We start from the raw sequence: 139609 nt of genomic DNA, 5'->3' as shown, positions 1-139609 counted from the left end.
CATTTTTATAGCTACTTTTTTATTTTCTTTTTAAGAACATTAAGCTTAAAACCAATGTATTATATCTACAAATAAAATTAACCAGAATTCTTCTGATGATGTTGGTTGTTTGTTTTCCTGAATAGTGTGGACCCTCCAGAAGCTGTGAGATGGACTGTGAAGTAAACACAGATGTAAGAACTTCTCATTGTTTCATTTTTACACCAGTGTTGTTGGTCCAAACATTAGCAGCCATTTAATTAGGTGGAAAACAATCTACTTATGCCAGCGACACAAGAGTTGGCATAGTTTGATTTATTTAAAATGTATTTTAAATCCCAGTAACGGATTTGCATTGATTTTATACATTTAGACCTAAACTTATGCCATAGCTTAAAATCAAGAAAACCAAAAACATTTCCGTAGCATAGCGTTATTGCTGTTTCCATCACCAATTTGCTGATTCAGTTGTAAAAAGCCTAAGATTAGTTAATACTTTAATACACGTCTGACAATTCAAGAAACCCAAATAAAGCATGTTTGATATGTTTATTACATTTTTAGGTTGATCAAAGACTAGACTAGAACTTTTAATTAGTAAATCTAATCTTGTTTTTCAGTGTTACTGTGTCATGTAAAGCATTATTAAGTCTGCAACAAACATTAACATCATTAAAGAATAAAACATTAAGAACGAACCAGTGGTGGTACTCAGATTATAAATTAAATCCCAATTTGATTAACCACTATAAATTCATTTGTGATAGCAACAACACGGTGCTGTGGTCCTTAATTGTAAAAATAACCTCTCTGACAACATGAAGTATGTTAAAAGGTGTTAAAAAACAACAACTTGGGCCCAAAATAAAGAAATTCAAAACAGATCAGGAACAAATAAAAAGACATCTATTTGGAAATGGTTATAAAGCCATTTCTAAGGCTTTTGAGACCCAAAAGGGACCTACCATCAGAGACATTATCCACAAATAGAGAAAACAAAAAACAATAGTGAACCTTCCCAGGAGTGTACGATCTACTACGATTATCCCAAAAACTCATTAATGACTGATTCAGGAGGTCAAAAAAAACAACAACACTGCAGATGTCACTTAAGTCGATTAAAGTCAGTGTTGTGCCATTACGCATGGTTTAAAGTTATTTAATGTTTAATAAATAACCCTCTGTCGCTTAGGTATTGTGCAGTGAATATCAGCCCAAACAGCTGATATTAGGACAATAGTTGACTTTGGGCATCCAGAGAACACAAATACCTAAATCACATTTACTAAAAACATCTTGATGACCCTCAAAGCTTTTGTAAAAATATTCTGTGGACTGACAGGACAAGGGTGGAAATCTTTGGATGGTTTACATCACTTTTTTTAACATCACAAAACAAAAGATGTCGGTGGAAGTGTGATGGTCTGGGGCTGCTTTGCTGTCTCTGGACCTGGACGACTTGCCTCGATAGATAGAAATTCTGCTCTTGAAAAGGAAATCATGAAGGAGAATCTTTTGCCACATTTCCTACATGTCTATTTTAATTTGAAAATTTAATTTTGTGATGCTTGCTTCCCGGAGAGGCTACAAGGTTCCTGAGTCTACTTCCACAGCCAGCTGCTCAGAATGCTTCCTGGGTGCCCTACGCTTAAATGCAGAGGACACATTTCTTTGAAATGCATGTTGCAATTACAATAAAGATGATTAAATTAAATTAAAAATGAGGTGTGTCAAAAAATAATTCTGTAACAAGCAAATACTTTTTTTCACATTTAATAGGAGCACTTTTTAATTGTATTCAATGGAAGGACTGAGTCAGCAGTTTCTGACACTGTTCTCAGCAAATAATGAATGAAACGGTCACATCTTTGCGCCATTCAGCCACGTAGTAGTAGTAGTGTTCATGGAAGATACAAAGTTTCTTTTTCTTGCATCTATTGATTAAGGCAAATGTATGGAGTGTACAAGGTAGGTGCTGGGGTAGGAAAGCTCCTTTTCTGATGTTCATGTTAAACCTGAGACTTTGTGTGCTGGTCTAACCAATGGCGTGGTCTCTGCAGGACTTGCAGTGCTATCTCATCGATGACGGCGGCTTCCTTGTCATGTCCAATCAGAGGGATCACTGGAAACAGGTGGCTTTTTTTTATTTGTTTTACGATGATGGGGGAAAAAATCTGACAGAATGTTTCAATATTTTCTGAAACACTGAGTCACGTTTTCACCTTCGGTTTCAGATCGGTCTCTTCTTCGGTGACGTGGACCCTTTCCTGATGTATGCGCTCTACAACAACTCCATCTTTGCCCGTCAGCAGTCCTTCCAGTATCAGTCTGCGTGTGAAATGGTCAGCAGGAGTCACACGGGAGCGGCGCCGAGAGGCATCTATGTGGTGGGTCACGCAGGCAGGGTTTTGATAAACGCTGGGAAGCGGCATCGCTGTCTTACTGTTCTCTGTTCCTGCAGCCGTCCATAGCTGACGTCCTGAGGTTGGCATGGTGGACGTCCACGCTGGCATGGTGAGACCTCTGCAAATGAAGTGGAACTAGAAGCACCAAATATTCTCCAAAACAAGTCTCTAATTCAGTCCAGATATTTGCAACCTAGCTTGCTGTTATACATTTACTGTTATCATAGTGAAGTTTCCAAAGTAAACTTCAATTGTTTTACATGCGTCTATTTTAGGTCCGTGATCCAGCAGCTTCTGCATGGACTCGTCTACAGCAGCTGGCTCAACCAAGGTGAATCAATCTGCTAGTGGAAATCCACAAACTTTAGCTTCAGTAGTTAGTAGTAGAAACAGCAGAAAACCCACCGAGCCAGGCGGAGGCCAACAGGACCCGGTCATTGGACTGTCCATGTCCGTCAAGCTAATACCAGCTAGCATTAGCATATGTTTTCTGGGAGGTTACTTACTTTTTTTATGTTGCTCTCAAACATGCATGTCTTAACTTTAGCTTTGTTCATAGCACCGTTCATCATTTTGCTTTTTCTTGTTTGACTGCCTGGGAAAGTTTCTCCAAACAACGCTTTTGTGTTTATCTTGTCTATAAAGAGAGTTGCATATTTTGTGCTGGCTGTTCTCAACATGTTAGCAAACTTTAAAACTTCCAGCAGCTGCTCATTATTTGGGTTTAGGTGAGCAGCTGCATGGAGGAGACAGAAGTGTCTCTGCGCTGCTGCCGGAAGAAGTGCGATGACTTGGGCAGCTATATCGTTGAATAATTACGTTTTTTTTAGTATCAATTTTATTAAGAGGTGTCCAAAGGTTCAACACGTGACTAAATTATAATAAGGAATAGTAAGTAGGGTCACAAACATCCGGCAACTGGACTTCAGAACAGATTTGGGCCCACCTATGTGTTAAACTTGAATAAATAGGTCAAGGGTTTTAAAGAGGTTCTCGTTTTCGTTGCAGGGAATAAAGACCATCAAAAAAGAAAAGAAACTACCCCTTTGTTTTTGTTAAGGCAAATGTCTGATACATTTTTTCTGCCGTACAATAAATTGTTATTTTTTGCGTTAAATGAAAATACTTTATGTTTAATTTATTGCTGGGCAGGTAAAAAAAAAAAGATTCTCTTTAAAATTATTTCGTTTTTAATAGCCTCTTACTACTTTCAACATGGAGATGTTGGCCTGCGGCACAAAAAGTTTGGACACTACTGCACTAAAATGACATCCGCCCATCAACTCAAAGGAAGCTGCAATCAAATTCACTACATTCAGATTGCAAAACTCGTACCCTCCTCATTGAGTCACAGTTATATGGTCTTACAAAAAGACTTCACACCCAGTAGACTCTCCACATTTTTCTATTTCATTGTAAGAATTTGATATATGTGAATTTCGTCTTTTAGATGACGTCTTTGTTGATGGCTATGAGACCAAACAAAGCAGCTGTGTGACCATCCAGAGCCAGTTCTACTTCACAAACACCACCAACTCCTACAACGTCCTGCAGGACTGCGGAAACTGCTCGCGGTCGGTGCTTTCTCTGGTGTCAGCAAAAATATGTTTGAGTGCATTTTGTGTCTGTGCTCTCAGACCACCGTTGTCCATATGGGGTTGGCTAACTATCCATCACTATCTCCCACAGGCTATTCCACACAAAGCGGATAGAAAACACCAACCTGCTCTTTGTGGTGGCTGAGACGCTGCCATGCAGCTCCTGTGAGATTGAGAGGCTGTCCCAGATCAAAAGAGAATGTATCCTTTCTGGCCCTGCACACTTTCTGTGGTGTTTTCATCTCAGCTAAAAGTGGTAATTTCTTATGCGTGCCCAGTCGGCTTTCTTTAACTTAATGCCAACAGTTCAGGAGGAAAATCCATGTGAACTGCTGAGCAATGCGCGATATCGCAGAGGCCCAACTTCCTGCTTTGACTATAGTGCCTTAGTAAGTAGAACACGTTACATTTGTGCTTCAAGTTCTGAGCTTAAAATAATACATTATGCTAATTTTCTTAATTCATTTATTTTTATTTTTTTGAGTCAGAAGAAGATTTTGAAAAGAACTTTAGTTTGAACAAACTTGTACTTGCAAGACATTAACCTCTCACTTGATTTACAAAATTTGAATCACTTGGGATTTAAAGACACAAAGTCCAGCAACAGATTGTTGTTAGGTTGTTGTTTTTTTTATTCTGTTTGACATTACCTAATAACGTTTTATTTACACTAACTGATGTTTAGATAAGCAAAGTATTGCACGGGACGTCTTCTCTTCTTCTTCCTGTAGGAAAATGTGTGCATGTTAATTAATAGCAGTGGGACATGAGACCCAATTAGCTGCATCACAAAAGATGACGCAGTCTCTCTATGCAGATGTGCAAAACTGCAAATTCAGGGACTGTGCATATGGCGATAAAAATGCCCCACTCAGCAAAAGCGAATTAAGTTAAACCCAAAGCACAAATGCATGCTGCCTAACTTTAGAACACTTTATCGTGTTTCTGATTAATAGTACAGCACGTGTCAAAGACAGGATTTTGCAAGCTTGCAGAACGTCAACTCTGATACAAATCACTTATTGCATAGCCAGAATTAGGGCACAAGTTCTGTTTATGATAGGCAAACACATCCAGAAGAATTTTCTTGCCATGGGAAAGAAGGTTTTTCTCTTTTTTCCCGCAGGAAAACACGTCAGAGTGTGGACGGGGTTCATCCTTGCAGTCCTCCGTAGGAATCCTTCTCTTCATTCAGCTCATTCTGCCTCTCTTTCATCTCTCACACGTCCAAACACTCTGACATGTTCCATCTCCTCGGATTTAGGCTCAGATCTAAAGAAGGTCAGATCAAGCAGCAGCTGTGACGTTGTTTTTTTATTTCTTTTCACCGACTACTCACAGTGTGTTGTGCTTTGAGTGGAAAGCCCTGGATCAGCTCCTGATATTTAGTTTCTGCCTCTTTACTTATGCATTTCTTGGCTTTTTGAAGGTGTGAATGCAAAATCTTGGAGGGGAATGTGTCGAGTCTGCATGCCACTTAACCTTGTTCCAAATATTAGGATTTGTTTCTATTTTCCGCGTTTAACAATTAAAAAGAGGCCACAAAGGCATGTCAAGGTTTACCTTAAAGAGAGGTGATCAACAATTAATTAAAAACATGCTTATTTTTAGATGTTTCCAGTTAATTGAAATGATAAACGGAGCAAAAGCACAAGAAATATACTGTTTCAAGGGAAGGCTCTGCATTCCAACTTTGTACTGCTGTTTAAAAGTGTCACAGCATTTGTGTCTTATACTTGTTTGTACAGAAACCGATCTAAGGCATTTACCGTCCTGACGCCTGTTAAATGTAAATGAAAAAGACTCGGGTTGCCGGATGAGCTTCAGACATCCAGCTGTTGTCTTCTCAGATGCTGCTTGTGTCACCTTAAAATGACATCTGTGGCATTTAGTCAGTTTCAAAACTAAACCAGTTGTACAACTGACCACATGCATGGAAAACAGTTTGTAAAGTGCAAGCTTTGAAATGACTTTGAGCTAAAAACATCTGATTAGGAAACCCCATGTCTGCGGTGAACATGTGGAGAACTTTCTGGGGCGGAAAAGCATGAAAATTGAAGTCTGCAAGCAGATTTTCTGGACACAAACAAAAAACAGTTCAGAAGTTCACTTTTTCTTGAACAATTACCATAACGTCTGTATGAACTGGGCCAAAATGCTATTTAGTTCATCCATCCACAGGTCAGTTGCAGGGTAAAAGGGGTCGGTGCCTATTTCCAGTGTTCAATGTGCAATACAGACAACACTGAACTCGTATTAAAGAACAAGTTGGTTTGGCAAATTAACTCAACATGCATGATGTTGAACTGTGAAAATACGAGAATACGTGAGAAAACTGAAGAGAGCCCACGCATGCACAAGGAGAACATCCAAACTCTGGACAGATTCCAGGTTTTAAACCATGGGTCCTCCTGTTGCAAAGCAACAATGGCAGCAACTGCCCCACTGTGCAGCCTCTAATTGAATTGAGATAAATCATAAATGGTAAAATGCTTTTAATAGAGCCACTACCAACTGCAACTCGTGGAAATTACTGGACCTAACTAAGCGTTGGAAAAAAGGGATTATACATTTAAAGAGAGAGACAGTATCAGCTACTATAAACTTTTCTCTTAGGTTTTAGGAAGTCAACATGAAGCTGAAGCCAGTGAAGATGCACCTTGCATTTCTTCTTAAAAGTAGTGATCTAAGCTTGTTGGAACCATGGTTTTTACATGCATGGGTTTTGAAACTAACTGCGTCCCATGTATCTGTTTCTGTTTGCATGTTCAGTCTTTGTCCATGTCGTCTTACGTGAAGTACAGAAGGCTACTGCAGCTGCAGCTGTTTCTCGTGATGGTGGATCTGAGCCTTAACCTCAAAGTCACTCCAGTGTCTTTGACTCCACCTCTGAGCTTTGTTAAGACAGTTTGGGTATTGTTCTTTAGGACAAACATGAAAGGATCCTTAATTACTTCCCTCTAGCCTCTAAAGAATGCTTTTGTGTTGTCTTTAAATTCAAACAGATTTTTCCCAATAAAGTTTTTGTTCCTAAAGATTGAAAGGTGTAACATGGGAAAAGCCAAAATAGGAATAGTAAAAAAAAAACAAAAAAACAAGAAAATATATTTCATGATAAATAAGGCATCTTAGAATTTCATTGTGTTGTAAGATGAACAATTGGCTTTATTGAAATTCTTTACTGCTGCTCAGTGGGTCTTTAAAGTGCTTCCAGTCCAGTTAGATGTTGTCCAAGCAGGTAGAATCAGACAACAGGTGACTGATTTAATAAACTATTAATGCATCCATATAAACTATAACATTGATTGTAATAATGCTATTATCTCCACCCTTGACATTAGTACATTGATGTTAAATAATAGGTCTCACTGATGTAGTCCATGTCAGTGTGTGACCAACATGTTTCACGCATCAGCTGGTTGACTGATGAGACACTCTAAGACATATTTTCGTAACCTGCCTCGTCAAAATGTTGTCAACTTTGGATTTATGCACCTGTGTATGCTTCTGTATGGAGAATGTAGCTCATAGACAGCTTTTGGTGTTTTCAATATGTTGTCAATGTGGTGTGCTTTTTGAAGCCTCCTTGATTTTCATTGTTCGGCGTGATTCACTGTGGCAGAAGGTTTCTGTTTTATTGTGTGTACGCTACCAGAAACCCAAGTCAAGAGTTGGGCTTTTCTTTATCAGCGCAAAGAAGACTTTCATGAATCAAAGCCTTTTGGTTTGTGCTTTTAGGGGCAGCGGTCACAGCATTTATACTTTGACAAGCTCAACCCGCCTCGGCATAATGATGGTGCAGGCAGGGGGATGCTACAATACTTTGAGACAGGTTTAGATTTAAACGCTAAACCCTATAATGCAGCAACAACCAATTAACTCGTGATAATTGGACTGTATTTAGACACAGGCTGTATTTATTTGTAAAAGCTCTTGAAAAACTTTGATGTTCTTTGATTCCACAAGCACATTATTTTATTGTCTTTAAGAATATTGTCTTCTGACTTCTCTTAAGGTTACATCAGCTGGAAATTTATGTAAACCTGCAAACTAATTACTGCCCCGACAATTTGGAACATTTCAGCCCTGAAGTCTTTTTTTAGCCGATGAATGTAAAAATCTCCACCGTGGAGAAAAGAAATAGATCAGAGATCAGAGATGGAAAGATAGAGTACACACGGTGAAATCCAGAGAGTATCTCCTGCTGTGATTCGTGCCCTCTCGTCCTTTTAAGTCGTCGTTTGATCTGGCTGCTGACTTATCTGGGGTATATTTTTAAAAGAGTTTTAAAAAAAAAAGTATTTGTAAACCAATGTTTTATTCTGTCAGCCCGGTGTTCCACCCCAGCAGTGCCTTGTTGCACTCGTCATTTGGGATTTACAGGAGCATTTCACTCTCAGCTGCGGACATTCAAGTGTGAAAGACACCCTGAAGGATCGGGGCGGTCCGGCTCGAAAGGGACTCCTCGGTCCCAGGAATAATCAAATATGCTCATCTTGAACATTTTTTTAAAACGGAGCACAGTTGGGAAAGAGGACAGCCAGAGGAACCCCTCTGAAGTTTTCTGACGGACGGAACCTGACCGGAGCCGACCTCACTGCCGTCCTGCTTCGTCTCGTTGATTTCTACACTGTGGTTCAGGCTTGAAACGAAGAATAGACTCTAGATTTCTACATTGTCCCATCAGTGCACCGCCAGTTTGTATATTAGACATGTATCGGACATATTTGCATATCAGTTAGGAATGACTGAATTAACTGAACAAGTGTTTACTTAAACGAAACAAACCGTTCTGCATCTCCTCCGGACCCGAGCATGGCGGGGACTTGGAGAACAAAGACCTCGGCACAAGAACCCCTGTAGGTCTCCTGTAACTAAGGGAACGTGAGTTTGAGGAACTTTGCAGCCTAAGCACAATGTTGACACGGCTGAGGCATTGTTTTATTTATTTTAAAAGACTGGTATTTACTTGCATGATATTTTGAGCTCTTTCCAGATATGTATACATAGATACTGATGAATATTTTACATCCACGTCTGCATCCGGCTCTGCAGCTCTGTGGCCGTGCCCTTTTTTGATAGACGGCAGGTGAGGAGGAGGCTGCGGATGAAGCTGAAAGTTTGACTTCAGTGAAGCCTACAGGGACTGACGGCATGTGGGGCGTTTAGGTGTTTTGCAGCAAACGAGAGAACAGTGAAGTTTAAAGTTGTGAGCAATATACTGCCCGATGAAAAAAACCTAAATATTAATTATAGGTTGTATTAGAAAATAAGACAGAGGCACACTTTACGACAACCACTCATTCTGTTTACTGATGAATGAAATTTCAGTATTGCTTTTTTGATTTATGTGATATTTTCTCTGTTTTACCATTTATTTTGACCTTGTCAGTGAATAACAGATGGGAACTGAATGTATTTGAAGTTTCTGAGGGCACAGGGATTATACATGGATATATAGCTACAACACCCTGTATGTTTACGTCCTCTGATGTTATGAGAAACAAACAGTAAGATTGTTTTTTTTTTTTTCTTTTTGCTGTAACTTTGCTTTCTTTATGCTGACGTTGTTGTTTACTCTGGAACGTTTCCTCTCTTTGTGCCAGCCTCCAACGCCACCTCATTTTGTACAGACAATGTGAAGCAGCAGAACCTGAAGGATGAATTTGTAAAGATTTTGTCAGTCTCATTACGAAATAGATATTTAAATGTTTATATCTTTGGTGATTAAAATGCTGTTGATATTTTTCACCTCAGTCCCAAATGGTTATTTATTAGACCTTCCCCTTATTGTCATTTGTCGTACTGTCCCAAACTGATCAACAAATGTGTAAAATCCTTCATCTTTTACCCAGTTAGAGGCTGGTTGAATGGATAATCCTTTTGTCACTTTTTCAGTGCCAGTCCAAAGTTTCCATACACTCATCCTGGCATTTAATGTCAGTACTTTCAAGCTTTTAATGATGAGTTGTTAACTAAATACGTACATACATTTCCACAATTATTTGGTAAAAAGTTCCTTAGTGAGTTGCACCTAGGTCACACCCTTTTTGAACTTATCTATAAGATGTGGCATCTTGATCGTCGCTTAAACTGGTTGTTTCCTGCCAGAGACCTGAATTTTGAGGAAAATTCATGATTTTTCAATATAGTTGAAAGTTCAAGACTTTCCAACAACATGTTAGATTGTTTTAGGCATTCCAACAGTTTTAATGGAGACATATGCAATATCCACTTTTTTAGCCCTTAGATACATTTTCCTGTGTACATGCCATCTCTAGGAGTGCAGAAAAATAGAATGTCTATCCAGATGCTGCATAGATATCTTTATATTGTATTCAGTTTCTTCTGTTTTCTATTATGTTTTATAAACAATTACATCACAGTATTTGCTGCAGATCTGTTAAACAAGGTCATGGACTTCCAGTTTACCAATTTTTCTAACCCGCCATTTTAAAGTTTTTTTTTTTCCTCGATTTTGTAGTAAAAGTTGAAAGTTGCGGAAACAAGTGGATAAATGAAAATGTTCTGTTGTTGGGCGTGTTAACACACAAAATTCATCAAATCGTTACCCAGCATACTACAAAACGGGGTGGAGTGGAACGCTCTGCCACCTGGAGGGGAGGCAGGGAGTGACGTGTCTCCATTAGATTTAAAGAGACAGCACCAAAATGAGTTGCTCTCAGACCCACTTCAGAACAGGAATAAGAATGGAGCCTGTGGAGCAACAATAACAAGGAATTCAGACCAAAGCTTTGCAGTTCCACTTTATATAGACCACAACTGAATGATATAAATGTGAATAGGAAGGCATTAAATGCAAGACATGTCCACTTTAATGTCTGTTTGGGATCATTGTCATGCTGAGATATCCTTCCATTCTCTTTCTCCAGTGCACCAGTACCGCTGCCAGCAAAACAGTCCCACAGCATTGAGCTGCATAACCATAATGCCTATAAACATCCTTTTTGTCATTGGGTCTGCCATATCTGACAAGAAAACATTACTCCAGGAGGCTTGTTTGTCTTGTCCATGGGAGCTTCTGCAAATGTCTGTCCAGCTTTGAAGGCTTATTTTTGTGTAGGCACTTTCAGTCCATGGCAATTTAAAATTTGCATTACAGTCATAATCGAAACACATTTAGATGATCCACCAGCGCAATTAAATAAAAATGGGTTTTGCAATAGATGAAGCAGGCTGGATTAAGCTTCTGTTATGGCCTAGACCTCAACCCTATTGAACATTTGTGACCACAAGCTTGATGTGATGCAGGAGATTCACCAGTTCAAATGAGCTCCGGTAATTCTGCCAAGAGGAATGGTCAACGAAAGAGGGCCAAGTATCAGGTTGAGAAAATATAACAAGTATCAGTAGAAGTGTGTGTGTAGATTTAATACTGTACAGATTTGACTCAGTGTGGATTAGGAAAAAAAACAATAAAATCAAATTCATGCACCCGGTTGCTTGTCTGTTGTATAATCAGTCCACCCTGAAAATATAGGTAGTTCAAGTAAAATATACGGTTAAAAAAATAAAGGGAACACTAAAATAACACATCCTGGATCTGAATGAATGAAATATTGTTATTAAATACTTTGTTACATAGATGAATGTGCTGACAACAAAATTGCACAAAAACTATCAATGAAAATTAAATTCATTAACCCAAGGAGGTCTGGCTTTGGAGCCGCATGTCCTTAAAACATGTCAAAATGAGGCTCAGTAGCGTGTGTGACCTCCATGTTTCTGTATGACCTCCCTACAACGCCTGTACATGCTCCTGATGAGGTGGTGGATGACCTCCTGAAGGGATCTCCTCCCAGACCTGGACTACCACATCCACCACCTCCTGGACAGTCTGTGGTGCAGCATGGCGTTGGTGGATGGAGCGAGACATGATGTCCCAGATGTGCTCAATTGGATTCAGGTCTGGGGAACGGGCGGGCCGGTCCATAACATCAATGCCTTCGTCTTGCAGGAACTGCTGACACACTCCGGCCACATGAGGTCTAGCATTGTCTTGCATTAGGAGGAACCCAGGGCCAATCACACCAGCATATGGTCTCACAATGGGTCTGAAGATCTCATCTCTGTACCTAATGGCAGTCAGACTACCTCTGGCGAGCACATGGAGGGCTGTGTACCCCCCCAAAGAAATGCCACCCAACACCATTACTGACCCACTGCCAAACCGGTCATGCTGGAGGATGTTGCAGGCAGCAGAACGTTCTCCACGGCGTCTCCAGACTCTGTCACGTCTGTCGCATGTGCTCAGTGTGAACCAGCTTTCATCTGTGAAGAGCACAGGTGCTAGCGGTGAATTTGCCAATCTTGGTGTTCTCTGGTAAATGCCAAACATCCTGCACTGTGTTGGGCTGTAAGCATAATCCCCACCTGTGGACATCAGGCCCTCATACCACCCTCATGGAGTCTGTCTCTGATCGTTTGAGCAGACACATGCACATCTGTGGCCTGCTGGAGGTCATGTTATAGACCTCTGCCAGTGCTCCTCCTGTTCCTCCTTGCACAAAGGCAGAGGTAGCGGTCCTGCTGCAGGGTTGTTGTCCTCCTATGGCCTCCTCCATGTCTCTTGATGTACTGGTCTGTCCATGCTCTGGACACTACGCTGACAGACACAACAAACCTTCTGCCACAGCTGGCATAGATGTGCCATCCTGGATGAGCTGCACTACCTGAGCCACTTGTGTGGGTTGTAGTCTCCATCTCATGCTACCACTAGAGTGAAAGCACCACCAGCATTCAAAAGTGACCAAAACATCAGGCAGAAAGCAGAGGAACTGAGAAGTGGTCTGTCATGAAACGAATATGTGGATGAAATTATGTTGCAGAGAACTTCAACTGTCAAACAACAACAGTAAAGACACACATTGAAAGCATTCTGTTAAGAATTATTATAAATTTACTGCAGATACATTTAAACTTAAAGATTACCCTTTTAATTAATAATTAAATTGCAGAATTCTGAAAGCTAAATAATTGTTCACAGAAATATATTGAATGTGAAAGTGCTTGGAGAATATTTAATAAATGACACATGAAAGGGGTTTTGATAAGAACACCAATTACACCTTGTTTCTGTTCTCCATCTTCACAAAGTGTTTTATTAGAGAGAAATGCAAAATAAAAGGTTAATTGCCCAATTAAGAACTGAACATTCATTACCATCCAGCTCAATCATCCAGCCTGCGAGGAGGAACCAAGAAGAGGACTGGGGACGAAGAAGCCAGAGAACTCTGATTCCTTATTCTTCAATGGGAGAAGTTGCCTGAAGAGACCCTAAGCGCGATTAGATTATTTTCTGCCTTGTGCCTGAAAGGCCTGAAGGCTTTCTTAACTTTGCGTTCTTGACGTTTAGGACTCTTCTCATATTGTGTTGCTGTTTGTTTAACTGCTCTGTTCCACTGACTCACATGTTTGATTTTCTGTGTTATGAGATCTACACTTTAATGTTACATCATGTTGATCAATATGGTTTTATGGTAAAAAATGGAAACTGTTTGCTTCAGACACACAAGGATCTATGGTTTATGCACCTCTTTGATTTGATTTAGGAAGAACCAGGATCGGATTGGCTCTAAAGATCCTTTAATATTAGCTGGTAATGTTAACACTTAGATTCAATACAGGGTTTTCAGGCTCAGATTGGCTGAGAGCAGATCTCCCTGGGGAGGGGGGCCTTGCCAGTTTTTACTACCCCCTGGGGGGGTAGCTTTTTCTGGAGTTCCCTTGCCCGCACTGAACCTCTCCTGCCTTTGCTCCTGGTGTTGTAAGTTTGGAGTGGTGGATTATTGTCCATCGTGGAGGTGAGTGGAGAAAGGAGTAGGAGGGTATTCAGGGTGGGTGAGAGTAGACGGATTCGACCTTGGTTACTGAACAGGTTTAGCTTACCATAGTCTAATGTAATTTTAAAATAATGTGCGCATAGGTACCTAAAACAGGCCTTACCTAATTAGATGAATCCTAAATTGTAGATAAAAGCTAAACCTTTGATCTTGTGTGTTAAAGCTCTATGAAGCATTCATGTTGATCTGTACTAAAAGTTCCAGCACTGCCCGGTTCCAACACGGGAACCCTTTGGGTCCCACTTTACGAGTTTACAGAAATGGTTCCTCTGTGCTTTGTTCACATTTTTAAGTGATGGGTCATCTTGTTTTGTCTTGATGCAGACGACGCCATCATCAAAAAAAAAAAGAAAAAAAGAGAGGAATGTAATAAGAATTATTATTCTGAAGTCACTATGGCCTCACACCACTCGGACAGAGGAGGCCTGGAGACCTGATGTCTGTGTATAAGATCCACTGTTTGCTGATTGCAAGGCCAAATGCTGCAGCTGCTGAGGGATACTGATTGTTTACGATATACTGTCTTTGTTTTGTCTCATGGAAAGGCCACGGTGCAGTATTAGGGGAAGCCCGAAAAGCGAGGCAGGCAGAGACAGGGCAGACGCAGACTGCAGCGAGACCGTGGGGTGCGATTTACTTCCCAACTATGTGAATCTCTGCTCTGTTTCTCAATAAAAGTGCTGGAACGTCATTACCACCATCTCGTCATTTAGTAAAGATGGGAACTCAGTTACCATAGTTTAATATTCCACCCAAAACTCCAATAACAGGTCACCACCTGCAGAACCACTCCTTTATTGGGGGGTCTTGCTAATTGCCTCTAGTTTCCACCTGTCGTCTAATCCATTTGAACAACAGCAGGTGAAATTGATTATTAATCAATGTTGCTTTCAAAAATGAACAGTTTGATTTCACAGAAGTGTGATTGACTTGGAGTCACATTGCGTTGTTTGAGTGTTCCCTTTATTTATTAAGCAGTATAGTTCAATCATCATTAAATCTCAAAGTCAATAGGAGATTCATTGATACTCATGATGAGTGTATGTAAACCTTTTACTGGTGCTGCACTTTACTGTAGCAGCAATGATCAATAGAAGGGACACACACACTCACACTAGATAGATAGATAGATAGATAGATAGATAGATAGATAGATAGATAGATAGATAGATAGATAGATAGATAGATAGATAGATAGATAGATAGATAGATAGATAGATAGATAGATAGATAGATAGATAGATACATACATACATAGATACATAGATATATATAGATACATAGATACATAGATAGATAGATCCCATGGTATTTTTCTCTAATGTTCAGGTCAACCTCTTTGTTGACCAATCTGATAAAAATGTATTGATAAAAATGTCCAGAAGAACATCACATGATTCTAATAGGCTTTTTAATACTTGCAGTTCTTACTAATCCTGGGTTTTGGATGACACTTGATCCACACCACTCTTCCTTGTACACATTTGTCCCTTGGCTCTGGAGAAGTCTTCCAGATAAAAATAGGCACTCTACAATACAGCCATCCAGCAGTCATACCTCTGTGCCATCCTTTGGGATCTTATGATGTCTTCACTATGAAATAGGAGCTAATTTTGGTACTCTAGGAAGTCTGTCCAAGACAGTTCTTGAAGGTTCCCCCCTCAGTTGAGTCACACCAATACATTTCCACTGCACATGACTTTCTAAATATGTTTTCTGAAAGTTGTTTGTTGGAAATGTGTTTTGTGTATAATTTACAATTATCAAGCCATGATTATCGATGTAAATATCTAAGATGTGAGGTTGTGGTGCTAAAAATGGGGAAAATTAACAAATACTTTAATTCAAATCTGGTATGTATAAAGTATGTTTTCATAAACACAACCAAAAGGGCTGAAATAATTCTATATATCTCAATATAATGCAGAATAGGGCAATTATTTCATAACCAGTAGGATAATAGGACAAAATGAAAGACAGTTTCAGAGGATACAGCAAAACACCTGCCGTTGTGGTGTTAACAATAACAACAATTTGACCCTGAATCCAGAAAAATGGTTTGTATAGAATGATTCTACAAGAATTAAAACTTTACAGTCACTGTTTTTAGTTTTTTTATTATTATTTCTAAGTAGCCCCTCTGCTCAAATTTCAAATAGTTTTGAATGCATCTACTTTCTTGTTCTGCCTACTTCACCTGTGCACAGTAGTTGTTTTTTGGGGTGCTTTATAGTATCTGTAAAATCTGTCCTTAATTGTTGCCAACTCACAATTTGCTCTTAGTTTGACATCAATAGCTTCCAGTGTATTTCTTAATTTTTATCAGAACTGATGAATAGGTACTAAGTTATGGCTTCATTGAAATCACTAAAAACTCAGATTATGGCACACCCAAGGTTTACAATCTGGAAACTATTTTTTTGTAATAAATATGCCACACCTTTATAAACTTAATTTTTTTATAAGCTCCAGTGTTGAACCTTGAAGCCTAAAAAATACATTATTTGTTTAATTGATTCAGTAGGTAAATGTCTCTGTGACTCTTTGTATTAGTGCAGAAGAAAAAGCTAAAAGTTTTAAGCAGCTACTCTTCCCATGTGGCAGTGCTAGCACTTTTCTTCGTAACTTCCCTACCATGCTAATGCTAATAACATTCAAAAACATAGTGCTAATAATACCATTTGCATCTCTGCTCATAAAAAACAGGTAACCCTAAATAAGTAGCATAGAAATGGCTAAAATATATTTCAATAAAGACTTGCATACACTGAAACTAATTTGGAATGGTTTGTTTTTGCTGCTTGTCATTATGGTTATTGTTTTTATTTATTTATTGTTTACTTCAAAGTAATGTTTATGTTTACTGGAAGCTGATTTTTACTCTGGCCTGTAGCGGTGGCACCCCCTTACCCCAGATCATGTTAGCTGCTTGTTGGAAATATAATTACATAAGCGGGCAAATTATTGACAAGGACATTAAAAAGTTTTCAGGCCCATCAGTTCTGGTGCCCTAGTTAAAATAAAAGCATTATAAAACACACAAACTGTTCTGCTCATACATGGTAAAAATGACTTGCTCCCTGTTTAGTTGGGCTATTTGTGTGGTTCTTGGTATACTTTATTTTTCATAAACATTTTCATTTTGCACCATCTTTGTATAATGGTTAGATGATTTCTGTGTTGTTGCACACAGTTGAGGCAATCCTATCCTATATTAAAACTCCACAATTCACAAAAGATGTGCATAATTTCTTATAGTTACTCTGAACATTCCATCCAGAAAATGTGCATCAGTGTATTGACCTCATTCTCAAAGATAGTTTTTCATCTCAAGCCCTTAGGCTTATCCACACAGGCTCTTAGTGCACAGCATCTGGATTGTTCATTGGATATTTTGGTCCCTGCCTTTACTGAGGACTTTCATTGCAAGTAATGGTGTATTGTTTAGATATTTATTTCTTCTTTAGAATTATTTATTAATAAAATAATTATCAAATATAACATTAAAAAAATACTTCTTACTCTATATACCGATGGAGCACCAGGACAAAATGCAGTTAAAAACATTGTATTTAGACTGTAGATGAACATAAACTGTGTGCAGTATGTATGCATTATAGGTGAGCACTGCTGCACCCAGATCCTGCGTTTTCTGTGAAGTCATAGAAAGTAAAGGATTTCGTTCAGATCTGATCCTGTCAGCACATCCCAGCGAGCAGCACTTCCTTTCTTTCCTGCAAAAAGACTGTCTGCTATTGGTCATTAAAATTTGATAGTTCGCCGACCTTCAAAGCTTTGGAGTGAATGGGATGTTTGGCTTCAATGACTCCATGAACTAGCCATCTTGGCAGCAATCCGCTCTCCAGTCTTACTTAAATGAGTTATACCTTCTGTCCATCAGGCATTGTGCCTCCAAACACGGCTTAACAAGGCCAATGGCAACTTATTTAGCTATGATATCACAGCGTCAGTGTTTGGCAAAGCAAGTTGAATCTTATTGTCATTGAAATATATCACGCTGGGTTCATCCAGCCACACAAACACTTTTTCCCGCATGAGCTGAACACACGAGAAAGAGAAAAGACGAAGAATTCAGGGTAGAGGAAGGCTGGTGTTGATTCACTGCATTGCATCGCTTCTTTTGCGGTAAAACAGATTCAATTTCTTCGGGATGAGGATTAGTGTCAGATATAATTTACCTTAAACTATTGTTTTACAATTATTAATTAGAAAATATATTTTTAAGAATTGTCTTTAAAATTAAATACATTGTTTAGGTATACGTATGTAAAACAGATAGTGAGATAGTATCAATGTTTGTGTATTAAAACATCTTAAATTAGCTACTTGTGTTACAAACTCTGGATAAAATTAATAAACAGATATAGTCAGATAAACTAATAGATGCTTTTTACTTACAACAAATATGTAAATGTGATAGTAGAAAGAGGTACATAGAAGAAAGATTACTGTATTTTATGTTTGAGCAGTGCTATCTGGTAGTCTTTGTATTTAGAGTAAAATATTACAGCAATATACTGTGGTTAACTTTGTTTTTGGGTGAGAAGTGTAAAGATTCATGTTTAAATGGGTGAACTGCTGGCTTTCTCCTGAGCGTTTAGTAAAAAGAGACCTTTAATCCTAACAGAGGCACACTGAGTGTCACAAATGTTGACTTGTATTCAGAAGCAGGTGTTGGGAGGAGGCAGCTGTCAGGCTTAACAACGCTATTTAAACACATGTTGAATAGATGCTTCACCACAAAGGATTTGAGGAATTCTCTCTGTGTGTATAGCTGATATAAATAAAAGCTATTAACTATTTTGACAAAAGACTTTGAGTTCAACATTACTTTATACAATATAAATACACTGCTTGGCCTTTTAATCAGGTACATCAGTCCAATTGGTTGTTAACACAAAGTGTGAGCTGGTTAATCACATTGCAGCAATACAATGCATTTATGCATCTCGACATGGTGAAGACAACATGCTGAAGTTCAAACTGAGCACTGTGACAGAAATAAAGTGGATTTAAGTTACTTTGAACTTGCATTGATTTGAGTATTTCAGAAACTGCTAAAGTACTGCCGTTTTCAAGCACAACCATCTGATGGATTTACAGAGAGCGGTCAAAATTCCTCAGTGATGTGAAGCAACACGGCAAACAAGGTATGCAAAATGGCATCTCTGAAGGCACACACCAGCGGAGAACCACAACGTGTGCAGCGTGTCCTCTCAGTTTAGAAAAGGAAACAGGTGCTTTAGTTTATATGCCAAGAGGGCCAAAAACAATAATAGATTGGGAAATTGTTGCCTGCTCTGATAAGTACTACTACTACTACTACTACTACCACTAATAATAATAATAATAATAATAATAATAATAATAATAATAATAATAATAATACATTTTGTTTAAAAGCACCTTTCAGAGCCCTCAAGGAGACTGTGCAGAAAAAGCAGGATAATAGCAATAAATAAATGAATAAATAAAACAACAAACAATAACAGTTACAATGTACCGCAATCACAGAGAGTATGCACTTTGGAACAGATGGGATTTGAGTTTAGACTTGAACTGGTACAGGGTGTTTGTATCACGGATGTCTGGAGGGAGAGAGTTCCAGAGTTTGGGAGCAGAGTGGGAGAGAGCTCTGCTCCCCATGGTGCTGAGGCAGGAAGGAGGAACAGGGAAGTGAATGGAACAGGAGGAGCTAAGGGTGCTGGAAGGAGTAGAAATGTGAAGAAGATCATAAAGGTGGGGGGACGGATGTTGTGGATAGCCTTGATTGTGTACAAAAGGATTTTGAACTGAATTCTGGATCTAACCAGGAGCAAGTGGAGCTGTTGTATGACTGGGGTGATGTGATGAACTGAGGGGATTTTGGTAATAATGTGAGCAGCTGAACTCTGAACCATTTGTAGCTTACAAAGGAATTTTTGAGGAAGGCCAAAGAGAAGAAAGTTACAGTAATCAATGCGGGAGGTGATAATGTTGCATAAATGAAAGTCAGAAAGGGTGATGTTATTTTATGTGAGACGTAAAGGACAGAATGCTATCAAGGATTAAAACCCAGACTCTTCCCCTGAGGTGAGGGGGAGAGTACAACCATCAAGTGAAAGGGAGAAACGGTCAGCTTTGGATACATTTTGTCCCTACAAGGAGTTTTATTACTGCTCAATTTAAAGAAGTTGGCAGTGAACCAAGATTTTATTTTGGATAGGTAGGAGGTAAGGGAAGATGGTGGGAGTGTAGAACTTGGCTTATATAAAAGATAGAACTGGTGTCATTCACGTAACAGTGATAATGGATGTCAAATTTCTGTAAGGTATTGCAAATGGGAAGAATGTAAATAATAAAAAGTAGGGGTTCCAGGACAATGCCCTGGGGTACACTAGTTGTAACAAGGGATGCATGAGAACTAAATTACTTAAGCTGAACGACCTGAGTGCGGCCAGTAATGACAAACTCAGGGTGGGGGGAGGTTGAGTGATGCCAGTAATCTCTAGAAATGGATGGAGTGAGAAATTGCATGGAAGGCCACACTCAGACCCATGAAAATGAGAATAGACAGCAGAGCTAAGTCAACTGTCATAAAAAGATCACTGGTGATTTTTATGAGGGTCTCGATTACAGCTGGGACACAAAAAACAGGGATCCATCGAGCTGTTGATAAGTGGCTGCTGGTGATAGTGTAGGGGATATTTTTTGGCACACTTTGAGCCCATAAGTATCAGCTGCGCATCATTTGAATGCAACAGCGTATGTGTGGTGACCATAGCCATCCTTTTAATGACTACAGCATACCCATCTACCACTGGATACTTCCAGCGGGATAATTCATCGTGTCACAAAGCTCAAATCACCTCAGACTGTTTTTGTTGAACAATAGACCAATGTATGAACAGGTTTCATCCATCAGAGCATCTTTGTGATTTGGTGGAAAGGAAGATTCACATAACAGATGTGCAGTCGGCAAATCGGCAGCAACTGCATGATGCTGTCATGTCAGTATGAACCAAAATATCTGAGGGCTTAATCTAGTTGATGCTAGGTCATGAAGAATTAATGCAGTTCTGAAGTCAAACCTGTTGCTAACCACGTATACCTAACAAACTGGCTGATGGGTGAATGTAAATTAAATTTCAGCTTTTATTTAGCCTGCCTCAGAGCTTTGCAGTGATAAAAGTGAGAGACCAGCTGGGCCTAGTTTTGGGAGTCTTTTTGCTTGGTACTGTCAATCACAAGAGTGCTTGTAGGAGGTCATCATTCATTACTCACTGCTTAAGACCTAAATTCAATAGCATAAGCTGCTCAAAATAACCTTTTCTTGTTCAAAGAAGATTCACAGGTAACATATTTGTGGAATAATTTATTTAAACTGTTGAACATTCAATGAGAGCATGTCAATGAAAAACCATATTTTATGATTTTCATCAGGTCTCCCATCAGGGTTTTAGCTTATTCTTCAGACTCCTTCCCCTGAAAACGTAAAAACAAACAAAAAAGCAATAATTAGCATTTATACTCAAACTGAAAGCTTGCAGCAGCCTTTTAAGATGCACTCAGCAACAGCTTCTGTTAATATGTTTTGCATTATAATATCAGCTCAATGACAGAGTTCTGCTCACTTTTCCAATCTCTCGACTCTTGGCCCTCAGCTTGTTGACCTGGGACTCAGCGATGTCGGCGCGCTCCTGAGCTTCCTCCATCTCATGCTGCACCTTCCTCAGCCTGGACATGTGAGTGTTGGCTTGCTCCTCCTGTGAGCAAATTCAATACATTACGTGCCATAGTTAAAAATCTACTTTTGATCTCTTGATGTCACGATGCATGTGAACTGAGCTTGTAACTTACAGCCTCCTCAGCCTGTCTCTTATAGGCTTTCACTTTCAGCTGCAGCTTGTCCACCAGATCCTGCAGCCTCACAATATTCTTCTTGTCCTCCTCAGTCTGCAGTCAGTAAATGATAAATGTACTGCACCAGACCTTTGTAGAAAATCTGTGAAGTGATAAAAATGGAAAAACGCTTCCAACCTGATAAGTGAGCTCCTTCACTCTTCTCTCAAATTTGCGAACACCTTTGACGGCCTCGGCTCCCCGCCGCTGCTCACCTTCGACCTCACTCTCAAGCTCACGCACCTGATAATAAGCATTGGGTTTAAATGTGAATAGAACATAAAAAAATTGATGTAAATGTGGTTATATATTTGCATCTATCAATATATACAATCAGTATATACAGAGACATACCCTGGCTTCCAGTTTCTGGAGCTGCTTCTTGCCTCCCTTCATGGCCAGATTCTCAGCTTCATCCAGACGGTGCTGCAGGTCCTTCACCGTGACCTCCAGGTTCTTCTTCATCCTCTCCAAATGAGCGCTGGTGTCCTGCTCCTTCTTCAGCTCCTCTGCCATCATGGCAGCCTGATATATTAAGAAATGTGTTTCTTGTCAGGACCTTCTATTTATAGACGGAGAGCTTTTGCCCAGATAAGATTGAATGTCACTCACATCAGTGATGGCCTTCTTGGCCTTCTCTTCAGCGTTTCTCGCCTCCTGAACGGCATCCTCTACCTCACCTTGGATATGTACAAAGTCAGACTCCAGCTTCTTCTTGGTATTAATGAGGCTGGTGTTCTATGTGAAAACATATGATAAATTAATCCCATGGACTGAACTAAATAACTGAAATGGATGTTGTGATATTTGAGATAAAAACCTGGGAGTGCAGCAGCGCAACACGCTCGCTGGCGTCCACCAGCTCCTGCTCGGCCATTTTACGACTTCTCTCCGTCTGCTCCAGAGCAGCTCTGAGCTCCTCGATCTCAGCGGTCATCAGGTTGTTCCTGCGCTCCACCATCGCAACCTGCTCCTTCATGTCCTCCTGGCCTCTGAGGGCCTCATCTAGGTGAAGCTGGGCGTCCTGGAAATTAAAAATGTTAAATATTAACACATGCTTTGAACACTTTAAGAAAGGAGGGTTCAGTATCATATCTTCCTCGCCGGCTATACCTTGAGCTGTCCCTGCACGTTCCTCAGCTGTTTCTGGGCTTCAGCCGCCTGCCGGTTGGCGTGGCTCAGCTGGATCTCCATCTCATTGAGGTCTCCCTCCATCTTCTTCTTGATTCTCAGGGCATCGTTCCTGCTCCTGACCTCAGCATCCAGCGTACTCTGCATGGACTCGATCACCCTCTGGCTGTTCCTCTTGATCTGCTCGATCTCCTCATCCTTTTCCGCAAGCTTCCTGTCGATTTCACTCTTGACCTGGGTGAGCTCCAGCTGGACACGGAGGATCTTGGATTCCTCGTGCTCCAGGGTGGCCTGTGAAGGTGTGAAACAGTTCTTGAGCTTAGGACTGTTTTCTGCTTAAAGAGAAATTAGGTAATCTAAACATTGATAAAACTTTGGAGAAGGAAATTATGTTACCTCAGCCTCCTCCAAAGCAGTCTGTATCTCAGATTTCTCAGTTTCAACCGTCTTTTTTCCTTTTTCCAGCTCATGGATTGTCTTCCCTGTCTCACCCAGTTGTTCGGTCAAGTCTGAGATCTCCTCTGTAGAATCAGAGACAAAAATCAATGTTCGGCAAGCTCAACGTGTACAGAAATCTTGGGTTCTTTTGTGGAAAATTAGGCAGTTGTCTCACGCTGCAGGTTCTTGTTCTCCCTCTTGAGGGTCTCCAGGTGGTCCAGAGCTTCTTCATAGGAGTTTTTCATCTTGAACAGCTCAGTGCTCAGAGAGCGAGCCTCTTTCTGGGTGCCCTCCAACTCGGCTTGGCTTTCCTCGTACTTTTGCTTCCACTCTGCAAGGACCTAAGGGGAAGACAACCGTCCTGTTATGTTTTTCCTTTTTCTTTGTTACCTTTTGTCATTTGTTCTCGGGGAAGCAAAAGATTTTGTACCTTGTCAAAGTTCCTCTGCTTCTTGTCCAGGTTGGCAGCCAGAGCGTTGGCTCTCTCCACGTCGATCATCAGGTCCTCCACTTCAGCCTGCAGCCTCTGTTTGGTCTTTTCCAGAGAGGCGCATTTGGCATTCACGGCCTCGATGGACTCTTCAGCATCCTGAAGGCGCTGGGCGAGCTTTTTCCTGCAAAAGAATGTTTGATATTAAATCTCCAACTCCTTTGCAGTTCAAAATCCTAAAAATCAAAGAGGCATTGATCACATTGTTGAGGAAAGTATTGAATCTCCAATGTTTGTAGAGATTTGGCTTGCCAATATCAATTTGAGCTTATTCCGATTTATTATGTAAGATGAAATTAGAACAACATTCCCCGAAGGTTTCTGCATCAGTTACAGAATAGTGGGAAAGCAGGGGTTTACCCGTAAAATTTTAGACGTCAAATTTTAAACTGGCTTTAGTGAGTTAACAGACTGGAAGAAAGATGTGGTTTTTCAGGACCTGACTGTCCGGTCATTGGTCAGGACCAATCAAGCAAAGCAGCTGGTAAATTCTGGTCACCAGCTTATATCTCTGTGCATCTCTAATTATATTAAGAGAAAAGGAAACACTCACTTAACATAAGAACAAAAGTTAGACTCACTTGGCCTCTTCCAGCTCCTCAGTGCGCTGAATGGCGTCGGTCTCATACTTGGTTCTCCACTGAGCCACCTCGCTGTTAGCCTTGGACATGGCGCGCTGCAGCTCAGCCTTGGCCTCCTGCTCCTCTTCATACTGCTCTCTGAGCAGATCACAGTCGTGACGAGCCGACTGAACGGCGTGAGCCAGAGCGTTCTTGGCCTGTGGTCCAAACAGGGACGGGATAAACACCAAATACGGCTCCTCTCATGTCAATCGAAAGCATCTTCTTCTTCTTGAGGTTTCTTACCTTCACTTCCTCTTCAATGTGCCTTTTCAGCTCTTCAATCTGCTGAGTGTAAGCTTGTTTGCCTCTGGTCAGCTGGGATACAAGAGCTTCTTTCTCATCCAGCTGGCGAGCGATTTCCCCTGTTTGAGAAAGTTAATCAGCACAAGATATTAGAAGAAGATCAGTTAACACACCAGTGGTCTTTCCAAACTCTCCTCAGGCGTGAGTGTGTGTGTGTATGGTTGGTTGTGCTAAGCATCACTATGTTAGCCTGTGATGGATTGGCGACCTGTCTCCCCTAATCACTGCTGGAGATAGGCACTATCATCAGAAAATGATATTGTCAGTGATCAGTTGATGTAGGTTTGGTATGAAAAATGTTGAGTTTCATACCATTTTCAGTTTGGAGTCTGGCTTTTTGTGCACTGATGTCATTCAATTGACGGACATTCTCGTCATTCTTGGCTTTGATTTCACTCAGCTGATCTTCTAAGGTCCTGCACATCTTTTCCAGGTTGCCCTGATGAAAGAAAGTCATTTTGATCAAAACAAATTCAGGTTGACCCATTTTATTTATTTTTCTTTGCTAAGATCCAGAATTCTGACCTTTGCTTTTGCAATAGACTCCATGTTGCTGGAGAGGTCATCGATCTCCATCTTGCATTCACTTTTCTCTTTCTCCAGCTTCTGCTTGACCCTCTGGAGGTTATCGATCTGCTCTCCCAGCTCCGCCACGCTGTCGGCCTGCTTCTTACGGAGAGCTGCAGCCGTGGCCTCGTGCTGCAGGGTGGCCTCTTCCAGGTCGCGACGCAGCTTCTGAAACTCAGCCTCGCGCTTCTTGTTCATCTCGATCTGAGCTGCAGTGGCTCCTCCGGCCTCCTCGAGCCTCTCGCTGATCTCCTCAAGCTCCCTGGAGAGGTCGCTTCTCTGCTTCTCTACCTTGGCCCGAGCAGCTCTCTCAGCCTCAATCTCTTCTTCCAGCTCCTCAATACGAGCCTGAAACAAACAGAGTTATGAGAGAAAAATCTAGAGGACATTCAAACTTACTTTTGGTACAACACCAGCATCTTGTCACACCTGAAGCTCCTTTATCTTTTTCTGTAACTGGATTCCAAGGGACTGCTCGTCCTCAATCTTGCTGAGGAGTTGGCTTATCTCAAAGTCCTTTCTGCAGATGGGGAATAATATTTAGTTTTTTTTGCATCAGCAGCAATTTTGAAATATCATTTTATATAAGTTATTCAACATAATATCAATTTGTACTTCTTAATCTTCTCATCAGACTGCTGCTTGTCATTCTCCAGATCCATTATGGACTCCTGTGCCAATTTCAGGTCTCCTTCCAGCTTCCTTTTAGCTCGTTCGAGGTCCATGCGGAGTTTCTTTTCTTGCTCTAAAGAGCCTTCAAGCTGTTGATTGAACAGTTGTTTTTTTTATAAAACATGAAATATTTCTATAAAACTACACTAGTTTTCAAGGGTATATTTTAGTTCTTACATCGTCCACTTGCTGCTCCAGCTTTGTCTTGGCTTTGGTCAGAGTGTTGACTTTGTCTTCCTCTGCCTGCAGATCGTCCAGGGTCTGCTGATGGGCCTCTTGGAGGGCTTTTTTCTCCTTTGTCAGTTTAGCAATGGTCTCATCCTGAGAGGCCATTTCCTCTGTAAGGTTTTTGACCTGTAAAATGTGCCATAAAGTTTAGTGACCACGACATCTGAAATGCCCAGTGAAAGGATCAATGCCTTAATAAAGACTGTGGTTTAACCTTGTTTTCAGTGGCATGTTTCTCCTTTTCCACTTTGGCCAGAGTCAGCTCCAAGTCATCGATGTCCTTCTTCAACTCGGAGCACTCGTCCTCCAGTTTCCTCTTCTTTGCTGTCAGCTCAGCGTTGATCTCTTCTTCATCCTCCAGCCTCTCATTGGTCTCTTTCAGTTTGGCCTCAAGCTGGATTTTTGCTTTGATGAGCCCCTCGCACCTTTCCTCTGAATCAGCCAGGTTTTCACCTTCCTAAAAGCCAATAAAAGACCTTCAGCTACTCAAATTAGGAACATGGATATTCCATAACTAGTAAGCACGCCTGATAAAATAACGCCACTCACAGACTGCACTTGTAACAGCAAATCATTCTTCTCCTGCAACAGAGAAACCATCTTCTCCTCCAGCTCCTTCTTCTTAGCCAAAGCCTTTGTCAGCTCCTCTTTGGTCTTGGTAAAGTCCTCTTTCATTTGGGCCATCTCCTTCTCCGTCTCTGCGCTCTTCAGCAGAGGTTTGATCTTGAAGTACAACTTCATCCATGGCCACGTTTTGACATTCATGAATGCACGGATGTTGTACTGGATGGTGAAAATGGCGTCTCTGAGGATACAAAACCAATACTTTACTCAAGCTTTGAATCATGCCTTCTAAAATGATTGAAAAGTTCTGCAAAAAAAAGGCAATTACCTCCTTTCCATCATCTTGACAAACTCTCGCCTCATGAGGAATCCTCTGCAGACAGCCTGAGTCATTGTGACCAGCTCTGCCAGTTTGTCATCTCGCATCTCCTCCAGAACTCCCAGCAGTCCAGCCTTGAAGAACACCTGAACGACAATACATTTGTTGGAAAATGAAATAGAAATGTAAACTGACGGTCACTGGCACCAATCTGTTTTGTATGTAAATTAAAACTTTACCTTGGTGTGCCCAAACTTGTACTGAGTATGATCAACATCAATAGAGCCCAAGAGTTTCTCAGAGGCCTTCTTGTTGTCGATGAACTGTCCCTCAGGAATGACACTGGCATTCAATACTTTGTATCTAAAGACAAAGGTTTAACACGCTCAGCCTCATTCAAAAGCGTGTATCATCATACATTAGAGCAAGAAATGTAAACATTTTGAAAGTATGAAACATCCATAAATGAAACAAGCCCGTTTTGAAACTTTTCAGAAACAAAAAGCATCTTTTGAATCAAGATCAACAAAATAGCAATGAGGTGCCTTATATGGAAGAAAACAAAACGACTCAAGGTAGACACATAATGGGTTATTTTTCCTGACCAAAAAAGACCTTTCTGACAGAAACATACCTAATGGATGTGTGGCCTCATATTTGGGACACAGAGGAAGGATGAAGTGAGCGCTTACACAGCGAAGATCATTGACAGTGTGCAGGAAATGCAAGTGAGCTCCATGATAGAGAACAATCGAGTTGGACAGATCCCTCTAACCTCAGCTTGAGGTTTCCTCAGAAAGCTTGAACTGCAACATTACTGTGAAGTAGCTAAATTCACATGAGTAAAATCTGGACTGATTAAGTGGGGAGAAGGTGAGACCATCACTACACGGCTCACTACTAATGTAACATATTCTTACAATGTCTATCTGAATGCATCCACATTCGTTTTGAATTACAAGAAGTAATTTGCTACTGGAATTACATTTAGACTGGGCTTACAACAAACTAATGTTAATTCCTTCCATAGGTTGGTCTTTTTCATGGGTTGATAAATGCCCGTTAATTTAAACAACACTTCCCACAGTGTCTAAAGGCAACATTTGACGCACCTCTGCTTGAAGTCACCGTAGAGGATCCTGCTGGGGAAACCTTTCCTGCAGATCCTGATACCTTCCAGCACACCGTTACACCTCAGCTGGTGGATGACCAGGAAGTTCTCCATGAGACCTGTATCATAGAGGTTCAATAAACTCACTTTCCTGAAGATGACACAAGTGGATCATACAGGATGTGTTAAAAATGTATAATATACCTGGGGTCTTAGATTCATTGGGAATCAAGCAGCGCACAAAGTGTGGATGTGTGCTCCTCAGATTAGTCATCAGCTTGCCCAGATTCTCCTAGCAGGAGAATAAGGAATGACAAGTTTAGGTTAGATTAAGGCAAAAAATAATAATTTAACAACAATCCAATGAGGGACTATCCTAAAGCTCACCCTGAACAATGCAGACACCGTCTGGAAGGAGCCTCCCTTCTTTTTGCCTCCTTTCTTGGCACCGCCCTCCGCTGTAAATGAAATTACAATATCAGCAAGGCTGTAATTCACCACAAGTTGAGATATGTCACTAAAACGCATACAAAGAAAGCAGACCTTCTCCTCCGGCATGAGATGCATAGAGGTAAGCCAGAAGCTTGCAGGCAGACTTCTGGTAAAGCTGGACCACAGTGTCGTTCAGGGGGTCCTTGTTCTTTTCCAGCCAGCCAAGGACATTGTAGTCCACAGTGCCGGCGTAGTGCATCAGAGAGAAATGAGCCTCAGCTTTGCCTTTGGCAGGTTTGGGTTTCTGGAAGGGGGCGCTTTTCCCCAGATGTTGGTCGTACAGTTTGCTCTTGAAGGTCATGTCCGTTGCCTTTGGAACGATGCACTCCTCTTCAAGGATGGAGAAGATGCCCATTGGCTGTCAATGATAGCACAATAGTTGATCAAAGCCTCCCATCTGTTTTCTATTAAATAGTACACACTTCTCAGGTTTTTACCTTCTCAATGAGCTCAATGCACGCAGCCAAGTCCATGCCGAAGTCAATGAACTCCCACTCGATTCCCTCCTTCTTGTACTCTTCTTGCTCCAGGACGAACATGTGATGGTTGAAGAACTGTTGCAGTTTCTCATTGGTGAAGTTGATGCACAGCTGTTCCAAGCTGTTGAACTGTTGGAGGACAGACTCTGTTAGATGTTCCACGGTGTGCTGGTTCAGCAAATCTAAAGTTAATCCATACATTACTCACATCAAAGATCTCAAAACCAGCAATGTCCAAGACACCGATGAAGAAGCTCCTGGGCTGCTTGGTGTCCAACATCTCGTTGATTCTGACGACCATCCACAAGAACATCTTCTCATAGACAGACTTGCAGAGAGCACTCACTGCATTATTGACCTTGGGGTTAGAGATGCAAGTGATAAGTAAGTGTTTTGTCAGAACATGAACCAATAAAAAAGGAAACTAATTGTGTCTGAGTTAGAAGAGGACTGAAGACATCAAGATGAGAATATTTTACCTGTGGTACAGTCTGGCCTTTGGTGACAAACTCATTACCGACTTTCACTCTGGGATAACAGAGAGCCTTCAGCAGGTCAGCGGAGTTCAAGCCCATGAGGTACGAGATTTTATCGGCAACTTAGAAGCAAACAGAGGTAAAAACTGTCAGCTGGAGAGCAGGGGAAAAACTTCTGTTGGTATAGAGCAGAAAACACAGCGAGTCCTACACACCCTCAGTGCCATCAGGCTCGGCCTGCTCCTCTCGCTGCTTCTGCTTGAACTTCATGTTTCCGTGATGCATCACCGCTCCGGTCAGCTTGTACATGCTGATCTTTTCCTCTGCATTGAATCCCAGGATGTCGATGGCAGTCTGTGTTTAATCCGAGATAAGTCCTTTATCACTTAGTAAGGTACTCAAAAATATTTAAAAAAATAAATAAAAATATATGTATGTGATACTATTTTAGTTTGAACATTTCTTACATCAGTAGCAATGAATTCTTCAACGTCATCAATACTTTTGACAGTGATTTCCCCCTGACTGACCATGGGATAGTCGTAGGGATTAGTAGTAATCAGCAGAGCCTCTAAAGTAGACAGAACGTATCTCCATAAATATGATGATACTAAACATAAAACAGATAGAATAACAGGAATATGAATTTGTTTCTAACCTATCAGCTCAGGTTTGTGGCCTGTTGTGAGCTGGTAGAAGATGTGGTAGCTCCTCTCAGCAGACAGCTGGAACGTCACTCGAGACTTCTCCAGCAGATCTGCGTGAATTCAGGTTGTTATCAATAGAGAGAAATCCTTTTTTTTTTTTTTTAATATGACTAAAGTATTACGGAAGACGATTTAAACAGAAAGTCTTACATGTTTCAATATCAGCAGAAGCCAGCTTTCCAGTTGACCCAAAGTGAATTCTGATGAATTTTCCCTGTGTGGAAAGAGGAAAACATCTAATTTAAAGCTCTTCTGATATGGATGGTTTTCACTGAACAAACAGGAGACAGTTTCTAGTTAAACTTACAAAACGGGAAGAATTGTCATTCCTCACGGTCTTGGCATTCCCGTAAGCCTCCAACAGCGGGTTGGCTGCAATGATCTGATCTTCCAGCGATCCCTGGAGGCAGCATTCATCTCATTAGCTGAAATGTTCTCGGTTTACTTGTTCTCATCATTTTTGCTGCTGTGTAAAATCACTAACCTGCATTTTTCCAGGAGTGTGCTCAGCTTTCTTTCCAGAGGCCACTGCGATTGTCGCAAAGTACTGGATGACACGTTTGGTGTTCACAGTTTTTCCTGCACCGGATTCTCCGCTGGTTTGCAGAGGTACAGTTTAATTAGAAAAATACTGACGCAGCTGATGTCGGGAAAACCTAATTTGCTAAAATATTTGACACTTACGTAATCAGGATCGACTGGTTCTCTCTGTCTGTAAGATGGAAAATGATGCACAAAGGTTAGAAGTGGATGTTTGAGGTGAGACTACTGTATTTATGTATGGATTATAGAAGGCTTGACACCTTGGAGCATGAACTGATAGGCGTTATCAGAGATGGAGAAGATGTGGGGTGGAGCCTCAATCCTCTTCTTCCCCCTGTATGCTGCAACAACCGCTGCATCGTACACTGGCAGCCACTTGTAGGGGTTCACAGTGACGCAGAACAACCCGGAGTAGGTCTGCAGGATCACAGAAGATCATTTAAGAGCCACGTTTTCCTGCAGTCATTGTAGGTTTCAGCTACAGATTTTCAAATTAAGACAAACTTACGTAGATCATCCAGGCTGCATAGCGCTCTTTGAGGTTATACAGCACAGCGGGCTCATTGAGGTGGGTCATCATGGCCATGTCCTCAATTTTATCAAACTTTGGCGGGTTCATGGGGTAGATTTCATCTTCCTTCACGGTGATAGTCTGTTGTTGAGGGAAAATAGGGTGGCTGCAGCTTATTTGCATATTTTATGATGAATATAATTAAAATATGAGCGTTTCCATAAGAGCTTGTTAAGAGAAACTCAGAACAGTAAAATCAAAATCACTCAAGTTGCTTTTGATCATTGTCTACAGATGCACCGTGTAATAAATATTTGCATAACTGTAACTGTATTTAGACAAGTGGGACACCCACCTTTCCACAAAAAGTCTCCACAGTGGCTTTGCCGCCCTCTTTCTTGGTGAGTTTCCCCTTGAGGTACATCTCGCTGGGCTCGGCCACAAAGTATGCTGTTTTAGCATCAAAGGGAGCATTCTGGGCTTCAATTCGCTCTCTTTCTGGCTTACGGAGGAACACGGCCGCAGGGCCAAAACACTCCATTTCTGCGTCCCCACTCATGATGACGGTTTACTGAAAGACCAAGAAATAGTCCAGCTCTTTAATAAATATGCGACTCAAATTCAGGAAGAAGGCAATTGGAGCTTGACAGGATCCAAATAGACACAAGTGACTATCAGTTAAGCAAATCTCATCTTTGTCACACAAAACAAACCCTAAATTTTTCAAATAAAACCAAGATCAAATATACCTCTAATTAATTATAACCACAATTGCTATTCGATGTATTACTCACACACAAGGTAGAGCTGTTGCTAAAATTCCAAAGATCTTTTAGGAGTTACCAAAAATCAGACTTTCAGCCTCACTTAAATGAACTGGGAAAAATAAAAGGGATTGGATCAGATTAGCTAACAAAAAACGGAAGTGTAAAGAAATCTAAATGGTTAGGTCCCCGAAGGGCAATTCGTTTGCAGCAAGTAATAGTAGTAATAATAGCAGCCGTCGCATAATCACACAAACAATACAAACAATAGACAAGACAGAAGGATAAGAAGTGATCAATCTAAAACACATCTAAGACTTGAAGTAAAAATTAACAATAAAAGCTGAAGTTGAAGTTAAAATTAAAGTGCAGCATTTAGACCTGAATTAAGGTCCTGACCCTACAATTCGTTTAAAAAGCCAGTGACTGTAGGGATAAAATAGTTTTCAGTCTGTTGGTACGACACCTTGGTAGGGCGTATCTCCTACCTGAAGGAAGGGGCTTAAACTCTTTGTACAGGGGGTTTGTGGGGTCTACCAACACTTTTTTTTGTTTTGGTCAATTATCTGGACTTGAATAGGTCCATGTCATTAAATTGTAACAATGCGCTAAATAGTTGAAAGTTGTTGACATATTAATTAAAATGTAGGCAGCATTGACAGAATAAAACTGTTTTAGTAGATGTTTGACAGTCAAAGCTAAGTCTCACCATGGACTCTTCCTTATACAACACTGTCCCTATAATATGGAGTTTGATACTTTACATACACAAGGACATTTGATGCTTGAGGTCATGCAGACATGCAGATTTTATTCATTCACTGTTTGAAATGTGGAGTTAAATTCAGTGGTTGAGTTTGTGCTTCTAGGAAAACCAGCTTGGAGTTTCACATTTGGGGTTCTATGGAAAGGGGAATGGGACTCTGTGGTAAGTAGTGGAAATTTCTTAAGAGCTGTTATCCTAAAGTCACAATACGTAAAGGATTTGAAAATTTTTCTACATTTTGAATGATAAATTGTCGATTGGGATGTTAACGGTGGGGCAGCAGGAAGATTTCCCTCCCCAAAAAATATTTTTTGATTTGAAATCTCAGCTGAACAGCAGAGGTTAGGTGAGATGTCATCTGCTTCAGGTGGGGTAAAAAAGATATTTGAACTACAACTGGTGAAATTTGAGCTATGAAATTTGTAAAAGATATTAAAAAAACGGAATCATTCAGTAAAATCCCAGTACATTGTTACCTGACTTATTCTTTAAGAATTTTCTTTCTGTCTGCTGGTGTTCACAGTGTTTGAAATACCAAATATCAAGTTACCAAAAGCCATGCCACACATCTACTGAACGAGATGAATGTTGTGCAAGTTAAATTCTTGAAACAGCACAAAGGATGCAGGAAGAGTTAGTGACAAATGCGACGGGAACCCAAATAATCTTCTGGCAATGTAAAACTGCGATACCAGGAATAGTTTACCTTCTCCCCTCGGCCCAGAAGAACAGCTGTAGATGGTCTTATAAGACGTTCTGAAGAAATAAATATTTCACATGGCAGATAGTTTACAATCCTTCCTGTTGTAACGGCACCTATCTACTGTAAATTGCTGGCAAACACACAACATCTTTGTCCCTGACAGTAAGTGTCCCTGCCCTCCATTGTTTCTTTAAGTGCTTGGCTCTCCTCCTGCTAATAAAAGATTGTAACTCACTCACCTTGTCTGGTTGCCTGACAGTCCTTGGAGGGGTCCCTGCCTTCCTTCTTATATAGGCAGATCAGTGTTCACGCAGCACAAATGACCTCCTTTATTTGGTCACGTCATTTTTGTCCTCCGATTGAGTATTTTTATGCTTCAAGATGACTTTGGCTTTCTTTTTTTTTTTCTTCCTCGCAGATCAATGCAAGCTGTTTACCACGACATGGACTCCTGCAACCTTAATGTCAAAACATTGGTTGCTGCCACTGACGATGTTTGAAGATATTACCAAGACGGGTCATAAATTAAAATAATAGGGTTAATTAGGTTTTTTTTTCTTTTTCTGAATGGTCTTTAATGGTGTTTATACCAGATAAATTAAGCCGATTGTTTATTTTCTGTATTCAATTCCTAACATTCTGGTAAAATGTAATTACCTAGCCATACCACAGTAGCTTCAGTATGTGATTAATATGTGCATTTGCTGTGCTTTGAGCTATTTTACGACTACAAGTGGAGCATGACAACAATTGCTACAATAGAAGCAGTTTCTTAAAAAGCATTAAAAAATAACCTAAGACAGTTATTAAGAACCTAACCCTGTGTACACAGTATTCTTACAAATGATATCATTTCTAGCCAGTCTGTCATTGTTTTGGTCTTTAGTATAATCTCCTTAATGCACCCCGGCACTGCAAAAGATCTGCGCTCAGCTGTGGAGAAGCTCTCATGTGTCACTGGTATTCTGCGGCTGACGCCTCACAAGTCTTTCCTGTGACAAAGGAGCAGAGTTAGATCCAACAGTTGCTAATCTAGGAACTTGTGGAAACGATGATACCTCACGATAGCAAGAAACAAAGGCAGGGGGCCGAATTTCACAAGATCCCAAACTTAATTGAATTTGTGCAGGGATGAAGGACAATGGGAAGTGGGACGATATTTTTATTTATAGCCCTCCAATTTCCTTTCTCCTAAGAATACACGAAGTGGCTCGAATGTCAAACACACAAAAAGTGCTATTAGAATAGAATGTGCTTGAAATTGCAAAATTATTGCGAAGGTAAATAAAAAACAAATTGTGAAACCCAATGTTACAATAAATGTTTTTAACTATGAACTGTTGAATTTAACTTCTTGCGAATAGTTTTATAGTCTCAGAAAGTTTCACCATACCTCTGCCATTGCAGACAAAGCCTGCTAAGGCGTTTAATTATCGCATTAAAACCAAGACTTGGTGACATGGCGAAGGTCGTATGACAGTTAATGGGATGGGCTTATACTCAGGGTAGGTATATAAATATCTAAATGTTTTGTTAAAAACTTTGACACAATATAGCTTAAAATGTGTTTTTATTTCATTAGGACAGTCTTGCCAACAGTGATGGATTTATTGACCAACTTGTCCTGCAGTCGATGTGTGTCGTGGGTTTCAAGACTCTACACTTGGATGGAAAACATAGTTTTCTTGACAGTTATTAATATTACATTGTATTTTACAGGGACAACATAGAATTTATCCTGCACAATTTATCTGAAAAACAAATACTGATCAAAATTCTCACGGGAGAAAATTGACAGTTTTAGATTAATCTGAAATTAGCTCATTTTAATGACTTTAACCAGATAAATGTTTCCTGTTTTAATAAGACTAACTACATATCATCAGGTATTTCAGCATTGACTTAACTAATGAGGCAAACAATGTTCTGCTGGAGGTTTTTCCTTCCCGTTAATGGAGAATTTTTCTTTCCACTGTCGCTTCATGCTTGCTCAGTATGAGGGATTGCTGAAAGCCATGGACAATGCAGACTACTCTCCCTGTGGCTCTACGCTCCATCAGGAGTGAATGCTGCTTATCGGGACTTTGATGCAATCAACTGGTTCCCTTATATAGGAATATTTATATACATCTGCAAAAATATACAATATTTATTGTATATTGTAAATAAAGCTGAGAATGAACTACAAAAATGGAACGATGTCTGTGTTGCTTGGTGTGCCAGAGGTGAGGTAATGAGCTGTTCGGTGATGTCAAATAAGTTGAATAATGGGTCTCTAATTGAAATGATAAATGATAACACTGTGGTATAAATAGATTTCTATGGGAGAGGCATAAAATCATCACTGATCAAATACATTAAACATCACCATCAAAACAGGGAAGAGGAAGGCTGATCCCAGAGATGGAGTTCCGGCTGTTCTGGTTGGTCAGCTAAAGTCACCTGATCTCTAAGCCCCGCCCACCACTCTGCATCCTCTATATTAAAATTCAGAATTTAAAGGAGCAAAGAGCAAAATTTCAATATTTTATTCAGAAAGAACTAAAAAATAATGATGCGAAGCTTAGCATAAATGTTAGGATTTTTGCAGATGTCCGCCCCCCTCTGGCAACAAGTTCCAATGACAACGGTGTTGTTGGCATGGATGGGAGAAGAGGAAAAGCATCTGCTGCTGCATAGGTCTTTTATTTAGAGACGTAATGTCTACTGAGGTAAAAAGCTATAAGTATGGAAGTTATCCAGTGTTCTCTCGCTAATACTCAACGAAGTAGCCAGGTTACACCCACATGCATGCCCAGAGGATTTGGCCTGAATCACTCTCTCATGAACCAACTAATCCAGCCTATAGAGGCAACTGCAGTAAATAGAGGAAAACTCATTTTACACATTGGCAATTGTAGGCACATGCATGGGAAAGAAAATAAATAATATTTAACTTTAAAACTTGCAACAAGCACCTGTAAACTCCAAGGCTCTTGTCTCCATTTCGGTGCTGCTTCATCTCCACCAAACCTGACACCTGTAGCTGCAAAACCAGCCAGTATCATCATCCTTCCACTACCGTGCATCATGGTTGATATAAGATTCCAGTGCTTTGCTGTAACTGTGCACTTTTCTTCAAACATGCTATAACACATCAACTTCAGGCTGCCATATTCCTTGTAGTGAGAAGAAGCTCCAAAGCTTTTGAAACCAACCTGACCAGTTCAGTTTTTTTTCTTTTGTCAAACTCTACTGTCATGAACTTTAAAATGTACCCTTCTCTCTGAAATGTGTTAGTTGTGGGTCATCTGTAATTCCTCAAAACAGTGATGGTATTGAGCTTTGGTTGAAAATCCTGGGATGTTTGACAATTCTCTTAAATGCTAATACCAGTACCTAGGTGTAGAATATATATATATATATATATATATATATATATATATATATATATATATATATAGCGATTATATTTCCGATTACTTCTCCCTAAGCACCGATTACTTCTCTAAGGTTAATAGTGATGTCTTTCCTCCAGTGCAGCAAACTGGGAAAACACCTGCTTCTACAGCGATAGTCCCTCCTGTTGATGTTTGTTCAGTGGATATAATGGCAGCACCCGACTGCTACTTTCTCTCCTAAAGCCAATGTAAGCAGCAAGGGTGTACTTAGTTTTTCACTCGCCTTCTCTGTTTTCACTTTATTATTGTTCAATAAGTAACGCTAGAGTTAAATGTGTATGACCTGATGTTATATTCAAAACCTGGTAAAGAAAAGAGCGATTTCTGATCAGTTCCTGATATGTAAGACCTTCAAAATGCAAGAGGGTGTCCTTTCTTTGAACAATGATTGCAAAATAACTAAATCAGGACAAAACCATTCAAAAGTGGGGAATAGTAATTAGCCATTAAGTGAGACTTCATTTAAGAGGTTAATGAGTTAAACCGAGAAGGGAGAGACAACAACAGCATTTTCTTACATTTACACTATTTTTAAAACTTTTTTCCTTAATTCTGTACTTTTCCACACATACACACATAGAAATACATGGTTGCACATATCAATCAGTGAGGAAGATCTTCACCCAATGCTTCTGAAAGTCAAAGTCACAAACTACTTTAATCCTTAGAGCAGATCAAGGACAGTTCGGACATTTTTGCAGTTATTGACCACAGAGGAGCACCTATTCCTGTGCTGCTCCTGACACAGCTGCTGGCCCTTAAAGCCTTATACGCTGCTCCTCAGGAGTCCCCGGGTATATTTGAAGTGGGCAGTTGAATGTATTGTCCGGCTCGGAATCTGTCGGGGAACAGGTGATTTGGATTTGTTTCTCAAGACATGTTGTCTCGTGGGCCGTGTATATATTTTTAAATCCTTTCTTTAAATGGTCTCGTTGCGCCGCGTGTCCTGACAGATGAACTAAAGACAAGGCCAGGCATGCAGCTTGACCTTCCCTTAAGTCAAGTGTTTGTTCCCCGTGCCAGACAAGGAGGGGGATCAGGTTATACTATGGGTGGTACTTCACATTCTTTCCCTTCTGTAAGATGACACTGAAATGGCAAAGAAGGGTCGGGGGCATTAGAAGCTAAACGCCGAGGACTTCACACCTGACAAAATAGGCATATATATTAAATAAAAATGTGATACATGATCTCATCTGCCCCCCCTCCCCCCTCGGCTGCACTTATTTGGAAGAAACACAAATATAGCCATCGCATCAGCAATGCACACAGGGCGCAGCCACATGTGCGTCAAGGCTGCTTGTGGGACAACCTTCGATATAAAACACAAGCATCCTCAGTTGCCTGAGTCTCCTAAATGTAGGGAGAGTGGCCATTCACGACAGATCTGACTTCCATTTTGCTTTTATTGGATTAAAACATAGGAAAAACTATGAATTTAACATTTGTTTTTGGATTTAACATCTTTTCCAGACTTAAAATTACAAGATCTGTCTATTTGTGGGCTAGATTTCATTGTATGAAAAAGCCCAGAATTATTCATACACCCGGCTGATTTGGGTTTAAAGTAAGCTTTTTAGTTTGCCAACACCTTTCTTGTGCCTGGAAGAGACATGTTAACATTTTGGAGCGGCACCAGACAGAGGCCCAACATGCAGCTGATGGAGAGCCTGCGGAGGAGCTAAAGGGATGAAGGGCATGGCAAAGAGGCCTTCCACCCTCAAAGGAGCTCAGTATCAAAAATGAGTTGCCATAAGATACGCAAAAATCTGCCCAGCAGCTGTCGGCCAGTATTGTTGCAGTGCTGTACAGATTTTTCAAATTAATATTGCAAAAGGTTTGGATATTTTTTGACATGCAATGATGTAGTGAAATGTATCGACTTCACACGTGGTAGATGTTTCTGAAAATTTCTAATTTCTAATTGCATTCACTGTGAAGTAGCCCTGAAGGTGGGCTACTTATTGCTCCAAAGTTTTTAAAGAAGACAAAGACAAATCTTTATTTGTCATTGCATTTGTACATTCTGATGTAATTTGTCTAACCCATCCCTTAAGGAGCAGTGGGCAGCTATTAAAGCACACAGGGAGCAATCTGGGGCTGAGGGTCTTGCTCAGGGAGCCACAGTGGCAGTCCGCAGGGACCAAACCAGGTACTTGCAACCTTCTCAGAGCGCATGGCTCTAACCACGAGGCTGCCACTGCCCTTGTGAGTGCTATTACTATAGCACCCTAAAGAAGCTTAACATGCGTTTAAAGGGAAATCTTGTTTTATTAAGGATTAAAAACAAATTAATTGGTGATTATAGAGGGGGAACTCTTTTTAACTTAATAGGTATGTGTCTACTGATGGTGTCTGTGCTCAAATCTTATTTCATGAACAACGTAATAGCAACAAATGTGGTTTTTCTTAAAAAATAAAAAGTTCATCAATGATTAAACTTGACAAAATGTTCTGGCCTTGACAGGTTTGTACTTACTGCTGGGGTTTTTATCAGTAATTGGAAGTAAAGAGAATTTAGTCCATTCAGTTGTTGTCTTCCATGGATATCATGAAATTAGATGTCTTGAAAGTGTATCTTACAAGCTATCATGTTTGGGTGTGATGTAAAAAAAGGTGCTATTGTCAGGAATAGTGGATGGGGTCTTAAATGAGCCTTCCAAATCAAATTCTGCTGGGGAGCCCCATATAATCATGGACTTGTTGTAATCAAGCATGTCTGAGAGGTGAAAATCAACTGCTTTATCTAAAATATGGGTATTAGAATATTGCCTTTGCCTTAACACAAGCCCTCATCTTCAATGCAAATAGCGTTAGCTGGGACTGACTCTCATATTTGTGTGTTGCCAAAATAAAAAAAAAAAGAAACCATTAACTGCACTGATGCACACTGGTTTTTTAACCTTTGCTTTCAAGGACACCAGAGCTTTGGTCCTAAGCATGCACACAGGCATCAGGGAATCTTGGACGTCTAATGGGTCTATTTTTATGCCAGCAACCTCACAGGGTGCAACATATGCTTTGAAGCGCAAGAAAAAGCTGTAAGGTTACTTAGACCATCTGTGAAATTATCACCACAAGGTGGAGATTTGCAGTTATTGTAAGCTCAAGGTTGTTTTTTATGTGATAACAGGTGAGGCTTGACCGCCAGGTTCCTTTGTGAGATGAATGTGTTTATCCTATATTTACACATACATTTAGGATCTATTTAATATAACATCTGTGTTCCTCTGATCTATGGCTGTGAATAAATATTGCTAAGCAATGTTTAATGAGGTCAAACAATTGTATTTCTCAATCTGTTTCAAATTAGTATTTTGTTTTGTTTGTTTTTTTATATAAAAGCACATAGAAGCTCTCTTTATTTGTAATTTCAAGTTGAATACCCTGATAATTCAAATGAGACGGTTTTGATCACAGATAAAGGGACTTAAGACTTAGAAGATTTATATTAGTTTCAAATACAAAGAAAAAAAAACACCACAAAAATACATCATTGCTTGCTCGTTTATTTCTTGTTTCACAATTGACACGTCAGACAAAAACATCATATTTTATGATTTCTTGAGCTGTGTATCGACCCGTTGAATGTTCATTCTTCAGCATCTCTTCCCTTAAATCAACACAAGAAACAGTAAAGAATTAGAGCTCTATAATTAGGATCAAAACAAAGATGAGATGACGCTAAAGATGATCATACCCTGCTCATTTCGCGGCTCTTGGCCCGCAGCTTGTTGACTTGAGACTCGGCGATGTCGGCGCGCTCCTGGGCCTCCTCCAGCTCATGCTGAACCTTCCTGTACCTTGACAGGTGAGAGTTGGCCTGCTCCTCCTGGAAAGCAGAAAGTCAAACTCTAAAAATGTCTCTCCGGATAATTTTTAGTCATGCTGTCAGAAGTCTGGCGTTAACACATCCTAAATTAGGGTGTTGCTAGTGCAACACCTATTTATTTCGCATGCATCAAATACTTCACACTCACAGCGTCTTCAGATTGACGCTTGTAGGATTTCACTTTGAGCTGCAGCTTGTCCACCAGGTCCTGAAGACGGGCGATGTTCTTCTTGTCCTCCTCAGCCTGGGGGCAGTGCACAGCATAGTCTGTTTGCTTAATCACTGCTTCTTTTCTTTAAATAAAAATAGTCTAAAACTGCTTCAAAGCTCAATCAATCCTTGGTTCCTCTTATGACATTACATAAAATGTCAAAGACCATGGAGAAGAGCAACATGTGCAAAACGTGCAGAAGTAAAGAAATTGTAAAAGAGCTGACAAAATCAAATACATTTAATGCCAGAGGTCATCTAAAGCAGATCATTCTGTGCAGCAGGAACATAATTCCATGCTTTTCCACTGTATAATTTAATTTTTTTCATGCCTTTTTTGGTAATACTGGGATACATTCATACAGGTTTTATCATCATACGCAGGTTTTATCATCATCATATTGCACAAATTGAAAAGCAACCCCAGATTAGGGCCTCATCTTTCCACTCTTTGTTTGGCAGAACAAAGTTAGATCATGCTCACTTTAAGGACCATAGCTGGAATTTAAAACCCTGATTTATTTAAAGTGGTCTAGAGAATAAAAAAAAAAAGTAAAAATGGCCCTCTGTGGAGTATTGAAGGGATGTGGATTTAATAGCCTCAGAAAAATGCTGGTTATTCATGTCTGGTGATGTCCTAAATGCTGAAGTCAAGTTGTGATGGTAAATTGAATATAAAGGCTAGTATTTATACTGAGATCAATAAAAAAAAACACTTAAATTAATTTGTTTTGAGTGCAGAAAATACAATAAACAATAGTATCTGAAATTTACCATATTATTTTCTACTTATGCAGACTTCCAGATAGAACTTGAAGTTGTCTTATGCTACAGAGAAACCCTGAATCGTTTTGATTCAACTTTACTTAAAGTTAAAATCAATTCAGCACCCAACTGCATATCTGTATGGATGGCATCAGGGGGTTTACTTCTGGTTGTGACCTCTTTAAGCACTCTAGGAGCCAAAGACATATGATTGTGACTCTTGCCCCCTAGGGGTTTTAAGCGTGTTCTACATCTGTTTAGCAGGTGGGGGAAAAAATAAGAGCCGCATCTTCCTAATAAATAAAACAAAATGTATGACCCAGTTCTGTTTTTTGCCTGTTCAACAACATTTCTTGTCCTGTCAAAGAAGCAGAAATAGTTTTATGGTACCTGATAGGTGAGCTCCTTCACCCTGCGTTCATACTTGCGGACGCCTTTGATGGCTTCAGCTCCACGTCTCTGCTCGGCCTCAACCTCGCCCTCCAGCTCCCGAACCTTCCCAGAAAATATCAGTCAGATGTTACGTGGAGGTCTCGCAGAGAAAATCCTCTATGCAGACATAATTAAAACCTCAGTATTGCATATTAAACGTACTCTGGCCTCCAGCTTCTGGAGCTGCTTCTTGCCACCTTTCAGAGCCAGATTCTCGGCCTCCTCCAGACGGTGTTGCAGGTCCTTCACCGTGATCTCCAGGTTCTTCTTCATCCTCTCCAAATGAGAGCTGGTGTCCTGCTCCTTCTTCAGCTCCTCCGCCATCATGGCAGCCTGCAGATGTGCACATTGCAAATGATGAGGATCGAAGAAACGCACCCCAGATTTTTAGACAGAGGCGCAGATTCACTAGATCCATTGGGTTTAGCTATGAGGGCGAAACAGCATGCAGCCTTTTCAAGTCACGGAGGGAAAACAAGATCCATGAAGACACATTGCTATAAAGTTGCTGGTTTTTTTTTTTCAATTTAATGGAACTAATGGAGTAGCGTAACTGTTTGCATAAACTGACTTCTGTCTCTCACCTTCTTTTCAACTAAACCACATTGTAATTCATTTGATGTAGCCATGCCATAGATTTTACTGTGCATTGCTAATCCATGGCCCCCTGAGGGTTTTGTCATGTATCAGATTTGTTCTATAAAACCTTTAATCACAAGTTTAGAACTGAGATTGAGAGATTCAAAGAATAAATACAGTGTTTGCTATTTTCTTGGCAAAAACAAGGAGACCTTGCTTTCATAAAAAAAAAAAAAATCAGCAAAGAATGACACGCTCATCTGTATTTAGCATGAATCATTTCTAAATGTATTTAAAGTGAACCCTTGATGTTTTTAGTTGGGCTCCCACTTTTTCTGAGACCTTGGTTGCGGTAACCTTGCCATTAGGTATCAATAAACACAGCTCACTGGTATTCTTTAGGATAAAATCCATTACTGATCCCTTCAGAAATGTAAAACTAGAGAACTCACATCCGTGATGGCCTTCTTGGCCTTCTCTTCGGCATTCCTCGCCTCCTGAATGGCGTCCTCCACCTCACCTTGGATCTGAACAAAGTCGGCCTCGAGCTTCTTCTTGGTGTTGATGAGGCTGGTATTCTGAGGAAACACAAATGTAAGTATGCAAATCGTTTTTTTTTTAGCTCCCATTTCACAGATAGAAACATCACAAAGTGCTGCTCGGAAAAAACACAGTCAAATAACTACCAAAATTACACAATAACAATAAACATTCAGCAGAAATCCTGTTTAAACAAGAAGATGCAACTTTTTAAAATGTTCTACAGAGTCAACCAAACGTCGCTGTAAAGGCAGACTGAAAGGCTTGATCCCCCTTGATCTTAAATCTGGTGCTTGGAACAACTAGAAGATTCAAAGCGTCTGAACGAAGACAACTAGCTGCAGCAGCATGTGTCGTGAGAATAGTAGATAAGACATGTGCTCAGAGGAATCCAATATTGCACCAAGACTTTCAATCCTGCGCTTCAAGAAGCAAGAGTCTGACTGATATTTGTTTACAGTTCACAAAGTCCTGTAATGAAATGGCAATTAAATTTGCTGTTACAAAATTAATTATAGACGTTGATTCAGTGGTTATGTTTTTTACGTTTTTTTAGATGTATACCTGGGAGTGCAGCAGCGATACGCGCTCGCTGGCGTCCACCAGCTCCTGCTCGGCCACTTTACGGCTTCTCTCCGTCTGCTCCAGAGCAGCTCTGAGCTCCTCGATCTCAGCGGCCATCAGCGTGTTCCTGCGCTCCACCATCGCAACCTGCTCTTTCATGTCCTCCTGCGCTCGGAGAGCCTCGTCAAGGTGCAGTTGTGCATCCTTACAAAACACAAACATGTTATCAATACAGCTGTTTGTATTAAAATGACAAAGGAGCTTTAATTTTGAGCTAACTGCAGCACCTTGAGCTGTCCCTGCACATTCCTCAGCTGTTTCTGGGCTTCAGCCGCCTGCCGGTTGGCGTGGCTCAGCTGGATCTCCATCTCATTGAGGTCTCCCTCCATCTTCTTCTTGATTCTCAGGGCATCGTTCCTGCTCCTGATCTCAGCATCCAGCGTACTCTGCATGGACTCGATCACCCTCTGGCTGTTCCTCTTGATCTGCTCGATCTCCTCATCCTTTTCCGCAAGCTTCCTGTCGATTTCACTCTTGACCTGGGTGAGCTCCAGCTGGACACGGAGGATCTTGGACTCCTCGTGCTCCAGGGTGGCCTGCACAGAAAGGTAACTTATTCAATCGATAAGTTCCTCCTTTGAAGAGTATTTTTTTTTTTTTTTTTTTGCAGACGTGTTATCTTGATTACCTCAGCCTCCTCCAGGGCTGTTTGGATTTCTGCTCTCTCATTCTCTGCAACTTTCTTGCTCTTCTCAAGTTCATGAATTGTCTTGCCTGTTTCACTAAGATTTTCAGTCAAGTCACTTATTTCCTCTGTTGAGAGATTAGACACCCCAGAATTATAGATTTATCAAATCTATCAAATATTGACAAAGTCGGTGGTATAATTGTGGTTTTGTGGGTCTTTGGTGCCAGACGGGTGGAGGGTTTTTGTCTTACGCTGCAGGTTCTTGTTCTCCCTCTTCATGGTCTCCAGGTGGTCCAGAGCTTCCTCATAGGAGTTCTTCATTTTAAACATCTCGGTGCTCAAAGCACGAGCCTCCTTCTGAGCTCCTTCCAGCTCCGCCTGGCTCTCCTCATACTTCTGCTTCCACTCTGCAAGGACCTGGAATAAAACAAACTCGTAAGCATCATCTGCTCGCACAGGTTCATCAGCTAAATCTCTGAACTACCAGAATGTCAAACCTTGTCAAAGTTCCTCTGCTTCTTGTCCAGGGTAGCAGCCAGAGCGTTGGCTCTCTCCACGTCGATCATCAGGTCCTCCACCTCCCCCTGCAGCCTCTGTTTGGTCTTTTCCAGAGAGGCGCATTTGGCGTTCACGGCCTCGATGGACTCTTCAGCATCCTGAAGACGCTGGGCGAGCTTTTTCCTGCAAAAGACATTTGATGTGAAACCTGGAAATGTTCTCAATTACAAATCCTTAACAAGAGTTAGACTCACTTGGCCTCTTCCAGCTCTTCAGTGCGCTGAATGGCGTCGGTCTCATACTTGGTTCTCCACTGAGCCACCTCGCTGTTAGCCTTGGACATGGCGCGCTGCAGCTCACCCTTGGCCTCCTGCTCCTCCTCATACTGCTCTCTGAGCAGATCACAGTCGTGACGAGCCGACTGAACAGCGTGAGCCAGTGCGTTCTTGGCCTAAATGGGTCAAAATGCAAAACAAAGAAAAGCCAAATGCAATGTTTCTTATCGGTAACACATGAAAGATTTTTCTTTACCAAAAACAGGGTGCCTCAGTACCTTAACTTCTTCCTCCAGATGTCTTTTTAACTCATCAATTTGATGGATGAAGGCCTGCTTTCCTCTGGTAAGCTGAGAAACAAGAGACTCCTTTTCCTCTAGCTGACGACTGATTTCACCTGGACAGAAGTAAATCCTTAAACATCATTTGAATGTCCTTATAATGAGGTTAGTTAAGATTTTACTCTAAGTAGGCGTCACTCACCGTTTTCAGAGACCAGTCTAGCTTTGTGAGAATTAACATCATTCAGCTGACGAACGTGCTCATCGTTCTTGGTCTTCAGCTCACTCAGTTGATCCTCTAAAGAGCGGCACATTTTCTCCATGTTAACCTGGAGAACATGCCCAACAATCAAGGTCACGTACAACACAGTCGTTTGGACTTTATTGCTCTTCAGTTGTTATTTCTCCAGAAGAAGTATCGATAAATTTCACCTTCGCTTTGGCTGTGGACTCCATGTTGCTGGAGAGGTCATCGATCTCCATCTTGTATTCGCTTTTCTCTTTCTCCAGCTTCTGCTTGACCCTCTGGAGGTTATCGATCTGCTCTCCCAGCTCCGCCACGCTGTCGGCCTGCTTCTTACGGAGAGCTGCAGCCGTGGCCTCGTGCTGCAGGGTGGCCTCTTCCAGGTCGCGACGCAGCTTCTGAAACTCAGCCTCGCGCTTCTTGTTCATCTCGATCTGAACAGACGTCGCTCCGCCGGCTTCCTCGAGCCTCTCGCTGATCTCCTCAAGTTCTCTGGAGAGGTCGCTTCTCTGCTTCTCTACCTTGGCCCGAGCAGCTCTCTCAGCCTCAATCTCTTCTTCCAGCTCCTCAATACGTGCCTATGATGCAAAAATAGAGATGGAGCCTTCAGTTGTCAAAATGGAGGGTGAGGAACCTTTCTTACAAGCACGTCAATATATAAAATGTATGATGTTGTAGAATTTAGACCACATATTTTTCTCATTTTTAAATGTTGCTTGAATGGCAACAGTTTTGTTATATACATCTGTTAATTTTCAAAGAAAACACAATGCAAACACACTTCATACTAAAAGCAATAGCAACGGATTACCACATACAAAGGCCCTCAAACTGTTGACATCTTACCTGTAGTTCCTTGATTTTCTTATTAAGTTGAACTTCAATTGTTTGTTCATCTTCTATCCTGCTGAGTAGCTGGCTTATTTCAAAGTCTCTCCTTTCAAAGGAAAAACAAAATAAATGTTAGCTAAGTCATGCAGGAACTCTAGGTATCTTGTGCTTACTTTCAACTTTTTTTTTTTCAATTTCTTTGAGCAAAAATACAAATAAGATTTAGTAGTGCTCAAAAGGAGTAGGTAGAAGTTCAATAACTTATAAGAACCTACCCCCAATTACAATATTCATGTCATGTAACATATGCAGTCTTTTGATAAAAAAAAAACTTAGAGAATGTAAATTTGTTTTGGGAGTTTCTTGTCATTTTCTTGTACCCACTTCTTTATCTTCTCATCAGACTGCTGCTTGTCATTCTCCAGATCCATTATGGTTTCTTGGGCCAACTTCAGATCTCCTTCAAGCTTTCTTTTTGCACGCTCAAGATCCATCCGGAGCTTCTTTTCCTGCTCCAAGGAACCTTCAAGCTGGTGCAATGAGAAAATCCTAAGTACATTTGATGACATGTATTTTTAAAACAATGGCTGTTACTGACTGCAACAAACACTGCTATTTACATCGTCCACTTGCTGCTCCAGCTTTGCCTTGGATTTAGTCAGAGTGTTGACTTTGTCTTCCTCTGCCTGCAGATCGTCAAGGATCTGCTGATGGGACTCTTGGAGGGCTTTTTTCTCCTTTGTCAGTTTAGCAATGGTCTCATCCTGAGAGGCCATTTCCTCAACCAGGTTTTTAACCTGCATTGACAAATAAATTCTTACAGTGTTGCACCAATTCTATTTAAAACTAGAATGTGATTGTTACGCTCAAACCTTGTTTTCAGTGGCATGTTTCTCCTTTTCCACTTTGGCCAGAGTCAGCTCCAAGTCATCGATGTCCTTCTTCAACTCGGAGCACTCGTCTTCCAGTTTCCTCTTCTTCGCTGTCAGCTCAGCGTTGATCTCCTCCTCATCCTCAAGTCTCTCGGATGCCTCTTTGACTTTGGCCTCAAGCTGGATTTTTGCTTTGATGAGCCCCTCACACCTTTCCTCTGCATCAGCCAGGGTTTCACCCTCCTATATTTAAATTGACCGCAAATATGAAATAGATTAGAACACCATTGTTGCCGTTGTATAAAATGTACAATGAGATTCAAAAGGTGCTTTTTTTGTAAGTTTGAGTAAAATATTATTAGTTTTGGCAACGTTTTGGTCTTGTACATACCGACTGAACTTGTAGCTGCAGGTCGTTCTTCTCCTGAAGGAGAGAAACCATCTTCTCCTCCAGCTCCTTCTTTTTAGCCAGAGCCTTCGCCAGCTCCTCTTTGGTCTTGGCAAAGTCCTCTTTCATCTGGGCCATCTCCTTCTCCGTCTCTGCGCTCTTCAGCAGAGGCTTGATCTTGAAGTACAACTTCATCCACGGCCAGGTTTTGACATTCATGAATGAGCGGATGTTGTACTGGATGGTGAAAATGGATTCCCTTGGAGGACAAAGCAGAGACATAGTCTTGTGCTCAGTTTTGTCAAACGCACGCAAACCTCTTCACTGCTCTCTCTGTCGGAGGTCGGTGCTCCGATTAAAAGCTGCAACTTTAAATCTTTAAAAAATTTAAATCAAAAAACTATTCACGATCTGCAGAACTCACATTGTTGATCGTCACTTACAGTCTCTATGCGAAGTCAAAGCAAATGCATGCTGTTTATGAAGCACGTTCAATATCAGCAGCAATTGAGCAACAGGAAAAAAAACTAGAAAATTTCTGAAGAAATTTAGCAAGGCGACTGCCTCATGGTGCGTACCGTACCGTCAAAAATACTAACAGGAAGTAACACTGCAAATTTCAGGTTCCCAAAGTCTTCACAGCCCCCGCAGCGGCCGTCCAAAGGTGCCATGTTAAGTCAATGGAGCATGTCCCTGACCTCCTAGGAGCCTCTTGGTAGCAGCGTTGCCATGGAGACTCACGGACAGCTGCAGCCCTGTGTTACTCATCATTATCTTTATCATGTGGGGGGACTGAGTATAATGTGTGATTTTAGTGTCTTTGGAGCATTTCTGCAGCGTGTAGCAGAGGCAAAAAGGGGTGAAATATGAACGTTTGACACCTCATAAAATAGACAGTCTTTATCCGACATGGCCCAGATTTGTTGTGGAGCTTTCTCTCTAAAGGAAGTACTGACTCTGTCAAGCAGAGTTTGGTAGGACCTTCCTAGAGCTACTTACGGTAGCTCTAGGAAGAGCCGGTAGCTCAGAAACATGCTAACCGTTAGCTGCTAACATAGTTGTGTTCAGTATCACCGGGTGATGGTACTCTGTTAAATTGGTCCAAATCCTGTGCTGGGAAGTGCCTCAAAAAGGGAGATAATATGATTTTGCATGGTTCTTGTTTATTATGTCGCCATGGTAACTCAAAATGGCAGCTTATACAAAAAGAGCACCTGATTGGATGAAGAGGCACTTTTTGACATGTATACTATAGGGGTGTAAATATAATATATTTAACCTGCCACACCAAGTTTTGATCCTGCAACTTCTGGAGTACCAGTCCCACAACTTAACCAGTGGACCAAACCCCAACCATATATGGACTTGCATTTGGCGGCAAATAAGTGTATACATGGCCATTGAAGAGCATTGGGTGAGAGATGGCGGCAAGCAGCACTTCTTTTCTTCGGAACCGCAAATGCTAGAGACGTAATTTGTTCTGCGTTTATTTCGTAACGGATAGTGGAACAGGACAAGCTATGGGTTTTTGCTGGAAATATTGTATGGGACTTTTTGGCATGGTTTTTCACTATTTATGTTGCCATGGTAACTTGAAATGGTGTAAAGTACAAATAGCACACTTCACGGCATCAAAACGCACGTTTTGATATATACTTTGTGGGGGTAGACCCTACGGTTCGGGCTGTATTAACGGTGAAAATCCTTATTAGGTGCATAGTCATAGGCACTGCTCTTGCATTTGCATGGCAGTCGCCTAATGACCAGAGCCCTAACCTCAAAAAACTTCATGAACAAGAAATCTAGTTTAAATGCCCATAAATAAAACTGGGGCTTTCTGAAGTCATCTAAACATGGTAAAGCCTTCCATCAAAGAAAGTATTGAAATGAAAAAAAACTTAGTGTATCTCTTTCCAGCTCAGGCAAACGTACCTTCTTTCCATCATCTTTACAAATTCTCGCCTCATCACATAACCTCTGCAGAGAGCCTGGGTTATGGTGACCAGTTCAACCAGTTTCTCGTCCCTCATCTCTTCCAGAGTACCCAGCAGTCCAGCCTTAAAGAATACCTGAAGGGAAAAACACAACAGCACTGGATCAACGTTTTATTCGGTTTCATTATTTGAGCAACTTCATAACGTTTATCTTAAATCTGCCAATTTACCTTAGTGTGGCCAAACTTATACTGAGTGTGGTCAACATTGATGGATCCCAGGAGTTTCTCAGAGGCCTTCTTGTTGTCAATGAATTGGCCTTCAGGAATGACACTAGCGTTCAGTACTTTGTACCTGCAAGAGGTCACATAAATCCGATCACAGACGTACCTGAGGGAATTAAGATAAATCAGTGAGTACAGAAACGGCTACTGCACCTCTGCTTGAAGTCACCATACAGGATCCTGCTGGGGAAACCTTTCCTGCAGATCCTGATCCCCTCCAGCACACCGTTACACCTCAGCTGGTGGATGACCAGGAAGTTCTCCATCAGACCTGAAATGTCAATTAATTAACAAAACTGAATAATAATAATGCATGTCTTCTGTCATCATAAAAATGCTCATAGATTTTGTTGGTTTGACAAGAAGCTCAGAGATTAAACTGGCTCAAACAGAACCAGAGGCACAATCAGTGGAAAAAGAGATTATCTAAAGTTTCTTCGTTCGTTTTTGTTTCATCTGGCAGAACACATTTTTGTTACAAACATTGGACGTCTAGCCACTAATTAATTTGAAGGCAAAGCAATGTGTTGGGCTTTTCAATTAAAATCTTTAGAAAATCATATACTTTATGAATAAAATATATGTGGAAATTGTCCCTTTCTATCATTATTAAGACCCATAATTTAACAAAACAATATAACTACAACAAGAAATATACAATAAATGCTATTATTATGGATACAAAATGAGTTGTTTTCTGGCAGAAAACAACAAATGCACTCAAAATGGTGGTATAAATGAAATCATACATGCACTTTTCAAATTTTTTTATACAAGACTTGTGCAGTTGTTGTGGAGACTGACCTGGGGTTTTGGATTCATTAGGAATAAGACAGCGCACAAAATGTGGGTGAGTGCTCCTCAAGTTAGTCATCAGCTTGCCGAGGTTTTCCTATAGAAGGATAAAACATTTTAAAATTCTTCCAAACTGGGCATCAACGCCTCACAACACTGGTTACTGCTTTTAAGAACTTTCTCATAAATATAGCCCATACAGGAAAAATAAAGTTCATTACACAACGGGGAAGGGGAGACAGGCGCAAAACAACCTGCAAAACCCCTAATTTGATTTTAAATCTCTCTCTTTGCTACATCAGCATCAGGCAAACCTTTGCTCTTTCTGTTTGGCATCTGGCAATTTTTTACAACAACATAAACAAAAACAAAAAAATATATATAATTCAGAAATGATAAGATAAAAAGTGTTGTGCTTATTTAACTGCAGGAAGATAGGTCTACTTTTGTTTGTTCCACATCAAACAGGTATCCTTCTTTGAGGACCGATGAGATCATATATCAAAGTTATATATAAACTGCTGATGCACTTTCATGTAGCTTGGGGGAAGGCTTGCGTTAGGATTAAGTACAAACAACTCATCTGCTAGTTGCATGCACTGCGTCATGTAATCATCCAACGATTAAAGTCTAATTTACCCTGAAGAGAGCTGAAACAGTTTGGAATGAGCCACCCTTCTTCTTGCCTCCACCCTTCTTCCCACCTTTGGCGTCTGTAGAAATTATTCAGAAGTGCAATAATTTGTCATAGTAATTTAACAAGGGAGCAGAGAAACTCTTTGTGCATATATTTGTGCATATTTTTCCATGATTACTGATCCCTAAACATCTGACACATCACGTAATGCTGCAAATAAAAAAATGGTACCATCTGTTCCTGCGTGGGATGCATAGAGGTGAGCCAGCAGCTTCACGGCAGACTTCTGGTATAGCTGGACCACGGTGTCATTCAGGGGGTCCTTGTTCTTATCCAGCCAGCCAACGACATTGTAGTCCACAGTGCCGGCGTAGTGCACCAGAGAGAAATGAGCCTCAGCTTTGCCTTTGGCAGGTTTGGGTTTCTGGAAGGGGGCGCTTTTCCCCAGATGTTGGTCATAAAGTTTGCTCTTGAAGGTCATGTCTGTTGCCTTTGGAACGATGCACTCCTCTTCAAGGATGGAGAAGATGCCCATTGGCTGTCAATGATAGCACAATAGTTGATCAAAGCCTCCCATTTGTTTTCTATTAAATAGTACACACTTCTCAGGTTCTTACCTTCTCAATGAGCTCAATGCACGCAGCCAAGTCCATGCCGAAGTCAATGAACTCCCACTCGATTCCCTCCTTCTTGTACTCTTCTTGCTCCAGGACGAACATGTGATGGTTGAAGAACTGTTGCAGTTTCTCATTGGTGAAGTTGATGCACAGCTGTTCCAAGCTGTTGAACTGTTGGAGGACAGACTCTGTTAGATGTTCCACTGTGTGCTGGTTCATCAAATCTAAAGTTAATTCATACATTACTCACATCAAAGATCTCAAAACCAGCGATGTCCAAGACACCGATGAAGAAGTTCCTGGGCTGCTTGGTGTCCAACATCTCGTTGATTCTGACGACCATCCACAAGAACATCTTCTCATAGACAGACTTGCAGAGAGCACTCACTGCATTATGCACCTACAGATTGAAAAAAACATTTTTTGGTTATATATTTTTTAGAATCATTAAACAAATCTGTTTAATTTCACAAACTCAGTTACCTGAGGCACAGTTTGACCTTTGACCACCATTTCATTTCCAACCTTGACCCTGGGGTAGCACAATGCTTTGAGCATGTCAGCAGAGTTCAGGCCCATGAGATAGGCGATTTTATCAGCCACTGGTGAAAACAGAAATATAAGAACATATGTAACAGGGCAAATGACAGCGGTATTACAAAATACATCCATCTGGCAAATGCTTTTAATCTGGATCCTGGTTACCAGAGTAAGTAGGGGTGTTAGGCATCTCTTAACCCTGTTTTCTTTAGAAACCAAAGGTAAGCTTAAATGGAGCATTTACCGTTTTGCCTCACAGTCTATTTCACCTTTTCCCCCGAAAACATAGTTGTCAGCTTTTGTTTCTTAGTTAGGCAAAAGGTTTACAAAGGAAACAGCTTACCAATCCATCCATCCTTCCATCTACTGTATCCTGATTATCTGTGACTGGGTCCCGTGTAGAAACCCAGACATCCCCCTACCCTGTGACCTCCTCCAGCTCATTTTGGGTCATTTTGTTCCTATTGTTACAATCATTCTTAGTTGTAGAATGAAAACTCTTCTTTAAAATTCAGAATATTTTATAATTCAGGCTTGTTACCCTCAGTGCCATCAGGCTCGGCCTGCTCCTCTCGCTGCTTCTGCTTAAACTTCATATTTCCGTGATGCATCACCGCTCCGGTCAGCTTGTAAATGCTGACTTTCTCTTCTGCTGTGAAACCCAGGATGTCAATGGCAGTCTGAGGAATGAACAAACAAAAATACAGATTTAAGGATTTATTACTAGACCATAATCTATGAATTACCAAACTCATAGAGTTGGTCCTGGAAACAACCTGATGACGACATCTGAGTAGTAAACAAAGTCTTTGCACACATTTTAACACATTTTACTCACATCAGTGGCGATGAATTCTTCAACGTCATTGATGCTCTTGACAGTGATTTCTCCCTGACTGATCATGGGAAAGTCATAAGGGTTGGTGCTGATGAGGAGAGCCTCTGAAAAAGAGAAATATTTCCAGTATTTAGTACCCAAACTCAAGTAAAGCAACACCTTCACAGTCGCTTCATGCATGCTCTGTATGAGGGATTGCTGAAAAGTCAACAACAAAATGCGGCTATCCACTGTGGCTGTACGCTCTTTCAGAAGGAGTGAATGCTGCTTGTTAAAGACTTGAAGCAATCTGCTGGTTTCCCTTAGATAAAAAAAAACTTTTCAACTAGTTTGTCAGTATGATTTGATAGAATTGACTTCATAAAGTGCCTTGAGAAGACATGTAATGTGAATTGGCCCTATAGAAGTAAAACTGAATCAAACTGAAACTTAATTTGTTCATTAGGAGGCTACAATGTTTACCTATCAGCTCAGGTTTGTGGCCTGTTGCGAGCTGGTAGAAGATGTGATAACTTCTCTCAGCAGACAGCTGGAACGTCACACGAGACTTCTCCAGCAGATCTAACAACACACACACATAAGATTATTTTACATTTTGTCCCATCATAAAACTTTGTATATATTATATTTAAAAAACATACATGTTTCAATATCAGCTGAAGCCAGCTTTCCAGATGTTCCAAAATGGATTCTGATGAATTTACCCTGCAGAAGGAAAGAGTTGTTAGTCATGGTATGGTATGTCATTTTTCATGCTCTTCTTTTGCAAACATTCTTATATTAACAGGGCCTAGCCACGTACTATGACTTTATTCATTTCTAAGCTAGTAACTTAGTCTGGTTGCATACAAAGGCTTTCAGTTTAATTTCTTTTTTTTTTTTATTTCTGTTTTACACTTTAGTACACAAAGTGCATTTGTGCAAACGTACCATAACAAGACCGCGTGACCGGATGTACAATATTGTGCATGCTCTCAATGACTAAACAAGGAGAAGCTGTGGAGCCGAGCGTGTCAGTAACATCCAGTGGAGAAGTGAAAAGAAACACATTAAATAGTCCTAACTTTACTGCTAGGCATTGCAGGACGATCTACTGGCTCTTACAGTAGCTGTTTATGTTTGTGTCTACTGAGGTACAACCTTCTTTTTAGGCACAAAAGAGACAAGTAAACATTATCAGGGTGACTTGGGAATTATTGTTTTATTTGAAGATGAATATGTGTTTTTTGTTTTTATAGTCCTAGTATGTGACCATACCCCTTCAAACTAGATACATTTCTGATGTGGATCATGCTCTGTATTTATAGCAAAAGCCAAAAGCATTTAAATCCTCCCTCATTAAGCCGGTATAACTTTAAAAACTTACAAAGCGAGATGAGTTGTCATTCCTCACTGTCTTAGCATTGCCATAGGCTTCCAGCAGGGGGTTTGCTGCAATGATCTGGTCCTCCAGCGAACCCTTTAAATTAAATCACAAGATGCATGTTTGTATGTTGCTGTCCACATCATCATGGGTATCTCCCATATATAGACCTTCCCTGTTCACCTGCATTTTCCCAGGAACGTGTTCAGCTTTCTTTCCAGAGGCCACTGCGATTGTCGCAAAGTACTGGATGACACGTTTGGTGTTCACAGTTTTTCCTGCACCGGATTCTCCGCTGGTTTGCAGAGATACAGTTTAATTAGAAAAATACTGACGCAGCTGATGTCAGGAAATCCTAATTTGCTAAAATATTTGACACTTACGTAATCAGGATCGACTGGTTCTCTCTGTCTGTAAGATGGAAAATGATGCACAAAGATTAGAGGTGGATGTTTGAGGTGAGACTACTGTGTTTATGTACGGATCATAGAAAGTTTGACACCTTGGAGCATGAACTGATAGGCGTTATCAGAGATGGAGAAGATGTGGGGTGGAGCCTCAATCCTCTTCTTCCCTCTGTATCCTGCAACAACCACTGCATCGTACACTGGCAGCCACTTGTAGGGGTTCACAGTGACGCAGAACAACCCGGAGTAGGTCTGCAAAAGACGGTGATCCGTCATACACAATTTAACCATGGGACAAATTTAAATGGATCTCCACGTTAACATCTCTAAGCTGGTCTGGAAAGTTGTCCAAATTAGCTAAGTCACAAATCATAGTAGTTAAATGGCTGCTTAAAGTCTGTTTGAAATTATATGAGAGGAACAATTAATACATTTAGCTCAAAGAGGGCTTAAGTTATAAACTGTTATGGGTATAAGCAAGTCTGGTCTATCACCGGTCAATTACATTGGAACCTTCTTTTGCCTCTCGCTGCTAGAGACTACATATTCAAGCGAATGCCAGCAGGCCTGCAGAAGATCAGGTCAAATCTGATCCGAAAGGATCAGATTTGCTCTGTCACTCCACCATGCATGCTCTATCAGTCTTGAATTTCGGTTGTCTGCAGCTGCTATCAGAAAGTGTGGTCCCCATTGCTAGGTGAGCTTTAGGTTGGTGTAAAATATCCTATGAGTCATGTTTAATTCATAAAATGCTCTTACGTAGATCATCCATGCTGCATAGCGCTCTTTGAGGTTATACAGCACAGAGGGCTCACTGAGGTGGGTCATCATGGCCATGTCCTCAATTTTATCAAACTTCGGCGGGTTCATGGGAAAGATTTCATCCTCCTTCACGGTGAGGGTCTGCAACAAAACAGTGATACACGTGCACCACTTGTAAACTCCAAGTAGGGTGTCTAAGAAACGTCAGACAGATTCATGTTTGTCCCATCATGTGCCGTTAGATGTCCCCCTACCTTCCCACCCTGAACTTCAACCGTGGCTTTGCCGCCCTCCTTCTTCACCAGTTTACCCTTCAAATACATCTCAGTGGGCTCTGTTACAAAGTAAGCTGTTTTGGCATCAAAGGGAGTGTTCTGAGCCTCGATTCTCTCCCTTTCTGGTTTTCGGAGGTATATGGCCGCCGGGCCAAAACACTCCATGTCCGGTTCCGAACTCATGGCTCCACTGTAAAAAATATGTACACCAAAAACAGAAGTACATTTAAAAGAAATATATATGTCTTGAAAAACCAAGACAGTGCACAGCTTTAGCTTTTTTGTTTTGTTTTTGGTGTTCTGGCAAAAGATGTAGTTATAATTTACCTTGTTTGTTTTTCAGTGATGCACTTGGTGTGTGGATGCTAAGAAAGGTTTAAAGTTTGAAGGAAACCATTAAAGAATTTTTACATAAAAATATTGTCTCATTAATGAAGCACAACACGCTGCGTACGTATGATGGAAGACTCACCTTTCCGGGAAGCCCTTCAGTCCTGAACCTCCGAGTGGACTGGGAGTGCTTCTTTTATATTGTAATCTCTGGCAACTACGGAGGAGCAACCCTCCTTTTAGGGTCACTTATCCTTCTTCAGATTCATGGTCTCAGATGTCCCCATCTCTCCATCACCAGTGTGTTACCCTATACCTTGTAATGCCAAAACAATTATTTACTGCAACACCGCGTCAGAAATCTTCATAGAAAACCAAGCAGCAACTGAGACTGGATGCTAAAACAGATTGTGTGCGTCCTGAGAACTTTACACAGTGTTTTAGGAAGAAAGCATTCATATATCCTGCATGATAGAGACACCAGAGTATTTTTTTAAATATAAAGGAATAAAAAGGTATTAACTTTACTTTTGGTGTATACAGATGCTATATGGTTGATCTTCACTTGAAGAATTATTCGAGCAACCAAATATTTGGCAGTGACTCTATTTGAAGCAGCTCTCAAGCCCAGGCTGAAGAGTTTACTTAAGGCTAATTTAAGAACCCATTATGTTCCATTATACAAGGAGAAGGTCTGCCATGTTAGAAAGCAGTTCTCCTGAGGTATGATTAGGTTGCAACAAAAAATAACATTTGATATGTTTGGCCTTCTTTTACAGTCTTATTAGGATGTAAAACAAATATAGCTTCTTGCACACAAATGCCCGAGCTCTTACTGCTGCAAAGGCTGACAAATGCTTTGAACGCCGCTGTTAATTACATGCGAGATAGTTTTCAGCATCCTGTTACATCAGAAGAATGTCCTGTCTGCGAAGCTCCATGTTCTTGAGTATAATTATTGTGACTTAGTCATCAGCTCATTGGGTTCAGTTGAGCTCGGTTCTGAACCCTGGTAAGTACACTTCTACACTCGCTCGTTGCTGGTTTCTCTGTAGCAGAGCTCTGATGCTTATGGGGTACACAGCTATCATTATGTTTTGCATTGCAACACTGATGTTTGGTCCATTTTACTGTTTGAAATTGTTGAAATCAGACAAAATAATTCACTAGTAACGCCTTGTCTGTCCAAAGCTTGTACAGCATTTATGTTTTTTTCATGTTTCACCAAACAAGGAGAGAAAATTGTGTGCTCATAGTAAATTGGTTGATTGCGCAATCATACTACTACTACATCATACTACATACTAAGTGATCCATATTATTGCTGAAGTTACAAATGTTGAAAAGATTCAGTTTGCTGTTGTTCTGCTAACAGTATAAATGTGCTGTTGTGAAATCATAAGGAGGGGGATTTATTGTAAATATACAAAGATGTACACGAAAAATAAATAAATAAATGTAGCAAGCTTAATTCTACAACACACATTTCTCAGCTGAGTGGTATACTGTACACGATTGTGCTAAGAATCACCTATATTCGAGTTTGTCTGTGAATGGAGATAAGTAAATTACTTTACCTAAATAACCACCTGTTGACCTCTGGTCAAGGCTGTCAACAGTTCTGCGAGGCAAATAGTGTTTTTAAATTCCCGAGGAGTGAATATTCCCCAGTGTGTGCTAAATAATACATCTCTAAGAACATGTCATCGGCACATTCTGTTGTGCATGCACTTTTGCTTGAACCAAAGTTAAAATAGTAAGCAACGATGGGAAGGAAGGATAAAACTGGGTGGGCTTTATGACCTGCAACATTTACTGTAGGCAAATTAAAGTTCAGGTAAGTTAAGTATTTAAAGGGGACATGGCATGCTTTTTACATTTAAATCCTTTAGTTATGGTCTATATAAACTGGAACTGCAATGAATTCCTCATAATTGTTGCCCCGCAGGCCCTCTTTTACCCTTGTTCTGAGGTGCGTCTAAGAGCAAATTAGTTTTGATGCTGTCCACTCCACTCCATTCAGCCATTTTTGTAGTATGCTGGGGATGGTGTATTGAATTTTGTGGGTTAATACACTCAACAACCAAACAGTGTTACTTATCCACTTGTGCTTTTGCATCCTTCAGCTGGACTACAACATTGTGGCGAACAAAAATTAAAATGGCAGATTCACAACATTGGTTAGCCGGAGGTCCATGACCTTGTTAAGCAGATCCTCAGCAAATACTGTGAAGAAATTATTCAACAAGCGTAACAGAAAACAAGGAAAACTGAACGGCTTGAAAAAATTATCTAAACAGAATATAAACATATCTGCACAGCACGCAGAGAGACTAAATTTAACTTTTCTGCACTACTAGAGACTCCTAGTACACAACAAAATGTATTCAAGGGGTAAAAAGGTGGATTTTGCATATGTTTCCTTTAAACATAGCCTCCTCTTACAGCCGTGTTTGCAGTTGTTGCAGTGGATGATTTCTGATGCGGGTTGTTACCATAGTTGCCTTGCAGAGACAGAAGGTCCTGGGTTTGAATCCCAGCCAATGTCTTTGGATGTTCTCCCTGTGAGTACATGGGTTGTCTCTGGGTAGTCCAAATTACTCCTACAAAATGAAAACATGCATGTGAGGTAATGTGAACCATCAGTGTGTGCATGCATGGTTAGTCCTGTAAGTCCTGTATGTGTCTGTGTTGTTCCATGATGGACTTGCAACCTGTCATAAGGGGGTATTCCTCGCCCAATGACTGCTTAACATAGACGCCATACCCCCATCGCAACTCAGCAAGGATAAGTGAGTATAGACAAAGAATGGATGGATTCCTGATATCGTGACATTTCAAATAACCAGGACATTTATTGGCTTTTCAGTAAATAAAGTTTGACTGATTTTTGGCCTGAAAAATCTGGAATGTCAAATATAAAGTCTTCCAGGTCTCCCTAAACTAAAGGCTAAATGTTTGCAGCTAAGCAAACATAAACCTTGGCTTTGTTCTCAATTGACAAAGCTTCTTGTTTATAAGAAGTGGGTACTTAATTTCTAACCATTAATCATCCACCAACAGCCTTAATTCCTGCAAAAAGGATTTTCACAAGGTTTAAATGTGTGTTCATTAGATTGTTTTAAACAATTTTTCCAGAAGCACATTTGTGAGGTCAGACATCGATGTTGGATGGGAAGGCCTGACTCCCAGTCTCCACTCGAATTCGTCCCAAATGGGTCCTTTTGGGATGGAGTCGTGACTCTGATGCTTTGTTTTGAGTGATCTACAACGCCGACAGGGCGGGGAAGTCACGTTCGGCTCAGCTCTTCTACCACGTTGGGACAGCGGCAGGACTCGGTAAAAACCTCTTGTTGCGCTAAACATCCATCATGATACACTGAAATCGGGGACATTTCCAGGGACAGCTTTTGCCAGGGACAGGTAATACAAAATGGGGACTGTCCCTGGAAATGGGGGACGTCTGGTCACCCTACTGCAGAAGTCAGACCCAGGTCACTGAAGATCGGGCAGGCGTGGGAGGGCGACACAGAGAGCCGTGCATGGTGCAGGCGGAGATTTAAAAGTTAAGGAGCAGACCAGTGGCCTCTCTGGCATGATAAGTTAAGTGAGGCACTAAAACTCAAACACCTATTAACAGCAACTAATTTTTCTGTGAAGCATACAACCTGACTTTAATCAATTAAATTAAACAGATAGGTTAGTATAAACCAACCATTTGACATAAGCTAAATGTAATAAATGTTTTATACATAAAAATTACTAATAAAGGCTCACTCATAATGTTCATATATTGAACAGAAAAGATTTGCAATGATCCTTCATTGAACTGGCAAGGGAAAACAACACTAGATGGTTGCACACTATCCGCAAGACGTAAACATAACGTGTGCACTTCCAGCATTTTTATTGGACGATCCAAACTAGGGGCCATATGATTTGTGCCCCACGGCTGTCTATTGAACGAGTGTTTCATCTGCAATTTCAGATGTCCATTATTAAAACAAACATTGGTGAGCCAGCCTCAAAATCAAGACTCCTCAAGAGGATTTAGCCTACTGAGCTTGTCAGTTTTCTGGCAGACTTAACCATGGCAGACTATATATATATATATATATATATATATATATATATATATATATATATATATATATATATATATATATATATATATATATATATATTATCACAATAAACATTTGTGTCTATATATATATATATATATATATATATATATATATATATATATATATATATATATATATATATATAGACACAAATGTTTATTGTGATAATCCACAGCGACATCTGGTGGGGCCAGGCCCCACTGGCCCCACATGCAGAGATGACACAGGAGCAGACACAAAATAGCTCACGTTGTGCTCTCCCACTATTTGGAAAGACTGTGAACACCAGAGGCTTGCAGTGCAACAGGAGTGTGGTGAGGGGGTGTGAGCAGCGCATTCATAAAAGTGATTGGCATTGCTAAATGTGAGCCTGGGAACAATGTCTTTTTGCAAATGGCCGTAGGACCACTGGGAGGAGCCAGATGGGCTTTGTTTTTTTTCACAAATTATATACTGTGAGGACACAGTAAGAGTTTTAGTAAAAGATTATACAAAAGTTACCCACTGCAGCTTTAACTCATGGTGCACAACTGTCTCTAGCACCCCAGACACCAATAAACAGAGAGAAAAGGGAAAACAGGTAAAACTGAAGAATAGTGAATAAATAACAGTCCCATGAAAACCCGAGCCTAACAACACCAAGGTGTCTCTCAGGAGTGCCCTTTGGTTCGCTGCACTGTTGCTGTAACAATGTTTTAAAGAGAAATATTAGAGCTTACCATATTAGCTATACTGTTTTGTTGTATTAGCTGCAACTTTGCTGTCCACAAGCTTTTAATCTAAGGCTAGTAACTGAGATGGAAGTAGCAGCATTATACTTTTCTGTAATTGTCTGTGTGAACAGAAATAGGTAAAACTGCCACATACTTTTGCTGAAACGATACGAGGTCCATGCGCTTTTCTTTAATTTCTTTTTCCGTTTTACATAAAAGATGAAAGCAATTTGAACACTTGACATATTTCTTTGAATTACACATTAGAGTTCTGTTTATTACATGCATGATTTGATGGTACTTTTTTATTTATCACGTAATGACTTTAATTGCTGGATGTCAGGTCCCTTTAGGCCTTCAGTAAATGTGGCCCCCTAAACAATTTAATTGATTAGCCCTGCTCTAGAGCCACTGAAGCAGCAATCTTTAGACTACTGCATCTGGTATTTTGCATTGCACTTGGTAATGTGAGGCTTGGATTCAGCTGCTCGACCATGGAAACCAGCTCCATGTAGCTTTCTTTGCACCGTTCTGGAGCTATTCTGAAGGTGACATAAAGTTTGGAGGTTTGTGGCTATTCACTCTGCAGGGAACCAGTGACCTCTATCCACCCTGGGTCTCAGTATCTACTAATTGCACTTCTGTGAGTTGCTGTCATTCCCAATTGCCCATTCCCTTACAACTGTCAGCGCTGCTTCATTAAAAGACCACTACTCTGGAGTATTTAGCAGCAATGAACTTTAATTACGGAACATGTGGTGCAGATGCTAACCTGTCATGGTACAAGACTGTAATTGAAATGGTCGAAAAGTACCTTGTGCCCAGTAAGTAAGTTGGATGATGTGTGATGTTGTGGATCTGTTTTCATTTACTCGCTTCTGAATAGAGCAAGTTCCCAAAGCACATCTGGAGCGTCATACACCAACCACACACCTGGTGCGGGTTTCTTGATGGAAAATAAAGGGGTTTATTTTATATGCAGCGGATGTGTATGGCCTATTAGAGTGCATGGCATCATTAACACTTCTTTATGTTCATCAAAAACCTAAATCTCATAGCAATCCTGACTGAGCTGAACAGTCAAAAGCATGGGAGATCGCCCATGTGGGTGATTTAAAGAGAGGGTACAAATCATGATAGACAAAAGTCCTCAATCAATCAATCAATCAATCAATCAATCAATCAATCAATCAATCAATCAATCAATCAATGTTAACGTGGATGAATAAAACATTTGTAATTTTTTTTATTTATTAAGCAACACTTTTTGTACAATACAGTGTTATTTTTGTTATTAAATTAATTCAAATAAATGTTTTTCACCTCTAACTTCCCGGTAAACTCCTGACTGAAGATGTCATTTTTGCAGGCATTTCATGTTGTTCCTTTTTTCATCATGGTGCACTTCCTGTGGAATTGAAAAAGTAGAGACACTATCAATATACGATGAATTCATTTTTTAGTGATTGCAACAGTTGCTGATACTTTAGGCTGTTAATGATGAGTACGGTGGTGACGACAACGTGATGATAGAGATGCTGGTAACAAGCAGCACGTTTGCACGTCTGCAACCTGAGGCTCCCTCTGGTGTTTATAAGAAGCCAGTGACCCCCAGCCGTCAACATGTCTAAATACTCACGCATGTGACAGTTGTTAGCACCAGCAGGGACTGACAGCACACCAACCTAATGTGGTTGTGGAGAAAAATGCTCCTACAGATTAAACAATTAGCAATAACATAGGTAGCATGCAAAGTCTGTTGTGTGACAAAAGTCTATTTGCGAACTTCCCAAGAAACTAAATATAGTTTTAGCGATATGTTCATGATTAATGTCATCTAGTTCACAAAGCAATCAGCTTTTAAAATTAGAGTTCTCACCGCCTCATATCCTGTTCCCCGGGCTCTTAAACGAGACAAGCAAGTAACTAGAGACTACATTTTAAAACACAGATATAATCTTAACAGAATCTAGCCAAAAACAAACACCCTTGGACATTCATCAACATGACATAGGTCCCACTCGATAATCTTCAAAACCAGATTTCAGGCACAGAATTTCAAAAGCATGCATTAAAAGACATGATTTACAAGGTTTCAAAAAATGAAAAAGATAAAAAACACAAATATGTTCAAAAGGTACTGAGGACTGTGACTTTCAGAGCCTGTGAGTCTTTGCAGTTGTATAAAGGATAAAAACCACACACGTGGATACTAAAAAGATTTTGAAACCCATCATTTGACCTTCTTTAACTAAAATACAAATAGTTTCAACATGCAGCTTTAGGAGAATATCAAAATTCACACACATCTCCACCTCTTCTACTCTTAACTTCGCATCTCAAGCTTCCAGTACTACAAAAATTAAAATAACAAATACAGATTACAAACATTAATCCATAACAAACCTGTAAAAAAAATACACTAAAAAGTACTTACAAGGCTGGACAGTGAGGATGCCTTTTGAATAAAGGCTGTTGTAAAGTGCTGTTTGGAGCGACTCAATAGACTGGAATGTTACTCAGCACTCACCTTGGCTCATTATCCTGAACCCAGCTGTTGCTCTTTGACAAATACAGAAGCTGACACTCTTACATCAAAGACTAAAAAAACACAATATGTCTCCTGAGCGTGTGGCATTTTCCTCAGGCATCAACTATACCTAAGGGCTAAATTTGAAATCTGTCCTTATAAGACAGAAGACTTCGATGCAGGCATCGTGTCACCCATCTTCACTGAACACAGAGGTCTATTATATCTTCTAAGTAACCTCTTTAGAATTTATTTGCCTTTTAACAACGTAAGTTGATCCTCTTTCCAGGGGAAACAGTGGCTACAAGCTCCTCATCCCACACTTGTAAACAGTGCCAACTATGCCTGAATTTCCTGGAAAGAAAAAAAAAAGTTTGACACTTGCCCTCCATAAGATTCAAAAACAGCCAGAGAGATTGATGCTTTCAAAATCGAGCTTTAATACACACAAAAAGCTGTCATTTTGGTGTCATTATTAAGAATCCCAAGGAGGAAGAGCTGGAAGCCATCCCTCAGCTGCTCCACATTTAGCGATTGTCTCAGCCTCCCTTGTGCATCCCTTAAGAAGAAGAATAAGAGCAGCTGTTGGCACTGTTGTGTCAAGTAATCCCTTTGGCAATCCCTGCTTTTCTTCAAAGCCCAGTGGCACTCATTTTATTTTCTAATCATTTCTGACCTGTATGGACTCTGAAACTGGATATTGGTGACTCTTCAAAGCCCCACAGAAGCATAGCGGAGGGCCGCTTTTGTGCCAGAGGGCATTAAAATATATACTTAAGTCACACCTTTGGAATTGCTGCAACTTCTGATTCAACTTCACATGAATTCAACCAACATCGGAGTGTTGTTTTATTTTTGCAACGAAAGAGCTAACTTATACAAATGCATGACAGATAAACTAAATGAGTGCACTGGTTTGAAAATGTTGGTTTTATCATCAAATTTTTTGAAAACAGTCTACAAAGAACAAAGTAGCCTAAATCAGACATCTGAGGATTTCTAAAGGTATCCCATAACTACATGCAAAAGGCATTCCTTATTTATTTAGGAGTTTGGGAGTTTCTGTTTATAGTCTGGGATGAATGGCATACAGCAGTCATAAACCCTGCTGGCACAATGGAGAGAGGCACTTCTTCAAAAGCGAAATGACAAGCGACATGACCAAATACAGCCGCAAGCATGTGATGGGCTCCCATCCGACTGTATATAAAGGAACAGCAAACAGCACCCTTGAGAGGCACCCTGCGAAGGTAAGTCACTAAAGATACTATTACACTATTCAATACTAAATCCATCCATGGACAAATTTATCCAAGTGATTTGGTCAGTTAAAAGCTGTCCGATCATTTGTTTCCTCCTTTTATTTTAGAATTAAGTATTCAATACTCAGTTATTAGAACAGGTAACCTTGAGTTTGCCATCTTGTATCTAGATCTCTGCTCTGACATCTGCTGCAATACCATCTGCTCAACTGGTGTACTTACAAGGTAAATGAGGCTATTTAGCAGTTCTGCCAAAAAAAGAGAGAGAAAGATATTATGCATAAGGGATTATTTATTTTGAGCAGAAGTGTGAGATTTTGTTGTCCACATTTACTTTTTTGAGAGTGGATAGATTTTTATTCAATGTGTTTTCCCTGACCATGCTGTGGGGTTACCTATTTTTTACAGCGGAACCATGAGTGGGGACGCAGAAATGGAGTGTTTTGGCCCGGCGGCCATATACCTCCGCAAGCCAGAAAAAGAACGTCTGGAAGCCCAGAACATTCCCTTTGATGCCAAAACGGCATACTTTGTGAGTGAGCCCGCTGAGATGTACCTGAAGGGGAAACTGGTCAAGAGAGAAGGTGGCAAAGCCACAGTGGAGACTCTTACTGGGAAGGTGAGGAAGCAACACCGGAGGTAACACTCCAGTTCCCCAGTCTGTAATCACAGAAATATTTTTTTTACTTGAGTTTAAAAAAAAAAAATAACTTTACCTGATTGTGGTGAAAGTGTTTTAGTTTCATGGTTTAGATTTCAAGCAGATTTTTTATCTTTGCACAATAGAAGCCAGGTCATTTGCTTTCTGATTGTCCAACATTAGCATAATTCACTGTCAATAAAGCTCTTTGCTACATCCTGGCTAGACTCAAGACTTTAATGAAGTTGGCAGAGACAGGATTAGCTGTGTACTTAAACACAATCATTGGACTAAAAGTTACCATAAAGAATCAGAAATTATACTTGTCAAAATATTGATCCAAGGGAAAATCTGATAAAAATTCTTCATGAATGTGATAATTGGTTATTAGGTTACCTGTTTCCTCACCAAACGAGTTAATAAAAAGGTAGAATGAGATTTGTTGGGGGAGGGAAAGAACTGATCATTAAATAAAGATATAATATTTTTCTATTTTTACTGATAGAAAGTTGCAAAGAAAGTTGCAATCATGGGAAAGGGACACACACACACAGCAGCATTGTCACATTTTGCAACAGTTACACTTTTAGATTTTGATGTTATTGACCGATGCATACATAAGCTCTACATAAAGGATTTTGGAATATCTTCAACACTCTGGCTCATTTAGTAAAAATACAAGCCAGAAATGCGGTGTGACTCTGTACACCTAACCATTCTGTGTCTATTTGTGTCTTTTACTTCAGACTATCACCGTGAAGGAAGATGAAATCCACCCCATGAACCCTCCAAAGTTTGATAAAATTGAGGACATGGCCATGATGACCCACCTCAACGAGCCCGCTGTGCTGTATAACCTCAAAGAGCGCTATGCAGCCTGGATGATCTACGTAAGTTTGTCTTAATTTGAAAATCTGTAGCTGAAACCTACAATGACTGCAGGAAAACGTGGCTCTTAAATTATCTTCTGTGATCCTGCAGACCTACTCCGGGTTGTTCTGCGTCACTGTGAACCCCTACAAGTGGCTGCCAGTGTACGATGCAGCGGTTGTTGCAGCATACAGGGGGAAGAAGAGGATTGAGGCTCCACCCCACATCTTCTCCATCTCTGATAACGCCTATCAGTTCATGCTCCAAGGTGTCAAGCCTTCTATAATCCATACATAAACACAGTAGTCTCACCTCAAACATCCACCTCTAACCTTTGTGCATCATTTTCCATCTTACAGACAGAGAGAACCAGTCGATCCTGATTACGTAAGTGTCAAATATTTTAGCAAATTAGGTTTTCCCGACATCAGCTGCGTCAGTATTTTTCTAAATATTGTACCTCTGCAAACCAGCGGAGAATCCGGTGCAGGAAAAACTGTGAACACCAAACGTGTCATCCAGTACTTTGCGACAATCGCAGTGGCCTCTGGAAAGAAAGCTGAGCACACTCCTGGAAAAATGCAGGTTAGTGATTTTACACAGCAGCAAAAACGATGAGAACAAGTAAAACAAGAACATTTCAGCTGATGAGATGAATGCTGCCTCCAGGGATCGCTGGAAGATCAGATCATTGCAGCTAACCCGCTGTTGGAGGCTTACGGGAATGCCAAGACCGTGAGGAATGACAATTCTTCCCGTTTTGTAAGTTTAACTAGAAACTGTCTCCTGTTTGTTCAGTGAAAACCGTCCATATCAGCAGAGCTTTAAATTAGACGTTTTCCTCTTTCCACACAGGGAAAATTCATCAGAATTCACTTTGGGTCAACTGGAAAGCTGGCTTCTGCTGATATTGAAACATGTAAGACTTTCTGTTTGAATCGTCTTACGTAATACTTTAGTCATATTTTAGAAAAAAGGATTTCTCTTTATTGATAACAACCTGAATTCACGCAGATCTGCTGGAGAAGTCTCGAGTGACGTTCCAGCTGTCTGCTGAGAGGAGCTACCACATCTTCTACCAGCTCACAACAGGCCACAAACCTGAGCTGATAGGTTAGAAACAAATTCATATTCGTGTTATTCTACAGCTGATCAATATCACCACCTTGGCTCACACTGTTCATACATGAGAGGGATATTATTTTTAGATATATGAAGACATATTTTGTGTTTGCAACAGAGGCTCTCCTGATTACCACTAATCCCTACGACTATCCCATGGTCAGTCAGGGGGAAATCAGTGTGAAGAGTATCAACGACATTGAAGAATTCATTGCCACTGATGTAAGAAATGTTTGAATATATTTCACTATGACCAATTACCGGTAGGCGCTGTAGAGAAAGCATGTCACATTGTTTTCTAAACTATAAGTGGTCTGGAACTGTTTTGTCTAACTTGATCTCCAAAGGTAAGCAACAACAACACAAAATGAGATAAAGTATTATGACAGAAAGGCTGGTTTAGAAAACAATGGCTAAAATTTAGACACTTTCACCACCTCTCTTTCTGTATTGAAAGATTGACAACATGTTCTTAATATTTAATCAACCACTTTTTTAGCCAATATATTCTTTATTATTGCTGTCAGTATAACAAGGCTTCTCTATAATTATTCACAGACTGCCATCGACATCCTGGGTTTCACTCCGGAGGAAAAGATGAGCATGTACAAGCTGACCGGAGCGGTGATGCATCACGGAAACATGAAGTTCAAGCAGAAGCAGCGAGAGGAGCAGGCCGAGCCTGATGGCACTGAGGGTATAAAGTGAACCGTGTAGTTTGAATAAGTCCTGCAGTTTTTGGGTGTGAAGAGGGGCTAAGAAAAACTTTGATTTTCTTTTAGTGGCCGATAAAATCGCCTACCTCATGGGTCTGAACTCGTCTGATTTGCTCAAAGCCTTGTGTTACCCAAGAGTCAAGGTCGGGAATGAGTTTGTGACCAAAGGTCAAACTGTTCCTCAGGTAAGGAATTCAACAGAAATACAAACAAATGACTGTCATAGTTTCTTTTGTTCTTGGTATGTTGCTTTTAGGCCACAATCTGTGTTAATATAATGCACTTTATGTCTAAAATCAGGTCAACAATGCAGTGAGTGCTCTCTGCAAGTCTGTCTATGAGAAGATGTTCTTGTGGATGGTAGTCAGAATCAACGAGATGTTGGACACCAAGCAGCCCAGGAGCTTCTTCATCGGTGTCTTGGACATTGCTGGTTTTGAGATCTTTGATGTGAGTAATGTATGGATTAACTTTAGATTTGATGAACCAGCAAACAGTGGAACATCTAACAGAGTCTGTCCTCCAACAGTTCAACAGCTTGGAACAGCTGTGCATCAACTTCACCAATGAGAAACTGCAACAGTTCTTCAACCATCACATGTTCGTCCTGGAGCAAGAAGAGTACAAGAAGGAGGGAATCGAGTGGGAGTTCATTGACTTCGGCATGGACTTGGCTGCGTGCATTGAGCTCATTGAGAAGGTCAGCCACGTGCTCAGACAGATCCTGACTAACACAGAATTACATTTTCTTGTTTTTAATTTATTTATTCTATCCTGACAGCCACTGGGCATCTTCTCCATCCTTGAAGAGGAGTGTATCGTTCCAAAGGCAACGGACATGACCTTCAAGAGCAAACTGTACGACCAACATCTGGGGAAAAGCGCCCCCTTCCAGAAACCCAAACCTGTCAAAGGCAAACCTGAGGCTCATTTCTCTCTGATGCACTACGCCGGCACTGTGGACTACAATGTCCTTGGCTGGCTGGAAAAGAACAAGGACCCCCTGAACGACACTGTGGTCCAGCTTTACCAGAAGTCTGCATCCAAACTGTTGGCTTACCTCTATGCATCTCATGCCTCAGTAGAGGGTATGAAGTAGATTCCTAAAGATTTTTTGAGTTAGTTGTTTTGAAACAATAACATAATATTTTCATGAAGTGTGAGTAATTTTCAAATCAAACTATATGAAGTTTGTTCAAGATTTAAATAATTTGTATTTGACACAGGTGAGGGTGGTGGAAAGAAAGCTGGTAAGAAGAAGGGTGGGTCGTTCCAGACTGTGTCAGCTTTGTTCAGGGTGAGTAAGACTTGCTATTAAATGTTACTACCAGTTACTGCAAAAATGTAAAGCAAAAAAAAACAAAAAACTAAACGATTCTTTTATTGACATTTAATGTGCAATTTTGAATTCCCCAATACTATAGGAGAATTTGGGAAAGCTGATGACCAACTTGAGGAGCACTCATCCTCATTTTGTACGCTGCCTGATTCCAAACGAATCCAAAACTCCTGGTGAGTTGAATTCACGTGTTAAATTTCACATAAGTCAACCATGTGTAACAAGGCAGCAGACTAAATTTACATGGGATTTCAGGTCTGATGGAGAACTTCCTGGTCATCCACCAGCTGAGGTGTAACGGTGTACTGGAGGGTATCAGGATCTGCAGGAAAGGTTTCCCCAGCAGGATCCTCTATGGTGACTTCAAGCAGAGGTAAATACTGAATTTACCCCTCAGTTGCACAATTTAGAGATAAAAAAAACTCAACAATAGTTCACCTTTCATCAGATACAAAGTATTGAATGCCAGTGTCATTCCTGAGGGACAGTTCATCGACAACAAGAAGGCCTCTGAGAAACTCTTGGGCTCTATTGATGTTGATCATACTCAGTACAAGTTTGGGCACACAAAGGTAAAGTAACATTCAGTTTAATTTATGCTTTTACAGCCAATAAATGACATAAAAAAATGGTTTTCAACATGGATGCTCAACTGAATGCATTTAGCAACATTGCAGCAGCTGATAGGAACATCTGTCAAGACCAACTGGTCAAACATTTAATGTAAGGGGTTTCAATATTGAGAGCATTATAAGCATTGTATGCAAGATTTATTTATTTTACTTTAATTTAAGTAGTAGATTTTCATCATTTTGAGCTTCTTTCTGACAAAGAATAGTGCAGTCAGGAATTAACAAATGCATGGCAAAAGTTTCCTACATCATTTTGGGAAAGCATATTTCTAATTTTGACAAAATTGTGAAGGTAAAGCAAGAATGTCCAAGCAATCCGTTTAATATGGGAACCAAAGTACAAGTTACAGTTACACAAAGGTTACCTATATTAGTAATGAAGCCAGCATTAATGCCTTCCAGAGTAAGTGATTCACTAAAATGTGTTTTTCAAATGTTCTGGTCCAGAGGTAACCCAGGCCTCCTGAATAATATAAATGGTTATATTTACCGTAATAACAAAAATATGTATGATAGTATCTGATACTTTAATCAAGGGGGACCATATTTTTTCAGAAAAACAATGTTTCAAGTACCAAACCCTGTGGTACTCCATAACGGTAATTGGTGCAAAGAGGGAGATTTTCAACATTTCTGGGACTGATACATGTTCACGACGTCTTTTTAGGTGTTCTTTAAGGCTGGTCTGCTTGGTCTCCTGGAAGAGATGCGAGATGAAAAACTTGCTATCCTGGTCACAATGACTCAGGCTCTATGCAGAGGCTTCCTCATGAGACGGGAGTTTGTGAAAATGATGGAACGCAGGTGATTTATGCACTTTGGCTTAACACATAACAGGCAAGCATCCAATATTTGAAACACCTAAATAAATCAATATCTAACTTTTCCAGGGAAGCCATTTACTCCATCCAGTACAACATCCGTGCATTCATGAATGTCAAAACCTGGCCATGGATGAAGTTGTACTTCAAGATCAAGCCTCTGCTGAAGAGCGCAGAGACGGAGAAGGAGATGGCCCAAATGAAAGAGGACTTTGCCAAGACCAAAGAGGAGCTGGCGAAGGCTCTGGCTAAAAAGAAAGAACTGGAGGAGAAGATGGTTTCTCTCCTTCAGGAGAAGAACGACCTGCAGCTGCAGATTCAGTCGGTGTGTTTAGGAGTAGAGAGATTTAGTTTTATAGGATACTTGTGTTGCTGAAGCTGACCAAGCTCTTTTATTTCTCCTGCTAATCAAGGAGGGGGAAAGTCTGGCTGATTCAGAGGAAAGGTGCGAGCAGCTCATCAAAGCAAAAATCCAGCTTGAGGCCAAACTCAAAGAAACGGCTGAAAGACTGGAGGACGAGGAGGAGATCAACGCCGAGCTGACAGCGAAGAAGCGGAAACTGGAGGACGAGTGCTCCGAGTTGAAGAAGGACATCGATGACTTGGAGCTGACTCTGGCCAAAGTGGAAAAGGAGAAACATGCCACTGAAAACAAGGTTTGAGCGTAAAAAATCACATTCTAGTTTTAAATACAATAGGTGCAAAAATAGTAAAACAATTTACTTGTCAATGCAGGTTAAAAACCTGGTTGAGGAAATGGCCTCTCAGGATGAGACCATTGCTAAACTGACAAAGGAGAAAAAAGCCCTCCAAGAGGCCCATCAGCAGACCCTTGACGATCTGCAGGCAGAGGAAGACAAAGTCAACACTCTGACCAAAGCCAAGACAAAGCTGGAGCAGCAAGTGGACGATGTAAGAATACATAACAGAAGCTCACAGCAATATATGAGAAAATTAAAAACAAAACAAATACTTTACTTTGTTTTAAACAGCTTGAAGGTTCCTTGGAGCAGGAAAAGAAGCTCCGTATGGATCTTGAGCGTGCAAAAAGAAAGCTTGAAGGAGATCTGAAGTTGGCCCAAGAAACCATAATGGATCTGGAGAATGACAAGCAGCAGTCTGACGAGAAGATAAAGAAGTCAGTAAAACTGGAAATATCTGTTTTTGTCATCAAAAAAAAACATGTAATGCCAACAAGTCAAAGCATCAAAAACATCCTGAAGTTGCAAAAACTGATGCTACATGAGGTTTTGCAAAAGTTCAAAGCTCTTTTTTAGAGAAACACATTGCTTAACACAAAATAATGCCTATTCTTTAGACATTTTAAAAATCTGACAATTGTATGTAAATATATTATTTTTCGTTTTACAGGAAGGACTTTGAAACAAGCCAGCTTCTTAGCAAAATTGAGGATGAGCAAGTTCTTGGTGCCCAACTTCAGAAGAAGATAAAAGAACTTCAGGTTGCTTTAAAATGTTTTGCTTTCTTTTTTTTTACTAAACTGTGTTGACTGGATTACTTCCGAGATCACAATCAGACAGAAATATTGCTTTCTTGGTCATTTCACTAGGCTCGCATTGAGGAGCTGGAAGAAGAGATTGAGGCTGAGAGAGCTGCTCGGGCCAAGGTAGAGAAGCAGAGAAGCGACCTCTCCAGAGAACTTGAGGAGATCAGCGAGAGGCTCGAGGAAGCCGGAGGAGCCACTGCTGTTCAGATCGAGATGAACAAGAAGCGCGAGGCTGAGTTTCAGAAGCTGCGTCGCGACCTGGAAGAGGCCACCCTGCAGCACGAGGCCACGGCTGCAGCTCTCCGTAAGAAGCAGGCCGACAGCGTGGCGGAGCTGGGAGAGCAGATCGATAACCTCCAGAGGGTCAAGCAGAAGCTGGAGAAAGAGAAAAGCGAATACAAGATGGAGATCGATGATCTCTCCAGCAACATGGAGTCTATTGCAAAAGCAAAGGTGCAATAAAGTGAAACTAGTGAAACCCCTGCCACTCTGCTTGTACATTATGGAGGGTACGCTATGAATTAACACACCTTTTGTCTAATTAAGGGCAATCTTGAGAAAATGTGTCGCAGTCTTGAGGATCAACTGAGTGAGATGAAAACAAAGAACGATGAAAATGTGCGACAACTGAATGACATTGGAGTACAGAGGGCCAGACTGCAAACAGAGAATGGTACAACCTTTCATCAATATAATGCTTCGTACAATTTCCCCACAACATCTATTTTTTATTGATGTCATTCTATTTTCTTTAATTAGGTGAAATCAGTCGCCAGTTGGAGGAGAAAGAAGCTTTGATCTCTCAGCTGTCGAGGAGCAAACAGGCTTTCACGCAGCAGATTGAAGAACTTAAAAGGCATATTGAAGAAGAAGTGAAAGTACGCAGCAGCAAACTGCAATGTTTCACCCGTTTTAAGGACAAATCCTAATGCCTCTTCACTCTTTCTTAGGCCAAGAACGCTCTGGCTCACGCCGTTCAGTCGGCTCGTCACGACTGTGATCTGCTCAGAGAGCAGTATGAGGAGGAGCAGGAGGCCAAGGGTGAGCTGCAGCGCGCCATGTCCAAGGCTAACAGCGAGGTGGCTCAGTGGAGAACCAAGTATGAGACCGACGCCATTCAGCGCACTGAGGAGCTGGAAGAGGCCAAGTGAGTCTAACTTTTGTAATTGATTTGTAATTGAGAACATTTCCAGGTTTCACATCAAATGTCTTTTGCAGGAAAAAGCTTGCCCAGCGCCTTCAGGACGCGGAAGAGTCCATCGAGGCCGTGAACGCCAAATGCGCCTCTCTGGAAAAGACCAAACAGAGGCTGCAGGCTGAAGTGGAGGACCTGATGATCGACGTGGAGAGAGCCAACGCTCTGGCTGCCAACCTGGACAAGAAGCAGAGGAACTTTGACAAGGTTTTTTTTTAACAGCAATTTCAGTCTTGTTCTTACGGAAGACCACAGAATCATGAATTAGCATCAACATGTTGGGGTTGTCTGCGTTTCCAGGTCCTTGCAGAGTGGAAGCAGAAGTATGAGGAGAGCCAGGCGGAGCTGGAAGGAGCTCAAAAAGAAGCGCGCTCCCTCAGCACTGAAATGTTCAAGCTTAAAAATTCATATGAGGAAGCTCTGGACCATCTGGAGACCCTGAAGAGGGAGAGCAAGAACCTGCAACGTATGAACAATTTTACATGTTCAGTCAAGTAACGAAAGCAGTGACTGATAGGTTTATTTTAATCTCCTAACCTATAAAGAGAAAGACCAGACAGACAGTGTAAGTTTACAGGCTTTTGCAAAAGGGGAGAGAGAGAAATGTTAGAAATCTAACAGAACACCAAGGTTTCTCTACTCAACTCCATCGGTACGTCTCCTTGCAGGCCTTTTTATTTCATGCAAGCAGGATGCAGTTACATTGTCCCAAGACATTGCATTATTAGAAGACATTGCATTTGAGATAAGAGACAGTCAACTCCTTCTCTGGGCTTCCTTTCCGCTGTCTTCCAATCGTAATCAATCAACCTTTTCTGGCTAGCACTTGATACTCCTTTGTGGATGAAGCAATCATGAGCCACCTCCTCTCCCCAAGGGTCAAATGTGCAAATTTTATCTCCACACAAACACAAGCAGAAAGCAACAAGACTATAAGTATATAAAATGGTAAAGGATTAATGAATCCAACAGTGACTGTGTTTGGACTTTGCACAATGGAAACGATTTAGGAGCTGAATTGTGTCTGAAGAATTATGGCAAAACATACACCGATCAAACCATTTAGTTTAAAGTGACCTTTATCGCTCTTTTCACACTGCATGCTTTTAAAGCTGTGGTATTCTGTAGACCACTGTTTAAGAAGGCGCAATGCAGCCAGTATGGACAAAATAGTTTCAATTTCTTTCAATTGGTCCACAAAGTCCAACCTCTCTTATCTTCTTGTTGCAGAGGAAATCTCTGACCTGACCGAGCAACTCAGTGAAACTGGAAAAACCATTCACGAACTGGAAAAATCAAAGAAGGTTGTGGAGACGGAGAAGTCTGAACTTCAAACATCTCTTGAAGAGGCAGAGGTATCAGTTCGACCAAACTACCTTCAAACAGACGCTGTTCATTGCAGTTAATATTTACTAACAGGCTAAATCCCTTTCCAAGGCCACCCTGGAGCACGAGGAGTCCAAGATCCTCCGTGTCCAGCTGGAGCTCACCCAGGTCAAGAGTGAAATCGACAGGAAGCTTGCGGAAAAGGATGAGGAGATCGAGCAGATCAAGAGGAACAGCCAGAGGGTGATCGAGTCCATGCAGAGTACGCTGGACGCTGAGATCAGGAGCAGGAACGATGCCCTGAGAGTCAAGAAGAAGATGGAGGGAGACCTCAATGAGATGGAGATCCAGCTGAGCCACGCCAACCGGCAGGCGGCTGAAGCCCAGAAACAGCTGAGGAACGTGCAGGGACAGCTCAAGGTGCTGCAGTTAGCTGAATAGTTCTCCCAAAGCATGAATCAATTAGATTTAACTGTTCATATGACGTTTTCTATTCTTCTTAAGGATGCACAACTGCACCTTGACGAGGCCCTCAGAGGCCAGGAGGACATGAAAGAGCAGGTTGCGATGGTGGAGCGCAGGAACAACCTGATGGCCGCTGAGATCGAGGAGCTTAGAGCTGCTCTGGAGCAGACGGAGAGAAGCCGTAAAGTGGCCGAGCAGGAGCTGGTGGACGCCAGCGAGCGCGTTGCCCTGCTGCACTCTCAGGTATTTAGTAACTGAATCGGCACATACAAAATACCAAACGCACAATTACTGCACATAATTCTGACTGTTGGTTGTTTAGAATACCAGCCTCATCAACACCAAGAAGAAGCTGGAGGCTGACTTCATCCAGATCCAAGGTGAGGTGGAGGATTCCGTTCAGGAGGCAAGAAACGCTGAAGAAAAGGCCAAGAAGGCCATCACTGATGTGAGTCATGCCGATTCTTGCCTGTGTAAAAGCCAGCTTCCCAGAAATATAGACCATGAACGTTTAGACGAAACAAATTCCTGAACATCTGCAGGCTGCCATGATGGCGGAGGAGCTGAAGAAGGAGCAGGACACCAGCGCTCATTTGGAGAGGATGAAGAAGAACCTGGAGGTCACGGTGAAGGACCTGCAGCACCGTCTGGATGAAGCGGAGAATCTGGCCATGAAGGGAGGCAAGAAGCAGCTCCAGAAACTGGAAGCCAGGGTATGTGAAACGGGAAGCATCAGCTTTATCCTTCTGGTTCTGTTTTTGTAATTGTTTTATTTTATTTTTTTGTTCATGAAGGTTCGTGAATTGGAGAGTGAGGTTGATGCTGAGCAGAGGCGCAGTGCTGATGCTATCAAGGGAGTGCGAAAGTATGAAAGAAGAGTGAAGGAGCTCAGCTACCAGGTTAGTGTTTGTAGACATGACAAAAAATATATTGATAAAAGATATTTGAGAAAACTTTAAATTTGCTCTATAATGTTTTTTTAAATGTTGATTTAAAACAGACAGAGGAGGACAAGAAGAACATTGCTAGACTGCAGGATCTGGTGGACAAACTGCAGCTGAAAGTGAAATCCTACAAGCGACAGGCTGAGGAGGCTGTAAGGGAACCAGGTTCTTTATGCACATGTTTTAAAATCTAAATCCGCACAGAGAAGCCGACTTTGTGCCGCCTTGTTGCACAGGAGGAGCAGGCCAACTCTCATCTGACCAGATACAGGAAGGTGCAGCATGAGATGGAGGAAGCTCAGGAGCGCGCCGACATCGCCGAATCCCAGGTCAACAAGCTGAGGGCCAAGAGCCGGGAAATTGTCAAGGTATAAAAACAGATCTCTAGCATGACACTCATGTATCTTTTTTTGACTTTCAAATTTCTGACTCTGTACTGAACAGTGTTCTCCTGTCATTTCAGACCAAAGAATCAGAGGAATGAAGAAAACTTACCTCCAGTATGTGGTAACAAGGAATCATACAATATGAGTAACTTGTTACTTGTTTTTCTTAGCATGTCAAGCATGCAGTGGTAATGTCACATCAATAAAATTACCATAGTTCGATGAGTCTGTTTTCTGTCTTTTTTTATGCCTCATTGAAACATTAAAGAATGTCACAGTCTCATTGAAGTGAAGCTACTTTAGAATTCAAAACATGTAACCAAGCACATCAAAATGCACTGTTGATTTATCAGCTTTTACTATCTGTGCACAGGTAATGTAGAATAATCACCATACAATAACAATAATTATGAGATAATGCCAATATATCCATCATGAGAAGTACTTTGTATATGATTGATTTTTTGATAGATTTTTAGCATTTAAGTGTGCGATTAAATTTTTACCAGGTAAACAGAAACTTGCGATTATGTGTCAGCAAGCACAAATACCATACCGGAGGTTCAAGCTGTGTAAGGTTTTGTCAGAGTTTTATTTTTATTACTTCAGCAAACAAACTATAAGGAATCACCAATCAGGTTAATTTTCAGCATCCAGTTTTCAAGCCAGATTTTCATCTCCACTTCAGGACGAAATTGCTTAGATTTTAATGTAGGCATTGACTGAAGCAAAGACAAATGTAAAACTGTAAAACTAAACAACAATATATAAAATACCTGCTTGTTAGGGTTTCTGCCATATCTATGCAGTTATTTAAATTAAATATAAAGAGCTGACTATTCCAGTAGGAAACTCTTATTTCAATAAAATCCGTGACAGCTTTCAAAGGTGGCTATCCCATCCGTTCCTGAGACATTTTGAAATATCTCTCCAAACTAGAAACTACAATAATCCGTTATTTAGCAATTGAAATACAATTTTGACCACTTCCTACTTCTTTGCACCTCAGTAGACATAAAAAAGAACCTCCATCAGCTGATCAGAGATGGCAGCCAGAGACAAACTATTCATTATCAAAATAAAAGTTTTAAATAAAAAAAAAAAAACAGGTTTGGTTGTGTGTTGGCTTTAAAAATAAATTGAGTTCTTAACAGTATTTTGTAATTGTCCTGAAGGTTTTAGCATGTTTTTTTATAAAATAAAAAGAATAATTGCACAGAATATGTCTGCATTCATATCCCAGGGTAATAATAGTCTCTTATTTACATGGCAGGCTGGGCCTCATGTGAACAGCTGCCACTCAGGGCTTAGCCCCTCCATGCCCATAAAATCCCACCACCAGAGCAGGCACAAAATGGCGGGGGACACACCCAGCGGATCTAAACGTTCTCTTGCTAACAGCATTATAAAGTTCTGAGTTACTTACATCGTCACTAGACGTGTTCCTCTGAAAGGTGATGTTATTTTGGTGTGTATCCTTTGCAAATATGCGCTTAGAAAGGGGAATATGGGTGCAGATTTGCAGCTGGAGTGGAGGTAGAGAGGCGTGTTGTTTTGGTCTACAGACAATGCTCATTCATTCCCCACCTAGTGGTGAAAACTCGCGTGTTGCTACTTTAAATAAATGAATAAACAAAGACAACTTGAAATAAATAAATAATTTAATGCAAAATATGAAGAAATCCTGAAGGAAATAAATGACAGAATAAGCCACAAAGTGTTTTTAAATGCATATTTTTGTTTTATTTCATGGGGACATTTATGCATTTGATGGAATGTTTATTAATAATTTATTAATGATTCATTTATTTATTTATTTATTTTGAATAAAATGGCTCTCGGTGACTTTGTGTCGGGTCTGTCAAATAATATCCCAACAGTATCGAACCGAGGGACACATGCAAACATGGAAACATGGTTACTACAGCTGCTGTTGGTTTAGGTCGCCAGAGGTCAGCATTGGACGGCAGAGGGAGCTGGTTGCGTGCAGTCCATAATCAGGAGCATCTCAGGCTGTGTTCTAGCTTTAACAGATATCCAGTTAATTTTACGCTTTCGTTGAATGTATTTCAGCCGCTCTTTGTGGATGTTTCATGTGAGGAGGAGTTGCCTGCGATGCGTTACCCACCGTGGTGGTTTTGGGATGCGCAGTGCGCTGCTGGCTCCTGCTGCTGCTGCTGCAGTGTAAACAAGACTGTCCGAGCCTGCTGAGCCGCGGATCACCACGCACTCGCTGACAGCTGTTTGAAAGACTACACCGTGTTTGTCTGGGAACGTGGTTTCCTCCCGTTCTCCCGAAACCCGACCTAACGAGCGCTCTTCAGGGATTTTTCTGCGCTTTTTTTTTTTTTTCAAATTCAACTCAGCGGTTCTGCCATACTTCCGCGCAAACGCCACGTTCAGCTTCCCCCCACCAAAAAACCATCCCGATGTTTGTTTGTTTTTAGCTGCAGATAAACTATCAGCACGTTGATTGTTGTTATTCATATTTGCCAAAAAAAAATGACAGACAGCCAGGAGAACACGGATACCGAGGACGCGTCTCCGCCCGGGAGCCCGACCTTGCCGCTCCGGCCGCCCTGCGATCGTCTGCCCTGCCACAAGAGCAGCGTGTGCTCCCGCTCCTACTTCGTGGTCGTGATGGTGTTTTTTCACGTCTACATCATCAATGTCATTGCGCTGCTGTTTTACGTGCACTACAGCAGCGGGCAGGAGGACCCCAACCGGAACGGCGACGCTCCCGGCGGCGGCGGCGGCGGCGGCGACCAACACCAGCGCTCGGAGGCGCAGCGTCCGCCGCCATCAAAGCCCGACTTTGTGCGGGATGTTTCCCTGACGAGGATCGAGGGGATAAGGGTGACGATGCGTCTCTTTTTGTGTTTCTCTTTCACCCGCTGCTCGTACAGTAACAGACCAGCTGATGTGTGTTTCAGGTGGGACATGTCCAGAAGGTGTCCCTGGTGCCAGGCAAAGTGCATGAGATGAGGACTTTGAGCCTGAAACCACTGCTGTTTGGTGAGAAGACCTAAGCATCTGATGGCCATGAGTACTCTTTTGGTAGAATCAAACGATCCTTTCTATTGGGTTTTTTAATTGTTTTTTTCTATTACAAGTCTACACTATATCTCTAAAAAATATTAGGTCACTTATCGCTGTCTTTTCACAGACATGAACTTGAGTGATGAGATCTCAGCCCAATCCTTTGCAGCTATAAACACTTAAACATTTCTGGAATAGCTTTCCACAATGTTTAGGGGGGTGTCTTTGGGCAATGTTTGACCATTCTACAGTAATCATAATCTCATTTATGAGGTCAGACACTGATGTGGAGCAAGAAGGCCTGGCTCAAAGCCGAGAGCATTAAATTGTCCAACATGCTGATGTATTGATAGTTTCTTTCACTAATGCTATGAGGGAAAGTTTACTTTCATGTAATTCAGTACATGAAAGTACTGGATTGCCTGACAAAACGGCAGAATTTGTCTCTCCAGAGAAAGTACAGCTGCGTAGAGTAAGGGACAACCGTCCCTCCCCCACCTGTTGCTGCTGTGCAACAGGTGGGGGAGGGAGAACATACACGCTCATCTTGCATGTATGTTCTAGTCACACAAATCATCAATACTCAATAAATGTAAACGAAAGCATTATATAACAACTACTTGCAGTGGTAGGAATAAGTGTTGCTTTTCTGTTCAAAATAACAATTTAGATCATGTCAAACAGCTCTGACTTTAATTTTTTGCAGTGAAACCTCGGTATTTTTACTCAAGGTTATCATGTTGTAGGAACTGTATCCCATATGTGTTCCTAGTATTGCTCATAGACTAAACTAAACGTGTGTCTCAGCCAGTGGTGGTTCTATACCAAATTTAGCAGGGGGGCCAGGGTGGGGCCAGTGTTTTTTCACAGGGGCACAGAACAAAAGATTGGGGGGAAAAAAGCCTAAACAGGTCAACATTTCATCGTTTAACATAACATAGGCCCCTGTTGGCCCCTGTCTAGAACCGCCCCTGGTCTCAGCAGTGCACATTTTACAAAGTTAAATTTTAAGTTCCAAATAGTTAAAATATTTAAAAATAGTATTGTAGACAAAGCCTAGCTACTGAGGTGCTGTATGTGGGATTGCCACTGTTGTGAACGAAAACCTTTGATACAGAGAAAGTCTAATAACTCCAGCGGTGCTTATCTTTAGTTTGAGTATTTTTTACTCCCATTAAAGAGGAAGCTGGAATCGAACCCACAACCTGACGACTCTACCTCCATTCGGTTTTCTTTTTAACTTGTGGATACCAAAAGGAATTATTTCAAGTTTTCCAAAGTTCGCAGGATCTGCTTTTTTTTAAATGTTAGACTTGTTTTTACGTTTAGGATACAGTTCCAGATGCCGTTGTTTGTTTAAAAAGCTTTGAATGGCCTTGGACTGCCCTACATTTCTGAACTTTTTGAAAATCCACCAACCCAGCAGATCTTTATGGTCTGCTGACAAATATCTGCTGGAGGTGCCTTACTCTAGGTGCAAGAAGTGTGGGGACCGGTCTTTTTCTGCTGCTGGCCCAACAGCCTGGAATAGTCTTCCCTTTCAGCTGTGCGCCATCTCTGACCTGGTCTTGTTCAAAGACAAACCTAAGACCCATTTATTTAAAAGGGCTTTTGATGTTTAACTTTAGTACTTTTATACTCTTTTGTCTTTTTTATGGTGGTAATATTTTAACTAGCACTGTTCTATTGTGCCCTGTATCTATCTGTTTTATTTTGTAAAGCACATTGGTCAGTGCTAGGCTTTGTTGGAAGGTGCTATATAAATAAAGTTGTTATTATTACTCTAATTCATCACAACATCATCATAACTCTTTGAAAGAAATGTAAACCAAGTTATATTTATTTTAAATAAATATTTATTTATTTTAGATTATTTTAGGGCGCTTTGTTCTTTGCAGAGATCCCTGGGTTTTTGTCCGAGGACGAGTGCCGCGTGGTGATGCAGCTTGCTCAGCTGAAGGGTCTGATGGAGAGTCAGCTGATGGTCCAAGAAGGTCAAGAAGAGCTGGCCAAGGAGCTCGACCTGACCCCCGAGGAGATCTTCAACCTTCTCGATATCAACCAGGACGGACAGCTGCAGCTTCATGAGGTGTATGTCAGTTTGTGAGTTCGAAAATAATTTCTTCCCTCGGAGAGTGGTTAACTCCATCTTTACTGCTGTGCCTCAAAGATACTGACTCATTCCCGAGTGAGGGACGGCATCTGGCTCACTCCAGAGATCCTGCGAGAGATTTATGACGGGCTCAAAGCTGATAAGGATGGTGACGGTAAGAAACTCCGTAGTAATTCATGATAACTCCTGGGTTTTAACCAAAATGATCTCTTTCGAACCAGCCTCCTTGGGAGTGCAACAGGATAAGTAGACGTTTGGTAAAATTACGTACATAGACAAAAAATCTGCAGAAAATTATATATGACTTACGAATCCCTTAATAAAGCCACCTAATATCAAATAAATATATCATATGATTATTATCTAACTGCTGTAAAACCCAAGTTAAGATGAATTAAATCTTGATATTTTTGCTTCTAAGTCACATAATTACTACCAAATCATTCAAGTCCAACATCTTTAGGCCTCCTTCACGTCAGGTTCATGACGGTCTATGCTCGTATCATTTTGGTTCATTATGCAAACCCCCAGCATGGTAACTTTTCCCCTGCCTGCTCATCAAGTAGGAGCAGCAGGATGGAGTCTGAAAGGATTTTCTGTAAGTGAAATATAAGGAAAGAAAAATGGTTCTTTCAAACAAACACAAACTTAAAAAAAAATCATGTGAAAGTATGCTTCACTGCAGGTGAAAAATGTACTTCCTTTTGATTCCAGCAATGCTACCACTTGTTGAATCAAGGAACTTTTTTTTTGTTAATTAGGGACATCTACTGTTAAAAATGAGAACTGCAGTGAGGGTAGTGCACCTGAAGCAAATGTATGTTACAGTAACTATACCTGATTCTGCAAACATTTGATCAGTGAGTGAGGAGAGCAGTTTGGCTTGAACTGTAAGCCCCACCCCCAACAGTTTTCACTCCATGGGAAACCCTTGGCATGCATGTGACTAAACACGCGCCTCAAGCTTGAACACAATCCTCCGGAGGAATCGAGACTCCACTGACTGACTTTTCTTCGTTTCCTTTGACATAAGTGGGTACGTCTCCAGTAAATGATATTTTCTTATGTGAATGGCCAACACTTACACGCATGCCATGCTGTTCTGTTTACATACCCTATCATGCTAATGCTGGAGAAACTGCTGCTTAGCAATGGATCCGCACCTCGTTGTGCCTTTGGCAGATAAAAATTACCCATCAACAGAGAAAAAAGGAGATCAACTAGAAAACGATCAACAAAGAACAATAACTTTTTGCATCTGCAACTTCATTGACAGGTTTGCTGAGCCTGGAGGAGTTCCGGCTTCTGAGCAGCGACGCCTTCCAGCGCTTCCTGCTGCAGCGGGGTGTGAAAAGGAGTCAGCTGGTCCGGAACAGCCGGCACACCTGGCTCTATCAGGGCAAAGGGTCCCATCAGGTCCTCCAGGAAATCAAGAAGCGGTAAGCCAGCCGGGATCCTCGCCTGCTGAGGATGCAGCGGTCGCCGTTGCCCGTTTGTTTAAAGCCGTCCGCTCTCCCGTCAAAGGGTGACTCGCCTCACTCGTCTGCCATCCGCAATAGTGGACCTGAGCGAGCCCCTTCAGGTGGTTCGATACGAGGAGGGGGGCCACTACCACGCCCACCATGACAGCGGGCCCGTCTACCCTGAAACGGCGTGCACACACACACGTCTTGCAGCAAACACCTCGACTCCTTTCGAGACTTCTTGCAGGTGAGGCGCTGGCAACGCCCAGGCGAGAAGTCGTCTGACGCCTTTACTGAACTGTGCTCCGTCACAGCTGACCCGTTGGTGCCTCAGCATTGTGAACGTTTGTGCGTCTGTCACTGGTCTCCTTAGTGTTTTTTACATGCATGCTTTGTTTGCACCGTACATGCGTATCAATTTAAACCTGTGTTGCACACTTAGGTACATCACAGTTCTCTTCTACCTGAACTCTGTTGATGGGGGCGGGGAGACCGCATTCCCCGTGGCAGACAACAGGACCTATGACGAAGGGGTGCGTAAATGTTGTCCGAAGAGAGTTGCAAACAAAGTGTGCAGAGTGCATGGCTTTCACATCCGAAGCCAATTCACTGTGCTTGTCAGCGAGTGACTGGGCTTGGCACGAAGGAAACTGTTCCTCTTAGTTCCGGTTTGTGTTTTAGTCTCTGATACAGGATGATGTGGATCTGATGGACACCAGAAGAAACTGTGGCAAGAGCAACCTCAGAGTGAAACCCACCAAAGGGATGGCCGTTTTCTGGTACAACTACCTCTCCGATGGAAGAGGTGCAGCAAAATATAGCACGTTTTTCTTTTAGGAATAATTTTACAAATACTACATTTCATTTCAAATTTAGGTTTTTCATTTCTAAGGTTTATTTTCTTTCCCTGGTTGAATTCAGGTGTTAAACCCACATCCGGCAGCTCTCAAAAGACTTGTTTGATTTTTAAATGGTTTGTCGCATCGAACGTAGAAAAAGTTGATTTATTCCTTTTGCATGTCTCGCAGCACAGTTTTCTACTATAGAAGTGTGATTTATTTTTAAAGTGTTTTACTGTCCACAGTTAGTTTTTCTAGAAGCCTACTGCCAAGGAGCTGCAATGTTCTCTTTGAATGACAGTGGGTGTGTTATTGCAGCTCCGCAAGACAATGTCAGAGCTCCTCTTATGTTCCCTCAATCAGAGGTGGCTTTTAACATAGGCGAAAGGGCAGTTACCCAAGGCAGCAGCATAAAAATAAAGAGGGATCAGGGGTAGGATGCACATAGAAAAATATGACTTATCTGTCATTTGCACCATAAGTAAGTTTTCTAACGGTTTGAAATATGCAGTCGATGTGATGCCAAGTTCTTGCTGCTGAGAATATTTAGAGTATTTTACATCTTTTGTGTTGGACTGCACTGCATTTTACCCCTTCCCAAAATTTAAAGTAATTCCTGCATTTTGATTAGTTGCAGGGTTGCTGGGTGCATAATGATATCATATTATTTACAGAAAGTCTCAATTTATTAATGTATTTCTACATAACTTGTCTGACTGTAGAGCTTTTAAATTTAATCCAAACAAGAGATGCTGTGAACATGGACATATTAAAATATGTCCACTGATACTAGGTTTTGCACCTGTCTTACTGAAATCACTGAACTGTTAATTCAGGCTTCAAATCACTTACTTAAACTAGATATTGATACCATTTTGGCACTTCTATTTTGTGTTAACTAATATTATTTTACTCCTGTTAAGTTCAGATTCAGTTCAATTGAATGTCATTTATATAGCGCCAATTCACAACACATGCCATCTCACTTTACAAGGTCAAATTAAGTCAAATCATACAGTCAGATTGGTCAAAAAGTTTCCTATCAAAGGAAACCCAGCAGACTGCATTGAGTCTTCATAAGCAGCATTCACTCCTCCTGAAAGAGCGTAGAGCCACAGTGGACAGTCGTCTGCATTGTTGATGGCTTTGCAGCAATCCCTCATACTGAGCATGCATGAAGCGACAGTGGAGAGGAAAACTCCCCTTTAACAGGGAGGAAAACCTCCAGCAGAACCAGGCTCAGTGTGAACGGTCATCTGCCTACTGACTGGGGGTTAGAGAAGACAGAGCAGAGACACAAAAAGCACAGAAGCACACATTGACCCAGGCATCCTTTCTGTTTGTTATATGCTAATAGCAGATGATCTGCTGGATGATGTCACAGCTAACAGAACGCCAGACCAGATTTTCCTCTTATGAAAACAAAATTGTTATTAAAAAAATGAATAACAACAGACAATGCAAATTGGGGAACAGTATGATAACTCAGCAGAGTGAGGTAATTTGTGCCGGTAAATGTTCAGTGACAGCTTTAATAGATGTCTAAGAAACCTTTGCTGTCTTACTTGCTAAAAAAGACTCTACTTGATATCTATGTTTATAATATCTATGAGTAAAGAAAAAAACAATTATTATTGGTTATATAGCAGAGGAAATAAAAACATGTGCTAAAGGCCTCCTGTCTTCCCACATTATTTTATACATTCCTTCGACTTTCTGGCAACATTTTTAAGTGGTTGTTTATTCCGCAAGCATAAATCACACATTGATCAAAACAATACATTTAAAAGATTACAGGAATATTTAGTTCCTTTAAAGTAATATATAATAACATAAGATAGGGTTTAAATCTTTGCACGGCATTTTACAGTGTCTTTAGCTCCGAATGTAAATTATTTGTTTTTTTTCTCTTTGTCATCAGGCTGGGTAGGAGAGCAGGATGAATATGCTCTGCATGGCGGCTGTGTGGTCACCCGCGGCACTAAGTGGGTAGCCAATAAATGGATCAATGTTGATCCAGATTACCAGCGGCAGGCTCGCTACCAGCAGTTGGTCTCGCAGCTACCAGACGACGAGAACGACGAAGAGCTGACTTCAAATGCAGACACACAGAATCCCAGCATCCATCAAGACCTGTAGCTCCTACACCGATACATTCATGGGTGAAGCAACAAAAACCTCCTCGTCTTCCTCAGTCCTGTGCACAGCATTTTTTTTGGACCAGTTTGCAAAGTCGAGATTTATTCAGGGAATGAGTTCACAGTGGGAAATGGAGGCTTTTATACATCCATTGGTTTATTTTGTGTATTGTTCTATTTCTATTTCCCACTCTAGGAGTGTTGCACTAGCGTCTGTCAAAGAGTTGTGATTTTAACAATTTTCAAAGTGTGTAGGATTTAGTGACATCTAGTGGCAAAGTTTCAAAGTGCATGCTGTTGAATTTTGCCCTTTCTGAAACTCATCTTCCAGACCTGTCGGTCATTGTCAGCAGCAGTCAAAAAAAAGAAAAAAAAAGTTTTAAAAATACCGATAGAGCCAGAGTTTGCCTGCTCCACTCTATAAATACTGTAGAAACCTGCAAAAAAGCGACTCAAACAATCTTTGTGTGTAAACATCCCATTCTTCAACAATAGGACAGTGTTTCTTATTTTAATGTAATGTATTGCCTTTCTGCCAGTAGATTCCTCTAAATGTTACACACGTGAACTTTAAATGACACCTTTCTTTGCATGCATAACTGAAAAGGTTTTGCTGTTGCGACGAGCAAACATTTGCACTAGAATATTGCGACAGCTGCCGTTACCAAAAGAAGCTCACACCTCTTGGTGTGATGCATGATGCCTTGTCTTTGTCTCTTCAGTACGATACTACTGTCTTCTTCTAGAATGCACAATGAATGAAAATGCACACGATGTCCAGAGTTAATTTTATTTATTTATTATACTGAAAATGCACTCTGTCACTGTTACAGCACCAAATAAAATGTAATGAATCTCTACTGTCTTCTGCATCCCTCTTTTCTCACAAAACTTTAAATATGCTTAAATAACACTTTATTCAACATGACAACAAAATGAAAGAGAAAACATAAGCAAAAGTACACAGAGTGGCAAATTTTTCAAATCGTTTTCTTCATTTGTTTTCACTTTGCATCCGGGGAGGCAGAGTGTATTTTAAACTGTTAAAATGCTCTTAATGAGCAGTTCTCCTGGCTTTCTGTAGCATTTTAAAGATTTTAGACTTTGGCTGGGTTTTTTTTTTTTTTTTTTTTTTTTGCTTGTTTGCTTTGGGTCCAGCCCTTGTGTCTCATCAGAATAGCATACTATGCACCGTAGGTTTTTAAAAATGAGGAATGTCCAAAAAAAAAGTAGAGAAGAGCAGAAAAATAAGACTTAAACCAACTATCTGCACCAACAGGGTTTGAAAGTTACGTCTTTAAAATATCTGATGCAGGATTTGACAGATCCTTAAGCTCATTATCTATGTTATGTCAAGTTTTCTGCTAATTTACAACAGCATTTTTTCAGTAGCATACTGTCACAATGAAAGATTAGCTGGAGATTTCCAACAATTGGCTTATTAAGATATTTTTTGAAATCCTCCCTTACCATCTTCATAAAGTGCCAAAATGATTTTACATCCCCTCCAGAGTTAACAGATAAAGCTGAATATTTTCATTGTTCAGATTAATTATATAGTCACATTTTAAGTGGAATCAACCTTGGTCTTATATTCATTTCCTGGTTTGTTACGGTCACACGTTTCCAGTACATGAAAGTTGCAAATTTGCTAAATTTGAATTGAAATATCCTTGTGTTTGTTCAAAATAATGATTTCCAAGTAAATTACAGGTTGGAGGTGAGATTATGCTATTGCATTGAAAGATATTTCAAAATTATTTTGTACTTTTTCTTTACCTGGGTTGCAGATAAATGGTCACAGTTAGGGCTTGTGATGCTGGTGCTAGAATACATTTTTCTGTGCAACAGAGCAAACTTTTCAAAAGTACAAATGTGAACAAATGGTATCTTTGTGAAAGGCTGCTTGTAACACGGTAGTTACATTATAATTAGAGATCAGTAATCTTTATTTATCATTGCAATTGTATAAAGTCCAACAAAATTTGTCTTCTGCATTTAACCCATCCCTCGGGTAGCAGTGGGTTGCTTACAGCGCCTGGGGAGCAATCTGAGGTTAAGGGTCTTGCTCAGGAACCCATAGTGGCAGTCTCCAAGGACTGAACCCGGTACGTGCAGCCTTCTCTGAGCGAAAGTGCACAATTAGATTTTGTGTTATGTGACAACAACAACAACACCGGCCTAACGTGACTTCAGGAGGCTATTCGAACCAAATGAATGGAGTTAAGAGCTTTGCTCTGCGACTCCGTCCTTCCATTGAATTTCATAACCCGTGACGTTTCCTTCACATCCATCTTCTTCTGAGAATCTTCTGAGAAGTTGGTGCTGTTAAAATTTTGTGCTGCTGTGCAGGGCCTGTAACAAACAGTGTTTGTAAAGTCAATTTGTGAAGCACACGTGGGACGTTCATCAGGCCATATTTGGCCAATAATGATTTAAAAAAAACTGTAATTACACTACCAATAAATGGTCAGATATCCCTGTGTTATTCATTGCACTTATGACCTGCTAATTAGATTCTTCTACTCGCCTGTATTGGGTCGTATCTGGGGAGCGATGCAGCTCCACGATGATTGAGGCAGTGGAGCACAGCATCATGAACCGACACAAAAAGATGCTGTTTTGTTATTGTTTCGGAGAAGAAGTCGCCGAGCTCTAGCTGTTGTACAACAGATGCTGTAGAGAAAAGAGTTTAAAGGGAATCAGGACATGGCAACCTGTATTTTGTTCCCGAAGTGCAGCTTTAAAAAAGTGAGCTTTCACTCACCTTGACAGCCAGAAATGTAGATATCCACATCGATCTCGCTGAAGTCCCGGAAGATCTGTTACCACAGGAAACAGACAATCATTTCTTTCATTCAACCTTTTAATTTTAAAACATAAGTTTTATTTGAATTGGAAGACTTCAGCAGTAAACAATTGGAGGAGATGAGAGAAGTAGGATTCCTTTCTCATGGCTCAAGTTGAATGCACAATGGAGCACATGAGAGGAATAAAACTTCGCCATTTCTGAACTCCAGTCACCACAATAACAAACAGAGTGTACTTAAGTCAAAGTCAGCATTAACTCTCTCAGTGCTCTGTCCACGGAAACAGGTACAGACTCACTAATCCCATTTTATCTTTTATGGAAAGACAAGTGGGAGGGAACACGCACGCAATGACAGCAATAGCTCAGTCAATGAACCCTTCCAGTAAAGAGTCAAATACTTTTATTTCTTTATTACTTACATTTTTCAGTGTCTGTGTGGCCACTGTGTCAATGAAGTTAGCCGTGGACAGGTCCAGGATAATGGAGTGGATGTCCCAGGTCCACTTGCCCAGAGACCCAAGAGACACCTGCTCGAGATCCCGACTCAGAGTGTCCTCGCTGCTGGAGCCCAGAGTGGTGGTGTCCCCGTCCTGCAGCTCCGATATCCATCCCAAACTGGTGCTGTCTGGATCTCCCCCTTTAAGATACTCCCACCGGGAGCAGCAGTCAGGCGTGCGGGGAAGGGTTGGGATCACAAACACTGTCCCGTTCTCCCTCTCAGTCCAGCTCTGGTCCTCCTTCTCTGCAGCTGTCATGTCTATACTCGTGTCCACCTCCTCCACGGAGATCTCTGGAGGTCCAGAATGCTGTTTAGTTGCTTTTTGTGCCTTTTTCTGACAATTCAGAGAGGAGGCAAATTAGTAATATAGGATCTGTTGAATTTTACCATGCCATCGACCTCTCAGTAAGAATTCAAACACTAAAAACAATCCATGTTGTTGCTTTACGCTGAACGCTTCCCCACCTCTCTCTTAGCCTTTCTCTTTGCTCGTCTTTCAGCTCTCTGTTCTCTTCTCTTCTGCTTGGCCTCCTGCCTCCTCTTGTAGATAATCATTTTGCTGATGTCAAGCCCACTCTGGAAACAGGTCAAAATAATATCAGCGTTACAGCTAAACAACAGAAAACAAGAAATCGTTGCCTTGGCAAAGTTGGTACGCTATGGAAACAACAAATTAGTAGAACTAATTAATTGAATTCGGTTCTGTTTATTTATATAGCGCCAATCCGCAAGTGTCCTCTCAAGACACTTTACAAAGTCAGTTCGATCAAATCATTGAAACAGACTGGTTGAAACGGTTCCTACAGAAACCCAGCAGAATGCATCGAGTCATTGATTTTTAGAAATTAAAAATCAAAAGCTTTATTGTCATTATGTGTTATCATACTGACATTTTCATGAGGCAGACACCAGCTCAGAATGCACATAAATACACAGAACACACACACACACACACAACAAGACATGATCTTTCTATTTTTTAAATTTATTTTAATAAATTTTTTAACGCTTGATTGTAGCAAATGACCAACAACACTGAAGCGTTACAAACACACTACTACTTACTAAGCAGTAGTGTGTTTGTAACATGTAACAGATTATGAACTGGGTTGATGGGGGCGATGGCCCTTACAGCTATGGGGAATAAGCTGTTTTTAAGTCTGTTAGTTTTTGATTTAATGTTCCTGAATTGTTTCTCTAATGGACATGGGACAAAGAGTGCATTGCCCGGGTGGGAGGGATATCTGGCGCTTTTCTGGACTCGTGCTGCATAGACTGTGTCTAGGTCCTGTAGACTGCATCCTTCACTCCCCTGTGCTGTCCTCACCACCCGTGCTAAATGCTTCCTCTCGTGCACTGCGCAGCTCTATGGTAGCTCTGCAAAAGTGTGTAGCCACAGTGGACAGTCGCTTGCATTGTGTTGTTGACTTTGCAGCAATCCTTCATGCCGAGCATGCACATAGCGACAGTGGAGAGGAAAACCACCTGTTATCGGGAAGAAACCTCCGGCAGAGCAAGGCTCTGTTTAAACCATAACCAACTGGGGTCAGAGCAAACGCAGAAAAATGATCCAGGAATACTTCCTATGTTAGAGAAAAGTAAAAAAGTAATGACAGTGCCAACTATTTTAGTGGCTTCAGCTAGGAGACAAATAGATGAATGAATGAACGAATTAATGAATGACAAAATGATTTCCCAGACATAATCAGAAAACACTGTACAAGATAAGATATGAAGACGATAAAGGTCCCAGGACATAAAAACACATAAAAACAAAGGAAGCTTTTAAGTCGTAAAAGAAAAATTATAAAACCATACATAAAAAGACAAACATAAGGGCAACTGATGCCAGCATAGTTTTTGTATACATATAGTTGACTAAACAGACGTGTCTTCAACTGTTTTTAAAGTATAATTAACAGAACAGACAGAACCTGTAAACATGCAAAATACAGTAACCAACTGGTTGTTAAGTTCAGGGTTTCTGGAAGTGGAAGAATTTTATTGCACCTCAAGCAGGCGTTTTACAAGCCGCTACAAGCTAAGCTGCTCTGGGGTTCGTATCCTTATTTCAGTGCCGTAATTACTGCACCAAGGCTAACTTAGCTGACGACTTAACAGTAAAAGGTTGTTTATCTGTCCCTTAGCATCAAGGAAATGACAGCAGATTTCCAGCTAAGTGAAGAGACACAGTGCCGTAATGTTGTGCTGTTTTTCTGACCCAATTATTGCATTGATTTACAATAAAGTACCATCTCAATTACTTTATTTCTGCTTCCACAATTGTTTTGTTATGCTAATCACTTCTGTGTTGTCAAAGCATCTATTAAAATGCCCCTGAAGAAAGCAAGTCAGGGAAGAAACAACATCCCTTAATTAAAATACTGCCAACTTCTAACTAAAGAATAAAAGAAAAACTAATAAATTACACATTTTAAATTAAATTACAATTTTGTGGGGAAAAAAAATATATTGTGCTATTATGTTGGTGGAACAATATTTATGTTTATTAATTGGATTATTTAACCGAAACTACTAGTAAGTAAAGAAGGAAAGAGAACCAACCTTCTCCTTCAGGGCCTCCAGGTAGAGCTCAGCGTTGGCGAAATAAATTGTAGCAGAGGAGCGGAAAATAGTCACACCTGGAACGTTTCTGGCCTGTCACATACAGAAATATCGCTGGTTTATTTAGCTGTCAGAGCAGAAAAAAAAACATCTATTTTTGGCTTTCTGTATGCTTGCCCCACCTCTCCGTGTGTCTCTATATCCACATAGAGTTCTGTGCCGGGAACATTTCCCAGAACAGAGTAAGTTGGCCTAAATGACAGAAATGAAAACAGAAGCAGTTAGAAATTTGCTTTTTTTTTTCCCTTTAACCTTTTGCGTTCTTAAGAACACATTGTCTGTGTTGGGAAACAGCAATAAACCCTGATAAAGTGGAGCAGAATCTCACATCTGAGTCCTGAAGGTGACTGTGAACAGAGCAAAGATGATGGACGCAGCCAGACCCAGGTCCAGATTCAGCAGCATTGTTGACACCCAGGTGACTAACCAAACCACCTGAGGGTTGCAGAAACCAGAAGGACCGCCATGATGACACTCAAATAGAAAAATTCCTGTATGAATCGTTGCTTTGAGACGTATATTAAAATGAATCAAGGTGTGGTATATTCACATCCTCTCACCAGATCAACCTTGCTTCTCCTCCACAGTGTAACGACGTCAAAGTACTGCTTGAACATGCCCTTCAGATTCACAAGCACAATTGACGCCAGGACGGCCTAAAACAACGCAATAAATGAGGCCTAAATCAGTGTGTGAGGTCACCAACACTCATGTCCTGGATATACAGGAAACTGACAATCAGATTATAGTGGCAAATAGTGGTTGAACTCAAACCTTGGGCAGCTCCTGAAACAGCATCCCAAGTTTTAGTATGGTCACCAGCACGATGAGAGCAGACGCCACGCCAGCCATCTGCGAGAATAACACCAGGAATTTTATAAATTTTGAGTCAGCTTCGTAACGGGAAATTAGATACAGTTGTACAGCAGGTTGAAAAATTGGGATTATTTGAATAGAAGGCAGTATTCTTGTGTTTTCCATGTCAAATGTTGCTACAGAATAAATTGCTAACATTGATATATATACAGTATTTACTCTAGTTTATGTTAAAATATTCACTTGTTTAGGTAAATAATTTTAAATTTCTTACAATTCTGATTCAAATATTCTAGGAAAAAAAGGCAAAAATTTGAGAGTGAATTATTATATTTAACATACTTAAAAACATGGCAAATGCAAAATCTCAAATGATGAAAACAGATGCTTTGCGTGTTGTTTGCATATCTATAGAGAGAAATCATATACCATTTCCTCTTAATGCAAAATGTAAGATGCTGTACCATTAGGATATGCGTTTATTTACACAGCACCAGATACCATCTTCAGCCACTTTACAAGATAAACTGCTCAATAACTAATCAAATTATATGGAAACCAGTCAGCCCAAATTAAGTTCTAACCAGGCCAGCTAATACCAATGTCTGTCAGATTTAAAATCATATTAGAGACTTGGTTTGATACTAGGGATAAATTAGTGTTTGAGTAATGCACTCCTGTACCATTGCTGCAGCAAGGGACTTTATTCACCCCAACCATAAGTCTGTTTTACCAAATTGTCATGTGGGAGGAGGGGTGGCCTAGTGGCACGGAGAGCAGAGTGCTAGCACATTGAAGAGGCTGCAAAGGTTCTGGGTTTGAATCCACCCTGCAGAGATGTGAGGAAATTCACTCCATTGTTCCCACATTCCTCAACTTTGGTACGTTAATTCCAGTACTGTTAATTGGATGCTCTCAACCCGATGACTCTCTACACAGCCCTGACCCACCTGCAGAAGGACAACACCTACTCTTTGTAGACGTCATTAAGTTATTTTCTGTGAACTGACACCCCAGGGCTGTGTCCTCTACCCCATTCTCTATTCAATATACCTTCATGACTGACCCCTCAGTCCCTCCCCCAACACTATAGTCAAGTTTGGTGGTGACATCCCTGCTCTAGGTCTGATTTCTGATTCAGGGTTGGGGATTTGATGTTGAACGTCTTGTGTTTCATTTGTTAAACAAACACTAAAATCACAAAACATTCTTGGGTTTTCTTATGATTTCCAATTACAGTTTTTCGGTTAATTGTATAAATTGCCGAATGACTTATCCTTGTGAGATACAGCGGATTTATCTATTTTTACTCTGTCAGGTGTTACTCACTTGGGTTTTGCCTCCGGTGGTCTCTTGGATGAGACTTCGAGACATGGAGGCACAGACGGAGAAACACTGGAAGAAGCTTCCCACTGCATTACTGAGACCCAGCGCCACCAGCTCCTGCACCATAGCGGGGAAAGAGAACAAATGAATAATACAGGAAAATACCGCAAAAGAATAAAAGCAGGTAGCTTAAGCAATTTGAGGTAAGAGCAGACTCACCTGGTTACTGTCCACCTTGTAGCCATGCTTCAGTGCAAATGTTTTTCCAAGGGAAATAGAAATGGCATATCCAACAATGGCCAGAGCAAAAGCATCGCCAATAACCTCGCCAAACAGACTCAGGTCGGGTACAGTGGGAGCGCTTAAGCTGGTGTTCAAAGAAGAAAACAAACACAAAGGTAGAGGGGGAAAGGCCTCAATAGAAATCATTGATAGCAAAACCCAAAATACTCACCCACTTGGGATCTCTCCAACAACTGAAACACTGTAGTTGTTGTATAGATGTGCAGTGGATGATATTACAGTCGCTGCGACAATCTAAAGAGGTTATATGACATGAAATGACAACATAAGGATATTTCAAAACATTTCTCCATGCTCAAAGATCAATCACTGAAATACGGGTCAATCATGCACCAGGCGTGGACCTAATTATTAGCCATGAATTATGCATTTCTGCTGTGAAGCGCATAAATGTGGAGGCCACCATTGCTGAATCAGCTGCTTATTTCCACTGCATCTAAGCTTTTTTTAGTGCTGCGTCATCAGCACAGCAACATCACAGCATGAGGCCAAAGAGTATTTTTTTTTTTTGTTTTTTTTATGTTCACTGACTGCGATGAGCTCCACAGGAACGGGCACCGGCAGCTTCGTGCTCAGGAACGAGTTGAGCTCCTTCGCTGCAATCAGAAGCACGATCGACACTGAGCCGACCAGCAAAGTAGGAAGATGGGTTCGTGGCAACGAGAGGCAAACATCCAGCAGAGTCTGAAAGTAAAAAAAAAAAAAAAAAAAAACATCATATTAAGAGTTGGTACCAAAATACTGGAATTGTGGGCTTTTCTGTTGTTGTGTGGTTATTTAGAAGCCGTTCCATCATTATGCTGGTTTATAGTGGTGTGTCTGAAGTAAAAAAAGACGGAACTATTTTCAAATCTCCTGCAGTGCTCTCTTCTCTTCAGCACAGCCCTCATAAAGCAAAAGAACCTTCTCTAAACGACCATTTCTTTTATTTGTATTTTTGGAGAAATCAGGTTGTGGTAAACTTAAAAGGTTTCAATTAGGTTTTAAATCCTGCCACAGCACCGGGACAGCTAGCTTCATCTGTCTTGTTTTAACGGTTGATTCAGCAAACTTTTCTGTTATGAGAAGCATTCGATACCTCAAATTATAGTATTATAAAATGTGCACATGTTTTTGGCATCAGAGGTACAGGTACTTCCTGGTTTAACTCCAACCTCACAGGAAGGAGATTTTCTGTTCATTTAGAGGGTTTCTGTTCTGCAGTCCCTCTTCACTTTGGGGTCTCGCAGGGGCCCATATTGAGTCCACTGCTTTTTATCTTGTGTATGTTGTCTCCTGGGTCTTTCTGTAGGAAGCACAATGCTACCATCTATACTTATGTTGATAACATCAGAGTACTAATTCTCTGTCACCTTTATGAACCTAAATGAAAATAAATGAGAGGTCATTTGCTGTGGAGAGTCTATTCCCCTGTTTTGGTTCTCCAATCACTTTGTATTAAGAAATCTAGGTGTAATAATAGGCAACTGAGAAATCCTGCACCAGTGAAGCCTTTTCTTCCTTCAAAAGGTCTTAGAAAGGTTAGTCATGCTTTTACTCTAGCCGCACCGTTTAGAAATGGTTCAGAAGGAATTGTAGAAATTGTTCTTTTCTGTTTCTGCATCCAGTTAAAAAGAAGTCTCTAGCTGAGCTTTGAGGTCTTAAATAATCTGGCCCCATCTCATTTATGTGTTCTCATTTAAGAGTATTCTAGTCAGATTTTGGTTTTTAGCAAACGGTCAAAAAATGACAGAGCTGTAAAGCAATTACAGACTTTTATAAAATAGCTGTTTTAATGGCGGGCAATATGCTGTGAGATTAGAAGTTTATTTTTGTGTAAATGTTGTAATTGTAACAGTGCTCATATGTGCTGGCACGAAATGAAGCCATTAAGCTACAGCGAACAGATGATGATACTCACATAAACCAGCGACAGAGGGCCACTAAACCGCCTTGGAGAGATTCCAAATAAGTGCTTGAGTTGGGCCACTAAAGCATGCGCTGCAGCAGCAGACGTGTAAGCTCGCACCAGAGGTTCAGATAAATATGTTCCCACAAATCCGAACTTTATAACGCCCAACAGCACCTACACGAACACAGTGATTTACGTGGTTAGGGAGCTGCCAAAGCAAAAGCTGACACACTTTCTCATATTGTCTGAAGTGTCACGCAAACCTGAATAACTCCTCCAAGGAAGGTAGTAGCGACTGCCACCTGCACCCTGTAAGCGTCCCGGGCCGTTATGTCTACTCCAGAAGTGGAGTTGGTCCCATTTGTAATCAGAAACATCTCATCTGGAGCAAGTCTCTCCGTCACACTGCCCACCATGATGCTGAGGACGGTAAACGTACCTGAAAAATGTAAAATGATACGTATGCAATGATATACACAGTTTCAGCCAGAAATGTATATGCATTCCTTATAGGCCCTCCTTTTGGGCTTCTTAATTTGGAGGCTTTAAGAATTTACATAAATGGTTCTGTTTCAATGTGAAATAATTATACAAGAAATAGTTAATGAAAAAAAGAATGAATGACTCATGTAAATGTGTGAATTTCTTTCAGATCTTCTCAATTACTAACAGGTTCATAAAAAAGACATGAAAAATAATATTTATCAGCAACATATACATATATATATATATATATATATATATATATATATATATATATATATATATATATATATATATATGTACAAGCCAAATGCCTCCAGAATCTTTTCATGCTCAGAGTAGAAAACTATGACCCTTTATGAAAGAAAAGAGCAATCTGACAATAAATATTAACTTGTGCTCCTTGTGCTTGTTTATATATATATATATATATATATATATATATATATATATATATATATATATATATATATATATATATGTAAGCTGAACCTGATAAAAGTAAGGTTTTCAAAAAAACATTAAAGTCCCAAATTAGCTGTTCATGAAGATAAGTGCATGCCTGCTATTCAAATGTTTTTATGTCTTGAATGCTTGTCTCCAAGTTCTGTACTCACCAATGGAAATGTGACGCGATGTTCCAAAAAATAAGTAAATTAAAGCCGGATAGAGAGATGTGTAGAGTCCAAATACAGGAGGTACAGAAGCCAGCAGTGCGTAGGCCAAACCTGTGGAGGGTACAAGCTTTGTTTGTCTAATTTAAAAAATAAACAAATAAATGCTACTGTTTGTGATTGAATACAGTAATATGGTTGACATGTGTCAAAAAAGAATGCAAAGTTAAGTCAGTCTAAATCCTTGCATCAAGTCTTGCAGTGCACTTGTAGCAGATATCCATTCACTGTTGGATGATTGTTATACCTTGTGGCAGGTGCATTATCCCCACGCTGATCCCTGAGACCAGGTCGGGCATCCCATAGTCCCAGACCGAGTACTTTGGCAGCCAGTATAGCACGGGAAAGCTGCTCATTACACTTCGCTTTAGTTTTGGCAGCGAGCATCTAGAAAGGCAGGAGTGAGGATTTTTAAAAACAGTAATAATAATAATGTGCAAGCTTTATCTGAACACCACAAGCTGTTTACCTTAAGGAGTCTTTTAGACGATCACTTAGAGGTTTGTTGATTTGTGAGAGCGTTTTCCTCTTTGATCGCTCTTCTAGTCTCTGCTCGTCCAGGACTTCCCTCTCAACTCTGTATTTCCCAGATCCTGGTCTACAATCCATTTGAGCAACAGATTCACAACCAAGATGAATTCAACAAAATGTGTCAAAAACTACAAGCTGTCAGCAAAAGTCGACGGACCCTTCCATATGCTTAAAGCACAGCTGGATCTCTTTTATATGGAGCACCGTGTAATGGTTAACTACGGGCAGGATGTTATGGATAGAACTAGTGAAACTAGTAAATGATCAGAACAAGGAAAGGATGTCATCAAAAAAGAAAAAAAGATCCTCTATTTTTAGTTCAGTTGACTTTGTGTTTCCATTCCAGCTAATTTTCCACTCGGCAACTAAAATGAAGACATTGACAGTCAGTGAAACGACTTATGATCTTATGACAGCAGACCTACATTAGCAGGCCTTTATTTAATAGTTAACCATGAAGCCTATCCAATTCAAATGTGGGCTCTCCCTGTTTAGTCATAAAGGTGGCGCTGAAGACATTTATTGTATTCCCACAATACGAAATGATGGTTAAACTTTATTGTTCTCTTTTTTTCCCGAGCTGAAACCTCTGAAGAAACACGATGTACTGAGTTCTTAGGAAAGTGCTGTCATGAAATCTGAATCCGAGGCGAGAGCAAAGGTTTCATCTCTTCCAGAGCAAAGGTGGAGAAACTGGAGGGAGAATCACGGCAGATAAGGAGAAGTAATGGGCAAATAAAGTCATGACTGAATTTAAACAAAATCAATTAGATTTGTCATGCTGACTGCTTCAAAATATTAACTAATCTAAGTTACACAAACCCCTCTGACCCACTTACTGCCAGCAACAACGCTGTCTGTCTATTTTGGGGCCGACAGCTCAGAGGGCAGCAGCTCCGGAGGGGGTTACATACCTTGGCCATCGCTTTTGCTCAGATCTCTCTGAGCCCTCTGACTTGCACATTCGGCAACATCAACAACACGTGTGGCCTGAGGAAAAACATGGATATTTACCGGCATTCATAGACGGAAGGAAAATCGGTGAGTCAAGAAGCTCAGATGTCTTTGGTAAGATTCTTCACCAGCAAACAGAATGCAGCACAACGTCCTCGTCTGCCTGTTCATTTTACTGTTTGCAGACTACTTTGGCTTAGTTTGGCTTAAGTGATATACACATTAAATTGTATACCAAAAAGCTTGAATGTTGTTAAAACAGATTTTTAAAAATTATTTTCAAACCTTTTTATGGATTATCTTTTATATATTTTTAGAACGTATGCAATTTTTGATTATGAGCGCTGGCGTGTTGATAAAACTGTCACAACTAGTTTATCAAATTTGACTAATTTACTATATTAGCTCTCCATAAAAGCAATCCAATCTCATGTTTTTATTTTTAGCAAAGAAGTAAGATACACATGTTAACATTAGCAGACTGGGAATTATTAACCCAGACTTTTAAGCAAAACTGTATGCAGGAATTGAGTAAAAGACAGACACAAGAGTGACATACTTTACATTTCTTGTGTTTCTAGTATTGGAAGAAGGCCGTTTTTTTTTTTTCATAATTTTATGTCTGAACATGCAACTGGGACATTCTCTGATTTGCAATGAATTATTATAATTTTTAAATACTGTACATTTTAAAGCTAGAATAAAAATTCTTATATTTTGTTCCAGTTATCTTTGTACAGGGATTTCCTCCAGTTTTATTTATTTTTTTCAAGAATTAACAAACTAGGTAAAATTAAAATTCCTTTTTGTTAGGTTTAGAGTGAGAATCTACTATGCAGGCCTGGGATGGACATAATACCAACACCAACTTAGAATATGATAATTTATTTATTTAGTTAGTTATTTTGCATATATTACTTGTAGAAAAAATGGTGGTAACAGCATCACAACCCTCCAAAACTGTTGGCTCCCCTGATAAATATGTATTGGAGAACCTAAGATTTCACTTATTATATTCATTTAGTAAACAAAATAAACAAACAAAAATCTTATCTTAAGTAATAATAATTTTTTTTTTTTTTATAAAACATTGCCGGTATCACAAGCATTTGCCCCCTACTGTCAATACTTTATCCAGCTCCTTCTGCTAACAGCACAGCACTTGGTCTTCTCCCAACACATTTCCTAAGTTTGGAGAAAACAGACAGAAGAGTCTTGGTAGACACTTCACACTGATTCTCACTTATGTCCTCGTCTCCTCGGTTCACCCTACAGGTTTTCTATTAGATTTGTGTCTCAGGACAGAGATGACCATAAAAACATGGTTTCATGACTACCAGTCCTGGTGAACCATTTATTTTCAAATCAGATGATTTTGAATCATTATCCCAGCTGAAAGAGCCATTTTACATTTTTCCTGGAAGAAGCTCTAAGGTTTTATTTTAAATCTCCTGGTATGTCAAAAAAATAAATTTATCATGATTTCTAACAAGGATCCCAGGATGTTCAGAGGGAAAATTGGCCTGCAGCATCCCAGCAACTGGGCATAAACAGTCGGGTCCACCTGGGGTGTTTATTGCCACAACAAAAATTAAATCCAGCCTTTCCTGGCATGTCTCTCCAAGAACCAGCTGACATATAGCTAGCATCTAATGGTTGTTCTGGCTGCAGAGGGATGCTGACCGCAACATGCCACTCTTTGCTGCACCTCTCCACTTGTGAGCCTTTTCTCTCCCCCTTTCCTTACAACCCTCCCACCATCTTGCTTCACAGTTTCTGCTGTTTTGAAAGTGTTTTTGACTGTAGATATGTCGAAGTTTAGGGTAGAAATTATCTTTTGGCATCTATCTAAGGAAGTTCATCATACAGCTGCCTCCCTTGACTGGTGTGTCCTCTTGTCTTTCCCCTTTTGAAGAACGGACTAAGAGAAACGTACTGTGTCATCTCATATTTAAAAACCCAGGAATGCAGGAAGTCATGGACACCATTTAAAAGTTGGATGGTTGGGTGGATGGCATTTGCTGAATTGTATTTACATTTAGAAAATTAACTGGACTTCTTTGCCCCTTTTCTAGTCACACCAAACACTCAAAGTGCTTAAACACCAGAGCAGCATTCAGAAATTTTAACATTGATGCCCCTGTATGCAGGTTGGTAGGTAACTTGGGGTTAAGTGTTTTGCCCAAGGACAGTGGAGGAAACTGGAGTTGAACTCTCCCTCATTTTCAGTGGGAGATTTTGCAACCACAACAAAAGATGGATTTGTTGTAAGGCTTTTTCCGCATCTTTACCAGGGTCGGGAGGGACCCTATATTCAGAGACGAAAGAAAAAAATATCTCCCTCACTATTTTTCAGCTCACAAATAACAGACTGGGATTAAAGGTCAGAAACAATTTACTTTTTTAGAGCAATCTCTGGACCTGTTTTAGCATAAAATGAGCACATGTAAACTAACCGTGCATGATATGAAGATTAACATAATGAACTGCAGTCTCTTTCTGATTTTTTTTTCTTCTCAGAAACCACCTCCTTACCTGTTCTGGGTGCCTAAAGCTTTTTGTGTTTTCTTGTAAAAAAGTTTCCTGATAATCTTTTTAAAAAAAATGGATCTTACCGCCAAACATGGGCTGGTGCTGCTCGAACAGCTGAGGAAGATGAAAGAGGTCGAGCATCTGACGGACGTGGTGCTGGTCGCTGAGGGCATCAGCTTCCCCTGCCACCGAGTCGTTCTGTCCGCCTTCAGCCCGTACTTCCGTGTCATGTTTACGTGTGGCTTGCGTGAGTGCAGTAACAGGGAGATATTCCTGCGCGACACCCCCGCGGACAGCCTGGCCCTCCTCCTCAACTACATGTACACCTCGGATCTTCCTCTCACCAATGACAATGTGCAAGGCATATCAATCGCGGCCTTCCTCCTGCAGATGGATGACGTCTTTGCGCGTTGCCGGCAGCACATGACCGAGAACATGGACGCTTCCAACTGCCTCGGCGTGTATTACTTCGCCCGCGACCTTGGTGCCGAGGAGCTGGCTGATCACGCTCAGCGCTTCCTGAGGCAGCACTTTGTCCAAGTCTGCCAGAGTGAGGAGGTTCTGGAGCTGGAGGCCCATCAGCTGGGGAAGCTCCTGAGTTCTGATGATCTCAACGTGACGAGAGAAGAAACAATCTTAGATGTTGTTCTCTGCTGGGTCAAGCACAACCCCCTGATGGATGGCGAGGTCCGCGCTCGGCATCTACCAGAGCTCCTGAGGAAGGTCCGTCTGCCGCTTGTAAACCCTGACTACTTAAGAGAGGCCATGAAGAGGAACACAGCACTGCTGGCTGATGCTGAATGCCTGGGAATGCTGAACGAAGCTCTGGAGGTTGCCACCATGCATCCCTCAGCTGCACCACGCAAACTCAAGTTGAGGTACGGGATGGAAACCACCGAGCTGCTGATCTGCGTTGGCAACGACGGCGGGGGGATCCGGTCAAGGTACGGCAACTACTCAGAGCGCAGCTTTTGCTTTGCCCCATCCACCGGCCGAGCCTACTACATCACCTCCCCTCGCTACGGAGATGCTCTGGGATATGTGTGTGCTGGAGTCGTGACCGAAAACAATGACATCGTTGTGGCAGGAGAAGCGAGCGTGCGCCGAATTGCCCGACAGAAAGACATGAAGGTGGAGATCTACAGGTGAGGATTAGGTGACCGTGTTTCCAGCAGAGCTCTTGGCTGTCCTGTGAAACCTAATTGTGGTCTGGCGGGGTTTGCAGGTATAAAGTGGAGGCCCAGGGAAGCTGGGAACACCTAACATCAGCAGAGTACCGGGACTCCTATGCCCTGGCTTCCCTAGGGGAAACTCTGTACCTCTTGGGGGGGCAGATGAAGCTGAAGAACCAGCTTCTCATCACAAACTGTGTGGAGCGGTGGTCTCTGCAGGGAGGGCCCTGGCGGAGTGCAGCACCTCTGCCTTTGCCTTTGGCCTATCACAGTGTGGTCAGAATGAGAGACCGCCTTTATGTGTTGGGCGGCCGCACCCCACAGGTACCAGTAACATTGCTCTTTGGTTCTGTGACATTTAGAGCGTTAGACTTTTGTTGGCAGCTGGTTCTTGTGTCTGCAGCTGATCTGCTTTGTCATTCTCCACTCCACTTTAACCTTTCAGTCACACCGCATGGATGATGAGCCGGAGCGCCTCAGTAACCGCCTCCTGGAGTACGATCCAAACACAAACAAATGGACAGAGCTCGCTCCCATGAAGTACTCCAAGTACCGCTGCAGTACTCTGGTGCTGAATGGGGAAATCTTTGTTATAGGTAGGCTGGTTTTTGAGTAGTTAAACTGGTAACACATAGGAATGATTAGTCTAATTACATACATATGGTTCCATGCAAAAATATTCGTACCCCTTGAAATTTTTCACATTTTGTCACTTTAAAACGGCAACCTTCGACACAATTTATTCGGGTTTATGTGATAGACCAGTACAAAGTACTGCATCATTTTTGATGTGAAAGGAAAATTATATATGGTTTTCAAAACTTGTTTTTAGAACGCATATCTCAAAAATGTAGAGTGATTATGCTTTCAATACTTTGTACAGCTTCTGTGATTTGTCTTTACCAGCTTTGCACTTCCAGTTACTGAATGTTTTGGCTGTTCTTTGAAAAAAGGCACAGGTTTACTTTATTATTGTCCCTTTCAGAACGTTTTCCAACTAAAATGACAAAGCAATCCCACCCTATCCCATTTTTTTTTATCTATCTGAGTAATGGCCTGAGTAATACAATGGTTGTTGCATCTCTTGGTCCTTGCTTTAGGCTGAATGAATAACTGCAGATGGTAGGACTGAGAGCTGAAATTCACAAGGAAGTGGATGATAAGGAGAGTAGAGAATATATTTCACCTTTTGTGTGATGTTTTTTTTTAAAAATGTTTATGTTAGATCACATAATTTGGTACCATTTTTTTTGCCTCATATGAAATAGAACCACTCACCTTACTGGGATGTGTCAACATGAATATCTAAAAGCCACCAAACAACTGGATACAGGTGAAAATTGATATCTAACGAGCTGAAATGTAAGGCTGGATTGTATTAAAAGCAGAAGAAAAATCTAAAAACATGTGTTTAAGAACCAAGGCCATTGGTATGTTTATAAATAAATTAAGAAGGGTCTGTAAACAAGTCTAGCCACAGACTCTACTGGATTTAGGTCTGCTCTTTGACTGGGCCACTCTAAGGCCTGATCACGAAACTATCTAAACCTGTTAATTGCAACTCTGGCTGTAGGTTCAGGTTAGATCTCCTGCTGTAAGATAAATATCTTCCCTTTAAATTTGTTACCTTCATTCATTTCCACCTACATGGCTTTTGGCAAATGTTAAACAGGTTGTTTTAGAGCTTCCTTTATACATTATCTGTCTCCTTGCGTCTCTTGCATGACCAGATTTATGGCGTGCATGAATAAGGAGTTGTCTTGTCAACATACACTCACACCTGAGTGTTGGATCTCTGGAGGTCATGGTATTGGTTTTGGTCTATCAAATCAAATTCTAATAACATACATAGTCGTTTGTTGTCATAACGTGACAAGATATGAAAATGGTGGGGTAAATACTTTTGCAAGGTTCAGTTCTTTTAGGAATCATTTTTATATTTTGCTTCAAAGATGGCAAAATTATTATTTATCTTTAATAGAGATGACAAGCAACATTTCTTGAACTTTTCTCACAGTGACTCAGTGTTTTGGTTTAGGAGTTTGGGCTTCAAGGTGACCCGAGTCATTCAGACGTAGGAAGGCTTCCAGACTTACAGGATGAAACAGAATTATGTCGACTCAAAACTTAGCAAAGAACCAAGAAAGTCCCTGATTACCGGTGCTAACGTGTTTTGCAGGAGGGATAGGTTGTGAGGGCATGGACTGTGGACAGTCGCGTCATTGTCTGAGTGCTGTGGAGATCTACAACCCAGATGGAGATTACTGGAGAGATGGACCTCCTCTCCCGTGCCCCCAGCTCTCGCTGCGTACCAACGCCTCTAACGCCGGAGTTGTGGGAGGCAAAATTTATGTTTGCGGCTATTACAAAGGAGCAGGTACTGACACATAACTTATACTGGTATTTCAAAAAAATTATCTGAAGGTGTGATACATTTTTTTTTTCCTGTCTGTCAACGCCCCCATCTCAGATCGTCATGACGATATCACGAAAGACATATTGGAGCTGGATCCGTGGGAGAACCGGTGGACAGTGGTGACCCGGCGCGCGCTGATGCACGACAACTACGATGTCTGCCTGGTGGCGAGTCTCAACCCGCGAGGGCTCATGTCCCCACACTCAGACTTAGTCAAACTGTGATTCACCGCTGTCAGACCCGAGTTTGGGTGGTGGACGTCAGTGAAGAAAAATAAACATTAACGCACTTATTGCAGAGTCAAAGGGTATTTGTTTTTGTCAGGCAGAAAATGTCTTAGCACTTTGAGAGGAAGTATGTGCTTAACGGCTTGAATGCATCTTGGTGAGTGGAAACGTCATCTGTGAACACTGCTTTGTGTGATGCCACCGCAGAGAGGAGTTCCTAAATCTTTAGACCAGCCTGTTTTTAGAAAAACAGGGATTCCCTTTAAATGTATCATAATGAACAATGACGTGTATTTCTTTGATAGAAACTTGGATTCGGACATCCCCACAAAAGACCCTTAAGTTTTTGATAACAACAAATACAAAGTGGCAACACAGGAAGAGCCTGTTAATGGTTTAGAAATTCAAAATGTTACATTACAGTCTATTGAATTATTTATATTATGCTTGCTGAAGTTGAATAAAAATGTAATTGTTCTTTTGCTAAATAAAAATGCACTTTATTTGGGGGATGAGTGTTGTAGTGTGAATATATACATGATTGTGCATTTTTCATTATTATATGCATGCATCTGTTGTTTTCAGGGTCCCTGGATGTTTTTCACCTGTTCAGTCATTTTCTATACTCACATTTAGTAGTTGTTATGTTTTTTTTGTTTAATATTAAGTTACAGTATATATATTTTTTCAGTAGTCAGAGTTTTAAAGTATGAAACCTGTCAAAAGGTGGATTGTGGGGACGAATAATGGACAAAGTGATCAGTTTGAGAAATGGATTGATGGATAGAGAGATGGAGAGATCGATGTGGGGATGGAGGATGGATGGTCTTAACTTTTGGACAATGAGATAGAGAATGCAGTCTGGTAAGATATTTAATTTTCCATACTTATCCAGACCTGGAAAACAAAAAAAGGTTAAGACCTTTTTATTTTTAATTTTTTTGTTTTAAAGAGCAGATTTTGAGGAGATTCTTGAATACTCTTAATTACATGGCCTTAAATGTTTATCAAGTAAGACTAAAATAAATGAAAGGAACGGCATAAAAACTTCTAACACAGAAGCCAAACAGTAAAACATGGGTCCCTTTATATTAAATTATTATAACATTAGAGTAGAATATATTTGTACTCTAAATTCAAACACAAAACCTTATCAGCAACAATTAAATGATCCCAAGAACTTTAATTTGTTTATTATCAGTTTATTTTCACACTAAAGTGGAAATATAATTTAACTCAGCAGTGTAAAACTTAAATAAATTTCAATGTATGCAGAAAAAACAAGACCATTTAAATATGTGAAATACTTTGAGGATCAGTCTCCTCTCTTATATACTTCTACTTTTTATATTAAGATATATATTCTTAAACTACCCTTGTGTTCAGAAAAAAAACAGAAGAGCTTTTCAACATAACTCTGGTTACAGTAATAATAAATATTGTTTTATATTAACAGATGTGACTCTTATTCACTAATGAGAACCAGACAAAGAAAGCTGTGTGCTTTAAGCTTCCCTCTAAAAGCCTAAGTCTGAGTCAAACAGCTCCCACAAGCCGGGGTGCTCCTCCGGGGCGCCACTCTTTGACTCAGCGGACAGTTTCTCCAGGATGGGGTCCAGGGCAGCGAGGCACTCGGAGCTGTTGCTGTCCTGGGACCAGCAGCTCAGCGGGGTGATGAAACGTCCTGCGCCCCCGCCGGACCTGCTTCCTCTCTTCGCTGGTGTCAGGCTGCCCGGGTGGAGGTTCTGCTGGTCGGCCAGGGTGCTCCGTCCACAGTCCGCGTGAAAGGACCCTGATGTAATCTGTGGCTTCTTAGGTTTGACGTTCTCATCCGGAACCGACTGGTTTCTCCTCTGGGAGATCACGAGCGGTCTCTTCTTGCGCCTCTGGCTGTTTGGCTTTAGTCTTCTCTTCCCGTGGAAGCGACTGTGAAGCTGGAGGGAGGTACCAGCCTGACATTTAAGGTCGTACGGTTCTTGTGGAAGCTGTGTGCAGTCGGTTTGGCTATTCTCCAGAATGTAGGGCACAGACTGGTGCCTCTCTGGGGATGTCTGAACGGCACTGTCTGTCGTGGCTTTAGGACTGGGTTTATCTGACGGCTTAGGGATAAGAGAGCTGAGCACCGTCAGGGCCTCTTCCAGCATTCTTTGTTCCCGTTCCTGCTCCTCTCTGAGACACTCCAGACTCTTGCTTAAGTTTTTCAGTTGTGTTTCCAGCCCTGCTGTGCTGTCCTCATTCTAGAAAAAAAAGGAAAATTTATACTCATTATTGATGAAATGATGATCTGTTTTTACCTCTGTCAAAAAAATAGGTTAAAATTGCAGACCTTTTGAAGTTTATCCTCCAGCTCTGTCATCACTTCCTTCTGAGAGCTTAATTTGTCCACCAAAGTCTCAAACATCTGCGAAATGTCTCTTTGAAAGCGCTCCAAACTGTTTTTCACTAAAGCGGTAGATAGTGAAAAGACAGGCAATGTAACGTGCAATGAGGTCAGCTCATTTCAAAATGAATGTCAATGATATGTATCATCACTTCTGGACAAATATTTTTAATATTCCATTTCCCCTTATTTAACCTTATTATTTCAAACAAATTGCCGATTCTTGCAGACATGAAAGGAATCCTGTTTTATGAAAATCCTGCTGCTATTCATAGAATCAACTCAAAAAAATGGGCCAAGTTGTGTCCTTGCATTTGCTGGCAATAAAATGCCTGAAGATCAAGTTTAAAATCACTTGTTTGCAAAAGACTGGTACATCTCTTTAGTTTAGGAAGTTATTTAGGCCTAAAGCATTAATAGGTAATTATTAAATTGATTAACAAATCAAAAAAATGGCTGGGTTCAGCACAAAAAAAAAAGAAAAACTCAAGAAAGCTAGCTCCTGCTAAATGAGGTATTACGTGGGCGTTTTATATGAATTGTAATAACAGGGCAAACAGCACCACCTACTGGAAAACAAACGTTTTGCACATTGTTTTATTTTTTATATTCTTCCATTGTTACTCCATGTTGATTTTATTCCTATCAAAATAGGGACATTGAGTGAGACCCAGGATGTACCCCAGATAAGTCAGCAGCAAGCATGCCAAGTCAATTCTAAGGTCAACTTAAACAACACAAAATGGTCTGACACGCATGTTTAAAGAGTGTGGAGGGAAGCCGGGGAGCCAAGAGGAGTTTCACCCGTCCCTGCCTTTGTTCCAGCACATAAACCCAGCCCAGAAAACGCAGAAGAAGAAAGATACTGGCAGAAAACTTACATGAAGATGCAAAACTTTCAAACGTATTGAAGATTGTTTGGCACACAGTCGTATTTTTCTCAGTGCCAGCCACCAGTTGTTGAATCTGAAAGAAGTAGCACGGTTTAAACAGATGGAGGACGGAGGCTACGAGATGGACACACAATGGCAGTCCATGCATCCTTACATTGATGAGAGTTTCTCTGATATGTTGGGATTCTTTAAGGAATTGATCACTATTAAAAGGAAATAGAAAGAGCGTAAATACAATGAACAAACACATATTAACAGGCAGACTTTTTGTTATCAAACATGACTGATTCAACTTTATGGATCAAAGATTCACCTGTCACTTTTTTCTTTTGCTTTTTTCCTGTCCTCTTCAAACTTGTCGAGCAAGCTCGAGGTTCTCGCTTTGTCCTTCAAGTCTCCAAACAGGCTAGGTTTAGAGGTGTACCTGCTTAAAAATTTTGGGTCACTTCCCTATAAACGAAAATATAAAAACAGCAGTTCATCTCATGTATAACTTGCATCCCTAACCCGTCACTGACACAGATCTTTCTTTTAAGTCTCTATAATTCTCCGAAGTAAATATACAGTTGAAAGCTTCAGACTGTTGGAGTGATTACAATGTTTTTGTTTTGTTTGGGTGTGTTGGGGGCGCTGCAGGGCTTCAGACGTTGTTCTGGCTTCTTCTGTGACCTCCTGGAAAAGTCGTCGATCGGCTGTCTGAGTAACTTTGGAAAGCAGGCCGTTCCAGGGAAGGTTTACAGTTGTTCCTCCTCTCCTCCATTTGTGAAAACTAGCATACATCACAACCCCTAGCACCTTAAAATTAGCTTTGCAAACCTTATAAATAACCTTAAAGCAGGTATTAAAAATACATTTCATTAAGCCCACATTTCTGCATTCAAAATATTTTTTTCTCCTATTAATCTGAACCAATACTCTAATCTTAAATGTCATGTTTTCATTAGCTGTAATCAGAAAATCATCATAATTAATAGAAACAAATGCTTAACATCCATCTGTGTGTGATAAATCTATATAATGTGTTTCACTTTGGGAACATGTTGAAATAACCTTTTCAATAAAATTCTAATTTATGGAATATGACTGGAAAGAGACACTTACCTCCTGTGAACTTTGTTGGGAGTTTCTGGACGACAGACTCATTTCCTGGGACATACCCTGGGACTGCTCATGCCAAAACTGTGACCCAAAGAAAAGCTGGGAATCTGTCAAACCGGAGTATCCATTGGTGGCAACATTTCTACCACATAAATTAGTCGCCATCATTTGTTGAGGGGGAAAAAAACAACCACAGATTAACTGAGAAACTGAGAAGTTTGCTTTAGTTTTTTTTTTTTAACAAAACATTTGTTTAAAAAAAAAAAATATATATATATATATATATATATATATATATATATATATATATATATATATATATATATATATATATATAATTTTATTTTATGCATTATCTTTTTATTTTTGTTTTTTAATGGACGTGTTTTAGTTTGTAGCTAGCACCATACGCTTCATATGGTATGGTATAATATGTTTAACCTAAAATGGTAACTTATCTATACACAGTGATTGACAAGACACATGATAAAGAAAATATCTAATCACCTGGTTCCAGCTGGTATGTTCAACATTTCCTTTATGTTCCTCACATAACTCATTGTGCTTGGTTTCCTGCTTGAAAGAACAAGTTAGCTCTAGTTTTAACATGCTAACTTGCTAAGCTATCTTACTCAAACAGACAAGGCTTAGCTAAAAAAAAGATGCTAAGTTACGACATATGTTTTCCTACATACATATAGGTAAAGTCAACAATTTTAATTCTAGGTGGCACAACTGACAAAAAATGTGTATCTGAATCAACTCACGGGTCCCGAGGACTTTTTAGCTTTTTAGCTAATAGCCGTTGCAAATCTCCCGCCGTTTGAACCTTCAGTGCAGACGATGCTGCCTTTACGGACCGTCGAAAAAGGGCAGATTTAGGACGTGGTAACGATCTCACACTCGTGAAAACAAAAGAGATGGATATTTTTGTATGGCTGTTTTTTGTCTGTTTACCTATACAAACAATGCCTCTATTTATACTTTTGGAATGTTAACTCTTGTATAAAAAAGATGGACAAGAGGCGAGCATTCCTTTGAAACAGAATACCCTTGAAGTAGCTCGCTGATGGTAGATAAGAGACCCATCGTGAGCTGTCATTATTCGGTCTGCTTTAATTAGACACACAAGACATATTATTGACCAAATTACCACAGATAAAACGCAACATGTTTCTGCAATTGTGGTTACAATATATCTATTTGTTTTTGCACAAAAATAAATTTTAAAATTTGTGTTTATAAATCATCTATTGATGCTGACAGAACCTTGTCAATTTAGTGATCTTAGATAAATACAAAGCTTCACAAATAATGAATACAGCTAAATGTAACATTTTAAGCTGTTTGTTTATAAAGATTGAAATCCATATTCTAAGAACAAATATTTTTAATAATTATAAGTTCTCAACCAATTTGATCCAATTTTTGTGTAGGCTAGATGGTGTACATATGTTCCCTTTACTCTGATAACCCTAAATAAAGTTTAGTGCAAGCATTCGTCCTCAGAAGCAACTTGATTACTAAAAAGAGTCTACCAGTGTATCTCAGTAATAAATAAAGATGTTCTGGTTAAGCATTGTGCATGTCTTTAATCTATCACTTTGCTCTATACATTGTGTAGTGTTTATTTCCATTTCTGTCTGCTAAGTGTACAATATGCCCTTTATCTGATTCCTTAGTTAGAATCACCATCAACCTACAGAGGACTACAGATCAAAATGACCCTAATGGCCAAATCTGGCATTTTACCACGTTTATGTATAATTATTGTTCCTTTTTAAAAAAAAATAAAATTAAATAAATTAACACCAATGCTGGAGATAGGCACCAGCACCCCGCGACCCCATGAGGGATTAAGCGGATTATAAATTAACACCATTACCACAGTAGAAAATAGGGATACAACTATGCTGAAGTTGTAAACGGTGTTATGTTATAAACAAACATTCATATCTTTGAACATCTCACTGAGCGAGTAATTTTAAATTCATCATATAAAAATGGAATGAGTACAAGAAAGCTGTGCACCTGCCAAGACATGGCTGTAAACCCAAAAAGGAGAGGCCGGACATGAACACAAATAATCAGAGAAGCAGCAAAGAGGTGCAACTCTGGAGGAGCTGCAACGATCTGCGGCTCAGGTGGGAGACTCTGTTTGCAGGAAAACCTTTAGCTGTGCACAGACAGAACAAGTCTGGCTGTCATAGTTTGGGAAAAAGAAAGCCTCAATGAGCTAAATAATTTGTCACAAACTGGGAAACAGGGCGAACGTGTAGAAGAAGGTCCGGTCCTCAGGTCACATGTGATCAGTTGAACATTTTAGCCGTAACGCAAATCGCTACACGTGGCACCCCGAACACACCACCCCCACGTTGCAACATTAGTGGTGGCATCATGATATGGGAAGCAGGTCAGAGATGAAGATGAAACTGAACACAGGGCATTACTTTAAAAGCCATATGTTGGAAGTCGCAAATGACTTGAAACTAGGTGCAGATTATTTTTGGCTCAGTCAGTGAACCTGCCGACCTGAATATATCCATCCATCCATCCATCCATCCATCCATCCGTTTTCTGACCCGCTTAATCCCTCATGGGGTCGTGGAGGTTGCTGGTGCCTATCTCCAGCGTTCACCGGGCGAGAGGCAGGGTACACCTGGACAGGTCGCCATTCTGTCGCAGGGCAACACATAGACAAACAGGACAAACAACCTTTCACACACAAACACACACCAAAGGACAATTTAGAGAAGCCAATTAACCTAACAGTCAACAGTCATGTTTTTGGACTGTGGGAGGAAGCCGGAGTACCCTGAGAGCACCCACGCACCTGAATATACATATATATATTCAGGTGCGTGAATATATATATATATATACTCAATATTCAGTAAAAAGTCCATATATATATATACATTCAGGTGCGTGAATATATATATATATATATATATATATATATATATATATATATATATATATATATATATATATATATATATATATATATACTCAATATTCAGTAAAAAGTCCATATGTATACTCAATATTCAGTAAAAATTCCATATATATATATATATATATATATATATATATATATATATATATATATATAAATATAATATATATATACTTTTTACCACTCATTTGGTGTCGGTGGCGTCTGAACTTTATTCTGAAAAGCGATACCGGAAGTGCGCGTTCCAGGTTTTTTTTTTTTTTTTTTTAAACCTAGTATCTCCGAGTAGTAAGATCATCTGTGTCCGAGACAGGGTTTTACAGAGGTGGGTCCATGACAAATCCACCAGAGAACACCGGCGACTGCGTGGCTACAGCTCTGCTGCAGACCGGACCCACGGCTTTTTAACCCACGCAGGTGAGTTTTGGTCAGGCCGAAGCCTGCCGCCGCCGCCGCCCGCCCGGCCGGCTGCTCGGTGAACTTTTCCCCGTTTTAATCTCGCAGCACCGAGCAACAGCCGATTCTCTGTCTGTAATCAAACCTGGTGGGGACGAAACAAAGTCAGGTGCGTTTATTTAGGCGTGTCTGTGTATCGCTGCTCCCACGGCAGGTGCTAGCTAGCGCAACACCTGGCGATCAGCCGCTAACCTGCTGCTCCTCTGTTTACGTTGTTTCTGTCCGCAACAACCAGACTCCGCCGCCCGTCACAGATGCAGATCACTAGCTTGTTCTCTGTGGCCTTGGAACATGCGCGTTTTTCCCATAAAAGCGGCTGTCATTGATATGTATAAGATTAGATAAGATTACAAGGCAAATATGAATCATGTGATCGTAACTCCAGCTGGCCTAGTTTTGATCAACGCCTAATTAGGATGGCTTATTTCTCTCACCACCCCACAAGAAAATCAAAACTATAGCAAGACGTGAGCAAATAAATAAATACTAATAAACAAATTATCAAATGTAGCATCAATGGGGGAATGAAATGTTTTTTTTTAATATAAAAAAATAAATAAAAATAACATGGTATATATCTGCTGGACAAAATTATTGTTTTTCTCTTGACAAAGCTCAGACAGGTGTTTGAAACAAGAACTGAACAATCTGAATGCATTTTTTTTTGTCTTCATTAAATCTCTCCAAAATTATAATCTGTTTTTTTTTTTTTTCCGGTCTGTAAACACATCCCTTTACACCACGTTTCTTGATTGCTTGGTTAGGAAAAAAGAAATGTTGCGTTAGAAAATGAAATCCGCATCATCATCAAGCCGGTCTGCAGAGGAAACCACGAAAAGCTCTAAAACTTTCTGATTGGCTGGTTGCATTGATGTTACATGAGATTTTTAAATAAAAAAAAATGAACAAAAACAGACAGATGAGTCGATATTGTCTTGCAATCCCTTAATTTCCTGTTGAATTAAAAACTTAACAACCTGTGCATGGATGGCGCAATGCATGCCTGAAGTTTGACGGCAGCTTCCTGTCTCGGAGGCGTTGACTCCTCTGCTGCTGCTGCCACGAGTTTTCTACAGAGCGACTTTTCTCCTCGGTTTAGGTTTGCATTTGCATGCAAGCACACGAGACCCACAAGCCAACAGACACGCAAAACACACAACGGCAGACGTTTCTCTGTGATATTTGCCAGGACAGGACACCAGGAAACAAGCATTTACCCTTAAGTAATTATTCAATATACATATTTAGTTTTTAGAGTCTAAATGCTTCAAAGACCTAAAGGATTTGACTTGCCGTTTACCAAATTGGAGCTGATCAAAGGAAAATTTAGCAATCCAGACTCCTATTGATCAGTTTCTCTATGCGCTTGGTGCCAAACAGGCTACTTTAAAAATCAAACAGTACAATTGTGCTCTATCACAAAATATAAGAGTTTCATCATATTTTGAGTCATAAACACTGCTTTTCTCCATGTTTTTTAAAATACTTGGACGTCTCAAAGACTTTTAAGTAAACATTAGTTTGCTTAAATGAAGGAAATCATATCACTAAACTAAAATGACAGTTTCTGACTTTTCTCTTCAAAATTCAGGTTAGATAAAAGCGTTCAAACCTCAGACAAAAGCCCTGTTTCTGACTTTTTTTTTTTAGTTTAGTGACTAAACTACCATTATGGAAAATGTCCTGAAATTTGTTTTTGTCCCTGACTTTCCTCACATTTCCTCACATTTATTGTCGCGTGTGAGTTTCTGAGTGAAGATATTTTGCTTTTTTAATGTTGATTCATGTTTAATGTTTCGTACCCAAGGGTTCCAGTATGGGTTTGTCGTTCCTTTTGGTCTTGGCTGCCTCCGTGATCCTGATCAGACCGGAGACGCCTGTAACGAAGGTAATGAACGGATGTCGGGCTGCTACTGCTGCCAGCGGTTCAGGTTTCACAGCTTTATTGTTGCCTGTTTGGTCCTCTGCTCACAGGCCCTGCATCAGAACTCACTGGAGTGCTGTGGAGAGAAGCAGAAAGGGAACAATTCGTGCTCAAACGACACTCACTGTGAACCGGGTAATACGGCGGGTTTTAAATCTTATATTATTCCACGTTTTGTAACAAATCTTCAGTGGGTTTTTTTTTTTTTTTTTTTTTCTTTTTTTTTTTTTTTGTAGAGGTTTTATGCGACAGAGCAACACAAAGTAGTGCATAATTGTGAGGTGGGAGGAAGATGATGCACAGTTTTCCAAAGTTTTCACAGACGTCTGTATTCTGCGCCCTGAGTTTGTTTGTACTTCCGTCTCTGTGGAATAGTTCAAACTTTGTCATCTTTTCAAGTCTTGCTCCTGATTCTCAATTGCATTTAGGTCTGGACTTTGACTAGGCCAATCTGACAACGAAATATGCTGTGATCTATACCATTCCATTGTAGCTCTGCGTCTGTATTTTTAAGTTGGCAATGTGGCTGGAAGGTGAAACTCCATCCGTCTTTTGATGCCTGTAACAGGTCTCCTTCCGAAATTGCGATGGATTTTACCCCAACCAGAACAAACAAAAAACTTCCTTGCAGCATGATGCTGCCACTACCATGTTTCACCATTGATGTAGAGCAGGAGTCTCCAACATGCTGCCCGCGGGCACCAAGTAGCCCCCGAGGACCATGTGTGGCGCCCATGAGCCTGTTCTTAAAACAGCCCAACAGTGAGCTGCATCTAAAACAATTTTTTTCCCCATTACTTTTCCTGTTTATTCACACTTGCATTTATATAGATTTAAAATGACAATCTATAACGAACCATGAAAAATATGTTTATTTTACATAAAGTTAAAATTAACTCTGACTTTTCTAGTTCAAAGGTTAGTACCGGTAGCCCTTCGGATGACACAACGCTAATGAAGTAGCTCTGAGTTTCAAATAGGTTGGTCACCCCTGATGTAGAGACTTGTCCAACAAGTCTAATTTTGTTCACATCAGAGCAGAGCACCTTGTTCCTGCATGTTGGCTATGTCATGGACGCTCACTATAGATGTATTAATGCTGAAATGAATCCCTATATTGGTGATTTTTTTAATTTTATTTTGTTTTTATTTATTTTTTTATATAATTGAATGCACTTAATTTTGTTTGGTGGTTTCACATTATTTAGGCCTGATCACCATGTATAAATGTCACTCTTTTTTTATATATATGTATATTTGAACTTGTAAAAAACCTTTTTAATATAAACCTGGAGAACCCTATTTCTTCCACTTCAGTTATGTGCTACTTTTTGTCGCTCACATAAAATACCATCAAAATGCATTGTAGTTGTCTTTTGTTTGTTTGTAATGTAAACAATGTGAAAAGTATTAAGGGTTATGAAGACCTTCAGGTTCCTGGAGGCTTTCAGCGCGTCAGAAGCTTCATGCCCCTTTCCTGTACTTTCGGGAGACTAATTTGAAATGTCGACAGCATTAAAGCAAAAAAGCTCCAGCGTTACTCTGCATTGGTTTATTCTTTTATAAACAGCGGGAGAAAAGTTTCCCCTGAAGTCATGATATCAAAGATGCTGTGTGGTGAAATATTCTCTGCTTGAAATGGTCCAGGTTGCTTCTATCGTGTGCTGGAGAACAGCAACACAGCGTGCATTTTCTGTGACTCAGCAGCGGTGGATTTGGAGAATGTAACCGTCTGCACATACAGTAAGGGCGTAGAATCTTTATTGTTCTGGGGAAGTTTTACTGGATCTATAATTTAGACTTTTTTTTTAATTCCTAGATTACACTTTGGACCGTAAAAACCACACAACAGTGACAACTGTCATTCCTAAAATCGGTAAGAAGGGCAGACTAAAACTTGACTCCCAGTTTCTCTGTCAACGGGGGTTTTGGCAGCAGTTTTTAAGCTTGACTTGTTTCCTGTTTGGGTGCAGGAGGCCCAGGTGTGGCGGCCTCTGTCCTTCTGGGAACTCTGTTGATCAGCATGTTCCTCATCCTCACCGTTGCCTCCTTTTTCTACCTCAAACGCTCCAACCGGCTGCCGGGCATCTTCTACCGGCGAAACAAAGGTGAGCGCGGCACGTTTCTGACGCGCCGAGAGGGTCGGACAAGTCTCTTCAGAGGAAAAACACAAGAATGTCAGTTAGTTCTAGTATGTTTTTTTTTTTTTTTATGTATATTTCTGTTCCTATTCACAGCCTTTATATTTCAGCCAAGTGAAACGGTAATTTTTTTTTTTTTGTCTTCCAAACATTTTAATATTACTTTAGAAATCATAAAGGTGTCTCATATCTTGTTTTAATCCCTTCTAGGCGGTTATGATTCCCTCCACATCAGGTAAGACAACCCCGTCAGTGAAGAACCTGTTCTGAGGTCTTGCTCAACAGGTTTTGGTGTTGCGTAAAGTTAGGCAATGCCTAAAATCTTTGGCATGCTTGCAGACCTTTGGCAACTGTTCAAAGATTGTTTTTTTTTTCCTTTTAATCAGGGCAGCGTTTAAAAGGCTGCTACAAAGTTTTCATTAAAAAGTCTTGTAGGAATCCTTCACGTGACTTAACTCTGAATCACGTGAGTTAAGCCATTAAAAATGTCCGTCTGCTCATACTCAGCCTCGCAGAAGTATTCATGCACCATGAACTTTGCCACATTACAACCACAAAGCTTGATGTATTTTCTGTGATACACCGACAATTACACTTCACTATTATATGCAATTTTTTTATTTATTTTTTTTATAGTTTTCCAAAGTTTTTTTTTTTTTTTAAACAAAAATCTGAAAAGTGTGGCCTGCTTTTTAAAACTTTGCTAACTAGCTCAAGCTAAGTCAGAACAGCAATTTCTAAGCTTTAATGGACTATTATGCAGGTTTAGATCTGGATATTTTAGCATATGGATATGCTTTGATCTAAAGCAGGCGGTTGTGGTGCAGGCGGCATGGTTGGGGTCATCGTCCAGCTGGAAGGTGAATGTCCATCTCAGTCTCTAGAGTTTTTCAGCCTCCAGCAAGTTGTCCTCCAGGATATATTTAGCTCCCTTCAGCTTAATGTTGACTCTGATAAACTTTTGGGTTTGTGCAATATAAATATGAAGGATTCTTTGGACTGCAGGAATTACTCAAATGTCATTAGCTCACATTATTATTATTATTATTCAGCTACTGATGGATTCTCAGGAAAGATGCTGAAGGTCAAAGATGGATGGAGGGAGGAGGAAATTTGTGAGGCAGCCAAAATAGTTCAGTTCTGGTTTCATCTGACCAGAGTTGCGTCCTCCGACTGTTTGATGTGTCCTTATATGGTTCGTGGCCAAGTTTAAACTGAGGTTCTTCCGGCTTTTTCGTATAATAGCTTTCTTCTCCCCAAAGGCCAGATTTAGTGTAGTGAAGGACTCTTGTTCTCCTGCCAATGGGTTGTTTCACCTGAGCTGTGACTTTCTGGAACTCCTCCAGTGTTACCATGGGTCTCTCGGTTTTTAGGTTTTCAGTTGACCCATTTACTTTCCATTTTTATTTAAATGATTGATTCATTGAGCTTTTAAAGCTTAGGATATTGTTTTCCAACCGAGCCCTGCCTTAAACCTCTCCTTAGCTTTAAGCTGTCTGCGTTCCCCGGTCTTCATGAGGCTGTTTGTCACTTTCCTTCCACCTTAAATTAATGAGCTACCTGTTGGTCTATTTCATAAAATCCAAATAAAACAAATTGAGTTTGTTGGTTGTTAAGTGATGAAGTGGTCCATATGGTCAAATGTTATCTCCTTAGCCTGTCACCAAGCTCTGTAGTACTTTGCTAATAAGATATCCATTTGAATCAGGTATGTTGAAGCTGAGCGACTTCTATCGTATTTGTTAATCGATTTCAGTGCACATTTGATCTTTTATTTATTTTTTTATTCTCCTTCTGCAGTGAGGAAGCCAAGATACGTGAGAAGGGAGCGGCCGTCTGCAACGTCGACACTGAACAGCGCCGCAGTACCCACCTCAGCCACCACTCAGGTGTATAATGTGTCTGAGAAGTGATGGGTTTTAGGTGCAGGCAGGAGAGGAAAAGCTCAGGAAGGATGTCCAGTTCTGTGATGTGAAGGAAAACAAAGCCGACTCTGGGATTGTTGGCCAAATTGAACTATTGCTGCTAGCTGCTCCCACCTTCCTATCACTAAGACTGACTCTGTTTGCGTTTTCAAACATTGACCCGTCGTACTGATGCTCTGATCTCACTGGGAAAACTACATTTAATTTAACGTTTTTTTTCCAGTGATGGTAACACTGTTTGCCCTATTTTATCGCTTTATCTCCACTTCCCCAGAATCACTGTTGAATTAAGTGCCAAGAATAGAGAGGGGGGCATTGCACACCATGTTTCAGAGTAGATTAGTTTCGTTTTGAAATGCTTGAATTAGTCGGAGGAAATATAGCTGCTTAAACAAGATAAAAAGCCTTTCTATATAAGCAACAGAGGTTTTAATAAGCTGTTTTTAATCTGCTGCTTCTTGAATGTGAGCTCAGTAACGGCATCTAAGTCGTTTAGCATACAATAGGTACATTTTTCCTGTAAATTTTTACAGTTTGGCAGCTGTAATTTGTTTTTGTGAAGCAAACGGACAGCCCAGTCTTGTCGTTTTTCTACTAAACCAATTTGTGTCTACTTTTTTTTTTTTTTTATTCTTGCTTTGTATTTGTGCACTCATTGAGTTTTACTACTTAAACCACTGTTTGTGTCCTGCTGGGTCAGATTATATCGAGGAGCATTCCTGAAAGCACTGTATGGATCAATATTTCTTTTTGTTTTGAATCATGTCAGATTTGTTGCTATTGTATTTATATTTGTAAGAAGTTGATGTGTATTGCGTGCAAACGCCAGGTATTGTAGTTGTCTTTAACTGCATTCTATTGGCTGCTGTAGTATTTATAGTGTATTTATTTTAAAAAATAACGTTTCATCACATTAAACCAGTTACGTTTATTCCACTATATTCAGTTTAGATCCAGACTTTTTGGGATTTTTCCTTCTTCTTTTTACTTAATGTTGGTGAGACTATGTGCACTTTAAGATATCAAGCCCATGTTGAAAAATGTGGCTTTTTAAAAAGAAAAACTCCAAACATCATACCAAGTCTAGCTGTTGTTGTTTTTTATTTTTTGTCCAGAAAATATTTTTCCCATCATAAACTGTATATACCTAATATTTAATTAGCCAAATGTCCGAAGAAAATGGCTTGACTACATTGCTGTGCCATTGCGAGCTTTAAATACAGCCAGTGAGCTTTTCATGATAATGTATCTGTGATGGATTGGGGGTTTTGAATAGTAAACAGTGGCCTTTACTGCATTAATAATCCTTATCAAAGGTTTCCTGGCAATATGCTATTGTCTTTATCTGGCTTTATTTTGACAATTATGGGTTACCGTTAATTTTGTGGCTTTCTATTTCATGTAAGCCGCACAACTGCAGCCATCATTCCTTTGTGATTCCTCCTTTTTTTGCTACTGGTGGTAGTTGTACATTAAGCTCAATATCTGCATATATTCTTTTATACAAATGGAGTGTTTTTGTAATGTACATTTTCTTGTTTTGGTGCCATGATGACTGTACAGAAGATGTTTAATTTGCAGAAATAAAGCACCTTTCTACAATAAAATGCGGCTTTTGTTTGTCTGTTAAATCTACTTAAAATTGACATTTTATTTAAAGAATATGCTAATAACAGAAACAAACACATAAGACACATAGTGTTCTCAGTTAATATGTTATATTGTTCAGCTAGGAGGTAAAAAATTTTTTTAGCAGTTTATTTTTTTGCTCCATTGGTACTTAAATAGCAAAAACTTCATAAGTGAAGAGGATGAGAGGAGTCTTAATAGACCTGAGTGGTTTTTCTATGCATCAGTCACCATATAATGCCTTGAATGGCAGCTGTTTTATGTCTAAAACCTTACAGGCCTGATTGATCGCCTATTTTAGTTATTTTGTGTGATGGCTAGATTACTGAGGTTAATATTGCACTGAGGTGCAATAATAAAGGACAGAACAGTGAGTAAATGACTCATACGGTTTGTGTGTTTACTGGCATTGAACTCTTAATTTCCTCAAGAGTAGTTGCCTTGACTTGTTATAATTCGATGCGTACACTGACTTTTAATTGTGCCAAACTGACAATAAAACATGATGTTCCTTCTTTTACAACCCTTGTGTTTGAAATAGGCTTAAAAATACATTCAGTCTTTATGCTCACTTTGAAGAAACTCTAGATCCAGATAGCTGTTAGGGTTTTGCATTTTATTGCTATTTTCAGTATTGTTATTAGTAGTAGTAATTGTTAGTAATAAATTAAGGAACTAAAATGTCACCCCTCTGGTGAAGATGGAAAGCTGCACGTGACAAGGACACGTTACTCTATTTATATCGGCCAAGCGGAAGGCCCCGGTGTGACATATGCAAGGACAGATATCATAGTTGAAATGTCCTGCAGGAAAACATCTGAGGGAACTTTCAGACTGGATGATTTGTCCTTCTGCTCCAGGTAGGATCGTGTTTGCTGCTGTATTAGTATTTCATAGTATGTAAAGAACCCCACGTGTTTGATGGGTAATGTAAACCCGCGTGGCCTTGCTGTGAGCGCTGAATAAGGTGCGTTTAGATGGAGGGATCTTGAGTTTGTTATTTTGTAGATGGAGCAGTTCTGCTTAGAGACGGTGAAACATAAAGAACATAACATTGGAGAAATAAACTGAAGGAATTGATTTTTCAAAGTTTGCATATGTGTAGTATTCGTGTCATTTCTTTAGCCCATGGAGCTTGTTTGTTATGCTGATATGTTGGACCTCTGCTTTCTCTGCCCGCCCCATACCCGATCATGTAACTTGTTTTCTAAGAGCAGATCTGTGGGGGTATTTTGGGTTTTGCATGTGACTGCGATGCTCTTGTATTGGTTTGCTGCTGTAAGTTATTATTAACTTGGATGCAGGCCATGTTTGCTTGTTTCCAACATACCAGGTGATAACATTCGGACAACCACTCGTCTTCTAAATTTAGCTCCATTGTATCAAGCGAACATAGCTCAGTCAAGGATCCTGCACAGTCTGGGAAAGAATATAATTTAATATAAGTACATTCCAGGTTATGGATGATACTTGGGAAAGAAAATAGTGCTTTATTCCTTATAGTATTGTTCTAAATGTTTAATGAGTCCATCTACACATCAATCTGTACTTCCAAAAATATTCATACCTCTTTAGTTATTGTTGCATTTGATCACTTTTAGAGTCACACGTGCACAGTGAGAACATGGAAACTCCAGAAAGATCTGGGATTTAAACCCAGGACCTTCTTGCTGCAAGGCAATTGGACCACAGTGCAGCCCAAAACTGAGGAATATGTTTAAACATAAAGGCAATTAATAAAGAGTGTTGTCGAAAAGTTTTTGTGTTTCCATGCAATGTTGTTATACAATGACTTTAAAAATATAAGAAATAGAGTTTTTCTGTGAAATTTTATACAGTAGGCTTTTATACAACATGTGACTGCATTTACACACACATTACAAACAAAAGTGTATGTATCTAATTTTATCTAAAACAGAAGGCTGAACTTATTCCAACTACTGGTAAAACAATAGAGCCATTATTATAGTTACAATAATAGTATCTTTAATTCATTCATCGTAATTTTGATTTTGATACATAGACCTAAGCAAAAGTTATAAACACTGGCTAAATCTAACCGTTTTCAAGTGCCTCTCCACAAAACATCCTAATTGTTTGTTGTTCTACTCTTTAAGGAGTAACATTGGCGAAGTTGTGTTAGAACCAACAGAAAAAACTAAAACATTAAATAAAAACACATCTTTGCACTGTTTTGACAGTTCTGCAGGTATCAAACCCAAAGCCATCCACTTGGCCTACATGCAATTTTGGTCATTAGAGTCAAAAAGACTTTAACACATGGCCATGATATGGTTTAAAATCTTTCACCTAGAAAACTGTATCTTTTTAAAACATTGGCATGCCTTGATGCCAGCTCATGCCGAGACACATTTTATTCAGTGAGAAAAATTACTTTTTGGATCGTAAATGTTGAGGAACCCTGGTTTACATCAACACCTACGTGTATTAGAACAGCCCAGTCAAAGTCCAGACCAGAATCAAATTGAGAATGGTGGACAAGACTTGAAAATAGATGTCTCGGATGATAGTTTGATCTATTTTGCAAGGAAGAACGGATGAACAAGTTGTCTCTAGATGTAAAAAGCTGTCAGAGACACACCCCAAGGCTTGTAGCAACGACTGCAGAGAAGTGAGGTTAAACAAAACATCCTATTTCCTTCCACTTCACATTTCACATTTATGTACTGCTTTGTGTTGGTCTAACACATGAAATACCACAAAAATACCTCAAAGCGTTTGGCTTTAAGGTGACATAATGTAAAAATGTTTGGTTTATACCTTTATGAGGCACTACTCTGCCCATCCATCTATCCACCCTTTTCTATAGTCAGAGGGTTTTACAGGTTCCATATATAAAGCCTTTCCCCTTTGAAAATGTATGAACTTTTCTGTTCATAGATTCTGAATGGGCTGAAAAGGGACATGTTGAAAATTTGAGGATGAAAAACACGTAGGGACCCTGACAAACCTTTGATTTCCAACTTACTTGAAGCTAAGTATGCACATCCTCCTTGTTTTTCAGACTAATGTGAGGCATCAAGCATGGACGATTTGGATCACAGTATTCACATCGCAGAGTATGACTGGAGAAGCTTCTATGACGACAGCGAGGAGTGTGATCTGCTGCAGGCTTCCCTCGCCTACCCGGATGACTCCGGTCTCAGCGACTCCGAGGATTCAGGAAACTTCAACACAATCCAGCAGGAGACAAGCAAGAGTGCCGAGGAGAGCTGTGCAGGTGGCACACAGCTACCGGGGCGGCCTGTTCAAAGTGATGCAACATGCATGAAACGGGGGGAAATATGTGTCGGCTGTCCAGACAGAAATGCAATCCCCACAGCGTCTGCACACAAAGAGGTTACACAAGAAATTCTGGCCGAGACGAGTGACAGCAGCGCAACCCCCCCGCAAACGGATTCACTGAGCAATTACACTTCACGAGGAAGAGAAACGCTGTCAAAAGATGAAGCTACGCAAATGACAGGCGACCTCAAATCCACCAAGAAACCCGACCTACTTTCCTATAAAGAAGCAGCGCCGAGCCTGAGCGGGCCAGAGCCCACGGCGAGGGAGGCAGAGAAGGAGCGCTGGTTCGTGACGGTGAATGACAATCCGGCGCGACGGCGAGGGCGTCCTGCCTCTGTGAAAAAAAAACTCAAACCAAACAAAACTGGTGAGAGAGAAAATGTTCAAAATGCAGATCTCAAACAAGAGCAAGAGCAATCAAAGGACGCCCCATCAAACCAAAGTGAGGAATCTGGAGATTTATCAGAAGAGACGGTTATCTCTCAGACAGTTGCAGTGATGAGCAGAGACCAAAGTGAGCCAGGCAGCTCAGCAGACACATCTTACGACAGCTTCTCACCCTCGCCAACAGTGCTAGAGCGTTTGCAGTGTTCAGGGCTTCAAGACGGCGCTGAGTTCTCCTCCACTGGCAGCTGGGATTCTGACAGCTATTTGTCAGCTGCTGAATCAGTGGAGGGAGCCCAGCACCCTCCTCAAGATTGCCTCAGTAAACACCTTCCTCTGCAATGCGCGTTATCCCCGACATGTGACAGCCAGGACTTCGGCTTGACTCTCTCCAGCGATGCAACGGCAGCAAACTGTGAGGGTTGTAACACTCCCGCTCCTCCTTCGGCAGAAGTACCAGATCCAAACGTCCCATCTGGAGATGACACATGTTCTGAAACCCGCCCACCACCTTTACTGTCTGCTGGATCTCAGGAAGATCAGCTCGGTTCTCTACCTGGTCTGGATTCAACACTTTCCTCTGCAGCAGACAACCCAGAAACATTTGCCAAAGCAGCAGGCCAGGCCCGGCCGGTGTATGCAATCTCTGCGTTCTGGAACGAAGTGGAAAAACTGACCATAAATGACATTTTGCAGGTCAGGATGGGCAGAAGCTCTAGATTATTTGACGAAATAGGGATGCCTAATGCATGCGGACCTCCTACAGACCCCGGCAACCTGGCTGATGCTCTTGAAAGCACAATGATTGACACATCTGACACTGCAGACTCGGACTACTTCACACAGCCGGATGAATCCAAGCCAGATCGGTCAGTCTGTGAGTTTTCAACCTCAGATTTTGAGGAGGAGTCCTGGCAGTTTGCCAGTGCAAGCACAAACCCCAGCCCCGATCTTCAGAGCAGAACCCAACAGAGCGACTCTCCTTTCTTGCTAGACGAGGACGGCTCCACTGATTCTGAGGGAAGGGAAACTCCCGTCACTCCAGACCAAAGTTTTGACAGTCAGGACTTCCAAAGTTTGCTCTCATGGCCAAGAAGGATGACAAAAAGCAGAAGTGTGTACAACATACAGCCTCTCGGCACAGAGGAATTACTTCCCCTACCCTTCCTCAGTACTGACAAGAGTATTTTGCCTCTTAGCACACGTCAACCTCTCGAGGCCTTTTTATCCCACACAGACTTACAGGATTACAGAATATCCTTCCCGGAGATCTTTGAATACTTTTTCACAGAATATGACAACACAGAATCCCAGTTTCTCACTGTCCGTGATCCCGAGGACATCTTTGTGTCTCCTGTCTTTCGCCCCTCTCTCTTCGCATTCAGAGAAGACCCCGCTTCTCTCCAGTGTAGCACGGAGAAACCAATCCCTATCTTCTCTTGCTCTCATCCTACTGTCCGAGACCTCACATTCCCGAATGCACGTGTTTTCCTGAGCGCAGACCACGAGGAAGCGGTCAGAGTCTCTCCAATGAAACTAGTGTCTCATTCGTTTATTCAGGCCGGTGCGCACAGATCCTCGGGGGCAGCAGGTGTGGGTGGATCCCACTGCTGGAAAACTTTTCTGTCTTTGAGGAAAATCCGCTTCCCAGGCAAAGGCAGCATCTGCTGCAGTGAGTCGGGTGCATGGATTTTTCCCGTTCAGTCTAAAGAGCTCTGGATTGGGGGACAGAATCAAGCAGTAGCACTGCTCAGCGAGGGAAGAGTTGGTCTGGATTTTTCACAGGAGTTCAGAGAGCTTGAAGAGCAACAGGGAGTTTCAGAAACTACGTGGACAACAAGTAGGTCCCGGCAGGCAGGAACTAACCTGTAATGTACAACATTACACTGTTAAAAAAACAGGTTAGATCAGTGGTTGGGGTTTCTTTTAAGAACCAATGCAACACAATTACATTTTAAGTCTGTTTATTTTATAGTTTATCCAAATAAGTCACAAGAAAAGTTGTTGAAACAGGTCCTCTAAATTTAGTTTGTGATCAGATCATGAATGTTCATATATGCAAAGGTTTTAAAATGTCAGAAAGACATCGACTACTCACAAAGAAATATAATGGATTGTGAAAGTAGGATTGTGATTCAATAACTTGTCATGTCTTGTGTTGTTGAAGTTTTGAAACGATTCATCATGATCTATTTGGCTTTGCCAAAACCTGCAATTGTTAACAGGGATTTGCACACTTTTGAGAGCCACAGTATATATGAACAACACCACATTTTTCTGTTTCTGCATTTAATACATTGACTCTGTGAAATATTTTAAGTTTAAGTAATTTTTAAATCTTTGCTTGATTTTTGTCGAGAATTAAAATTTTGCACAGCTTACAAAGTTCTCCTTACAAATCTTAGCTGAAAGTGTTTGTCTATTTTTATTCTTCTGACAGACCGAGAGGGCATCTTCTCCAGGGTGAAGCAGTCAGATATGTGTTTAGTCTGCATCGCTTTTGCCTCTTGGGTGCTGAGATCCTCCAATCCAGAGGAAGCAGATGCTTGGAAAGCAGGTATGAAGCGTCTCCTCTGTCATTCTGACAAGAAAACATTGATCTAAAAACAACATTCAGCTATTATGTAAAAAAAAAAAACTTTTAGTTCGTAGTTTCTTGATTGTGTTTTCATTTATTTGCAAAATGTGGATTTCTCTTACAAATAACGAGGCTGCAACATTGTAAGGTTGTCTTCTTTTTACATGTATAATAACTGTGTTGTCAGTCTGAGGCACATTGCTAAAACCTGCAGAAGTGAAACAGAGTCAGGCTCACAGCTTCCTACAGTTCACTTTCGCAGCTGAAAATAGGACTTTTTGGTCTGAAGCATGTTGAAGTTGGTTGAAAAATCGAGTGTTTTCAGAGTAGCAAAGACTTGAGTCTGAAGAAAACAATCACAAGTATGGTTATTAAACTAAAAATAACCCTTTCAAACTGTCATCCAGCTCTTCTAGCAAACGTGAGCGCTCTGTCAGCTATCCAGTACCTGAGGCAGTACATGAAGATGGAGCACCGTCCCACAGACGACCTCTGACGGGAACACAAAAGGAAGAAATCACAAACATTCTCAGTTGGGTCCACACCAATTTAAAAATCCAACACAGAAAACATCCACACGCAGCTAAACATCTAGAGCGAGCTGAAGGTTCAGTGAAGAAAGAAAAGTCGCTCTGCTGCGTGGGTTGGGTTATCTGCTTACCCAGGAGTCTGTGTGGGAACCATTTAGTAAACAACTTTACTGATGTACCAATTTGTTTTGACCAGAAAATCAATTAAAAAGCAGGATTCAAACGATATAATATTCCAAAAATAGTGCTGAAGATGTACAGTTCTGTTCAAAATAATATGAATGTGTTTTAAAATGTAAGTATAAAGCTTCACATCCTTATAACGGCTTTTATGTCCACTCAGGTAAACGCATTGGGAACAAGCCCCCTGCTGTTTCCAATCAAAACAAACAGAAAACCTTATTAAAATGATCACTTTATAGAAAGCAAAGAAAAACTAAATACAATACAAGTGAAAAAAATTTTTCTTTATAAACTCAAACATTTGGTGGTTATACAGAAAAATGCTCAAAGATTTTGCTTTTCTATGATTCACCGAACTAATATCTAACAGTATAAACACGGTTTCTGACAGCTGCTTCACATCCGTGTTGGATGGAGCCGACCGATGTCTGGCACCTGCTGTGAACAGTTGCTGCAGCCCAGGACTTTTGGACAATGTCCAGCAATTGTCCAGCAATTCCTCTAAGTGTCTTGCCTCAGAAACGGCACGTTTAATGTCACCCCACAAACCTTTTTGATTTCGTGCTGGCCACTCCTTAATATTAATCTCTCTCTGGAACCAAGATGCCACTTGCCTGCTGGTGTATTGGGGATCATTGTCTTGTTGAAACACTTGTTTGAAGAGGATTTCCTCTCTTCAGATTTTCTGATGGATTCAAATCCTTTTTTACGCAACAAATGGGGCCAACAAATACGGTGGTGTGAGAAATATCCCCATCCCATGATGCCTGAGCCACCAGGCTTCACAGTGTACTGCAGCTTGAATACCAGTGTTTGAGAAACTGTCCGCAGCCCTTAGACCCTAGAAAAACAATCTTGCCTTCATCAGTGTAAATGCTGCTGATCCATTTCTCGTTTAGGCCAATAAGTTCGTTCTCGTTACAAAGGGGCCTTGTTGAGGGATTCTTGCTGACAGCTTTTGGTTTCCATATGAAAGCACTTAAGGTTATTTTAGCCGAGCAGTTTATCATTTCTACTGCTCTTAATGTGTTTTCCCCTCACCAGTGACCTTTTTGACCGAAGTACGCTGTTCTTCTGCACAATGTCTAGAACGACCCATTTTACTCAGATGCTCAGAGAAGAATAAACCATCACATTCGACATCAGGGGGAGTGGTGGCCTGCATGTCAATGCCATGACTGTTGGGTCTTTCGGTTTTCTGCAATTCTACCACACTAATACGTTATTTAAAAGGGATTTACCCAGATGGGGATGTTTGACAGCTATTTTTCTAACAGAGCTGTATGTGTATTGTGGGTGTAACGGTACACAAGAATCACAGTTTGGAACGTTTTTGGGTCTCTTCAATCAAGAGAAACAAATAAAAAGAGGATATTATAGAACTGACTGGGATAAACGGCTTTAGCCCCTGGATGGATGGATGGATGGATGGATGGATGGATGGATGGATGGATGGATGGATCTTTTTAAAGCTGCGCTACAGAACATTGCATTGGACTCTTATTTCACATATGGATCCTGCTTGTGTTCAGGTATTATATAGCTTTTTTGGTACAACAATGTGTATCGTTACACCCTTAATATGTACTAAACTTACATGATGCGGAAAAATCAGGGTTGAGTTCAAAATGTATGTTTACAGTTTAAACCAGGATCTGTCCTTTTTTTTTTTTTTTTATTCCCATCTGCGTTTCTCCTCCACGTGAGCTTACTTACAAATGAACCACAATACAAAGGCAGCAGCGCAAATATTTTATACACAACTGGCGCTTTTACATTTCCCACCAATCATGTTTCAGCTGAAAGCAGAATTAACTGCCACTGCAGCCTGTTATCTGTAGAAAAGACTCAAACATGTCTGAAGAATGTTGGCAAGAAAAGAAATGGGATTTAAATGGAATAAATGTTTGATTTATGAAAAGGTGACACGGCTAGAGCTTTCTTCAGCTGAAAATTATTTAATTGGAAAGGGATAAATTTTACTGTCTTTTTGCTTGTTGCAGCCATTAATCTTTAAACAGACTAGAGGCAATTAAACAATATATATCCATAACTGCTACAGTGTTTAAAAAAAGATTCAAGATTTCCAATTTTCCTGCTTTCAAATTCAAGCTTTTGCCTTGAATCTGGTAAACCTGGTCCAGAACGCCCGGGTTGGTGTAGAAGAGAGCAAAGTGTCCGAAAGCCTGTACAGGATGTGGGGTTGAGCTGTAGCAGCTGGTGGATGTATTTATATTTTTCATGAACAGTAAGTCATTGTAAAAAAGAAGGGACACCCCCAATATTTAGGTTGTTGTTACAAAGTTTGATTGTTAGCGTGTGATTTTGAAAACTTTAGCTTTGATTTCAAAATATGAGAATCTATCCCATTTAGATGTGATTTCCATTTCAAATTTATAGGCGTTTTAATCAGTTTTTAAAACCTTTCTGTAAGACTTGTCAAATCAGGGCTGGAATATTCTACACCAAATACAAAGGTTTAAAGCATTGTTTATGATCTATGATTCTTTTATTTAATTTGGGAAAATAATGAAATGTTTTTTGGGGGGTGGGAGTGTGTGACTACGTTATTCCTCTGTCAGAAACTAAAATGATCAGTTCAGTTGCACAAGAATTCCCAGTGTAACGCAAATCAAAGACAAAAATCAAAATCGAAATAACGTTTCATAGAAATTTTTTTCTAGACTGCGTAGGGCCCCTGTTAACTTTAAATTCTTGGTAATTAGAGGGTAATTTCTTTTTATCACAACTATAACCTCAAAGCAACTGATAATGTAATAACAGTCAATGATGTAAAGACTGAAAAAAATTTGTACTGGCTTTGTTGCATTCAAAATTGCCTTATTGCCTTGTATTACATTATTGATTGCGATATTTACAACTAGATATTGACCATTCTATTTGTTGTTGTCTCTTTTGCTGCCGGATGTTTAGTAAAGATCAATCAAATGGTTATCTCAACACTTTCTTGTCAAACAAGACTTGGCTTCACATGATTTTCCACATGTAACTGATGCACTGCTCTGTGATTTACTGCAATAAAACTATGAACATGTGATCTCTCTTCCTGGGTTAATCAGCACAGGAACAACTTTTTACCTTAGCAATGACTCAAGGGTTTTCATTTGCAGCTCACATTGGTTTGTTAGATTGTGTAGTTTTTTTTTTTTTTTTTTTTTTTTTTTGCAAAAGTCTAAAATCTGAACATAAAACAGAAAGCACCTCCTCCCAAGCCTTTATTTTTGTTGACCAATGTTGTGGTTTTAGGAGTTTGTAGATTTATCTTTGAATTTCCATGAAGCAGAATCAGGGCAAAAGCAGATAAATTATTGCACAATATTCATTTCTTTCTCTTAAAAATGTCACTGTTTTATCACGATCAGTGTTTTAATTCAGTTTCCTCCTAAACTTGTCATATATCGTTTAGTGAAATCGACATCGATCCGCCCCTGAGGCCAGACTGAGTAGACTGTGTATCAAAGAAGTCAGACAAAAAAAAAAGCCTTAGCTGACACAAAACGCAGTTTTTAACTGATGTTTTCATTGACTAAGGGGAAGAAAAAAACAATCTAAACCTGCCCAGCCCTATTTGAACAGTAGCTGCCGCCCCCATTTTAAATCATGAATTAACTGTGAACATCCACATTTTCAGACAGCTCAGTTGTGTTAAAAAAGAACTTGTCAATAGAACATGAGGTAGGCTAAAACAAATTAAAAACATGTCATGCTTTGATGTTAGCAGATGAGAAACAAAGTTATTGACCCCCGTCAATCAGGAAAAAAACATTATAAAGCAATTTCTAAGAATGCTGCAGACCACAGTGAGAGCCATTATCTACAAATGAAGAAAACAGCGGGGGACCTTCTTAGAAGTAACGGTGATCTAAAACGCACCAGCAAACCCCCCCCCCGAGAATGAGGAAAAAAAGCATTTTGGAGGGGCCTAGTCAAAACTCGAAGTTGAACTTGATCAGGAATGTTCTGCAATGAGGCTAATTATAAGAGTCATTGCCAGTTGCCACACAAAATTAACAAAACCCTCCTTTGAAAACTGCTTCCTGTGTTTAAACAGATTACCGTTGTCTGATATTAAAACTGTTTTACAATTTAACATGTAAGAAAAATAGCAAAAGCAGCAGGAATCTGTAAGGAGGCAAATATATTTTCATGGCAATGTACAATAATCTAACTTCTGTTCTTTCATGTCACCATTGAATACTGGCAACCCAGTGCAACTTAACCAGAGCTGAAATATGGCCATAGACCACTTTGTTGTGGCTTCTATTCTCTTACATATTTCTAAATGATATTCAGTGTGTTGATCTTTACTGTTAAGTAAGACTCAGAACGTGTTACGGTCTGATGAAACCACACATGAACCCTCGGGCCACAAAAACAACACTGAGAATCTCCAACTCCCCACGCTTGCTGTAGAATCTGGAGGTGGGGTTACTTTCCTTTAGATGGAACTGCAGCTTTTTGTCAGGGAGGATGAAATTGTTAAGTTACAAATTCACAGTCAGGCAAAAACCTTTTTTTCTTGTAAAAATCATATCCATTCATCACCCTTCATACATTATCTGCCTGGGGTTTCATTGATTAATTTCCTGTTATTAGTATCGAAAAGAGCATGTAGCTTTGGTAAAATAGTATGAATTTACCTTTAGACACAAAGATGTTTATTTTTTTATCATTTCCCTAGAAGTTCCTGAAAGTTTTTTTTTTTTTTGTTTCTGTCCAATAACAGCCAAATACTTGTCAGTTTTGAACCCAAAATGTTAATGTTTGGTAGAAAGCTGACGAGGAATTAAAAAAGGAAGGCCATATCTTTAGTTATTTGTCTTTAAGCTGCATTTTATTCATGCTTCAAACAAATAATGAACTTTAGAAGAATCTTTATGGGGTTGGGGGGAAAAAAAGACAAGACAAGCAAAAGGTATAACTGGAGAAATATTTATTGAAATAAATATGGTATGGCTACAGATTGATATATATCACATAAATACTGAATTTAGGCAGTATTTCTTAGAAAAACTCCACCCAAATGTTTTAAGATTTAGTTTCCATCCAACTGGGTCATTTTCAGGAAAACAATGTGAATAGATTCTCCAAATAAAACCGTCCGTCAGTGAACAGACAGGCAGGTTCTGGTCCAAGTAGCTACCACACCCTAAAAACACTATCTTAGGATTTCACTGTTCTCATGCTGAATCAAGTATTAACATCTACTGATATATCAATAATACTCAGTCATATAGATTATTGTGAACATGTAGTATTTACAGACTCAAAAAAGGAGCTTCGGTTATACTGTGAAAAGATATATCGATATATAAAAATTCAGGATTTAAAGATACATTTCGCCTTATTTAGGATTAAATCCAGTCCCCTACGGTGCTTTTTAAAGCCTAACAACACAACACAGTTTGGTACTACTATCTCGGTTGGAAAAACCGATGGGTGAGTCATGCTAGGTCATAACTATCATCCACACACATTTAAACATTATTCTGTACAAGAACTCTATTAGAAATTTAAAGATATTTAAAGTCAACACCGAAGTCGGCCTGTTTTCATTACTCTTTAGCAAACTCATATGACTGCATTAGAAACAGTTTAATAGTTGGTTAGAGGACACCTGTCGCCTTAAGTCTCACCCCAGTCGGTGGGACGCTTCGTTAACTGGACCATAAAACTAGAGGAAATTCTTAGGGAAACTCTTAGCTGAGAAGAACGCGAAACGCACCGTGTGCTCCACGACTATTCTTCTAAACTCGATCAACACAAACAAACAAAAGACAGCACACAAAAATACATTTAGAGTGTTAAAAGTACACAGTATCGATCTGTAGGAGCTCAGAGCATGCACCACCTCAAGATGGCTTGTCACCTTCTTTCTTCAGGCGGCTTCAACAGATAAAAAAGACAAATTAGTGCCAGAGTAGCAGAGCAATGAACTGACATGTCATCATAAAGTTCATTTTTATGACTGAAACTCATATATAGATTCATTACACGCACAGTGATATATTTCAAGCTTTCCCCTCTGTTGGTTTTGATGTTTATGGCTTCCAGTTAGTGAAAACTCAAGTGATGTTTTTTTTTTCAGAAAGTGAGAATATCACGGATAGGAAGGATGACTTGACAGCAGCTCAGCAGACGACCCACCAGAAGGAGAGAAACCAGGAAAGGGCCGATAACAGTATCCAAGCTGCCAGTGGTGTGACTTTGAATTAATCTGACTGGATAAAGAATGACACAAAAAGGTGCCGATTGGCTCCGGCTGCAGTTTACTGTGCCCTGAGGACAATCTTTAAGCAGCCAATTAAAGGCCAGCATGAAGTCACATGAAAGCCAAAAGTGTAAGAAGATACAGAAGGCTCATCTGATGCTTGTGTTTCTACGACACTTTTCCTTCCACTCAACTTTCAGCGTCTTTAGCGATGACCTCCTGTGGCTTACTCACCATATGGAGGGTGTCAATAAATGTGTAGTAGACCATAACATGGTTATAACATAATGTTTTTGCATTAAAAATCCCTTTTTATTAATGTCATGTAATACTGTAATTTTCAGAGAAACTAAAGGTCGTAACTAGCCTCGTGAGACCATCCTGATCTCGCAAGCTTTCAAGGTTTCACTCGCAGATCAGTCTGGCTACTTTCCGTTAAAGAAAATTTGGAGCAGTTCACCAAACGAACGTCCAATCAGCGTTGGCTTTGAGGCGGGTTGAGGTGTGACGCAACGGGAAGCGCGACAGTTCAGTCTAAAGAACATGGCGGCTTCAGCCGATGAAACTAGCGTTAGCGTGGCTATCGAGCAAGTTTTATCAGAATTAGAGTATTTCTTCACTGAAAGAAGAGCCAAACACTGCTCTGGAGGCTTTTCTCAGAGGAAAAGATGTTTTTGCTCTTCTCCCGACTGGTTTCGGCAAGAGCTTGTGGTTGTGTTTTCGTCGTCGCTGTTAGTACGTCATATGCTTCGTTGATCTGATTGGTTTATTTGGCCCGTCTATCACCAACATAGGCCAATCAGCTAACCAGTATTTTCGCCCCTTCCCAAAATTACTTCAACGGAAGGTTTCCAGATGGATATGCGGAGCAAATCCATCTGGCGGAGTCAGGTTAGGTTGTAACTATTAAAACGTACTAAAATAAACTCCTTGTGTAGTGACTCAATAATGACATAGTTTCACTTTTCTGTATAAAATCACTGAAATAAAGAATTTTTTTTTGTAAATTCTCATTTAGCAAGAAGTTCCTATAAATTAGGCCTTCAAACGTCAAGCCGTTTTGATGGTATAAAATCTGTTGAAAAATGCTCACCTGTAATAATCTTCCTGGCTTGGCAGAGGGCCTCCATGCAGATGATGGCCTTGAAGCCACTGCTGCTCCATGGCCATCCTCTGCAGCTCTGCAGACTGAGCATGCATGGCCTGGAGCTGATGTGAGGCAGACATGTGAGGAATCGGACCCTGAAGCTCTCGTGGATATGCGGCTCCTGTAAAAAAAAGAAAAAAAAAAGAAACCAGTTTAAACCAGCACAGTAAAAGTTGCAGAAGAAGTCAAGATTACGAACCAAACAGTGGATGGCGCAGCATCTCGTGATCGTGAGGGAGATCGGCGAGTAAGGGATTTGGGATTGGGCCACCGGGGAAGGGGAATCGTGCCAAACGTGGTCCTGTTGCCAGAGGGTCCACCAGAGGATGCGGACTTGAACCTGAAAGAGGGTCAGACGTGAAATTAAATGTTTTAAACTTTCAAAACAGGATAAGTGCGAACCACTCAACCGCACCTTGACCGAGGGGGTCCTGCTGGTGGAGGTGCAGGTGGGAGTGAATGTGAGAGTGTTGGTGATGATGAGGAGTCACGTTGAGCATCTGCAGCCGGGCAGCTTGATCAGGCGCCACGGACGCCATCCTCTCGGCGTGAAGCCGCTCGGCGGTGAGCCTCTCGGCGTAACTCAGCTCGGGGCGCATCTGAGGCCCCGCCAGCGCCAGCCTCTCGCGCTCCAGGTGGCTCAGCCCCGGATGGAATTGCGCGAACGGGTGCGAAGGCCCGGGTATGTGGGGGAGAGCGAGTGCGCCGTGGCGCGCGAAGTGCTCCAGGTGGTTGGCGGACGGGTGCAGGGCCTCCATGTCCGGGGGTTTGACCTCGAAGCCGGGCTTCATTCGTTCGCGCAGCTCTCGCTCCCTGAAGTTCCTCAGCTCCCGCTCTCTGAGGCCGGGGTCCGTGCTGTACAGGCCGGGCATGTGGTAGGCCAGCAGGGGGTCGCCGGGGCTCAGGGAGACGTAGAACGGGTGGTTGCGGTTGGAGGGGGACATGACGTGGGGCCGGGCGTAGTCATTCAGGCTCCGCATGGCTGGAGTGTCCGGGCCGATGTAAGGGGGCACGGCGGCCACAGTGGTGGGGGGTTGCTCGAAGGAGGGCCGCCCGTGGATTTGAGCCGTCATCTGCACCTCGCTCATGCGACTGTCGTGGGAAGAGCTGGACGCCCTCTGAGAGGAAGAAAGAAAAAAAAAAAACAGTCAGAGAAATATTTTTGTTTAATTAATTCCATTTAGTTTACTAATTAATGAATAAACTAAAGCGAGTCTCTCACAGAGTGCCTGTCTGCCTCTCTCTCTCTCTCGCGCTCTCGGTCTTTCTCCCTTTCCCGCTCCTGCCGGGCGCTGAGCTCAGCTTCTCTCCTCGACCTTTCCACCGCCTCCTCCCGTTTCTTGGCCAGCTTGGAGGTCGACAGCGGCGTGAAGAAGAGGTCCGTCCTCGCGCAGGAGTTGTAGCCACGATCCAAATGTTTAATGAACCTGACAGAGACCAGAACGACAGGCTTTCATGAGCGAATGCCATCAATCGGTTTCTCTAAGACACAGGTGTCAAACTCAAGGCCCGCGGGCCAAATCTGGCCCGCCACGGTAAATTATCGGGCCCTCGAGAGCCAAAAAAAAGGCATATATCCTTTTATAGTGTTTAAAGTGGCTAAACTGTGCCTCCTGTAAGTGTAACTCACCCCAATATCAACTTTTTTTGCAGATAAACTGTATAAACTGGGCCTAAGAGTGCTACTTTTGTATTACTGTGCATTTTTTATACTACTGTGTGAACTGGAATGAAATTATGAAATGAAAAGTATCGTCTCTACACATGCAAGCGGCCCTTTTAATGACTTCATATAGAAATTAGTTTGACACCTCTGCTCTAAGACATTAAAACTTACAAAACGTGAACATTTTCACATTTTGTGGTGCTAGAACCACAATATGTTAACATTTATTTTAGTAGGATTTTATTGAACAGGCCCAAATAAAACCAAAATGATTTTTCTTTATGGAACAACTTTAGCCGTACCTCGCGGACTCACTGGCATGGCTAGCCATGTTGACAACGGTGGGCTCTGGTGAGGGGCTCCTGGGAGGAGACGGCGGGCTCTCGGGCTCCTCCACCTCATCCAGCGGCTCCTCTTTAATCTGGACTTGTGACCCTCCTGCAGCAGAGCTCGGTGAGGGTCTCGGAGGAAGGGGTGGGAAGGACGGCTGCAGGTTCGGGACGGGGCCGGCGGCGGAGGACGTGACGGGGAGCGAAGGAGTGGCTGCTTGGAGGGCAGAGGTCATGCTTTTCCCCGGGTGGTTCTGCACCTGGGGGGACACTGGATGCTGGGATGGAACCGCGTGCGCGGGCAAAGGATGCGGCATGAGCTGCAGAGGAGGAGGTGGGGCGCCTGGAGGATGCTGGTTGGGGAGAGAGTTGAGGGGCTTCAGAGCGGGAGGAGGTGGGAGATTGGAGGGCATCTGGGGGAAAGGTGCTGCGGGTGGCTGTGGCAGCTGCTTGTGAGTGGGTGGAATCGGGGTTGTGGGAGGGGGCTTGACTTGGGGGCAAGTAAGAGGCGGGTGCGGGAGCTGGGCGTCCCTAAAGAAGGGCACAGAGCGTGGCGGGGTCTGAGGCGGCGAGCCGTTTGGCTGCAGGAGCTGCGTGGAGTTGAGAGCAGGCGAAAAGTGCAACGCAGGAGCGAGAGGAGGGTCCTGACCCAGCGGTGCCGGGGTCGGGCGTTGACCAGAGACCGGCTGCGCTCGGCAGCCCGAGCCGACCGTGGCGGGTGACTGAGCAGCCGCAGACTGCGGGGGGTCCGAAGAAGATGGAGGGGGGCTCTGAGCTGGATCGGCCGGGGCCATGCTTTGCGGACGTTGAGGAGGAATGGGAGGGTCCTGAGAGGAGGCGGCTTGAAGGATCGGCGTGCTGGGCAGAGCGGCAGCCGGAGCGGCAGCCTCTGGTGGAACCCCGTTGGGCTGGGCGGATGAGTCTGAGTCGCTCTCGTTGCCCTGCTGAGGGCTGGGGATGCTCGGAGAGGAGCTACGGTTGTCCTGATCAATGTCTTTGGTGTCGCTGCCGTCGTCCTGAGCGCTGCGGCTTTCCGAGGAGCTTTCTTCCTCCGCTTCTCCCTCCGACCGCGACCCGCCTCGTGGATCCTTGAAGAACAAACAAACTTGATTTGTTTTGAACTGTGTGGTAAAATTACAATATCTCCTACTAGCTGGCAGCTTCTAGGACAGAAGTGGTCACAAGGTGCTGATCAAGCAATCAGAAGCAAACCTGGGAAGCGAGCAGGTCAGGTTGGGTTTGCCATGTTCTTTAGATGAGAGGGGGACCAACAATGTGAACAAACTATCATTTAGGGCTGCGAGATATGGCTTAAAAATACAATCTCTAATTTTCTTATACCAAGTCTGATTAATCAATTTTTTCCTCCTTTTCGTTTCACACAAATAAATTAATTTAAAACTTATTTTTACGTCAAAGTTTTCATCTGGGAGTTGACCTGAACTCAAAGTGCAACTAAATATAAGTTCTGAAAGATAATTGTGAAACAAGATGGCGGCCCTGCTGTTGTAAAGAATGAAAATATAACTAAATGATTGCTGCT

At 40.8% G+C, this 139609-nt stretch overlaps 11 protein-coding genes across 12 annotated transcripts in view; 6 read left to right on the top strand and 5 right to left on the bottom strand.

Annotated features, from left to right (window-relative positions):
* The window catches only part of LOC105933228 (voltage-dependent calcium channel subunit alpha-2/delta-2), a 55976-nt gene extending 46243 nt beyond the window's left edge, over window positions 1-9733 (top strand). Inside the window, 10 exon segments of the mRNA XM_036124685.1 lie at window positions 126-173; window positions 2040-2111; window positions 2214-2366; window positions 2441-2493; window positions 2660-2715; window positions 3835-3958; window positions 4074-4183; window positions 4289-4371; window positions 5109-5189; window positions 5192-9733. Of these exon segments, the coding sequence (XP_035980578.1) occupies window positions 126-173; window positions 2040-2111; window positions 2214-2366; window positions 2441-2493; window positions 2660-2715; window positions 3835-3958; window positions 4074-4183; window positions 4289-4371; window positions 5109-5189; window positions 5192-5338 (927 nt within the window). The 3' untranslated portion in view covers window positions 5339-9733.
* An 11467-nt stretch (window positions 9734-21200) lies between these two features.
* LOC105933261 (myosin heavy chain, fast skeletal muscle) lies at window positions 21201-33913 on the bottom strand. The gene is made up of 41 exons (XM_036124678.1): window positions 33874-33913; window positions 33638-33687; window positions 31757-31972; window positions 31399-31542; window positions 31151-31307; window positions 31032-31059; window positions 30832-30943; window positions 30655-30747; window positions 30498-30561; window positions 30299-30397; window positions 30108-30211; window positions 29856-29994; window positions 29644-29762; window positions 29373-29522; window positions 29123-29293; window positions 28737-29043; window positions 28581-28651; window positions 28398-28485; window positions 28195-28312; window positions 27322-27445; window positions 27092-27228; window positions 26749-27004; window positions 26414-26656; window positions 26149-26325; window positions 25915-26060; window positions 25729-25819; window positions 25258-25647; window positions 25045-25171; window positions 24673-24791; window positions 24388-24584; window positions 23747-23930; window positions 23492-23657; window positions 23275-23399; window positions 22861-23169; window positions 22568-22771; window positions 22360-22485; window positions 22102-22272; window positions 21886-21990; window positions 21706-21801; window positions 21480-21611; window positions 21201-21330 (listed from the first exon to the last, which is right to left on the bottom strand). Exons 3-41 carry the CDS (start codon window positions 31958-31960, stop codon window positions 21310-21312), a joined length of 5814 nt encoding a protein of 1937 aa, XP_035980571.1. The 5' UTR covers window positions 31961-31972; window positions 33638-33687; window positions 33874-33913; the 3' UTR covers window positions 21201-21309.
* Window positions 33914-40563: 6650 nt separating this feature from the next.
* LOC105933259 (myosin heavy chain, fast skeletal muscle) lies at window positions 40564-57066 on the bottom strand. The gene is made up of 41 exons (XM_021321549.2): window positions 56998-57066; window positions 56853-56890; window positions 56505-56715; window positions 56248-56391; window positions 55584-55740; window positions 55465-55492; window positions 55265-55376; window positions 55085-55177; window positions 54360-54423; window positions 54181-54279; window positions 53719-53822; window positions 53422-53560; window positions 52824-52942; window positions 52591-52740; window positions 52341-52511; window positions 51955-52261; window positions 51726-51799; window positions 51096-51183; window positions 50445-50562; window positions 50238-50361; window positions 50006-50142; window positions 48077-48332; window positions 47686-47928; window positions 47434-47610; window positions 47198-47343; window positions 46829-46919; window positions 46171-46560; window positions 45941-46067; window positions 45736-45854; window positions 45437-45633; window positions 45182-45365; window positions 44936-45101; window positions 44685-44809; window positions 44284-44592; window positions 43997-44200; window positions 43345-43470; window positions 42476-42646; window positions 42272-42376; window positions 41055-41150; window positions 40775-40906; window positions 40564-40687 (listed from the first exon to the last, which is right to left on the bottom strand). Exons 3-41 carry the CDS (start codon window positions 56706-56708, stop codon window positions 40667-40669), a joined length of 5817 nt encoding a protein of 1938 aa, XP_021177224.2. The 5' UTR covers window positions 56709-56715; window positions 56853-56890; window positions 56998-57066; the 3' UTR covers window positions 40564-40666.
* An 8535-nt stretch (window positions 57067-65601) lies between these two features.
* LOC105933260 (myosin heavy chain, fast skeletal muscle) lies at window positions 65602-77675 on the top strand. Its single transcript, XM_036124679.1, has 40 exons — window positions 65602-65712; window positions 65896-66106; window positions 66874-67017; window positions 67109-67265; window positions 67357-67384; window positions 67471-67582; window positions 67667-67759; window positions 67853-67916; window positions 68012-68110; window positions 68238-68341; window positions 68678-68816; window positions 68902-69020; window positions 69136-69285; window positions 69365-69535; window positions 69617-69923; window positions 70062-70132; window positions 70260-70347; window positions 70430-70547; window positions 70623-70746; window positions 71474-71610; window positions 71697-71952; window positions 72041-72283; window positions 72363-72539; window positions 72620-72765; window positions 72999-73089; window positions 73198-73587; window positions 73681-73807; window positions 73894-74012; window positions 74085-74281; window positions 74353-74536; window positions 74630-74795; window positions 75560-75684; window positions 75767-76075; window positions 76160-76363; window positions 76443-76568; window positions 76663-76833; window positions 76915-77019; window positions 77121-77216; window positions 77301-77432; window positions 77528-77675. The coding sequence occupies exons 2-40, from the start codon at window positions 65903-65905 to the stop codon at window positions 77546-77548; spliced, it is 5814 nt and encodes a 1937-aa protein (XP_035980572.1). The 5' UTR covers window positions 65602-65712; window positions 65896-65902; the 3' UTR covers window positions 77549-77675.
* A 1720-nt stretch (window positions 77676-79395) lies between these two features.
* p4htm (prolyl 4-hydroxylase, transmembrane (endoplasmic reticulum)) lies at window positions 79396-87900 on the top strand. The gene is made up of 9 exons (XM_012872751.3): window positions 79396-80306; window positions 80384-80465; window positions 82388-82578; window positions 82660-82756; window positions 83879-84041; window positions 84127-84312; window positions 84508-84598; window positions 84747-84870; window positions 86826-87900. The coding sequence occupies exons 1-9, from the start codon at window positions 79953-79955 to the stop codon at window positions 87041-87043; spliced, it is 1506 nt and encodes a 501-aa protein (XP_012728205.2). The 5' UTR covers window positions 79396-79952; the 3' UTR covers window positions 87044-87900.
* slc26a6l (solute carrier family 26 member 6, like) lies at window positions 87821-99170 on the bottom strand. Its single transcript, XM_012872750.3, has 19 exons — window positions 98941-99170; window positions 98719-98858; window positions 98415-98525; window positions 97578-97753; window positions 97324-97488; window positions 95955-96107; window positions 95575-95657; window positions 95340-95487; window positions 95124-95237; window positions 93753-93830; window positions 93539-93634; window positions 93307-93413; window positions 93101-93170; window positions 92919-93011; window positions 90819-90929; window positions 90274-90687; window positions 89810-89864; window positions 89573-89718; window positions 87821-89397 (listed from the first exon to the last, which is right to left on the bottom strand). Exons 1-19 carry the CDS (start codon window positions 99078-99080, stop codon window positions 89371-89373), a joined length of 2427 nt encoding a protein of 808 aa, XP_012728204.2. The 5' UTR covers window positions 99081-99170; the 3' UTR covers window positions 87821-89370.
* A 757-nt stretch (window positions 99171-99927) lies between these two features.
* On the top strand, window positions 99928-106375 carry kbtbd12 (kelch repeat and BTB (POZ) domain containing 12). Of its 2 annotated transcripts, none has more exons than XM_012872666.3 (6): window positions 99928-100070; window positions 102477-103633; window positions 103714-103984; window positions 104106-104256; window positions 105840-106037; window positions 106131-106375. In XM_012872666.3, the coding sequence occupies exons 2-6, from the start codon at window positions 102561-102563 to the stop codon at window positions 106298-106300; spliced, it is 1863 nt and encodes a 620-aa protein (XP_012728120.2). In that variant the 5' UTR covers window positions 99928-100070; window positions 102477-102560; the 3' UTR covers window positions 106301-106375. The 2 variants fall into 2 exon arrangements, with proteins under 2 accessions (XP_012728120.2, XP_021177239.2); XM_021321564.2 differs by having other exon boundaries at window positions 99930-100043.
* A 1105-nt stretch (window positions 106376-107480) lies between these two features.
* iho1 (interactor of HORMAD1 1) lies at window positions 107481-111596 on the bottom strand. The gene is made up of 8 exons (XM_012872667.3): window positions 111442-111596; window positions 111182-111247; window positions 110678-110816; window positions 109890-110026; window positions 109731-109779; window positions 109565-109649; window positions 108630-108745; window positions 107481-108540 (listed from the first exon to the last, which is right to left on the bottom strand). The coding sequence occupies exons 2-8, from the start codon at window positions 111232-111234 to the stop codon at window positions 107821-107823; spliced, it is 1299 nt and encodes a 432-aa protein (XP_012728121.2). The 5' UTR covers window positions 111235-111247; window positions 111442-111596; the 3' UTR covers window positions 107481-107820.
* Window positions 111597-113883: 2287 nt separating this feature from the next.
* c20h1orf159 (chromosome 20 C1orf159 homolog) lies at window positions 113884-121686 on the top strand. Its single transcript, XM_021321562.2, has 9 exons — window positions 113884-114050; window positions 115897-115977; window positions 116064-116148; window positions 117661-117756; window positions 117833-117889; window positions 117987-118121; window positions 118251-118276; window positions 118365-118389; window positions 119955-121686. Exons 2-9 carry the CDS (start codon window positions 115906-115908, stop codon window positions 120065-120067), a joined length of 609 nt encoding a protein of 202 aa, XP_021177237.1. The 5' UTR covers window positions 113884-114050; window positions 115897-115905; the 3' UTR covers window positions 120068-121686.
* A 793-nt stretch (window positions 121687-122479) lies between these two features.
* Window positions 122480-131750, top strand: si:ch211-157b11.14 (uncharacterized protein LOC799552 homolog). The gene is made up of 4 exons (XM_021321561.2): window positions 122480-122568; window positions 124734-127241; window positions 127842-127958; window positions 128387-131750. Exons 2-4 carry the CDS (start codon window positions 124754-124756, stop codon window positions 128473-128475), a joined length of 2694 nt encoding a protein of 897 aa, XP_021177236.2. The 5' UTR covers window positions 122480-122568; window positions 124734-124753; the 3' UTR covers window positions 128476-131750.
* A 1875-nt stretch (window positions 131751-133625) lies between these two features.
* The window catches only part of rereb (arginine-glutamic acid dipeptide (RE) repeats b), a 14849-nt gene continuing 8865 nt past the window's right edge, over window positions 133626-139609 (bottom strand). The window contains exons 12-17 of the mRNA XM_036151283.1: window positions 138040-139154; window positions 137294-137498; window positions 136487-137189; window positions 136271-136411; window positions 136018-136192; window positions 133626-134599 (exon numbers count right to left, since the gene is read on the bottom strand). Coding sequence (XP_036007176.1) covers window positions 134566-134599; window positions 136018-136192; window positions 136271-136411; window positions 136487-137189; window positions 137294-137498; window positions 138040-139154 — 2373 coding nt within the window. The 3' untranslated portion in view covers window positions 133626-134565. The remainder of the gene's footprint in view (window positions 134600-136017; window positions 136193-136270; window positions 136412-136486; window positions 137190-137293; window positions 137499-138039; window positions 139155-139609) is intronic.

Source organism: Fundulus heteroclitus, chromosome 20, assembly GCF_011125445.2.
Source record: "Fundulus heteroclitus isolate FHET01 chromosome 20, MU-UCD_Fhet_4.1, whole genome shotgun sequence".
In the NCBI taxonomy this organism is placed as follows: Eukaryota; Metazoa; Chordata; class Actinopteri; order Cyprinodontiformes; family Fundulidae; genus Fundulus; species Fundulus heteroclitus.
This window is presented reverse-complemented; position numbering and strand designations above follow the sequence as displayed.

Coding starts and splice junctions, on each gene's coding strand:
- LOC105933261 (XM_036124678.1), bottom strand. CDS start 31,960: ATGAGTGGGGACGCAGAAATGGAGTGTTTTGGCCCTGCGGCCGTGTTC. Junction 25,172..25,257: donor AGTCTATTGCAAAAGCAAAG/GTCAGAATTCTG, acceptor TTCTTTCATCAG/GGCAACCTGGAAAAGATGTG. Junction 23,170..23,274: donor CTGCTTTGGAGGAGGCTGAG/GTAACATAATTT, acceptor ACACCTTCACAG/GCCACCCTGGAGCACGAGGA.
- LOC105933259 (XM_021321549.2), bottom strand. CDS start 56,708: ATGAGTTCGGAACCGGACATGGAGTGTTTTGGCCCGGCGGCCATATAC. Junction 51,800..51,954: donor ATCCCACGCAGGAACAGATG/GTACCATTTTTT, acceptor TAATTTCTACAG/ACGCCAAAGGTGGGAAGAAG. Junction 50,563..51,095: donor TAATGAATCCAAAACCCCAG/GTCAGTCTCCAC, acceptor TTGACATTTCAG/GTCTGATGGAGAACTTCCTG.
- LOC105933260 (XM_036124679.1), top strand. CDS start 65,903: ATGAGTGGGGACGCAGAAATGGAGTGTTTTGGCCCGGCGGCCATATAC. Junction 74,282..74,352: donor GAGGAGCTGGAAGAGGCCAA/GTGAGTCTAACT, acceptor TGTCTTTTGCAG/GAAAAAGCTTGCCCAGCGCC. Junction 74,537..74,629: donor AGCAGAGGAACTTTGACAAG/GTTTTTTTTTAA, acceptor CTGCGTTTCCAG/GTCCTTGCAGAGTGGAAGCA.
- p4htm (XM_012872751.3), top strand. CDS start 79,953: ATGACAGACAGCCAGGAGAACACGGATACCGAGGACGCGTCTCCGCCC. Junction 82,757..83,878: donor AGCTGATAAGGATGGTGACG/GTAAGAAACTCC, acceptor CTTCATTGACAG/GTTTGCTGAGCCTGGAGGAG. Junction 84,313..84,507: donor CCTTTCGAGACTTCTTGCAG/GTGAGGCGCTGG, acceptor TTGCACACTTAG/GTACATCACAGTTCTCTTCT.
- slc26a6l (XM_012872750.3), bottom strand. CDS start 99,080: ATGGATTGTAGACCAGGATCTGGGAAATACAGAGTTGAGAGGGAAGTC. Junction 98,859..98,940: donor CGTCTAAAAGACTCCTTAAG/GTAAACAGCTTG, acceptor CTGCCTTTCTAG/ATGCTCGCTGCCAAAACTAA. Junction 97,754..98,414: donor ATCGCGTCACATTTCCATTG/GTGAGTACAGAA, acceptor TACATTTTTCAG/GTACGTTTACCGTCCTCAGC.
- kbtbd12 (XM_012872666.3), top strand. CDS start 102,561: ATGGATCTTACCGCCAAACATGGGCTGGTGCTGCTCGAACAGCTGAGG. Junction 103,634..103,713: donor ATGAAGGTGGAGATCTACAG/GTGAGGATTAGG, acceptor CGGGGTTTGCAG/GTATAAAGTGGAGGCCCAGG. Junction 103,985..104,105: donor TGGGCGGCCGCACCCCACAG/GTACCAGTAACA, acceptor TTAACCTTTCAG/TCACACCGCATGGATGATGA.
- iho1 (XM_012872667.3), bottom strand. CDS start 111,234: ATGAGTTATGTGAGGAACATAAAGGAAATGTTGAACATACCAGCTGGA. Junction 110,817..111,181: donor AACATACCAGCTGGAACCAG/GTGATTAGATAT, acceptor TTTATGTGGTAG/AAATGTTGCCACCAATGGAT. Junction 110,027..110,677: donor CCCAACAAAGTTCACAGGAG/GTAAGTGTCTCT, acceptor TTTCGTTTATAG/GGAAGTGACCCAAAATTTTT.
- c20h1orf159 (XM_021321562.2), top strand. CDS start 115,906: ATGGGTTTGTCGTTCCTTTTGGTCTTGGCTGCCTCCGTGATCCTGATC. Junction 117,757..117,832: donor TGTAACCGTCTGCACATACA/GTAAGGGCGTAG, acceptor TTTAATTCCTAG/ATTACACTTTGGACCGTAAA. Junction 117,890..117,986: donor AACTGTCATTCCTAAAATCG/GTAAGAAGGGCA, acceptor GTTTGGGTGCAG/GAGGCCCAGGTGTGGCGGCC.
- si:ch211-157b11.14 (XM_021321561.2), top strand. CDS start 124,754: ATGGACGATTTGGATCACAGTATTCACATCGCAGAGTATGACTGGAGA. Junction 127,242..127,841: donor AGAAACTACGTGGACAACAA/GTAGGTCCCGGC, acceptor TTCTTCTGACAG/ACCGAGAGGGCATCTTCTCC. Junction 127,959..128,386: donor AGCAGATGCTTGGAAAGCAG/GTATGAAGCGTC, acceptor ACTGTCATCCAG/CTCTTCTAGCAAACGTGAGC.